General features: G+C 33.4%; 12 protein-coding genes and 1 long non-coding RNA gene across 22 annotated transcripts in view; 6 read left to right on the forward strand and 7 right to left on the reverse strand.

Moving 5' to 3' along the window:
• Positions 1-431, reverse strand: part of LOC111597787 (putative uncharacterized protein DDB_G0291608) — a 13,586-nt gene extending 13,155 nt beyond the window's left edge. For both annotated transcript variants that reach the window (XM_023312661.2, XM_030224199.1), the window contains exon 1: positions 218-431. The gene's annotated coding sequence lies outside the window, so the exon portion shown is untranslated. The remainder of the gene's footprint in view (positions 1-217) is intronic.
• A 1,729-nt stretch (positions 432-2,160) lies between these two features.
• Positions 2,161-3,966, forward strand: LOC111597788 (protoheme IX farnesyltransferase, mitochondrial). Its single transcript, XM_023312663.2, has 4 exons — positions 2,161-2,337; positions 2,399-2,603; positions 2,655-3,341; positions 3,594-3,966. The coding sequence occupies exons 1-4, from the start codon at positions 2,257-2,259 to the stop codon at positions 3,833-3,835; spliced, it is 1,215 nt and encodes a 404-aa protein (XP_023168431.1). The 5' UTR covers positions 2,161-2,256; the 3' UTR covers positions 3,836-3,966.
• A 952-nt stretch (positions 3,967-4,918) lies between these two features.
• LOC111597789 lies at positions 4,919-5,599 on the reverse strand. The gene is made up of 2 exons (XM_023312664.2): positions 5,175-5,599; positions 4,919-5,101 (listed from the first exon to the last, which is right to left on the reverse strand). The coding sequence occupies exons 1-2, from the start codon at positions 5,542-5,544 to the stop codon at positions 4,941-4,943; spliced, it is 531 nt and encodes a 176-aa protein (XP_023168432.1). The 5' UTR covers positions 5,545-5,599; the 3' UTR covers positions 4,919-4,940.
• An 18,712-nt stretch (positions 5,600-24,311) lies between these two features.
• On the reverse strand, positions 24,312-31,919 carry LOC111597791 (cystathionine gamma-lyase-like). The gene is made up of 6 exons (XM_030224196.1): positions 31,717-31,919; positions 26,095-26,291; positions 25,944-26,034; positions 25,037-25,304; positions 24,653-24,980; positions 24,312-24,511 (listed from the first exon to the last, which is right to left on the reverse strand). Exons 1-6 carry the CDS (start codon positions 31,858-31,860, stop codon positions 24,361-24,363), a joined length of 1,179 nt encoding a protein of 392 aa, XP_030080056.1. The 5' UTR covers positions 31,861-31,919; the 3' UTR covers positions 24,312-24,360.
• A 7,635-nt stretch (positions 31,920-39,554) lies between these two features.
• LOC111596641 (mitochondrial chaperone BCS1) lies at positions 39,555-41,521 on the forward strand. 3 transcript variants are annotated; one of them, XM_023310935.2, is made up of 2 exons: positions 39,555-39,733; positions 40,160-41,521. In XM_023310935.2, exon 2 carries the CDS (start codon positions 40,160-40,162, stop codon positions 41,426-41,428), a length of 1,269 nt encoding a protein of 422 aa, XP_023166703.1. In that variant the 5' UTR covers positions 39,555-39,733; the 3' UTR covers positions 41,429-41,521. The 3 variants fall into 3 exon arrangements, with proteins under 3 accessions (XP_023166703.1, XP_023166701.1, XP_023166702.1); XM_023310933.2 differs by having other exon boundaries at positions 39,556-39,733; positions 40,155-41,521; XM_023310934.2 differs by lacking the exon at positions 39,555-39,733 and adding an exon at positions 39,909-39,994 and having other exon boundaries at positions 40,155-41,521.
• A 4,965-nt stretch (positions 41,522-46,486) lies between these two features.
• LOC111596640 lies at positions 46,487-47,394 on the reverse strand. Of its 2 annotated transcripts, XR_002751260.2 has the most exons (4): positions 47,290-47,322; positions 47,089-47,187; positions 46,812-46,988; positions 46,487-46,732 (listed from the first exon to the last, which is right to left on the reverse strand). It is a non-coding gene; the product is annotated as an uncharacterized LOC111596640 (long non-coding RNA). The 2 variants fall into 2 exon arrangements; XR_002751259.2 differs by having other exon boundaries at positions 47,089-47,394.
• A 1,517-nt stretch (positions 47,395-48,911) lies between these two features.
• Positions 48,912-51,358, forward strand: LOC111596639 (probable elongation factor 1-delta). 2 transcript variants are annotated; one of them, XR_002751258.2, is made up of 4 exons: positions 48,912-49,100; positions 49,368-49,550; positions 50,134-50,214; positions 50,664-51,358. XR_002751258.2 is itself a non-coding variant. In XM_023310931.2 (3 exons), exons 1-3 carry the CDS (start codon positions 49,029-49,031, stop codon positions 50,853-50,855), a joined length of 345 nt encoding a protein of 114 aa, XP_023166699.1. In that variant the 5' UTR covers positions 48,916-49,028; the 3' UTR covers positions 50,856-51,344. The 2 variants fall into 2 exon arrangements, 1 of the variants encoding a protein (XP_023166699.1); XM_023310931.2 differs by lacking the exon at positions 49,368-49,550 and having other exon boundaries at positions 48,916-49,100; positions 50,664-51,344.
• A 6,765-nt stretch (positions 51,359-58,123) lies between these two features.
• Positions 58,124-59,216, reverse strand: LOC111596646 (proteasome subunit alpha type-1). Its single transcript, XM_023310943.2, has 3 exons — positions 59,147-59,216; positions 58,455-59,093; positions 58,124-58,397 (listed from the first exon to the last, which is right to left on the reverse strand). Exons 1-3 carry the CDS (start codon positions 59,147-59,149, stop codon positions 58,185-58,187), a joined length of 855 nt encoding a protein of 284 aa, XP_023166711.1. The 5' UTR covers positions 59,150-59,216; the 3' UTR covers positions 58,124-58,184.
• A 3,332-nt stretch (positions 59,217-62,548) lies between these two features.
• LOC111596644 (cyclin-dependent kinase 5 activator 1) lies at positions 62,549-70,430 on the forward strand. Of its 3 annotated transcripts, none has more exons than XM_023310941.1 (5): positions 62,549-62,687; positions 62,839-63,703; positions 63,760-63,897; positions 68,120-68,325; positions 70,121-70,430. In XM_023310941.1, exons 2-5 carry the CDS (start codon positions 62,858-62,860, stop codon positions 70,266-70,268), a joined length of 1,338 nt encoding a protein of 445 aa, XP_023166709.1. In that variant the 5' UTR covers positions 62,549-62,687; positions 62,839-62,857; the 3' UTR covers positions 70,269-70,430. The 3 variants fall into 3 exon arrangements, with proteins under 3 accessions (XP_023166709.1, XP_023166708.1, XP_023166710.1); XM_023310940.1 differs by having other exon boundaries at positions 62,853-63,703; positions 70,121-70,429; XM_023310942.1 differs by lacking the exons at positions 68,120-68,325; positions 70,121-70,430 and adding an exon at positions 67,228-67,338 and having other exon boundaries at positions 62,853-63,703.
• Positions 70,431-71,980: 1,550 nt separating this feature from the next.
• LOC111596647 lies at positions 71,981-73,754 on the reverse strand. The gene is made up of 2 exons (XM_023310944.2): positions 73,381-73,754; positions 71,981-72,122 (listed from the first exon to the last, which is right to left on the reverse strand). Exons 1-2 carry the CDS (start codon positions 73,703-73,705, stop codon positions 72,094-72,096), a joined length of 354 nt encoding a protein of 117 aa, XP_023166712.1. The 5' UTR covers positions 73,706-73,754; the 3' UTR covers positions 71,981-72,093.
• A 1,243-nt stretch (positions 73,755-74,997) lies between these two features.
• On the reverse strand, positions 74,998-78,709 carry LOC111596648 (probable dolichyl pyrophosphate Man9GlcNAc2 alpha-1,3-glucosyltransferase). Its single transcript, XM_023310946.2, has 5 exons — positions 78,680-78,709; positions 77,937-78,606; positions 76,194-76,391; positions 75,967-76,126; positions 74,998-75,897 (listed from the first exon to the last, which is right to left on the reverse strand). The coding sequence occupies exons 1-5, from the start codon at positions 78,681-78,683 to the stop codon at positions 75,496-75,498; spliced, it is 1,434 nt and encodes a 477-aa protein (XP_023166714.1). The 5' UTR covers positions 78,684-78,709; the 3' UTR covers positions 74,998-75,495.
• A 6,390-nt stretch (positions 78,710-85,099) lies between these two features.
• Positions 85,100-93,260, forward strand: LOC111596643 (vesicular glutamate transporter 1). Of its 2 annotated transcripts, XM_023310939.2 has the most exons (5): positions 85,100-85,294; positions 89,127-89,223; positions 90,284-90,441; positions 90,502-90,620; positions 90,727-90,818. In XM_023310939.2, exons 2-5 carry the CDS (start codon positions 89,166-89,168, stop codon positions 90,743-90,745), a joined length of 354 nt encoding a protein of 117 aa, XP_023166707.1. In that variant the 5' UTR covers positions 85,100-85,294; positions 89,127-89,165; the 3' UTR covers positions 90,746-90,818. The 2 variants fall into 2 exon arrangements, with proteins under 2 accessions (XP_023166707.1, XP_023166706.1); XM_023310938.2 differs by lacking the exon at positions 85,100-85,294 and adding an exon at positions 93,019-93,260 and having other exon boundaries at positions 90,502-91,572.
• Positions 93,261-98,954: 5,694 nt separating this feature from the next.
• LOC111596642 lies at positions 98,955-121,413 on the forward strand. Of its 2 annotated transcripts, XM_023310937.2 has the most exons (9): positions 98,955-99,689; positions 102,701-102,844; positions 107,888-108,299; positions 108,366-108,815; positions 116,984-117,111; positions 117,169-117,327; positions 117,399-117,633; positions 119,236-119,366; positions 121,168-121,413. In XM_023310937.2, the coding sequence occupies exons 1-9, from the start codon at positions 99,036-99,038 to the stop codon at positions 121,351-121,353; spliced, it is 2,499 nt and encodes an 832-aa protein (XP_023166705.2). In that variant the 5' UTR covers positions 98,955-99,035; the 3' UTR covers positions 121,354-121,413. The 2 variants fall into 2 exon arrangements, with proteins under 2 accessions (XP_023166705.2, XP_023166704.2); XM_023310936.2 differs by having other exon boundaries at positions 107,888-108,815.
• The last annotated feature ends 1,186 nt before the right edge of the window (positions 121,414-122,599 follow it).

The following is a 122,599-nucleotide window of genomic DNA, read 5'->3' on the forward strand; positions in this document are numbered from 1 at the left end:
CATAAGAAATACGTAATATATGCGATTTTAATACTAGTATGCAACTTCGACAATTCAATAATTACAAACATCACTAATGTTTTCAAGTTATTTTATGTGATTAATATAACACAATAGAACTGTCGAAAATATTGTTTTATGGCACACCTAAAGGCGTACATACATATGTATGCTTAAGAGAATCAAAAAATAAATATGAAATAACTTTTATACATACACAATTATTGTAGCATTTGGTACACGTATATATGTACAAAGGTATGTGTAGGTCGCAGTCTTAGCGTTTTCAGCTAACTAAAACAATATTGTACTAATGATACATATGTAACAACGAATTCGCCAATGAAATATTCAACCGTCCTAAGTTTTAAAGAAACTAGTCAGAATACCAGTTTTCCGAAAGAAACGAAAAGACAAAAGCAGACAGACTGATGAAGGAAAAAAATAAATGTGGTAAATATATAAGAAAAATATCGAATATATTTATCGATAAGTTATAGAGTGCTACATTAAGTTTCAACTATTGAATTTACTATCTATAATTAAAAAAATAAAAATACTGAAAATTAGTGAACACAAACTAAAAAAAGGTTTTTATAAAATTCTTATCCATAAGATAAACTTGATAGAACACTTATACTTTAATAACTCATTTTTAGTATTTTTTAGTAGGTGCAATCACTACTTATAGACTTCCATTGTCACTCGCTTTTGATCTAAATACATTAAGAATTAAGAACAAAATTTAAAACTTAAGAAGAATGTTATTATATTATTACAAAAATATAATAATATATGTGTGTAGTAAAAGTATCTTTATTCTAGATTTTTTTTATTTCACTTGTTGCATGTTAAGTGGATAGTCCAAACTAAAATAGTGACATGAATACCTTGTTTTTAGGTTCGCTCAAGAGAAATATAGGATCTCAACATCAGTACGTTTCTTGAGTTCAGGCGAAATGAAGTCCACTATACACTAACTTTTGTGTTTACTCTCCGATCTCTGCAGTGTCAACCTTATGAAAATATATTTGCATGCAAGCACAAGCAGCAGGAAAATTGAAATTTATTCAACGCGAAGCTGATTTTGGCTGCATACAGAGAGTAACATAAAAATTGTGTATAGTGGTCCAAACTTTTAACTTTTACATAGTTACGTGTGAAAGGTAAGTTAAAAAGTTTTAACGCAATTACGTATTCCTGCCCAATCGTTGAATAATTTACAGAAAAGTTTCATTTTTATTTGTAAATCCCGAAAGGATATTTCACCGATCGCCTTCGCGTTTATATAAATTAAAATCACATCAAAATTGTTTGACGAGAAGAAGCCTTGAACCCTTCGAATAGGTGATATTCTAAGTATTTTCTTTTCTACATAAATTCATTATCGATAATAAGGAAATCGGACGATGTCATGAGTTAATAAATAATGTGTGCTCTGTGCATGGTACAAAAAAATATGCATTTATGATTGCTGGACTCTTGCTGTTAAATAATAAGCATTTGAGGATAGGATTTTCTTTTTCCATATTTTTAAAAGCGATACTGATTCCGTTCTTAAAGTACTTTCTAAGCATATTTGAAATATCAATTCATTAAGTGTGATTTTAGAATTTCCCAATGAGATTTTTAGTCAACTATGTTTTACTATCTATATTAAGGCTGAATAAATTCTTATATATAGTTAATCACAGTTGCGTCGTTTAATAATGCAATTAATATTATTATTTTATGATTATATTTTACTGGAGGCAAATACAATGAGGGCTTTCGCGGAAGAGCTTTACACAAGTCAGAGTAGGGACTTTATATTAGAAGTTATAGGTTTGCTTTTTGTCACGGTCAAACTTTGCATCGAACCTTGTGATTTGCGCTTACATATAGTGTTGATTAAATATACTAGCATATTTTTCTATCGGCTTTTTAAAAATGTCGTTAAATAAAATTCAAATATTTTGAACTAAAATAACCCTTTTGGATTATAAAATACGAAATATGTGAATGAATAATTAGCTCAATTTTTTCATTCAACTTAGTTTGTACATCGTAAAACCAATTGTGTTAGCTTAAATATAACCGAAAAGTCTTTCGTACATAATATAATATTACATCACAGTTTTTAAATCATCCATAGCTATTCGTTACTTATATATACGTTATTGATGTAGTTGATTTGTAAATGTCACTCATCTCTATCTTTTTTTATAAAAATATTTATCGGTAATGTTATGAAATTAAGTACAATACATATACAGAATGTTTCGCAAATTTAAAAAATGTAGTACTTTCAAGTGCCTACCAACGCAGATATCTTCAATGCGAATCAACCTGATTCAGGTAGGATTTATATGAAAATGTTATGCAATGTGCATATATTTTAATATTTATTTATTTTTAGTTTTCAACCATAGCAAAATTATCGGCAAACTCAAAGCTTCATATGGTAAAAGATGTCCCATTATCTGTTGTACCACATCGTTCTCGCATATATAGTGAACAAGACACAGAAAAACAATTAAAAAGGCCGTGGCTGCCGAGTCCATATAGAAATGTGGGGAGCATTTTTAATAAATATAAAAAACTTTCTAAGTTTCGCTTGACATGTAAGTACATCAAAACTGTATTTGAGTAAGATTAATGATTTTCCTTAACAGCGTTAGTTGTAATAACAACAATGGGAGGCTATGCAATGGCACCTGCCGGTTTTGATGCAACCTCATTTATTATGTGCACTGTAGGAACTGGTTTGGTTTCAGCAGCGGCGAATGCAGTCAATCAGTATCACGAAGTTCCATTTGATTCACAAATGTCTAGAACAAAAAACCGTGTTCTGGTTACTGGCGAAATAACCCCACTGCATGCAGTTAGTTTCGCAGTACTATCAGCTACAACAGGATTAAGTTTGTTGTATTTTGGAGTTAATGGTCTTACAGCTGCCTTGGGTGCTGGAAATCTCTTTCTTTACACATCTATCTACACGCCTATGAAACGCATGAGTATTGCTAACACATGGATTGGATCAATTGTGGGGGCAATACCTCCACTAATGGGATGGTCTGGTTGTACAGGAACTTTAGATACAGGTGCTATGGTTCTTGCAGGAATTCTATACGCCTGGCAGTTTCCGCATTTTAATGCCCTATCATGGAATCTACGCCCAGATTATTCACGAGCCGGTTATCGTATGATGGCTGTTATTAATCCAGACCTGTGCCGTCGCACTGCATTGCGCTATGCCTCCGCTATTTGTGGACTGAGCTTGGTAGCTCCAATTGTTGACATTACTAATTATTGGTTTGCATTGGAAACATTACCATTAAACGCATACTTTTGTTATCTAGGTAAGTAAAACTCATCATTTTAAAAACTACCAGTAGCTAGCAGTAATACGTCAAAGTTAAAATAAGTTAACGTGAAAGTTCCATTTCCTTCCTTTTGAATGAAAAGTTTTATAAAATGACGGAAGCGTTTGCATGATTATGCATTCATACAGACCAATTATAATATTACTATATAGATTAGGTGCTTTCCTTTAAGCAACGAATATTATTAATATTAACCAGCTTTGTGAATTTTGTGTTTTGTATTTGCAGCGTATAAATTTTATCACAAATCTGATAGTGGAAGTTCTCGTAAGTTATTTAGGTTTTCATTAATACATCTACCTGTTCTTATGTTACTGTTCCTGGCCAACAAAAAAAATTGGTATTTTAATGATACTAAGGACGATAAGCTACTGAAAAATAACGATACTTACGTATCCATCTCTCCGACACCGTCATCAAGCACACTGCAAAATGTAATACCTGTTGCGGTAACAGTTGGTACCAGTTGATCTTCCAGAAAACTTTTTATTATATTAGAATATTGAAATTTCTTAAGATGTAAGTAGAACGTCGGTATTTTAATTTAATAAGCCAATATTAAAATAAAAACTGTTACCAACATTAACGAGTTTTTAAATGGTACTTTATTCTTTACATTTTTCTAGAGAAGTATGGAAGCATAGTGGTACTGTTTAGAGTATGTATAACTAATATTGATAATAAATAATAATGAGTTCAAGTTATCAATTGAAAAACTTCAACTCAGTCTATAATTACGTTGTAGTCGGCAGCAACCGACTACACAATACTTTTAAAGAAACGGCGTTTATTCTAAAAAGTAAAGAGTCAATCCTAATAGTGTTGTAAATAATCCGATTACATGGAAGCTTACAGTTAAAAGGTGTTCAGTGATCAAACGAGATTGTCGATCAGCAACTATCGCAATACACTATTTTTGTTCACTCAAACTGAAATGAGTTTGACTGGAAATAAAGTTTCCGTTTTTATTGATTTCTCCATTGATAGTCTATATTTAATATTAGGTGTTTGAATGCTTTAATTATAATTCATACTATCACATATGTAAAAGCGTTTGCAAGTTAAATATTTAAGTGATCGATGCAGTAACATGTTGCTTATTGGCTGTATTTTCAAGATCCAGTAATTTTAGCAGTGAATTTCTAAGATCGGTTAACTCTCGCTTGTGAAAAGCGATATAAGATCCAGATCCAGACCATATCCTGCCTTCATTAGGTGTTTCGTTCGTTATACACCCTCCGTATTGCGTTCATTCAATGTTACAACCTAGTTTTTTTTTTAATGTTGTCTGTAGATATTCGCACTACCTTTTCTCGAGTAAAACATTGCAACGTTTATTCTGTCTTAAGAACTCTGTTGGTCAATTCGGAAAAAATTGTATCTTCTAGTCTTACAGCTGATGACTCGAAAGAAGCATTTTTATGTATGTATACACATATGTACTTATTTGTGCCGGATTTAGCTTTATACCTGGAAATGAAATATTATGCTTTTCTTTACACTTCTGGTTAAATCATTGTGTTTAAAACATTTGAAAGTAGAAAAATCTTTTATTTTTAAATCAAGAATTCTTTCTTAGGAAGTCATATATTTTATTATGTTGTAATCTCGCATTGATTGGCACCTTTGCTCATAATTTAAAAGTGCTGATTCCAATTTATTGAATTCAACATTCAATAAACTATTACTTTGTTTGAGTTGGACTAAAAATACATCGACTGCCGACTCCGGTTTTACTATTGAAATGAATATAAGACAGTATAAATTAAAGGAATTTAATTTAGAAAAGTATATAAATCATTTATTTACTTTGGTGCTGCATTTTGCACTCATTTGTCGGTGGTGTAGTTGAGGGAACTCGTCGCACTTTGCTTCCATTTTCAACAAATTGAGCAATTACGCTTCGAAATTTCTCAGGTATTAAGAAGAGCCTATCCACGTTTCCTTTTTTGTAACAAAGATACGCAGACTTCATCTGAAACCATTTTCGACGAACTTGAGTTGGCGATTTGTTTGGGAATCCATGCCTTTTCATTTTGCTGGCAATTTGAGTAAAAGTACTGTGCGTCGTCGTGCTGTGTGTGGGTTCTTGAGTAACTCTTACTTCTTTTATTAAATTAAGCATGCATTCAATTTCTGCAGTTAACCAAAAATTCCTTTTTAATTTTCCAGACTTCATTTTTACATTTTAGATCTTTAGTTATAATATTTTTTTATAGCGATAACAGATACTTTGTATTATAAATATCGAATACTTATTTATTCGATTAGGAAATTTAGAATAGTTTTTATTACAAATCAAATTTATTTAAATTTCTACTTAAGTAACTAAACACAACATTTAAAGAGTGTTTATTAAAAATACAATCATGTTAAAAATAAAATTTCAACCTTTGTGACGCCAAAAAAAAAAATTAAACAGTATTTATCAGCACAACTATATTGAAAGACATATAAATTAATTACCGTGGGTGTGTCAAGTCAAGTTTATAACAGTTAAGACACCCTACGTTGGTTTTATTAAAAAATACATAATATTAATGATTTGCTCCAATATTTTCCATGAGCTGTTGAGCTTTTTAATTCTTGTTCTACATAATCGTTATACGGTTCGTTGGTACTTTCAGCTTGTCAAGAAACTCTGCACAAAAAAAATGTTTGAATGTTTGATTGAGGTGCAAAATGAATGGCATTTTATTAAAATTTATTAAATTTGTTTAATGCTTTATTGTTAAGTAATATGAAAAAGAAAGCAAAACCAAAAATGTGTAACAAAATAATTAACAAGGTGTCAAAAATCTGTTTACGCAGTGCGTCTTGGAAGTCTGTCTCGATATAATTGTTGAAAATAACGGTGTTTTACCGTTATCTATGATTTTTTGTCTCTCAATGTTTATTTGCATATTTAATTTTGCATTTCTTTTAATTCGGATGTGAAATTTTGTTGAGTAATAATCTAAAAAGATATTAAATTGATTTTGGATCCAATTGATTTATTACAATCACAAAATGGTCAAATCTCCTCAAGAATTAGTTGAAGAGTTTTTTATATCAAGGAAAGCAATTTATAATGTTAGGTGGCGCGGAAATCGAAGGCTGGCTTGAAGAAAAGGGTACAGGTTGGCTAAAAAAAGTTGGGCAAACCTAAAGAAATAATGTGACTTAGATGTGTCACCATGGCATAGGCACTTTTCAAGAGTTGCATGAAAGAAACCACTGCTTTTATTGGTAAATGTAGGAAATCGCTTTAATTTTGCTATAAACATTATAGCCAAAATATTGGGAAAACATCATTTTTTTCGCCGAAACAATAGTAATACTGTACAGTACCAATGGTCCATCCAGATTATGGCGAAAGGCATTTGTAAAATTTGAAAAGCTTTCCGTTATGGTTTGGGGGTCCATCTCTAGCCGAGGAGTTGGAGAGCTTGCATATATAGAGGACACCATTTTAAACATTTTAAACATTTTAAACATGAATTTAAAGAGAAGTGCGAAAAAATTAGGCTTGTTTAATAACAATAAGCGAAATTTTAAATTCTATCATGTTAATGATTCGAAGCTTAAGGACTTGACTCCTCTATAATTGTGATTCACCACCACAGAGTCCCGATCTGAACTTCATTGAACCTATAGAATAGAGTGTGAAAACGGGATGCAAAGAACCGAACACAGATGAAATCTCCTATCTCAGAAGAGGAAAAAGATCCCTCTTGAATACTTAATACAGTTGGTCCATTCCATGAGACAACACCTTCAGCACGTATTAAATGCTAAATATTAAAATTAACATAATTTGATTTCTATTTTAAGTTAAGAACGATCACAGTATTTTGTATAAAGAGTTCCTTGACAGCTTAAAAAAAATTTAGTTTTTGTATTTTATATTCTTACACATTTTTAAGTTTTGCTCTCTTTTTTTATAATTCAAATCAATAAATATTAAAAAGTTAATCAATAAAAAATTCTTTAATTTGAATAAGAAGTCTTTAATTTTGCACCTAAAGTAAAAATTGTATTTATTTTCAGTGTGTAAAGAGTTTTTGATAAACTGTACATCAAACAAAAAAACACATACACGAATGTATATTTTACTGGAAACGTAATAGATAAACACCTATTTTACTAGATAGATATATTTAATAAGACTTGTGTATTTGCTGAAGAACAAGTCTACAAAATCAAATGTATAATGAGCACACTAAAAATGTATGGAGTGCAGTAGAATCGATTATGCAAGTCGCTTGGAAATGCTGATCGGGAAGTAGGCTAGTCTTCTAAGATTTATTCCACCGTGGTAAATTGTGTGGGGGTAGATTTGAACAGTATAAGATCTCGCACTAGTTACCAAGTGTCAGGATTAGCTAAGATTCGACAAGAGTTAGTTAATTTTCGTTAATCACAATAGCTGGTTAACATAGTTAAGTTAACAGTCGCTATTAATATCTAAAGTTAACTTAGGGCTATACTTAAAATGTAAATTTATAAGGGAAAGGTATAAAAGTGTTGATCTGCATCAAAAATACTTTTTCACGGTCAGTCTGTACATAAAATGACCAATGTCAAACTTTATTTATTTAACTTGTGTGTTGTATAGGTTTCATGAAGAGCTAAGCCGACAGTTGTGACGATGACTTATCCATCTTAGTAAGATGTTATCCGTCAGGATAGACGAAGAGTTATCCGCCCAAATGACATAAAACAACATAAAACGTTTAGATAAGACGATTATTTGAAGCATGAAAGATGAAAGACATGTGAAATACTCGTAATTATGTCAAAAAACTATCTTCCACATGAGATGAATCAATAACTGCATAAACACATTCACCGTCTAAACGCTACCAGTTCCAAAACTTTGATAGATATGGGGTTATATTAACGTAACTGTCTGGTTTTAAGTCTAAGGCGCTGAAATTGTGGGAATACATGGTACTTTTTATATACTTTTTAATATTTCTAGCTCAGCAACTTTCGAAGATATAGACAATCCTTCGGATATATTCTATTTTTCTTAGTTGGGAATTATATTCAATTTATCGAAAGCACTATATAATCAGATCCGATTTGCTGCTTCCCTAGTGGCCGTGTCTATTAAATTTTCGTCAATTCTTATCCGATTTTGTATACATTATAGGTCGCAGATATACCCACTCTATCTTTTTGATATCGATATTGATATTTCACAGAACTCTTTTTACACGGCAAAAAAAGTTCGATTCAGTCCTGCAAATACTCAAGTGTGTTTGTAGTGAGTTCCGTCGGAGGAGAGCACTGTATTAAACAGGAGGAGAGTCCGTGTGAATAGCAGGAGTATCTTAGGCGGTATATCATTGTACCCGAAACTAACAAAAATATGTACCAGTTCAAATCCTAAACAATTTTTTTTTAATTTCTGTTTTTTTTTTAAATTTTTCTTATACTAGACAATAAACAAATTTGTTAAAAATAATATTACGTAACCGGATGTCTTGGGCTCCAATGAGATCAATCCACATATTAACCTACTTTACATTTTTATCTATTTCTGTGGGGCAAGTCTAGGGCATGATATCTTTTAAGTCGCCTGTGGTTGCTTGAGTCATCCAGTAGTCTTAGTGCTAGAGCATTATCCTGGTTATGTAAGTTAACAACAAAGTTGTTACGAAATTCCGCAGTCTGGAATTCCTAACAACAAAGTCAAGAATTGCTGCAATAGCGCGAAAGTACCGAAGTTCAACAGCTTGCAATTCCTAACAAAAAATTTGGCGCTCAACTCTCTCTTCGATCAAGAACCGCTGCAATAGCGCGAAAGTACCGAAGTTCAGCAGCTTGCAATTCCTAACAACAAATTTGGCGCGCAACTCTCTCTTCGATCAAGAACCGCTTCGATCAACAACCCGCCGCTGAATGCAGACAATGTCGCGAGAGTCATCAGCAGCGCTGGCGCCATCAACTCGGACTTTAGCTAGCTAGGGTACAATCATCTTAAGAATAAATTAGTCTAAAATCTGGGATCAACCTGATCACAAGTAAAAATAAAATTCTGGCGCCCAAGCAGGGACCGATCGCGAATACAACAGTGCAAAAAGTCATCTAAGTACGCGAATCGACCACAAATAAACCACGACAGAACAAACGTTTCTAAGTGCGTTTAATCAATGTCAAAAATCAATAATGTCGAAAATGTCAAAACCAGATAGCAGCCACAGTTTGTGCAACGTGGGCTAACGCTTTGTATGATCCGTTCGCAGAGCACATCTTGCAATAACGTATGAACAGCCGAACCGCGAGTAGGGGATACCAAGAGGGATAAATTCGGCATCATCGGAGATGGAGAACGCACAAACAACAGTTTTGTAAGATAAAGAAAATAAGTGATTAAGTTAATGTAAATTGAAAAAAAATATAAAAAGAATATATTAGTAAAATAATTAATACAAGCTTAAGAAAAAACAGCGAATCAAATCAAAAACTAGTTACAAATATAAGTTAAGAAAATTAATATATAAAATTGGTGATTAAGTTAAAGTAAATTGGAAAAAAATATATAAGTGAAATAATTAATACAAAATTAAGAAAAAACAGCGAATCAAATTAAAAACTAGTTACAAATATAAGCCTAGTGTACCGAACTTATAGCTGCGCAGTGTAACCTAAAACAAAAAAAAATAAGAAACAGTAGAACACAAACGCGCTGCAAAAATTTGTCGACTAGTTTTTAACCTCGATTTAGATATTCCACTTGCAAAATTTAATGCTTAAGCATATTAAACCAAAGATAAATCGTATCATTTTTAATATTATTAATATTTTCACAATTTCATATAATACATTAAATTCATTTTGCCTTTACAATTTTACACTACAACATTTTTTTACATATTTCAAGCATTTCTTCAATATTACACTCTATCCATAAACACATTCGCTTATACTAACAAAAAATTAACTAACCATGGCCAACCCGAATAATCTATTACGACCCGCAGTACTTAATACAGTTGACACGGACGAATTACCAAGTTCAGCACCAACCAACGCCAATAACGACGAATACAACCAGAGACAGCAGCAACGAACAGCAAGTAGACAGACGATGCATCAAAACTATAAGAGTGGTCAAACAAATTCCATAGTGAACTATATATAGATCAAATAATCAACGATAGATTGGCAACAATACTAAGCAACATGAGTGTTAACAGCAATGCTAGCGATTTTGCTGAGGCAGCCGCCTATAGCATAGATCCCGACTCTAGAGGCAACACTACTGACTTAGACCGCGTGCCGGACATAGTATAAGGAATGAGAGAATTTTCAGGAGATCCAGCTGAGTTTAGCTCGTGGAAAAAGGGCGTAGATAGGATTCTAGAGGCGTACTCTAGTATTAAAGGGTCACCTAAATACTTTGGTATTCTACAAACTATCCGTAGTAAAATAGCTCAACATGCAGACCAAGTACTAGACTCTTACAATATGCCCCTAAACTGGGAGGCAATTGCTCGATGCCTTACTCTACACTTTGCGGACAAGCGCGACTAAGTACATTGGAATACCAACTAACCACTATGATACAAAACGGACAACAGACAGTTGAGGAATTTTACCAAAATATTTACAAACACTTATTTTTAATCCTCAACAAGGTTAGTTGTATGAATTTAGACCAACAAACTGGGCATTAGATGCGTTTATAAGAGGCCTACGTGGCCAAGGAACCAACTGACTTGCCGCAAGCTTTGCATTTGTGTCTGAAATTAGAAAATCAAACCTATAGAATAACCCACACAAACAATAGGCAGCAAAACTTGAAATTCAGAAACATAGACCAAAACCCAATTCCGGCACCTCGTAGGTTCATACCGACTCCATCAAACAACCCAACTTACATACTTCCAACATATTTACCACCTGAGAAACCACCTCCAATTCCGCCTCGAAGACTAGTATCACAACCCAGACCATTCCACAGCTATAACCAGGTACAGCCCGGTCAATTCCAAAGAACACCAAGCCAATTTGGTCACCAACAACAATATTGGCCACAACCCACCCAGACCCAACCAATAGCCCCAGCCCGTCCGACTGCTGTCAAGCCAGCAGACGTCGACCGTAGTATACAAACTCAGATGGTCAACTATATGAACAGACCTCAGTTTGAGATCGGTAAGAGGCCAACATTCCCCATAAACCAAGACGGGAAAAGTCAAAGACTCTTTAACACTTAGGGAGCAGAATGTCAGGAACAAAATGAACAAGGCTTTGCCGAGGCTTACGCCACCATGACTGATTATGAAAGAGCAGGCAATGATAGAAGTCAACAACCAGGAAGAATATGACATGAGCTTGGCACGGTATATTGAGCAGGCGAACGCAAACAGCGAACCAGAAACCACACAATACTCCAATACAGACTTTAATATTTTAGAAAGAGTGACTCCTCGCTACCCTATTTCAAATGTCGAGTGGGGGGTCAAAAAATTTTCAAAATTTTTATAGATACTGGTTCAAACAGAAACTATATATAACCGAAGCATGTTACAAGTCCAAAACCTAACGAAACACCTTTTAAAGCAATAACTGTAGGAGGTAGCATTGAAATAACACACCACAAACTTGCCAATTTATTCAATTATCCAGAATGTAACATTAACTTTTTTCTTTTACCAACTCTAAAATCATTTGATGACATTCTTGGAAACGATAGCCTTAGCAAATAAAGTAATGACAATTAAAGGAGAAAAAAAGATACAGATAAAAGAAAAATATACGAAGCAGTTAACACAATCATACCCAGGACGGAACATTTAGACGACAGACAAAAACTAGACCTCGACCAATTAATCCTGAAATATCCTATTCTTTTTGCGGACCTAAACGAAAAATTAACCTACCCTACGAATGGTGAAGCAGAAATAAGAACCTCTACCGATTCCCCAATATATTCAAAATTCTACCAATATCCGATGTCCCTGAAAGATGAAGTGAATAGTCAAGTCCAAGAACAGCTAGATAATGGCATTATTCGACCTTCACGGTCACCTTATAACTCACCAGTATGGATAGTTCCTAAGAAACTAGATGCATCCGGTGAAACGAAATTTCGAATGGTAATAGACTACAGAAAACTCAATAAAGCCACTATAGCAGACAAGTACCCCATCCCCGAGATTAACGAGGTATTAGCCCAACTCGAAAACAATAATCTCTTTTCTGTCCTCATCCTTAAGAGTGGATTTTTATCAAATTCCGCTAAAAACGTCCGATATACCGAAAACACCCTTCTCCGTGAACAACGGAAAATACGAGCTTACACGACTCCCATTCGGCTTAAAAATCGCACCATCCATTTTACAACGTGCGCTCGACGATATCATCATTTTTAGCAAGGATAGGGAATCACATACAAAAAATCTTCAAACAATTTTCCAAACTCTGCAAGATGCCAACATGAAATGCCAATTGGACAAATGCGAGTTTTACAAAAATAAGGTAAAATTTTTAGGGTTCGTTATTTCTGACCAAGTAATCGAAACAAACCCAAACAAAGTACTAGCAATAGCCAATTACCCACAACCCAGAACTTTAAAGGATTTAAGAGCGTTTTTAGGACTAGCAGGGTACTATAGAATGTTCATAAGGGATTTTGCTAAGTTAGCTAAACCCCTTAGCTCCCTTTTAAGAGGGGAAGATGGACGAGTGTCCAAAAACAATTCAAAGAAAAAAATAATTAATATGAACCGAGAATCAATAGAAGCTTTTAACAAAATCAAAAATTCAATAGTGTCCGATGAAGTTATTCTTCAATTCCCTGATTTCAACAAGGAATTTCAACTAACAACAGATGCCTCCGACTTCGCCATAGGCGCAGTACTATCCCAAGGTGACAGTCCAATTTCCTTTCTCTCTAGAACGCTTTCCAAAGCAGAAGAAAATTACGCCACTAACCAGAAAGAGATGTAAGCTATAGTCAGGGCATTAAAAGCCCTCAGAAACTACCTATACGGTAGATCAAAAGTTAAAATCTACACTGGTCACCAACCTCTTACTTATTCGCTTAGCAGCTGGAATGGAAATTCCAGAGTAAAAAGATGGAAAGCATACCTTGAGGAACACAATTACGAATTGCTATACAAACCGGGTAAAAGCAACGTAGTCGCAGATGCGTTATCAAGACCTAGCCAGATCAATTCAGTCGAGTCAACACAGCATAGTTCGGAAAGAACCTATAGAATAACCCACACAAACAATAGGCAGCAAAACTTGAAATTCAGAAACATAGACCAAAACCCAATTCCGGCACCTCGTAGGTTCATACCGACTCCATCAAACAACCCAACTTACATACTTCCAACATATTTACCACCTGAGAAACCACCTCCAATTCCGCCTCGAAGACTAGTATCACAACCCAGACCATTCCACAGCTATAACCAGGTACAGCCCGGTCAATTCCAAAGAACACCAAGCCAATTTGGTCACCAACAACAATATTGGCCACAACCCACCCAGACCCAACCAATAGCCCCAGCCCGTCCGACTGCTGTCAAGCCAGCAGACGTCGACCGTAGTATACAAACTCAGATGGTCAACTATATGAACAGACCTCAGTTTGAGATCGGTAAGAGGCCAACATTCCCCATAAACCAAGACGGGAAAAGTCAAAGACTCTTTAACACTTAGGGAGCAGAATGTCAGGAACAAAATGAACAAGGCTTTGCCGAGGCTTACGCCACCATGACTGATTATGAAAGAGCAGGCAATGATAGAAGTCAACAACCAGGAAGAATATGACATGAGCTTGGCACGGTATATTGAGCAGGCGAACGCAAACAGCGAACCAGAAACCACACAATACTCCAATACAGACTTTAATATTTTAGAAAGAGTGACTCCTCGCTACCCTATTTCAAATGTCGAGTGGGGGGTCAAAAAATTTTCAAAATTTTTATAGATACTGGTTCAAACAGAAACTATATATAACCGAAGCATGTTACAAGTCCAAAACCTAACGAAACACCTTTTAAAGCAATAACTGTAGGAGGTAGCATTGAAATAACACACCACAAACTTGCCAATTTATTCAATTATCCAGAATGTAACATTAACTTTTTTCTTTTACCAACTCTAAAATCATTTGATGACATTCTTGGAAACGATAGCCTTAGCAAATAAAGTAATGACAATTAAAGGAGAAAAAAAGATACAGATAAAAGAAAAATATACGAAGCAGTTAACACAATCATACCCAGGACGGAACATTTAGACGACAGACAAAAACTAGACCTCGACCAATTAATCCTGAAATATCCTATTCTTTTTGCGGACCTAAACGAAAAATTAACCTACCCTACGAATGGTGAAGCAGAAATAAGAACCTCTACCGATTCCCCAATATATTCAAAATTCTACCAATATCCGATGTCCCTGAAAGATGAAGTGAATAGTCAAGTCCAAGAACAGCTAGATAATGGCATTATTCGACCTTCACGGTCACCTTATAACTCACCAGTATGGATAGTTCCTAAGAAACTAGATGCATCCGGTGAAACGAAATTTCGAATGGTAATAGACTACAGAAAACTCAATAAAGCCACTATAGCAGACAAGTACCCCATCCCCGAGATTAACGAGGTATTAGCCCAACTCGAAAACAATAATCTCTTTTCTGTCCTCATCCTTAAGAGTGGATTTTTATCAAATTCCGCTAAAAACGTCCGATATACCGAAAACACCCTTCTCCGTGAACAACGGAAAATACGAGCTTACACGACTCCCATTCGGCTTAAAAATCGCACCATCCATTTTACAACGTGCGCTCGACGATATCATCATTTTTAGCAAGGATAGGGAATCACATACAAAAAATCTTCAAACAATTTTCCAAACTCTGCAAGATGCCAACATGAAATGCCAATTGGACAAATGCGAGTTTTACAAAAATAAGGTAAAATTTTTAGGGTTCGTTATTTCTGACCAAGTAATCGAAACAAACCCAAACAAAGTACTAGCAATAGCCAATTACCCACAACCCAGAACTTTAAAGGATTTAAGAGCGTTTTTAGGACTAGCAGGGTACTATAGAATGTTCATAAGGGATTTTGCTAAGTTAGCTAAACCCCTTAGCTCCCTTTTAAGAGGGGAAGATGGACGAGTGTCCAAAAACAATTCAAAGAAAAAAATAATTAATATGAACCGAGAATCAATAGAAGCTTTTAACAAAATCAAAAATTCAATAGTGTCCGATGAAGTTATTCTTCAATTCCCTGATTTCAACAAGGAATTTCAACTAACAACAGATGCCTCCGACTTCGCCATAGGCGCAGTACTATCCCAAGGTGACAGTCCAATTTCCTTTCTCTCTAGAACGCTTTCCAAAGCAGAAGAAAATTACGCCACTAACCAGAAAGAGATGTAAGCTATAGTCAGGGCATTAAAAGCCCTCAGAAACTACCTATACGGTAGATCAAAAGTTAAAATCTACACTGGTCACCAACCTCTTACTTATTCGCTTAGCAGCTGGAATGGAAATTCCAGAGTAAAAAGATGGAAAGCATACCTTGAGGAACACAATTATGAATTGCTATACAAACCGGGTAAAAGCAACGTAGTCGCAGATGCGTTATCAAGACCTAGCCAGATCAATTCAGTCGAGTCAACACAGCATAGTTCGGAAAGTTCAGCAGATAATTTAATTCAAATCTTTATCAAGAAAGATGACTTAACCAGCTACAATTTCGATATCCCATTCCCAACATTCCATAGGCATACGATTCAACAACCAACCTATAACGAAAAAGACATTCTTGACATCTTAAAAAAATATTTAAATCCATCAGTTTTAAACGGAATCATAACATTAGAAGATATAATGTTAGTAATACAAAAGATCTATCCTTTACACTTCAAAAACTATAATATCAGATTCACGTCATTACTTGTAAAAGACATTTTAACAGACATCGAACAGGAAGAAGAAATACTTAAAGAACACAGTAGGGCCCATCGTGGCATAGCAGAAAATAAGGCACAACTTTCGGAAAAATGTTACTTCCTCAAAATGAAGGAGAAATTCACGAATCTTATCAAACAGTGTAGGATATGTAAAGAGCAAAAGTACGATGGACACCCTACGAACTCAGAATTAAAAGAAACCCCTATTCCACAGTATCCAGGACAAATCATCCATGTAGATATTTATTCAACAGAAAAAGTATTGGTACTAACAGCACTAGATAAATTCTCAAAATTAGCTCTGGCCAAAATTATCAAATCAAAAGCTATCCAGGATATTAAAGAACCATTACACGATTTAGTATTCTATTACGGAGTACCAAAGTGTATTGAAATGGACAACGAAAAGTCGCTGAATTTGGAAACTATAACCTTCATGCTTAAGGATCAGTTAGATATCCAAATTTAGAAAGCTCCTCCTTACAAAAGTTCAGTTAACGGACAAGTGGAAAGATTCCATTCCACCTTATCCGAAATAATGAGATGTTTAAAAAATAACCGGACGCAGAACAATTTTAAAGAACTATAGATAGATAGATAGAGCAGTATATGAGTATAACTCATCGATACATTCAGTTATCAATAAGAGACCTTTGGATGTATTTTTTAGAAGGAATATTACAACAGACCCGGAATGTTACGAAAAATCCAGACAGAACAACATAGAAAGAATCAGAACAAAACAGGCAACAGACTTGGAGCATCATAACAAAGAACGTAAAAAATTACAAGACTACAATAGCGGTCAGGAAATCTTTGTCAGACAAAACACACGCTTAGGGTCCAAACTAACAGCTAGGTATAAGAAAGAGACGGTGAAGGAAGACAGAGTACTACTATACTAACTGAATCGGGAAAAATAGTCCATAAAAGTAACATAAAAAACCTATGCTTCCTTTCCCTCAAATGGCTGACGATCAAGCGGGTCAGTTCATGTTTACGTCAAAACCTGACTCATTTAACGATCAAAATTGCCTCCATTATCCATAGAGAAAAAGCTTGAGTTCACTAACGTTTCTATCTTCCACAATATAACGGGATAATTCCTAAAGCAAAATGAATTTAAAAAAAAAAATAAACAACAAAAAAAAACAAAAAAATGTACGAAATACCGAATAATTGTAAGCCTTTATTGGTAATATTAATGTCTTACGAAAAGAATTGTTAATTTAAGCGATACCAATTGTAACCAAAGCTAGTTCAGGGTACTAGGGCTTACCGCAAGTTTAGCAACGCGAAACTACGGAACTCATCAGAGGGACTTACCTTATCCGGCTTCACAATGAAATCAACGCTCAGCAGATCGGCAATACCGAATCGACCATCCGCTGCTGGTTACCGCGGAAGACAAGGGATTGCCTATCGTCAATCCAACACGGTCATTTGTGATATCAACGACGTACCGTACTTCAAAAAATATAATAAAGAAAAAGCAACTTAGAGACAAGTCGGATTTAAAGAGGGAATAGTTAACAACAAAGTTGTTACAAAATTCCGCAGTCTGGAATTCCTAACAACAAAGTAGTTACAAAATTCCGCAGTCTGGAATTCCTAACAAAGTTTTAGCGCATTTCTATCTGTGGTCAAGAATCGCTGCAATAGCGCGAAAGTGCCGAAGCTCAGCAGCTTGCAATTCCTAACAAATTCGGCGCTCAACTCTCTCTTCGATCAAGAACCGCTGCAATAGCACGAAAGTACCGAAGTTCAGCAGCTTGCAATTCCTAACAACAAATTTGGCGCTCAACTCTCTCTTCGATCAAGAACCGCTGCAGTAGCGCGAAACTACCGCAGTTCAACAACCAGCCGCTGAATGCAGACAATGTCGCGAGAGTCATCAGCAGTGCTGCCGCCATCAACTAGGACTTTAGCTAGCTAGGGTACAATCATCTTAAGAATAAATTAGTCTAAAATCTGGGATCAACCTGATCACAAGTAAAAATAAAATTCTGGATTTTTTATTTTAACTTGTAGTTTATTCATGTATCTGTTTGCATATAGTTGTATTTTTTCTTTAACAAGGGGCAGTTTTACATCTTTAGATATTATAATTAGTTACATACCAGAGTGCACATGTCTATTTGAAGTCTTGTTCTGGTATCGTTCTGGTATCAGATGTTCTGGTATCAACTTGTGGATCAGTGTTCGTAGCAATGATTGCGGTGTCATCAGCATATGTTGCTATCTAAACAACGTTTGTTTTAGGTAGGTCAGCTGTGAAAATTGTATACAAAACTGGACCTATAACACTGCCTTGCTGAACACCAGCTTCAGAAATGTATATGTTGGATGATTCGTCATGTTCTTGTACATAAAAAGATCGGTTTGCCAGATACGATTTTATAAGAGTAAAGTATGGTGCTGGCAGTTACTTCTTAACTTTGTAAAGAAGACCTGCATGCCAGACTTTATCAAACGCTTGTTTAATGTCTAAAAAGACACCTGTACTATATTTTTTGCATTCAAATGCATCAATAATTGCATGCGTTATAAGATGGCGTTGCTCGAGTATTCCATGCCGTCTTCTAAACCCAAACTGATGTTCCGGTACGATATTTAGAACGTCGAGCACCACTGACGTTCTTCTTAAAAGTATTCTTTCGAATACTTTAGAGAATATCACCAGCAAACTAATGGGACGATATGACAATCTGCAGCTCTCTGGCTTGTTGGGTTTGAGAATCATGATTACTTCCGCTGTTTCCATTGTCTTGGGAAGTATTCCAATCTTAGCATAGCATTGTATATTCGAGTGAGCATTCGGATGAATTTCGGCTGAAGATGTCTAATGGTATTTGCGCATATTTTATCATATCCTGGAGACTTCTTTTAGTGTAGGATTTTTATTTCCTCTTCCATTTCTGCAATAGTCGTGTGGCGTATCGGTAGGCTCATTTGGCAATCAGTTTCTAGAAATTGGTCAACTTCATCTACTGTGTCAGGATCATTTTCCAGATTTGGCTTAAAAACAGAGCTTAAATGTTCTACAAACGCTTCAGCTTTTTCATTATTGCATCTGCAGCGTTGTCCCCTGCTGTCTAGAATTGTGGTAGCTTTTCTAGTTGGTCTCTTAAGATACCTAGTCGCTTTCCAAAGGTTGTGATCCAAGTCACTTGTATACGGATCAAGATTCCTTAAATATTCTGCTGAAACTTAATTTTTTATTTCCCATAGTCTACTGTTTAAGCCATGGACTGCCTTGTTAAATTTTCTCTTGTCGATTGGGCTTCTCGTTGTCTGCCATATTTTCCGCAGTTTTCTTTCTTCAGCTATTTTTGCTATAAGTTCTAGTGGTAGAAAAGCTTGCCTATTTACATTATATTTTGGTGAGTGCTTCAATTGCCATTTCAACTTCATCACCTGACTTGAGTTAAGTATTCAGACATGTTCGGTCTTCTAACCAGCTTTTAAATCTGCTTATGTTGGTCTTACCATTAATCATATTATAAGACTTCTGCTTGTGACACACTGTAGTTCCATAGGTTGCTATAATCGGTGAGTGGTCAGAGCTCAGATAAAAGTTCTCTTCTATTTTAAAATTATTTTGCGGTAGCTGAGAGTAAACAATGAAATCCAACAAATCTGGGATCTTACGTGAATCAGTTGGCCAGTACGTCGGCTTGTCTGTCGATAAAGTTGAGTATTTGTTGAAGGTGATACATTTGTATAATTCAGCACCTTTTGGATTTACCAGCCTTGACCCCCACCATGGATGTTTAGCGTTATAGTCACCTCCAGCAATAAAGCATCTATCAAGTCGTTGAAATAGTTAATTGAAATCGTCTTCTTTGCATCCATATTTTGGTGTTAGATATATTGCAGCAATAGATATAGTGGAGTGCATGCATTGTACTTGAATCTATGCAACTCGCATAATATTTGTGCTGTGTATTTTAAAGTACTTTTTACAATAACTGCACTTCCTCCTTGTGCTCTTCCAGATGGGTGGTTAGCATTAATGATGTTAAACCCGCTAATGGCCATATAATTTCTGTTAGTAAAATGTGTTTCTGAAATAATTAATATATCAATTTTGTTGACTTTAATAAATAAGGTTATTTCATTACGATGACTGGAAAGCCCGTTAGCATTCCATATGGCTATGCGGAGATCTAATTGCATAACTTATTTACAAGTAACATTATCATATTAAGTAAATTATTTGTTAGTTAAGATTGTTTTACTAACAGATTTTCAATTCTTTCTAGAGAAGAGTTTTCTTTTACGACAGGGTCACATCGTAGTACTTGCGCATAGCTTGCATTATTTGTGTGTTTGTTGACAATCTTGGTCGTTCATTAGCCATTGCTGTTTTGTTATCGATAGATTTGTTTTTGGTAATAGATTGATAAACTCTGCATCCTTTGTAGTTAGCAGCATGGCTCTCAAATCAGTTGGCACAGGTGGTTGGTGCATCTTTCGATTTAGTACAATTGACGCTTGGGTGATTACCAGCATCGAAAGCATTGTACCATGTCGCTCACTTTCCTTGGCGGCTCGATTGTTACAATGGCATTCTCAACCTATTTTGTTTTGTAGATCTCCACATTGTTTTTACTTGGTTTCAGGTCTACGAAAAACATTGGAAGTGGCTCCTTGGTAATACGACTCTTGATATTGTGAATCCCTCTGACTGCGTGACCTTGCTTTTCTATTGCACGCTTTATTGTGTCGATGGGTGTCGAGTGATACAAGTTTTTAATTACAACTCTAAATGCCCTTTCCTGCTTTAGTTGAAATGTGTGGTAGTCTACTTTTTTAGCCGTTAGTAGTTTAACTATGCTCCTATATTTTTCAATAGTTTTTATCACAATGCGAATATGTCCGTCTCGTTGTGTCTTATAGGTGAATTCAGTGGTTCCAATGGGGGGGCAGAGGAATTGAATAAATCCATGTCACTCACATTGGGAACAAAAATTGGAGGTGTGTCCATTTCCACTTCATCAGTTGTTTCATTTGTTGATTCGTCGCTTCGTCTTCCTTGTCTGCCAATAGGGCAAAGAGGTTAGCTTGCCGAGATGTAGAAGGGCCTGTGTAGAGACTTTTCCTTCTCACAGATAGAGACTCTTCATTTTTCCATTTAATTTATTGTGGAGTTGTTGGTACTTTTTGCCACGCAAAAATATTGCTTTCACCAACGTCTCCTAGAGGCATCATTTTGCAGCTTAAAAGCAGCCGGTTTGCAGTCGCTACTTTTTTGTTTTTGTTTTAATTGTTTATTCACTAGTTATCACTATTTTGCGCGTACACGACCGTACTCTTTGAGAGCCTAGGACAGCCGCAAAAAAATTTAAAATTTGAATTTTTTAAAATTAAATTTCACAGTGCATACTTGTGTGAGTCACAAGTAGAGACAGATCCTAAACATGACGATTTTTATGCCTACAATTATAACCCTTGTTGACATGAACACACCTTCAGTCTGAATTAAGAAGTAACCGAACGTTCTATATTACTGGAGCCCAACAGGGCACAGTGAGTACAAATTAATTCAAAGTCGTAATTGGTATGATTTTGGGATGTACAATTTAATGAAAGTAGATGTTGTGATAATTTGGTGAGTGGATAGCGTTAGATGAGGGCAGGATGCTTTTTTAGGATAACTAAAAACTCCAATATCCATCGGTGGAAGTATGGCTGACTACCGTCGTGGAAGAGACAGATGGCATTTACCAGTGTTGTCACTTGCCTGCAGGACACACAACGATGTGGTAAGTCCAAGTCCACCTCGCAACTGATAGTTCCCAAATAGATGCGAGAATGGGGCTTTCGTTTCAATGGCACGGCGAAACCGCTGGAGTTGTTGGAGTGGTTAATAAACACCTGTGGCTTAAATATGGACCTGACTTTGAGAGCGATGCCAAGAGCTGCTCACTTTTTTGGCTTTTAAATGGTATGTAACAAACATCCGGCATTGCGTGCCTTTCGTGAACAGTTTTCAAAAGCATTTTTTGTCCAGAGTTACTTTGAATATTTAATGAACAAATTCACTCGGCGACGGTAAATTGTGGTCGAGTCATTTAAGATATGGAAGAAATGCAAACCCTCATGATCTTCTTGGCACTGACAAGGCTGGGGAGAAGTTGCGGCAGAAAGAACGATCAGAGCATGGTATCGTAGTCGAGTAGTCATACCACCAGAGCTGGAAACAGAAGATGGTAGACCCCGATATCCCGCTTAAAGGAAAATCGCCAAAAGTCTAGAATCCAACCAATCTAAAAACGGCTAGCGGTTAGACATCTTGGAAGCCAGAAATCGATCGCTCGAGTGGCGGCCAGGTACTCGCCCGGCCTATATCTTGAGGTGCGTGTACACGTGTAGCGCTCTGAATTGCGATACGAGTTCAGCTAACTACATGAAAGCAAACGCCTTCACAAATCTCAGCAGTGGGTAACAGTTTTCGCTGGTTTCGTAGGAAACTAGCGAAGTCGAAGCATGGAAGCGTTATGTAACTGGTGTTTATCGACCGGTTTTCCAAGTAGACAGATGGGTTGTCATTGAGAGGTGCTAAGATGCCTGCGCTCCGAAAGGCATTCCAGGAGCGGATATTGGCGCCAAAAATGATCATAGAGAAAGTCACTAAATTTACGAGTCAGGCGCCTCAATCTGACAGCATAACTTTAGAAATAATCAGATAAATAATGAAAATAATAAATAAATTGGTAGCTTTTTTGGGTTAGACACTACTTTTCGTTTTTTCTTTTGGTTTTGATTTGTCTGCAAGCAGTACAATGTTTATTCAGAAATAAATCTAGTTGTGAATTAACGCAATAGTTTTTCTGTTTTCGGACTTTTGTATTATTTCGTCAATACATCAGCTTCTTTGCTGTTTATGCTTATATGCTAACTGTATTTCTTTGTATTATAGTTTTTCACGTCCAAAGTGATTATTTATGTCGATTTGCTCATATTTCCTATGCATGTGCACACATTCAAATGCGTTTATTCTTGTCTATTCGAAGAATAGAAATTGCGATTGAATACTGATTGAATTATCAGCTGCTACTCAACTTCAAATTTGCAACTCTTCTTCGTTCGAGACCGGTGGAGATGGATTATTTTTTTAATGGTTTTTTTTTATTTATGAAGTGGCGGTGTTGGTAGAGTTGGTGCGCGTTGCGTAAAAATAATGGGTTCAAATCCTGGTGCCGTCCTGTCGATTTTTTTTTTTGATAACTCGATACTACGAAAAATATTAAAAAACTCAAAGAGGACTGGGATCAGGGTATCTCTTAGTCGACTAGAGCTTTCTTATTTGTTTTATTAGGAAGTGACAGTGGTAGAGTTTATGCACGTTGCGAAGGCAATCTTGGTTAGAATCTTGGTGTCGTAATGTGAATTTTTGTTTATTTTGGACTGGGGTAAGGGCATTATTACTTGTTTTTTTTTTTTAATATGAAGTGGCGCTGTGAATAGAGTTGATGAGCCTTGCGCACGAGATGTTGGTTCGAGCACTGGTATCAGAATGTCGGATTTTCCTTTTTTTGCTCTGTACAAGCTATGGAAAATATAAAAACACACACAGGACGGTTGTCAGGATATACCCTAGTTATTTTGCTTGTTTCCTTTGGTGTTAGTTGCTACTTAGCGATGCAATGCCAGCAAGAGAGATTAAACTTGAATGCGAGTAAAATATTGCGTTCATTATTTATCATGTTACATGTTTGTTTATGTAAATGATAAATAATATTAAAAAATAAAAAAATATAATATGAATGCAATGAATCAATGAATGAATCATAAATACATCAAACTATAAGGTAAATATAAGAATTATATTAAGTGATTAAAGATGGACCTTTTATATGTAGTAAATATAGTGCATATAATGACATTTATGAGTGAGCATCAATTAATTAACTTGAATGTTAATTATGTTTTAATTTTTTACCTATATGTAATGTTGTAGATCGAATTTTGGTTTTCACATCCATATTTTATTTATTTTACACAAATTGTTAGTCTTACACATTAAAAACTTTTCTTTTATTTTTTTTTGTTCTTAAGCTTGTGCTGCAATATTCAAAGCGCAACGTAGATCATCTATTAAATCATCAGAATCCTCAAGACCGACTGATAAACGAATAAGAGCATCAGTTATACCCAATACTTTTCTGTCCTCAGCTGGTACAGAGGCATGTGTCATGATAGACCTAAAAAATAAATTGAAAAATACCATTGTTGATTGATTGCATTGGTCGATACATGTGACATTTAATACCACATTATGAATTCAATCCAAAAATAAAATGATGCTTTCAGGAATACCTCATATACCTTTTCTCAATACTTACGGTAATTCAGCCAAACTCTCGTATCCCCCAAGACTCTCGGCCAATGTAAACACTTTTAGGGATTTTAAAAATGCTGTAGAATGCTTTAGAGATCCCTTGATATAAAATGAAAACACTCCGCTATATCCATATGTTTGTTTAAGAGCTATGGCGTGATGTGGATGTGATTCCAGCGCTGGATGGAGCACTTTTTCAACAAATTCATGTGATTCAAGAAATTTAGCAATATCGATTGCATTTCGCTGGTGTTGTTGCATGCGTAATGATAGTGTTTTAAGACTACGGTTTACTTGATAACAATCAAATGGAGACGGAACTATACCAATAGCTGCAATAAATAAAAGCATTATTAAGGGTTCAGCTTCTTTCAGTTTATAAACTTACCGTTTTGCAAAAATTTTAGTCTAGAATATAGATTATCACAGTTTAGTGTTATTCCACCCATAACAACATCCGTATGTCCATTCATGTATTTTGTTAATGAATAGCACACTAAGTCCGCCCCCAAATCGAGGGGTCGTTGGAAATATGAGGTAAGAAAAGTATTATCTACCGCAACTATTATGTCTCCAGTCTCATGGCAAATTTTTGCAATCGCTTCGATGTCCGCCACTTTTATAAGAGGATTTGTTGGCGATTCTATCCAAACTAGCTGGAAAAAAATTAATTAAGTAGAATTATTATTTTGAAACATGAAGCACCCTAAGTTTCTTATTTTATGGAAGTTTTTTGGTGCCGAGAACATTAATTTTATTTCGCTTTTGTTTGATTATATAATTATGGGAAACTTTCGCTGACTAAAAACTGACAGTCAATCTCCAATCTCCAGGTTTGTCGATATTCAAGTTTTGCTTAAAAAACGAAATTATAATAAGGAAATAAGTTATCGAAAAAAGATAAATTCGTACTACGAAGGATATGCATGAATGGTATACATAATTAAAATTTCAAGCTTTAACAATTAAATTTTACAAGGTGGCAGCGCTATCCTGATCAAGAATATATATACCTTATAAGGTCTGCCAAGCCTGTTAAATATATTTTTACAAAATTATTATACCAAAACCATACAAGCGTTATTAGATGTTCTCAAATTTTAGATTTAAAGCAAATTAATATAATAACAATATAAAATTATGCAGGGAAATAGTATTCCGTCGGAAATTTTAATTTTGGCCTGCACGCGACATGTTAAGCATTACATTATTATTTTTACAAAAATAATAAAAATATTTGAAGTTAAAGATATCGTCTGCCATAATAAATATAAATATATTATAGTATGACATACCTTTGTTTCAGGCTTAAAAGCAGCTTTAAGGTTGTTTAAATTTGTAGCATCAACAAAAGTTGCGGATATGCCTAAACGTGATGCCACTTGCCTAAAATTATAAGAAAAACTTGTCTATTTTGTCATAAAATTTTTTTTATATAAGTCTTACCTTATTAGTCGATTTGTCCCACCGTACACATCATCTCCCATTACAATGTGATCGCCACTGTTTAGCATTGTAAGAACAGCAGTAGTTGCACCAAGGCCGGATGAAAAAGTTAAGCCATATTTTGCATTGTCGAGCGCTGCTAAGCACTTTTCTAATACATTTCGTGTAGGATTTCCACTTCTTGAGTACTCATATCCCTACATAAAATATGTTATTATATAATATATTTATAAATTATAATTATATAATATATTTATATAATATATTTATAAATTATAGATATTTTAGTTTATGAGAAAAAACCTAAGTCGTGTATATTAAAATATATATTTATATTATGCTATTGAATGTATATTTTGATAAATAAAGAAACCATTCCGCCAAATATGTCAATGAGAGCTAAATAATAAGATCGTATTCAGTTTTGTAGCAGACCAATAGGAATGCCGTTCCTATTCTGATAATAATGTCATTGATATAGTGTCTTTGTCTTTCTATCGATAAGGAAAGAAGAATTAAAGAGATAGGAAAAGAAAGAATCAGACGCGAGAGGATTGGAGAGTATTTTTTTGAATAATGAGATAATAAAAAAGACGCTAACAATCTCAGGAGTAGGTTAAAATAAAAAAGATTCAGTTGTTTAACCAAAATAAGTAAGAAATCTCTAGCTGGGGTGCCCGACAAGGAGATTCCCTGATCCCAGTTCTATCTGCGTTTTTTACATTAAAAGAAAATAAATAAAAAAGCTCTAGAAAGCTCTCCGGGCATCCCGGCAGGAAATACCCTAATCCCAGTCCTATCTGTGTTTTTAATATTTTCCATTTAATATTTTTCAAATCTCAACTAAAGTAGCAGTTGAAAATTTAAACACAATTCAATTGCGCTTTCGGTTCTTCGAATAGAAAAAAATTTACGCATTTGAATGTATGTCTGCATATGTATAGGAAAAATACTTGGCCTGCTTGCAACGTGTTTTTGCAAATTGGCTAAACGTTTTGTTTAATAACTTCTGTTTTATTTAATGGACTTTAATTAAATTTTCAGCATTTGATCTACATATTATATTGGAGATTGTCAGCATAGTAAAAATGCAAGTTCCTTCAAATATTGGCAATATGAACTGAGCAAAAGTATTATACCCTGATTTCTCGTTTTCAATGGGATTAAGGTATAAAAAGAGTGGACGAATTTGAGCTTGCATAACAAACGGGAGCAAAACCAAATTTGTTGTCCTCATGAATGGAGTGTCGGCAAGTGAGCGTGAGCTACCGAAGCCAACGGTCAGTGCCCCATATCAATGGCAGTTAGAGCGTGTGTGAGTGTGAGTCAGCAGTGTGCGCAGTCAAGCAAGCCTAAACGAAGACGGCGCCGAATTTGTCGAACGTGACAACGACGCCCGCCATCATATCGCCGAGTCAAGTCGCGAAATAGAATAGTAGGCAGATATTTGGCAAAAGAAGAAAAATCCGAATTTACTGGCGAGGTGTCGATCTTCAATGGTTGGTAATGGTATTGGTAATAGAGTATCTAAAAGGAAATGCAATGCAATCGATGCCCACAGATCTATCACGAATTGTTAAGACACTGAATAAGCTGTCAAAGGGCGACCTGAATTTGGAACTTGTATTCTAAAGGGAATATAACTCCAAGCCAATGGGAAAGTTTATTTTACAATTACAATTTAAAAATACAAATACTGCACCAGATGAGGTCGAAAGTTTCAAATGCTTCAAATTAATATGTTAGAAGAAGAAAAGCAAGCATATATACCTAGAGCCTGAAGCCTGAGAAATCTTATATGTGTGAACTAAATAAAACCATTGAAGAATTATTATTATGATTATTTTTCGAAACGGCCAAGAATTTAGGATATATTTACAGGACAGAAAGATCTCAAATATGATTTGCAGTGAAATATAACATATAGTGATAGTTTAGAACATTTAGAGGTGAGAAAAAGCACAACCTTATCAATCTATATCACAAGCAAACACTGAACAGTATTTTAATAAACAAAAAAAGCCATCGACTAAGTACGTTACAGGATTCAATATACTGGTTGAAAATTTCGATAGCACAGTGGGCGTAGCAAGAAAATTAATATCTAAATCCAAATCTGCTATAGCTTAAGTACTGAAGAAATATAGCTACTTAATCAGAGGTATTGACGGCTTTGAAGAGGCCTGACGATGAGGATAGGAGAATTTTTGAATCAGAAACAGAAAGAAACAGACGCGAGAGGATTGCAGTGCTTTTTTGTAATAAAGAGATAAAAAGAAAGCCGCATATTCTGGTTATAATGGTTGTATTTAAAAAGTGTAGGTAGCCGGCAAAATAGGCTGGACGTTCGAGATATAATTTAATTTTTATTCTTATCGATCGTGTATTGTGCTTAAATGTATAGATATTATTTATAATTTTTAATGTTACCGATTTTGCCGGCTTATTATTGATTTTATAAAACAAACTAGTTTTTCACTCAGAAAATATGGACTTTCAGACCAATTTATAGGTTCTCTAATCGAAGGGTGCATACATACAGGCAGAGCTAAATTAACTTATCAAGAATATATAAGTTCACAAATAACCAACAGGCACTTCACCTTACGCAGCCCTCGAAAACATTGGGCCGGTACTACAACAGTCAGCGGTGGTAACTTAATACTCATAATATGTTGCGAAAGCAGCGTTATCGCTGATGCTAAATTTGTTTGTGTTAAGATTATTCAAAATATTTCATGTTTGTTAGTTTTATTTAAAATAAATACAACTCATTCTGACTTATATATATTATTACAAACCCTGAATTCCCATTTTTAGCTAGTCAAAAACCTCTGAAGCTCTCCCCAGAAGATGAGTTTATTATCTAGTATAACAACTAAGCATTTTTTTATTTAGGTTGGAATCTATTTTCATGTAATCAGAAGTAACTTCGTTTTTTGTGGTTAGAAGTTAAAAACCTTGGCTGATTACGTTTTGATAAGCTTCTACGCTATTTCTGTAGGTTATGTATGCAATGATATTCAATCAGAAACATATATAAATTTTTTCCCAACCTTTTCCAAGAATGTCGTCGTGGACAGTAATCCATGTCTTTGCCAAAGATTAACCACTGTGCGGTTAATAGAGTCACTCTATATCTATTCAAGCTAGTTTTTGTAGCGTATAGTAGTAATTGATCCTACAATACTCCTCCAAGGAGGCCAGAATGTCGCTTCACATAGTTATATGTAGTAAGCAGTCGGGGTTTTATGACATTTTCTAACAAGTTTTTTGCCGTGTTCAGTGTTCACAAAAAACGTAAACTATTTTCACTAATTAAATTGTAAGGATCTACTTTAGTAATTTTACCGCTTAGCATGTAATCAGTGAATTGGCGATGTTGGTAGATGTAATGCCTGTTGCCAAAAATATGTTTGTTCAGTTTCAAGGATTGCTTTACGAACATACTGTATGGATGCGAGGACTGTGAAATCTAAAAATAAATTACTTTAATTTTTAAGATATCTGGCAAAACTAACCTTTGATTTATTATAATCACAGTTAGGGCAAATCTGTTGCAGAATTAGTTCAAGTTTTCTAAGGAGATGAATGTGTTTAGATGTGTCACAAACTGTACTCCAGGCTATCCTACGGCATATGTACTCTTCAAGATTTACACGAAAGAAAACGCTGCTTGTACAAATACGCTGTAAGACGGAGAGTATTGGGAAAACGTCATATTTTGCAACGCAACAAAAGTAATGCTGTACTTTAATAGTGTTCCAGTTCAGTTATGATTTCGAACTGAATTTCTAGCCGAGGAGTCGGGGAACTGGCATTTATAGAAGACACCATGAAAAATTTTAAAGATAAATTTGAAGAGAATTGCGGAAAAATTTGGCTTTATTAATAGAAACAAGACAACTTTTCAATTATATCAAGAGAATGATCCGAAGCATAAGGATATTAATGTATAGACTTAGCTCCTCTATAATTGAGGCAAGATTATTGAGTCCCGATCTGAGCCACATTTAACAAGTATGGGAAAACAGGAACCAAAGAACCGATTACAGCTAAAAGCTGATATTCTAGAAAAGTGGTAAAAGATCCCTCTTGAATACTCAATAAAGTTGGTCCATTCAATGAGACAACGGCTCCAGCATGTATTAAGTGTTGTAGGAGGTAATACTAAATATTAAAATTAGCATTAGTGGTGTATCAAGAGCCTTACCACAATTATAGTGGAGCCAAGTGCGTACATTAGTCTCCTTAAGATTAGATTCATTGATTAATAGAACTTTGTAGAAAATTTGGCTAATTATTATTAAACTAGCCAATTTTTTTCGCACTTCTCTTTAAATTTATATTTAAAATGTTGAGGCACTCACGGTGTCCTCTATATATGCAAGTTCTCCAACGGCTAGAGATGGACCCCCATACCACAACCGAAAGCTTATCAAATGTTACACTTAAAATTACGATTCTGCTTTCCAAGATAGTTAATGCCTTTTACCATAATCTGGATGGACCATAGATACTGTACAGTATTACTTTTGTTTTGGCGAAAAAAATGAGGTTCCCTAATATTTTGGCTCATGTTTATAGCAAAGCGCTTTTCTACATTTACCAATAAACTCTTGAAGAGTACTTGTGTCGTATGATGGCCTGGCGTACTGTTTCATGTGACACATCTAGGTCACGTTCTTTCTTAAGTGTCGGTACTGATATTTTCTAATTTTGGCCAGTCTTCCGCATTATTAAGCGGTTTGTCCGACTGTAAATCAATATCTTATGCCTACCTGTGCGCTTTAATTCAAACTTGCCTTCCGCGCGATTTATAACATTGTAAATGGTACAGAAAATCCTTCAATTAATTCTGGCACAGATATTTAAAAGTTAAAGCCAGACATTTTAAAAGTTAAAGTAATTAAATTTTAGGTTATTACTTAACATTTTACAACTAAATTGAAAGAACTGCAAAAAAAAACTGTATTAAGAGACGACAAAAGCATAGATAACTGTAAAGCACTGCTATTTCCAAGAATTAGATCGAATTTCGAATTCCAAGACGCAACAGTTTCGTTACAGCTTGAAAAGAGTAATTTTAGTTTTTCTTGTTTATGTTGTTACACATTTAAAATTGTGCCTTATTTTTTATAATCGTTTTCAAAACTGATTATTTTACAATAAATCATTAAAAATTCGTCTATTTGAACAAAAGGCTATTAATTTTGCAGCTAAATTCAAAAATTATATTGTGTAAAGATTTTCTTGACAAACTGTATACATCAGTAAAATTTGATATACACATAAATATGTACATATGTATGTATATCCATTTGTACATTTATATGCTCATGAACATATAATTGTGTGTTCATACACACATACAGTTTGACACGAATGTGTTTTCACATGGGAAAAAAATTATATTTTTGTTCTTTAATATAAAAAAATATACTAAGTATGAGATTTCAATATTTTTTAAAATTATATTATGTTTTTTTTTTCAAATTATTGTCTTACAAAAATAATAATAATAACAAAAATTAAAAAACTATTAACATAGGCATAAAAAACAATAACAACTAAAACATATTCAAATTCATACTATTATTTTTTCTTCATGGAAGGACTTACACGATGCTGTCCTGGTGCATCCTGTTTAAATGTAGTGCTCAATGATATCGGCGGTATAACACAAGCACTCTTCCACTGCTCCGGATCCTGACCGGCGTGAATAGATTTAGTGGCGAAACCTTTTGGTTGAACTTTAAAACTCATTATTGATAGATGCTTTTACACTTGATGAACACTTGTTGATCACTGTTCCCGAACACATGGTTTCTCTGTTCTTATTGGCGTTGTTTATAGGCCATTTACACTAGAATTTTTCTAGTGGAACGAACGGAATATAAATACGACGAGGTCGATAGATTATTTTGCACTCATATATGTATGTATAAAATTTGTGCCTATTACAATAAGAAAACCATCATCTACAAGGTACATATACTCAGAAAAAGGGTGTATGTGTATATTAAATTTGATATGTAAAAACCTAACAATCGAGAAAGATAGCATCGAAGGATTTTAAAACTAATAGATTTTGCCGTATTGTTCCGGCCACTAACAGTCTTCAACTTTTCAGAATATATTTACAATATTATTAATTTCAAAACTAACTTTATAATAATTGACATAAACGATAACAGTAAAATATAAATAATATAAATATTCTATATTTATTCCCACTATTTTAAGAGTGCCTATTGTTTACTCATTAAATCTGTGGCATGATTAGTATCACCTGATTAAAATGAGAAATCATGGCATAAAGGTTTTGCAAATGAATGTAACATATATAATATAAATATTCTTGTCATATATATTCACTATCCGTCCGTCTGTCGTATATGTGAACGCTACGATCTCAGCATCTATAAGAGCTGGAGACTTGATGTTTTTGTAGGTATAGCACGTGCATGTAAAGTTTGCTTAAAATAACCGACCACTGTTTTCTTTTTATTGTTATCGATTAAAAACATGATCCAAACGCAGTTTTGAAATGATAGCTCTTTCAGCTTAAGGGGCTGGAGCTTCCAAATTTTGTATTTAGTTTTGTGTATAATTTTTACAGTTTTGACTTTTGTTATATTGTGGATAACGGCTCAAAATTCCCCCAAATTCTTAAAATTTAAGTTCAATTGAAAATATGAAATAGTTTGCATTTTTACTAATGCAATAGATTTTGTAGATCATGTGCTGAAAATTGCATCACCATCCATTATGTAAAACATAAGTCATTAAGCAAAAGGTTTGCCCTTTTTGCAAAAGCACGTATCAGCGCCAAGCTCGAAATTAAGATTGAATTCTGCTTGAATTGTCAACTGCACAAGCGGTGCAGAGCAGACAGGTATTGGGTTCGATGCCAGGCGACGAAGGGACATTGTTTGGTTTTTTTTATTAATTATGAAGTGGCGGTGTTTGTAGAGTTGCGTTGGCAACGTTGGCACGAATCTTGGTGTTGGAATGTGCGTATTTATTTGTTTTTTTTTTTTATACTCGATACAAACTTCTGAAAATACTAAAAGAACTCCAGATAAGACTAGGATGAGGGTATCTCCTAGTCGGGTACCCCGTCTAGAGTTTTCTTACTTGTTGTTAAACATGCCTGTGTATGTCAGAGGTGAACAGACTTTTCCTTTTTTATACCCTAAACCATTGAAATTTGGAATTTAGGGTATACTAGTTTTGTTAATTGTTTGTAACAGGCAAACGGAGACGTGATAAACCACATAAAGTGTGTATTCTTAATCAACACAACGGACTCAGTTGATTTAGACATGTCCGTCTAGTCGGACAACCATTTGCACACAAATCTAAAGACTTGAAATTTTAAATGTACTGCTTAGCACACGCAATTCGTATTTATATATTTTTCCAATAACTCACTCTGATTTCTTGTTAGCGATTAAAACCTATAAATTTCGTTTGTTTTTTAACTGTTGACAAATACTATAAAGGCTGGAAACATCCTATAATGAATACAACCACACATATTATTATATTATATTATACACTGAAAATTGTATTAATAGATTTCACAGCAAAAAACGTATTAAGCAAATAAGTTTCCAGAAAAAAGACTAAACTGCAGCCCAACCGCAGTCGCTGCGTAAACTTAGCCAGTAAGCAACGCTGTTGACTATATGTTGTTTCTATTGTGTGTGGAAAATAAATGTAGAATGCTAAGTTTCAGTTCTTTACAGAGTTCAGGGTATTTCGTAGTCGGTCATTCTCGACTAGAACACTCATACTTTTTTTATGTTATTTTACAGATAACGTTTGGCATATACTCAGATCTTTATAAGCTCTATTATTATTATTAAAGGTACCGTATAATGAAGCAATATAATATTTTTAGGAAAAGATAAGCCTGTAACGAATCAATATGTGTACAATAAAATGTTTTCGACCTTCAGAATCACTCGAGTGAAAGCTTCTATCGCCTAATAAAGTACACATAAATCATAAAGTACTGCAAAATCTAGGCAGAAGTGAGGACATAATGCAAGGCTTATAATTTAAATGTATATAAACACCATTTAAAACCCCGCCATGATTTTCACCCTTTTTAAAATACGCAATACAGTCTCCGCCATATCATACTTTATAAAGATAAAGTAGAAGTACTTTAATTGACTGTTCCCCGAATAAAGCTCTGCGAAAAACTGCGATTTAAATCATTATACTTTTCTTTTTCAAATACATATAAAACAACAAAATTATAGAAGCACATATAAGCACTCAGTCTGCTTATTGCGCAGTTCACGCGCCGTCAGCTCTGTATTATAATAAAAGATTAAAAATTCTTATGGTATACATGAATATATATTTAAAATTTCAATGCCATTAATCCCTGAATTCTCCTTTTCAATAAGTTCAGGGCAAAACAAACTACTCGACTAAACGTTGCGAAGAGGCTTTTTTTCAATTATTATGCACCTATTTTATACAAACTTTATAAACAATATATACACACATGCATACACAAGTTACCAACGCAAACCAAAGCGCTGAACCCCTTCAAGCCACCCCTCAGTGTATCAAAGCTGATAAACCGCGTAGCTTAAACTAAGTATATGTCATTAGCCAAATATTCAAATTTTTGGTGAGAGCAAATCATGCCGATTCTTGGAATATCCATAATGTACCCTGAACGCGGTCCTATTGGTGATTTTTAATATTTTCCATAGCTTGTATAAAAATAAAAACCGACATTACAACACCAAGTTTCCAACCCACATTGTCTACGCAACGTGCTTCAACTCTACCAACACCGCCACTTCATAATTTTTCATAACTAAAAACTTCACAATTAAAAAATAATAAAACCAAAAAAATGACCCTACGCCGCAAGGCTCGAACATAGAACTTGACATGTTGTTTTTGCAAATTGGCCAAACGATTTGTTTAATAGCTTCTGTTTTACTTAATGCATTTTAATAAAATTTTCAGCATATGATCTACATATTCTATTGGCTAGGTAAAGTGCAAAAGCCTTCACATAATGGTATCCGGTATCCAACAAAAAACAAAATTGCATAAAATATACTTACAAATAAATACAAAATTTTAGTCTCTAGCTTTTAAGACGTCCGAGATATAATTTATTAACTGCATTTCAATCATATTTTTATTCGATAACAATTAAATACGAATAGTTCACACATACGGACAGACGGAGGGACATGGCATTATACCCATATATAGCAATATCCTCATTTCCTATATTAATCAGCATAATTTTATACATGTTTCGCTTTATCAATAGAATTGATGAAAACCATGTGTCATTGTTAAGGTTTCATTGTCTAGGGTTTGATTGATCAATGCTCGAGAGTCATGTAGTGGAGTGGTTCAAAATTACCTTTTTTGTTTGATAACTTTTGTTTTACTTATTTGGATTTCAAGGAATTTTTCAGTATTTGATCTACATATTCTATTGGATTAGTAGAAATGCAAAATTGTTCACATATTGGCCCTATTTCTAACTGAACTTAAGTTTAATGAATTTGGGGGAATGTAGAGTCGGTATCCAAAATTAAAAAAAAAAAACTAAATTTTATAATTTAAGATCTGCATTTGGATTGTTTTTAATCGATAACAATAAAACGGGAATAGTTATCGAATACTTCAGACAAAGTTGATATGCACATACTATACATAGACCTATAAAAGAAATGTCAAATCTCTAGCTCTTATAGATGCTCAATTCACACATAAGGACAGATGGACAGGGCTCAATCAAAAGATATATTCCCATTTTATTTTCAATGGGATCAGGGTATAAAAAGCAAGAATGAGACTGCATAATATCCATTAACGGTCTAAGAGTTGCCAGTATCAATAGTACCTTAGTCATCAAATCTTAAGATGAATATAAAAACTCTTGAAAACAGTGAAAATAACAGATTTTATCGAATAAACTACAAATTCCAACTATTATTTTTATCGCCCTAAATATAAATTTTTCCGGCATGGCCCCTTTAGGCTGTAGAAGTTTAAGCGGCTTGTACAGACGATTATGTATTCCAAAATTCAAGTATCTACCTCCAACAGTGTACATAATATAGCTACATAGCTATATACACTATAGTCAGATCTAAATTGCCAAAAATTGAGACAGTCACTCACATGTTAAACTGGTATTCTTGCTCTAAATGGAGGATACATTTTTACTCCCCATCTGTCTGTCTGAATTGCTGTAAAACCATATGATCTGAAATGTTGAATGTACTCGTGTTTAGCATTTTATTTTTATGATAATTTTTTCAATTAATTATCCCATACAAATCAATAATTTGACTTCGTCTTTTAAGTCTAGCATCCATATTACTGAGGGCTCCTGTAGTGGACACGCACATTTAGTATACTTTGGATTTTTGCTACCTAACCGCCCTTTCCCGATACTTAGTATCGATACACGACGATTTGGAGGCTCCAAGAGAAAATGGCGCACTAACAGAACCCTGTATCCCGGTCCTGTCACCAATCCAGCAGGCGGCTTAGCTACGCGTTAGACCAAGCCAAATGCATTTGGGTACGTTGTGGAGTTGCGAATGAGACGACGTCACCCTTTTCGATACTGCTCTTACATCCACATCTCGGCGACTTCTTCAACGAAACCATAAGCGATACTCGATACTAAATATCGATACTAACAATCGATACTTGGTATACCGTGAATTTAGGCAGAAAGCAACTTTAATGTCTTAGCAGTTACGGAATGCATAATAAAATTATTACGCATCAATCTGAAGGCTTACGACCCGCTATAACATCGGTATAACATACCATACAATAAGGACCCAGTCAATTCTTAACCCACCAATCTGGTGCCAATTATGTATGTGATCGACGGTGTTCATTATACATTATTCCCATTGAAAATGGGAAACCCGAAAATAACCCTAAGCGAATAGATCATATGCTGAAAATTTCATTAAAATCCATTAAGTAAAACAGAAGTTATTAAACAAGCGCCAAGTGTACGCATTTTTCCTACACATGTGCACCCATACACATTCTAATGCGTACATACCTTTCTATTCCAAATTTTATAGTGGAAGAACTAACATTTTGGGTGCGTTTGGTGAACAAATTTACATTTTTTTTTGTGGGTTGTGCCTGATTTTTTTTTTTTTAAAGATACAAAACGCAATAATAATTGTGAAAAAGCGAAAACAGATATGGTTTGAAAAAGCTTACACTACACACACATTTTGATTGTTGATAGATAAAAAATACATGACAAGCCTTGACAATGTTACAAGATCTAAAACATAAAAAAATGCATCACATTACATTACATTACTAACATTAAATTGGTAACTTTTAGAGAAACATTTTTCACGCTATCAAGAAACTGATTACTCATTGCGTTTTGGAATTAACTTTTAAAATGATGATGTGGCATTGATGAGGTCCAATTGATATATTATAATTACATGTTTGGCAAATCTGTTCCAGAATTAATTGAAAGGTATAATATATAAATAAATTAAGATATTTGTAAGTTCATTTATTTTATTTATTTATGTCAAATGTTCATGACGAGCCACGTTGGTGTACTCCGAGCTGTATTTTTAATCTAAACTTAAATAACCGTTTATCTAGACGCACGGGATGCCGTCCGACCGCGGTTCCCGTTGCTCCTCTTGCTATTGCTGTTTGTCTTGTTGGCACGCACATCACAAACAACCGTTACTAATATTATAACAGTTATTTATATATAGAACAGACGACTGCTTAAGCACAGTATATTATCAAGACTTAAGTAAAAACCAAAAATATAAATGCAAGAGCCTAGCCTAGAGTGTTCTAGATGATCAAATAGGCTGACCTTACGGTATGTGCAAGATCTCATATAAGATAAGATAAGATCGTTTCCTGTGTTATGCAGCACATATGTTATGTTAACTTATATGTTTATAATATTAATCGCGCGGAAAACGAAGGCAGGCTTGAAGAAAAGACCACAGGTGGGCGTAAACGAAAAATTTACAGTTGGACAACACGCTTTATAATGCGGAAGATTCACAAAAATCCGCAAAAATCAACACGGACACTTGCCAAGGACCTTAAGGAAGAATGTGAATTAGATTTGTCACATGAAACAGTACGTCAGACCATTATACGGCATAGGTAGTCTGCTGCTTTTATTGGTAACACTTTAATATTGCTGTAAACATGATTAATCAGCCGGAAAACATGATATTTTGCGGCGAAATAAAAGTAGGCCAGTGGTACTATTATTTCGTCGCAAAATATGATGTTATTAACTATCTTTGAAAGCAGAATCATAATTTGATGTTTAAACACCATGATTGCCTCATTTTAAAGATGCATTAAAGAAAAGTGCGAAAAATTGTGGGTTGTTTAATAACAATAAGACAAATTTAAAATTCTATCAAGACAATGATTCAAGACTTAAGGGAATTAATGGGTCCCCTACAATTGTGAAAAGGTTCTTGATACACCACCATACAATTCCGATCTGAACCCCATTGAACATTTGGGTCTAGCTAAAGAAAAGACAGAGGAAACGGGATCCAAAAAACCCAACAAAGCTAAAAGCTGTTATCCGAGAAGTGTGGCAAAAGCTCCATCTTAAATTCTTAATAAAAATGGTCGATTAAAATTAGCATAATTTGTTTTCTATTTTAAGTTTAGAACAATCAAAGTGTTTTGTAATAGTGAACACGCAAAAGTCAGTGCGAGTTACATTTTCTCTCAGACCTGGAAGTGATCCTGCAGTCACATTAAACGGTCATGCTATACCTGTTAGTGAATCGCAGAAATTCCTATCGTTAAAACACTATATGCAAAAATATACATGAATAAGCTACATAACCAGGATAATGCTCTAGCACTAAGACTACTGGATGACTCAAGCAACCATAGGTGACTTAAAAGATTTCATGTCCAAGACTTGCCCCACAGAAATAGATAAATATGTAAAATTGGTAAATATATGTATGAATTAATGTCATTGGATCCCAAGCCATCCGGTTACTTAATATAATTGTTAAAAATTTAAAAACAGCAACATTAGAAAAAAAATATATTGTTAATTATTATTAGTTTACTTATTTTTTTTATAAATTAACTCAAAAAATATTAATAATAAATAAATATTAATAATAATAAAAATAAATATTTTTAAAGTGTTTATCATTTTTAAAACTTTTAATTAATTTTGAAATAAAGGTGATCAATTGTGCATCTGAAATCAAAAATTGTATTATTTTTTCACAGTTTAAAGAGTTGTTTGACAAATTGTATATAAGCACATAATTGGCGATAGTTCGTATGTGGCCGAGGATGCACGACTTTCCGTAATCGATGATTACTAACCTTGAGGCTCGTGTCATCCGTAAGTTTTTTTTGAAAACGACAAAAAATAGTACTATGGAAAAATAATCGGCCACTTGCCGATACTTGTTGTACCATAATTGCTATCATGAATTTCTCATGTGGGATTGTTGTTACTTAATCGAGCATAAAAAGTGAAAGCTTTATGAACATGCTTACATAATCAGGATAATTAACAATTATAGGATAATAGAATAAAATATTTCGCTCTAACAAGGTAATTAAATATGAATAAAACCCGAAAGCGTTCAATTATTTATTGTTCCACCTCTAAATGAATATGTGTACATACATTTTACTTTATGAATAATATGAGTATGCAATTAACATTTGAATCAATTCTTATACCAATAGGAAAGTAGTTATTAACCTATGTATATTATAAACAAAATATTGAAATTGTCAAAAGGAGGACATGGACCCGATAGAAATACTATCTATTAATGTATAGTAAGATAGTCCATAATCTCTGAGTATGGTAAATAACATATTTTTGAAGAAAGGCCGGTTCATTCCTATGGCATGTAAATGATATATATATTCGATTCGTCTCGACTTTAAATAGTTTAGCTAGCCAACTAATTAATTATTAAGAGTGACGCGTTATAAATATATATATTTACATATTTTTGTTTAAGATAAGATGACCTGGACGGAATTAATATCGAGTCTTTCCACAAATCCATATTTTGGTGCTGGATTTGGTTTATTTGGAGTTGGCGCAAGCGCAGCACTGCTTAGAAAAGGTCTACAAGGAGCAACAATTTTATTTCGCCGTCACTTAATGATTACATTAGAAGTACCATGCAGAGACAAATCATATCAATGGCTTCTAAAATGGATAGCTGTCAGAGGAGCTAAAAAAACACAGCACTTAAGTGTAGAAACATCTTTTTTACAAAACGATAATGGTCAGGTAAAAACAAGTTACGACTTCATACCTAGCATTGGGAAGCACTTATTTCAATACAAGAATAATTGGATTCAAGTTGAGAGGACAAGAGAGCAACAAACGTTAGATTTACATATGGGCGTGCCCTGGGAGTCTGTAACATTGACAGCTTTTGGTAACAATAAAAAAATATATTTTGATATCCTAGAAGAAGCCCGTGAACTAGCTTTACAGGCCACAGAGGGAAAAACACTGATGTATACAGCAATGGGTTCTGAGTGGAGACCATTTGGTCATCCTAGAAGACGTAGGCCTACATCTTCTGTGGTGTTGGACCTTGGGATATCTGAAAAAATAATTTCCGATTGTAATGATTTTATTCAAAATTCATTATGGTACACACATCGGGGAATTCCCTACCGTAGAGGATATTTGTTGTATGGGCCTCCAGGCTGTGGTAAATCAAGTTTTATTACTGCCTTAGCGGGAAAGTTGGAATATGGAATATGCTTGCTTAATTTATCGGAAAGGGGACTTACTGATGACAGATTAAATCATCTTCTAAATGTTGCACCAGAGCAAACAATAATTTTACTTGAAGACATTGATGCTGCATTTGTTTCACGAGAATCTACATTGCACCAAAAATCTGCGTATGATGGCTTAAATAGAATAACGTTTAGCGGATTGCTAAACTGCTTAGATGGTGTAGCATCTACTGAAGCACGGATTGTTTTTATGACGACGAATTATATAGATCGGTTAGATCCCGCATTAATTCGCCCTGGTCGAATTGATTTAAAAGAATACATAGGATATTGCACTCAATATCAGCTTGAAGAAATGTTCAAAAAATTTTTTGGTGACAATGAAATTTTAAAATCTGCGGAGTTCGCTCAAAAAGTCATCGAGTCATCGCGATCAGTTAGTCCAGCTCAAATACAAGGGTTTTTCATGCAACATAAATCTTCTTCGCCACAACATGTAGTAGACTGTTGTAGTAGCATTTGGGAAAATTAGTAATTAGTATTGTTTTTAGTATATTTTTATACATAAAATTATTGTTATTTTAGAAAAAAGTACACTGATTTACAAGTGGGCAAAGCCGTACGATTAAACAATAAATCTAAAAAATGTATATATTGAATGTATAATTTCTTTGTCTATATTATTAAAATGTATGAACGGTGTTTGGTTGATATTATAAATTACGCAAACATTATCAAACTTAGACTTATGATCAATATTTACCATCTATATTAATTTACACCCTGGGGAATATTTATTTCTTGATAGTATATATAGTAAGAGGCAGAATAAGGCGTAGCACAGTTTATAACGTATCTTATCGATTAGGACAAGGAGGTCTGAGTCTTTGTCCGCCTGAATGAATTCAGCGATCTTGTAAATTACAAAATGAGCTATATCCCTAAAATTCGACACGCGAGTTACTGTTCAGATCGACAAAAAAGTATAAATCTAAGACTAGATGCGTGCCAAGTCGACTATATTATTTTGTACAAATCCTGTTATATATATAAAACAAGTAAAAATGTTGCAGTCAAACAAGTCCTTAGAAAGGTTGATGCAATATCAGCGTCTTACTGAAATCATAAATATTGTGAAATACCCAAGGACGTACCAACACACTCTCAGTGTAACTGTCTCACACACATTCTCAGCACGCACTGTCACGTTCTGATACAGTACGTTCCGACATATATTTATTATTATAGTAAAGAGGCATACCTATATATATTCTACAGGTTTACAGTAAGAAACGTAACATTTAACAACTAATTACTGTTGAACTCTATTGATCTATTGATCTAATTGATATATATAATTTTCTTGAGAACGTGCAAATCGAAAAAAAACTCCTTACACAATTTTGGAGCTGGTTGCGCTACGCCCGACTTCAATATTTTTACTTATTTTATATGGGCGTTTCACTCATCAATATGGATTGGTTCCCATATTCATATTCATTCATATTCATATAACAGAACTCGTATAATAAATTAGAGACATATATATTTGCATCGGTGGAGGAGGTCTACGTCTCCTACAGGAGACGTGGCTAAGACTATAAAGAATATTATGATTTGTGGCGGGCTTCATGCTACCATGAAGCGAAGATAACTCCAGCAAAAAGTAAGCACTTTAAGATCAGGACTAAGATCAGAACACACACCCATGCCGAATTTAAAGTATATATATATATATATATATATATATATATATATATACTCACAATACTCAAAATAATCAATAGCTTATTAACGAGCACATCGACGTAATACTACTTTGCGAAACACACCTTTCATTATGAGAGGATACTTATACTGGTAAGGCACCCGGTGTGAATGACATTAATAGTTTTGCAAATGGTTAAAACAGGAAGAAGAACATGCTCAATGTCGTATCCCTGTTAGTTAAGTGATTGTTTAGTGTGAATATATATCGATTTTCTCGGTATGTATGTGGTCTATGGCTGTTATGTGTGAATATGTATCGATTGTATAATATTAAGGAGACGGATCATGCTTCAGTCACTTTTTCCGGCAAAGCTGAGACTGACAGGTGACTGCGATACAAGTCACCTATCTTAATCTTGAAAATAATATCTCTTATAGAATATAACACGTTCAGTGTGCTTTTTGATATTTTGGTTGACAACAATCCAGATCGGTCAAAGCTAATTAGCTGATGTAGCTCTGACAAGTCATCAGGTTTGTAAATTTGATTTTTTTTTTTTTTGTAAATCCAAGGAGCATTTCATTGATTCGTGTTCGGCGTAGTACTTGTTAATCAGCCCACTGTCGGTATTTTCTGTTAGCCCCACTACTCCATTCTGTACAGATACAGCTCTCAGACTACTTCAGCTGCCTCAGCAGTTGTATCGGCAGTTACTCGTCCCTCTTGGTCGCAATTATTCTAGTCTATCAATCATGCTAGTCTCGCCTTAGATCAAGTTCTTTTGGTAACTGCTATCATTAAGATAAACGATTCTACCAATTAGTTAGTAGGCTTTATACATACTAAGGTAAACTTTATAGCTGAAAGCAATAGCCAAGCAGTTAAAGCTAAGAGAACATAGAAAGGGAATTCAATTGTTTTGACGGATAGTCATCTGTTCGTCACAGTATTCAAACCTTGATAACATAACGAACGGACGATATATGATATTTTTGTATAAGCCAGAGAAAAAGTGATCAATGTACCTGAAGGCGTACTCTTCGCAGATGCTCAGTCCCACAAGCTACAACGTATAGATCTGCTGCTTATTGTTAATATCTTTTGTGATGTACTAGGAGAAAGCCGATTAAAGGGAGCTGCCAATTCTCCAACTGCAATGTACAGGACTTAATTGAATTGCATTTGGTGGGCGCCGATTAAAGGATATTATTGCTCGATCCTTGACTTTAACAAGTGATATAAAGGACGGAAGAAAAGCCAAATATATTATTATTATTTTTTTATTATTAGTTTATTAAGCCTGATCGTATGTCGTGCAAAGGTCCTGTTATAGGAAATGTGGTTACTTAGCCGCAATCTGATTTGCAGAATTTAATTGCGTCGCTACACTTAAGGTAAAATGCTGAAAGATCCATGGATTTCCTAATGCGTCAACGAGAGCTTACTGTTGCTACAGACGGACAGACAGACGGGCAAGGATAAATCGACTCAACTCATCGACTTGGGGGAAAGAAGCAGGTAATTAAAATCCAAAATATAAAAATTTTCTGTAGTAATTAGGGGAATATACATTTACGGTACTCAAGATAAAATTAAAAAAACCAATGCAAATTATCGATTCCCATTTTAAAAGGGTTCAGAGTATAATAAATGCAATTATGTCGGTTATACTATGTGACTGATTTAGTATTATATAAATCGTAGTTATTTTCAGTTGCTAAAAGTAAGGCTCATAATACTCATTCACGAAGAAAAGAGTATATTAGCCCATATTATAATGACATATTTTCATCAGTTGCACCAATTTTATGTTGGAGATTTACTTAGATATTTCCAAAACTAAATAAATAAAATAAAAATAAATTGTAGACTTCATATTTAGAATACATTATCCCTTTCCTCACAATTGATTAAAAAATCTATTTCAAACATATATATATATATATATATATATATAATTATACCCTGGAAATTTAATTTAAAAAATCTAGAACATAAGTTTTTCAAAAATTAAGCTCCTGAGGTACCACATTGACCACTAGCATCATATTTTCTATAGGTACTCCAGATATATTGGGCAAAGAATGAACAGCAATCCTACTGTCGCTACTTTCTTAGTTGTAACTCCTCATAAGCAAGTTTTCTCATTTAGGCTTTCATATGAGACTTCAATTTATTCAATAGTTAGGAGCTATATTATATTGCTTGTACATTTTAAGCCAGTGGCTTTATTTCGAACCATAATTTAACGAATTCTTGTAAGATTGTTTAATTTAAAATCAATGTGCCTGTTTAACTTTCCACAACTATATGTGATCCCAAATTTTGGGCCACTCATATAAGCTCCTATCTTATAAGATTATTTTCAAGGAACTGTTGTTTTCAATCCCGCCGTCTTCTGCATGTTTATAAACATTATAAAACTAAATTTGTATTATAGATATGTATGGAAATGTCTATGACTTGTTAAGTAGTGTTAAGTGAATAATAGAATAAATCATAATACCTGTGATGAATTATTAGACCTTTTCGTGTTGATGAATTCATTAAAACAGTTGCATGTGTAATTTTAAAATATAACTTAAAATATCAAAGTGACTAATTATATAGTCTAGTCTGGAATATTACCACATTCTGTTATCATTATATTATTTTTCAATAAATTTATTTTGATTTTATTTAAATAAAAAATATTTAAAATTTGGAAAAGTTTTAATATATTCTAAATTCGTGAAATCTATCTTTCTATCATCATTGGTTTGAATGTCTGTAAAGTTTGGGATGTATATATATATACTGACCGGCTATTCTAAGGAAACCTTTAATTTATTTAGTGGTTCTGCGAATAAATTTTGTATTAGGTTTAAAAAGAACCTTTTTTGTTGAAATTATATACTTTTGTCAAGTTTTAATTTAAGATTGGCGACTGCAAGTTTTACAAAGTCAAATTGTAGTGAATGCAAGTGTTCTTCGCGAGCGGTTGTAGATGCATCGTTTTTTACCACACAATATTTTTTATTAAGGGACGCAAAATATTATTCATTAATACGAAGACATTCATAGTGGAAAACCCTACACAGCCTGGATCCATTTCGACTTTAATAATTTCATAAATGACTTTTTTTAAAATTTAATTTAGAATTACGGTGAACTTTTATTGTCTTGAAGCTTTTTTTAATCTGGTTTTTATAAATGTGTAGTGTGAAGGTTAGTTGTCATTTACTGGTATGAATGGGGCAATAGGTAAACCAAAAACATACGACAACATCATATTATTAATTATTCATTTTATACCCTGACTCTGGTTTTGTGCAAATGTTTAAATCAATTGTAGTCTAGTGTGTGTAAGGTTTAGGTTGGCTTGGATGAGGTAAATAAAATGGCTTATTTGGGATGATTTGTTAGGATGGTTAGGTACCAATTTTAAAAGTTAAAATAGCCCACTCGCTTTTACTCCACAACACTCAAGCGTATATTTAGCGACAGCTGTTGTAGAGAGAGTTAAGCGATACAGAATAGAAATCCGCTAAAACGTAAGCTCATTTGGATAATATAAGATGTAAGCTTCTCTTCATTAATATAGCAATCATAACATAAAAGTTCGCAGACTCTATTGGTAATTTCATAACATCACATCAATATCTTACCGATACGACATATATTTACACCGCGTGTTTAATTAAGTTATGCCAATTTAAAAAAATAAAGCAATAAATATATATATACCTTATGATATAATAGACGAGATGCACGATAAGTTTGATAAACAGAACCATTATTTGCATAACAAATTTTAACAATTTGAAACGTTGCTTAGGTGTCAGCATATCCTTAAATAAACCAAGGTTAAACAGTAACTATCAGATAATATATGTGCTGTCAAATATAGCTGTGTTGTCAACTCAAAGTTGAGATGTTGAGTTTATTCACCTATTTATCCAAAGCATGGTAATGTGTTTACTACCCTTATATCGTTTGAAATTATTGTATGCGGTATGTCCCGCTTTTCCCCATGAGGCGTATGTTTCACTTCTGCCATGGGCTTAATAATGTCAAGAGTTTCGTGCTGACGTGCTGATCTCTGCATACGTTTTGTTGTATACCTTAGGTATTCTGGTATTTGTGCTACGGAAGAGTCTTTTAATATCCTATCATTTTCTATAGGAGTAAATTTACAATCTTTTTATATGCGGGTTTTACTCACTATTTTAAGTTTCTAGTACCAATAGTATGAAAAATATAGCAAAATTTGTACAAAACACTATATATTTCGATTCGATATTGGTCGTTCTGCGCGATTTTTTGTTGCTGCCGCTGTACCTCTTTGAATGCCATTTCTCAACGTAGACTTTTCGAGGACTCCAAATTGTCTTTTTATACCCTGATCAAATTGAAAATGGGAAAAATATTCTTAATCTTGATTTGGCAGGAAAATCCATTAAGTAAAACCGGAGTTATTAAGCTTTTTTTTCTATACATACACTCAAATGCGTGCGTTCTTTTCGAAATTACGAATGAATTGAATTGGCAGAAGCGGCGCTTATAGATGCCAGGTCCTAGGGTCGAGCCAGGTGGCGAACCTGTGTTTTTTTGTCGTTTTTATTTTTAATTATATTGGTAGTCTGTACGCGTTGCGTAGACAACGTAAGTTCAAAGCTTGTTGTTTTAATGACGGTTCTTACTTGTTTATTTTTTTAATACTCGATAAAAAGTATTGAAATTATTAAAAAAACCGATGGCACTAGGATCAGGGTATCTTCTAGTCGGTCAGAAGCCTTTTTACTTGTTAAAATTTTACACATTATATATATATATATTATCTATCTAACAGATTCATATACATATATATTTTTGAGTATCCCACCACTGGTGGGGATAATCAGAGCGGTTCGAAGGAACAGATGAATGACATACAACAGCTTATTTGAACTCCAATATATGAGTTACAACAGCAGATTTTGAAATGTTTCTAACTAACTACTGCCATGGTTTCACACAGAGTCAAAATCAAACGATTTTGAGCGAAATTAAACTTTTGGAACTTCAAAGCTTCATTTGAGGACACATAAGCATTAAAAAAACAAAAATAATTGTATATATATTAAAACCAATAAATTAAATAAATACCGAATAATATATAGAATACGTATAGCATTGAACGAAAGGTTTATAAGGAGTTAAACAACTGATCGCTTTCGAAAAGTATATGAAAAATAAAGTTATTTGTTAATTAAACGGGATCAACATAGTAAGATGAAAGCAATGAAAAACCGAAATACGGCACTAAATGCGATAGATGCTTATGACTACTACAACACACTTGGAAATGACCACCAGCTAGGACCCATAAAAATACAATCCTAATGCAATTTAATGTATAATAATGTAGTTTTACTTTTCTCTCAATTTTAGTACCAAATTTACTTAATTTTGTTTACTCGATTTAAAGAAAAATCTTTACAGAGGTCAGAAATAAACTATCGTTCTCAGCAATAAAATACTGTTATACACTGCCATCTTTATTGATAGTTATACAATATTTATCTATTAAAGTTAAAAAAACCATTCTTGAAATAACATTTCATATTCACCAATTGCTCTTTGAAAAGCTGTTTGTAATACGTTCTTCGGATTTATATGCAATTAGCAGGTGGCATTGGAAGAGATAGCTTCCCACACCCACACCTCTAATCCGTTTGGATAAGCGGCTTAAATGATAATCTTCTGTACAGAGATAATGATAAAAGTGAAACCAAGCCCGGCTTTAATTTTTTGAAGACCAAATCACATACACTTGGTACTGTACTCCGAAGCTTATTGTGAGGAAATTTATAATTGTTTTTAGTTAGTAGATATACATTTTTTTCAAATTAGTCTGTGGACCTTTTTTGATTCATACATGTGAGTAGTGAGTTAGATAACTTGATGATGTGGATCAACCGACCAATTACCATCAATGAAGTCTTTTCGACGGAATTAGTTAATTCCAATGTCTTTCAGAGTTTTTAGCTGTTTATGGTCCATATAAGCAAGCTTCAACGTAAACTTCAATCATTAATTTCTCCCTAGAGGTAAGCCAACATTTTGCAATTTTTTCCTAAAGAGGATCCATTCCTCAGCCTACACAAAAAACATTTGGTAATTGTAATTACGCAATTGAGCGAGATATTCAAAATTTAATTTGGGGCGCTAGCTGGTTGACGCAAAAAAGTGCATGTTTTTTTCAGAGAAACAAATGAATTAAAAGGCGCTAACCTGATGGTGACCAATTTATATGTTCTTTCTACGGGTTCCTGAAGCCATGCTAATTGACTTATTGTGACCAAAAATAGTTTGATATTTAAATACTTGAGTAGTTTTTTCCAATATTTTTTAATGCTTGATGTAGAATTGCATTCTTTAACAGCATAAGTTTTAAATTATGGATAAGGTTTGGATTGACAAAAGTTTCTATAATAATGCAGAGAAGCTGTATCATGAATCTATCTGTAAAGTAAGTACAAAAATATGTGCAACTTATAGAAGGGCAAGTATATCTGTTATGTATTATTGCTTAGGTCGTAATACGTACTATATTATATATTAAAGTTTAATATTTATTTAAGTATTAAACTAATTATTTTTATTCCTTTCACCAATATATATATATATTAATTATCGAAAATGTTTTATTGTTTATATATATTATATATTGTGCAATGTTCGTCTTGGTGCCATCCGTCTGTCTTTATGAACTCAAACCATTTCCTCGCTATTGAAGTTAGAGAGTGACATTCGCAATGTATACTAATGGGTACCCTCGTTTAAAAAAGTTAAAACCGGACGTAGAAAAACAAAAATTCTATATCTGGTATATTGGAAATGCTACTCTTTAAAGTGCCATAGATTTGCAATTTGGGAGATCTCGTGACAACCAAGTTTCGAATGTGGATATATTTGGCAAGTGAGTGTTAAGTCCTCTACAGATCGTCATATGCGTGTAAAATCGGTAATGTGTATTAAGTGTGTTGTACAAATGTCATATTTTGCTTCAAACTTGGAATATATACTTGTGAACACAACGTGCATATAAAAATATATTAATAGTTTCTTATAGAGAAGAAAAGTTATTCAACAAATAAATTCATATATAAATGTATCGGTGCATGTGTAGTATAGTAGAATGATATTAATATCAGGTGCAGGTAATGTTCTCGTGGGGAAGTCCCCACTACAGCACTTACTTATATCCTATTCGGGTACCCCCGACTAGAGTTTTCTTATTTTTATACTATGAAAGGAGGCGTGGCACATGTATTGGTATTGGTATAGGTTTTAGAGATTTTAGGTATCGAAACAACACCCTGAAATATAATACGAATGTCCAGTTTATTTTCCATCGATAATTTGCCTAATATAATTGTAATAATTGTAAATTAAGAAGATCCTCCAAAAGTTTCTAGAATATTTTGTATTCTGACTAAGATTTAAATGAATGAAATATTATATAAATAAAACATTTAAAATAAAAAAAAAATTTTTTTTAGACTTCTAGGTCGAACAATTGCAGCATATTAGCTTCCGAGATTGCGAAAGCTAGAGAACACATTCAAAGCTCATTGGAAAAGGTAATATATTGTGGTAATGTATAAACTAACTGTGTAATAATTAAAATATAAATGATATACAATTTTTGTCGGAATCTTTTAATTTTTCAAATTGATGAAATATGTATCTAAAATAACCAGCCAATGGAATAAACTATCGAAGTATCTAACTATAATTTCCCAATAAGAATTCAACTTTACTCTCAAAAATGTACCATAACTCCTTGCTTTACGTAATTTTCATTCTAAGTATACCAAAATCTTAAGTTTCTTTAAGTTTTTGTGAATTATCAACCTGTCGAAATATTTTAATTAGAGTTATCAAGAAATTAATGTATGATTTGCACGAATTTTTATATGTGTAGGATTATTAGTATTTTACCTCTTTGCAGAGTTTAGGGTATCTCCTAGTGGAATCATCTCGATTAGAGGGCTCTTGATAAATAATATGTATTTTTTTACTTTTACAGATTGACGATATTACAGTTGAATCTTCTTCAAGTTTGGATATTTTAGGAAGAGTTGCAGCATTGGAGGCTGAAAATAAGGAAATAAGAAATATTGTTTCAAATTTTACTCAATTATATAATGATATTTTGAGGCGCATTTCCATAATCGAAAATGACAAAATTTCTAAGATTACAAATCCTGAACAATTATAACAGAAAAATTTGGCAAATAAAAACAACAATGTGTCAAACCTGCTTTAGATGTGTGTTAAACCATGCGTTTTTGAGAACAAAAAAAATTTGATTTTAGCCCACTGATAACAAATTGAACAAATTGTAACCTAAATAAAAATCTTAATAGCATTTTTACGTATTGTCGGCTATGCTATGTTATTTTCAATAATTATAATAATGAATCAGTTAAAATTGAGGGAAGTTAATGTAAATCTCAGAGTTTCGATTGTGACAATGATGCCGGAGCGCTTAGTAAAGAAAGATAAATGCTTTCCTTATCAGAGAACATCGGCCTCCAATAAAGATTAATATGATCCGCTCATTTTTTCCCTCTATCCGCTATTCAATGCAATGACAAATCTGGGTATTATCCAACAAGAGAACATAATAATGTACGCAAAGGATATGAGTTCATTAATCATTCAGCACATGCTACATCACAACTTACATTACATTATCAATTTTGCAGTCTTAATAAAATATTAAAATAGTAATTATGATTTCATTTAAGAAACTGAATTTGCATTTCATTTAATTATACAGCGCATAATTAAGTTAATAAGTCATTTTAAATATGCCAAATCCATCTTATTTTTTTTCTATCTTCAATATACGTAAAAAACAGTCAGAACGTATTTTATATTCTTTTTGAACTGAATAGTAACTTTCTGCAGAATTTGGCTTCCGTTTTATTATACAGGCTTGTGGCTATACAATCTTGGGAAATAAATTGAATAATATTATTGGGGCTAATATTAAATCTACTAAAGTAACTTAACTAAGGTGTGCAATATGATAGACTGCGTCCGTGCAAATTCCAGATTTGGTTTTTTTTTGGATACTGAACAGGTGTTCCCTTGACCAGTGTCTCAGAATCGCTGCTTGATTTTGGAGATCAGCTGCAATCTTCTTAAACATCTTAACTTTAGGTCGTCGACTTAGTGCGTTGGAGTGAGCGACAGCAAGTGTTGTTCCGATGACGAGATGCGTAGTCGTTTTGTTTCTGCTGTAAGCGACCACTGGCCCCGATTGAGAACGAGCTTACATAGCAGCTGCCTTGGCATTGAGTACGTCCGTAAGTTTCTTGGATGGGTCGTGGATGCTGTACACAATTGGGGGCACTGTCTCAGTACAGCTTCCTGAGAAATCCACATTGTACACATCCTTAAAAATAAAGCATACAAATATTATCCATTATTTGCGATAACGGTTTCGTCTTATAGAGATAACAATGCACGTAATTTTGAACCACTGCGCTACATGACTCTCGAGCATTGATCAATCAAACCCTTGACAATGAAACCTTAACAATGACATGGTTTTCATCAATTCTATTGATAAAGCGAAACATGTATAAAATTATGCTGATTAATATAGGAAATGAGGATATTGCTATATATGGGTATAATGCCATGTCCCTCCGTCTGTCCGTATGTGTGAACTATTCGTATTTAATTGTTATCGAATAAAAATATGATTGAAATGCAGTTAATAAATTATATCTCGGACGTCTTAAAAGCTAGAGACTAAAATTTTGTATTTATTTGTATGTATATTTTATGCAATTTTGTTTTTTGTTGGATACCGGCTCCAAATTTCCCAAAACTCTTAAAATTTAAGTTGAGTTGGAAATAGGGCCATTATGTGAGGGCTTTTGCACTTTACCTAGCCAATAGAATATGTAGATCATATGCTGAAAATTTTATTAAAATGCATTAAGTAAAACAGAAGTTATTAAACAAAACGTTTGGCCAATTTGCAAAAGCACATGTCAGCAGCGCCACGCGCAGTCATGCGTGTGCACACATACATTCAAATGCTTGCATTCTTTTCTATTCGAAGAATCGAAATTGCGATTGAATACTGCTTGAATTATTAGCTGCTACTTAACTCCAAATTTGCAATTCTTGAAGGCGGTGCAGTGGCTGTGCTGGTTGAGGCTGCGCCCGTAAGCGGCTAATCCCTTTGATGAGACATTTTATATTGTTTTATTTATTTTTATATGTGAAGTGACGGTGTTGGTAGAGTTGATGCACGTTGCGTACAAATTGTGGGCTCAAATCTTGGTGTAGTAATGTCGATTTGTATTTGTTTTTTTTTTTTTTTTTGAATACTCTATTCAAACTACGGAAAATATTAAAAAACGCATATAGGACTGGGATCAGGGTATCTCCTAGTCGGGCACCCCTGACTAAAGCTTTCTTACTTGTTTAATATGTGGTTTTGATCGTCATGATTCAAGTTCATCAACTGAACATTCCCGCAAATCATATTACGCCAAGATACATTAGTGGTCAACCCATGGATGGTTGATACGCTTTGCCAACGAATGTGATCTAATTCGAATAAGGAATTTGCAACCAATGCAGCATAACCTGCAAGTGCAATTAAAACACGACTTGATTTATTGGATAATCACGTACCTTCTTTACCGCATCCCACAAGGTACTTAATAATTCAGAAACACAAAATTTCAGCCGCGATTTCGTCATCAATTGTGTTACCTTCGAGTTGGCGATAAACAACCTGGTAGTTTGCGCACTTACATACAAACAGCAACCGTAAGCTATCGTTGACGAATCAGCGAATCCATGGACTTACCAATCTTTTGTCTTGATTGTTCCGAGGTACCTTGATTTATATGAAAAGGTAATTGGTCGTCCAACCTTAGCTTACATAACTACGTTTCCTGTAGCAGGAATTTTGCTCATCTTGCAATTAAATTATTATTGCTGAGATATTTCAAGCATCGAACTGCTAAGAACGGTGTTATTTCTTACAGTATTCAATTCAATTTGACAGGACAATTTAGCGATGTCTGCTGTAACATCTCAAGCATGAACTCAAAAACGTAGGAAACTGTTGCGAATGGTTAAATTGCAACTTAAATCAGGACTTGATGCATCAAACGCAACCCGCACTTTAGTGGATGAGCTGTGCGGTCTTAGCACGCATTGAACCGGATTTTTATTGTCAGTTCAGTTCATATAACCCAAAACCATTCACTCCATCATTAATTCAATGTACATAGGCGTAATATCATATGACCAAAAACAAAAGTGATATCAACACCGATCTATCCGTTATGTATAGATCTATCCGTTGTGGTTTGTGGAACTAAGAATCATCTTAATGTATAATGTAGTTTCACCTGATAGTACGAGAAATCTCATGATTTCTGTATCGACCGTTCCTGATGCAATCGATATTTGAAAGCTAAGTCGAACACACGACTGACATCATGCCCAGTAACCGAATTTCCTTTCTTTGTTTATGGGAGCCTGAGTACAAAAACGCTTTACAACTCACACCACATGCAGAATAAGTTTATTCGGCAGTTAACTGTTGACAATGTCTGTTGAAGTTGATTTTCTTCCCATTTTAAGAGTGTAAACGTCCACTTTGCTCAGTGGATAATAATGGCATCGGAAATCTGTTTACCATATCATAGAGATAATAGGGATTCATAAATCGCCCATGTTGAATCAATCAACAAGCGCAAAGATAATGCTGATGGTTGAGACATGTTAGGCAGGTCAAACAACTTGGAGATCCTATTAGAAAATGTTAGCCACATACATATTCCAAAACGTTAGATTCATATTTTTTTCAAGGATACAATGCCTTGGGGGTAATTAGCATGTAAATGCCTTGACAGCTGGCCAGTGCATCTTAGTCTAAGCATGATATCAATTAGATGAACCTCTTTATATTTGGCAGATCTGGGCTGTTCTTAACTAAAATATTAAAAAGTTCAATAAAACTGTTATATAAATTTGATAGACGAAACCAATCATGTTTGCATTGGCCTGACTCCTTTTTTGGTTGGTTTAATTAAGAAATCTTCCTCTAATGATTATTGAGCCATTAACAGGCCTTCAATATGCTCTGATGATGACTTGTCCACAGACCGATCTTTCCACGTTAGATATTCATGATTGAAGTTCAATAGAAACCAAATTCAGTTGCATCCAAATTTTAAAATTTTTAAATTACAGCTGAATACGATTTTTTGTTTTTAATGATGCTTAATGCGAATGTAATGTTAACAATGCAGTAAAGATACTTGTTAGTTTGCGAAAAGCGAAAATAACAACGAGCAGAGAGCTGTTTGCGAGAGCGCAAATATCACAATAGCGTGTGAGCAGAGTAGGTGACTGCAGCTCATGCACGCTTGTTAGATTGAACATATAAGAGTACAAATAAAATACATTTGAAAGTGATCGAAAATTTAATTTGGCTACAAAATAAAATGAGAAATACCACCGACAGAACTACACAAACACAGCTAAGACCCGAGGGAAAATATGTTGAAATATGTATGTTTGGAGAAGAGTTATGACTTCAGAATATTAATTCTCAGAATTGCATGATTCTTAAAATCAAAGGCAAAACATTCCAAACGAGAATTATAGTTTTTCTTGTTTCTATTATAATATAATCGATAAGTCGCCACAAGTTTTTGGAAGATATGTTTTTCTTCGATCTTTAAGAGTATCCGACAGTAACTGTCTAATTTTGGCTTCTACTATTAAATATATAGGATATTTTCGATATGTCTCGCCAACAAAGTGGCCTTAATGAAATAATCAAACTTGAAAGTTAGCTCTTAATCTTTCGAACATGCTGATTAGGCATGAACATACAGCATATTCAAGAATTCTACGCATGCCGTCTACGCACTCAACCACTTGCAGGGAGTGCAAAAAGAATAGATCAACTTACATGCTTCGAATCTAAAATTAGACATACCAACGCTGAGCCTTACACACTCAGCATAGATACAGTTTGGCACGACCCCTATGGGCGTAAATATACATACAAATACAAATGTATATACATACTATTTGTTATTGAGCTGGGTTAACAACTCGAGTACACATACCAACTTTTAACTCTCTAGCAATTTAACTAATTCTAAAATCAATAGAGGCGAATAATGCCAATAATATACAATAATGTATGTAGATATTTTTATCTGACGTGTCATGTAAGAAACTGAATATGCATTCGAAGTATAATGTTGTCAATTAATTAATATTTCACCAAACTTATGCAGTGATAGCACGATCACTGATAACGCTGAGTCTCATATCACAAAAATATTGCAATATCAGCGAATATATTCCAAAGACACCAGGAGCTCAAGGTTAGTCAGCAACAATGTTTTGGGTAAAACAAGTAAGAGTGCTCTTGTTGAAACGGTTTTTTCTAGGATTTCTCTATACATACCATGTGCTTGGACTGCATTTGAGGTATTATTATGGGTTAACTGTTCATCTAAATGAAATGCTTGTAGTTGCCAAAGGACAAGCTATTAGTATTTTAAATAGTGTTTTTGCAAATTTTGAAGACAGGTAATCCAAAAAATTTAAATTAAAAGCTAAATTAATGATAACGATAATAAGAAAACGGGATGAGTTATCGAAAAAAGAAGATAAACTTGTGCTGCGTAAATATTCAATTTCAATTATAGAGATTTTATAAAGAAACTCTATCTAGATGAAAAAATGTTACTAAACTGCTTGAATACATGCATGCGTATTCGTGTATGCATGTGTTTTTTCTAATGCATAAATACAATAAACGGAGAATACTTGGAATATTACCGCTCCGCCCGATTCAATCTATCATTAAGTAACAACATTGTAGATGTTTCATTGAATGAAAAATACAGAGCGGTGGTGTAGATGTATTTATTTCTGGAAGTAAACTAAATACATTAATGGATTTTATTTTTCCGCTCTAGCAAATTATTTCCCTGAAGTGATAAAGAAAAATGTTGTGGTAGACATTTGATACAACCAACATGGATAAAGTCCGCATTTTGCTACAAAAAAAATTATTCCCACCCAAACACGAACACTTGGAGTTGATTCCATCTCCGAGACAATTTGAGAACAACACAGCACGACATGTGCAAGAACAAGGGACAGGCAAATAAAAATTCAAACTAAAGTTGGAAGGTATTTAGAAGAAAAACAACAAGCAATTCACCTTTAACCCAAGCTGAACCCTCACTCAATCAAAGACATCTGAAACAGAAGCAAATGACATAGATGACGACCGCACAGAGCTCGACCAGGTTGAAAGAATTAAAAAATATTGTCTTAGTAAACAAATCGTTTTGTAAAATCAATTCATTGTTTTAATATCGTAAATAATATAAATACGACATTCCACTTATTATCAAGCATCACATCGTTTGACGGAATAATGAAACCGAATGAACATAAAACACTTATATACACTTATATATACAATAGTTTTACTAAAAGGGAGTATGGTCATCTAGGACAATTAAAATAGTTAAAATGGTACTACACTTATGCAAGCTACACACAGAATTTATACAATCTGGAAGTACACAGATTTCTGTTTGATCCTATGTTATGTTTCACAGATATTGTACAAGAAACGCCAAAGGATACGTCAGCTTTACCTTCAAATTATTATGGACGGCTTAAACGATGTAGCAGAGCCACATATAAAGACAACAGCATCAATGTTTTTAATCTTATCCCCGCAATCTATAACTATTTACCCATCACAGTAATAATTAAATGTAAATATTAAGAATGAAAGACTTTAAGTTCATCAAGTCAAAAATGGAAATTAGTGTATATTTATTCTCGATCAGGGCAAACCGAGTCGATTGAGTCCTGTCCGTCTGTCCGTATGTGTAAACGCATCGACCTCAGCATCTATAAGAGCTAGACTAGAACATTTTTTTGTGAGTCCATGTATAGCACGCGCCTTTCAAGTTCATTTCATATATTCGATAACTATTCCCATTTCATTGTAATTCAATTGAATAAAAACATTATCGAAATGCAATTAATAATTTATGTCTCGTACGTCTAAGTAGCTAGAGCCTCCAAATTTTGTATTTAGTTTTATGTATATTTTCTGCAATTTTGGTTTTTGTTGGATTTTGGATACCTGCTCCAAATTTTAAAATTTAAATTTAGTTGGAAATGGGGCCATTATGTGAAATCGATTGCATCTATGCCAATTATGAAGTAGCAGTGTTAGTAGAATTGATGCACGTTGAGTAAACAAACCTCGACTAGAGCTTTCTTACTTCAAGTTTCCAACTTTAAAAGCGGTTTAATGGTTTGAGTTGTGTACTGACCGATAGCTTGACATTGCTGAAAACCACTTTTTATACTCTTTCACTTCGTGAATGAATACAAAACTACTCATTAAATCATTGCTACTTGGACCTAGATTAAAGTTTCATTTCATATTTTACATTTGGGCACTGACACCTTTATTGATTCACCTACATTGCAATCTTTGAATATATTAATTCTCCTTTGTAGCAACAGCGACTTGTGGATCATGTAGAGTTGACGTCCCAGGTTGATCTCCAAATGATGAATTATCATCATCTTCCTGAGGTTTTGATGGCATACTAGTTGTACCTCGCTCTTTAGCCATATTTAGGTAGACTAAATTTTCTTGGTCGGTTAGGATTTTAAAAGGTTGATTTTTTCCAACAATTGCAATAGTAATATTCTATGGTGAAAATATATATAAATATGTTACTAACTTTAAAATTAAAATATACTTTACCAATTGGGATGCACCGTCATCCTTACTTAACTGTTCATCATTTGGTAATGAACTTCGAATGGCATGAATGCCATGACATATAATATCATCATTAGAACATGCATTAAAAGTTTTAAGATGACGTTCCAAATATGTCCTTGCACTTTGTGATCTAGATCCGATTGTCATAGCCTTACAATTGAAAAAATTGGCAGAAGGCTCTACTTTATAAATATGTGGACCCATTTCGTCGTATCCAGCGAGAAGTAAGCCAACCCCATATGGTCGACGATCATAACGCTGAGTAGTCGTTTGCATTTTGTTGCCCAAGTTGGTAATCAATCGAGAAACAGGATAAGCCGATCCATAAGAATGTTTATAACTCAAACACTCAGATCTGAGGTATTTACTTAGTACACGCGCGTCTGCAGTAATTCCCGCAATTGATATGCCCAAATGATCATCAATTGGAATCAATTTGCGCTGAGAAGCTGATAGCTCAGATGGTGGTTTGCACAAAGCCACCAAAACTGCATAATCACGATTTTTTAAACCTACAGTTGCAGTTCCAAGCTTAACAGCCGCTATAGCGTACTCAACCTGATGTAGGCGGCCTTGAGGACTCCATACTGTGACATCACTATCGTATTGATTTCGAAACTGAAATTCGACATTTAAAATCATATATTTATTATTGAGTCCACAAATCTTACCATTTTCTCTCGGGAGTTTCTCAATATAAATGTGGATCTGTTAAACGATGACAATCAAAATGTGCTAGTGGTGGAATATGTTGAAGTAAAAAATATATCGAATAGTGAATGCGAAAACAAATGCTCCCTTAGTCATCCCCATATTACTTATCATTAACTTTAGAATAGTGAATCGGAATTGATCTCAGTAGTACCATCCATAAGACCAATTAAAAAAACTAATATGCCAGAGAGACCAACATATCGCAACATTACCCACTTATAAACAAGATATTTTAAAATTAGCTAAATATAAAAATAAGGGGACAAAAAAAATTCAAAACCAATAAACATAATGCGAATCTTAACTTTTTTAATATTTTTTTTATATATAAAGAAAATCTGACCATATAATTTACAAACATATTTTTTTAAATCAATCAATATATTTTGTTTTTAAATTTTACATATATATTATAATAAAAGCAAAAAATATAATTAAAATTTTTTTACCTATTGATGCGCTCGTGAAACTCGGCGAAACTGCATGTTCCATTTCTTTGTATGTCAATGTTATGTTAATATTCTACATGACAAAAGAAAACACGTCTCCCCAACTTACAATGTAATGCCAATATTATAAGAGCTTAACAAGGTGCTCTATTATGTGGAGTAACAAATCAGTATATTCAGTTTGTCACGCATTCAAAACATAAAATGTTTGACTTTAGATGCAAGAATAATAGTCTTTTATTCAAATTAACGATTTTTTTAATGATAAGCTGTTTATTAATGTAATGTGTATTGCATTGTGTAAAACTATATAAAAAGAAAACAAAGCTAAAAATGAGTAACAAGTAATTTCTTGGACTCCGTTTTTTTTTTTAATTTGCCCTACTTATGTTCAATGGGGCACAGTTCGGTACTCTGGGGTGGTCAAATTTTTTTATTAAAGAATTAATTAATTAAAAATATTGTTAATTTGGACAAAAGGCTTCAATTTTTGCATCTAGGGACAAATATGTTTTTTTTTTTCGGTGTGTAATAAACTGTACATATACTAATTATCTATTTGTCATGTAGGACTATTTGGGCAAAGCATTTTCTGTATGAAACTTGTAATTCTTTGGTTACGTTTAGAATAATTTATCATACAATATTAAACTCAACATTAATAATTCGTAATAACAAAACTGTAAAATTTTGTGGCTTAGGCTTTAAAATGCAGGATATGCCACGCCCGAAATGGGCTTAATTTTTTCGGGCATCGATATATAACATCAACAATATGTCAAAAATCTATTTTTTAAACATCTAGATCTATAGGTTTAGAATAGATGTTTACTGTTTGTCACGTCCTCTATGGATGGTTTTTAAAATATAACAAAATTTTTACACAATATAACATAGTCAGATCCGATTTTAATTTAACTTAGGTCCTATGATTAATTAAAAGGTAGTTCAATTTATTATAAATACCTATATAGAGATCATCTACATTTTCCTCGAAACAAAAGAGTTTTTATTTGCTTTATGTCCCACTTCAATAAGTAATGCTTCAGCAACATTGCCCACTAAATAAAACCCTTTTGTATACTGGATAGCTTGTATACCAGTGGTCTCTGAATAGCAACATAGCGGAGTATTTTAGCTATTAAGCTATGCACTCTGCATCTAGTTAAGGACACAAGTATAATAAGTATAAAATGTATATACATTATTTATATGAATCTATAAAGCTTTTTCACTTCATACTACTTGAAAAATTTGTTTGCTATTGCTTACAAATTATGGTTATATTATAAATTACCCCCTTAGTTACCGACTTTTCTATTATAGTGATGGAATGATACGGATGGAAGGATATACTCAGCTTATCAACTTGATTACGAAGATATATATACTATGAAGTATATGCCCAAAGCCATAGACATACTGTCACATCTCAATCAACATTACGAAGACACATGCATGACGCTTTCCTTAAACGGAGAACTCTTACCCCATCCTCTTACTGGATGTCATAGATACAATTAAGACATACCGAAGAAAATATTTTGGTTACTCAAGCCCACCAACAAACTCTCACGTGAAACAACAACATTATTATATAAATAAGTAAGAAAGATATAGTAGGGGTGCCCTACGAGGAGATACCCTGATCACAGTCCTATCCACGTTTTTTTTATTTTCAATTGGCTGAATACGAAGATTCGAACCAATATTGGCTGCGCAACGCGCATTAACTCAAAAAAAAAAATTAACTTCAAAATTTGAATAATTTGGAAAAAAAAATTAAAATAATAATAAACAAGCAATCAGCAACACATGACTACAAACTGCACTTTTACCCTGACAAACTTGACAGAAGTCCTCGCCAGAGAAGACTACGCGAAATACCCAAGAATATTTAACCATCACATTTACCAAATTGATTCATTAATTTAATTTGAAGCCTACGTTGAAGTAATATACGAATCGTTCTACGCTTGTTTAAATTGACAGTTCCGGAGCCCCTACAGTGAATTGTATGGTTCCATCTTTTAGTATATTTCATCTACGCTTTTAAAACGATGTAAAAGTATCCATTATCGATAAATATCACTGAAAGGTGATGAGTTATCGTATAAAATGATAAATTCGTACTATTATGGTGTACAAGGCGATACATTGAAATATTCAAATTTCTACCTAATGTGGCTTGTAAGATCTCTGCATTCGCACGAATGGACGAAGAGACAGATAGACGGACTGAAGTAAATCAAAAAGAATATATATAAATACTTCTTCCTTCTGCCTATATTTTTTACAAATACATTATGCTCAAAATTCCCATTTTCAATGGGCACTACATATGCATACAATAGTTTAACTTTTAAATAAGTAACAGTAATTTGAAAAATGCAAAATACAAAATATAAAATACTAAAATGAAAATTAATATACGATGTAAAAAATGATAAAAATATAATAATATTTTAAAATGAGCCTTGCTTAAAATATTGAGTCTAAATTATAAAGGAAGCTAAACGCTGAATGATGTGTTGATAAATAAACTGGTATTTCTCTAAAATTAAAATAAACTGTTTTTGGATATGTGAGTGGTTGATAAAATATATATATATAAATATATTTATTTATATACATATACATATATCTATATACATATATTTATATATATATATATATATATATATATGTGCATATAAAATTAAATTTTTGGTAATTGCTAACAACCGTCCCAAAAATAGGGGTAAAATATTTTTCCGAGCATGCTCAGTAGCGATAACTATAGGGGTTGGTCGTATGTAATACGCGCATATAAATCGATTTAGGAAATATTTCAGAAGTTTTCTAGTTAAAAGTTTTTCTATAGACATGTAAAAATCTAATATGTTCTATATATCGAGTAACAGTAAAAAAAAAAAAAATAAAAATTAAAGTTGTAAAAAAATAATAATTAATTTCGCATAGCTTTTGAAATTAAAAGCCATTTAAGTTTGTATCATTTTTCACACAGAGGATAATCAATAGATTGAGTCTATTTTAACTGAAAATTCTGGTAAGACTTACTTTTTTAAAAGTTTTCAAAGAATTAATATAAAACATTGCTTGAATTTTTTATATACAGATTTAAGAAATATCAGTTATTAAATTGTATACAATTTCTCCAATTTTTTGACGGTAATTTGCTAACCGTTTTTATAAATAAGTACTTATATTTTAGCTATAATGGGCACCGTTTTAAGCTTCAATCCACGCGATAGACATCCAGTATATTCATCCCAGCCCAATTTTCCGTATAACCAATCCACGGATATTCAAAATCAGAAAACAATAGATAATTCTGCATCAATCGACTCTCAGTTAAATAATTTTTCGTACGAACAGTTAAATAACGCTAAAAATCGAGAAAATAGAAAAGCTCTTTCACATCAGTTATCAAGGAATGGCTCTGGACATCAAAATACTTGCGGAAGCTTACAATTTAATATGCACACACAGATAAATTCGCACAACTTTAACAACCTGACATATTCATCGAAAGATACAATTAACAATGACTTGGATGCTCATAACGAAAATTCAACTATTATATCAGAAAAGAGTTCAATTGAAAAAAGCTTAAAGAAACATTCACTCTTTATAAATGCCCTATCTTGGAAAAAATTATCTACATCTCATAATAAAAAAAAAGTTGAAAATAAAAATAAATGTGCAAATTTACCCTCTACATGCTTTAAGGCTCAGCTTTTAGAAGCATCGTATTCGTCTTCATCGGATAAAAATAAAAATATACAGCTCCACTGTAATCACATTGAAGAGCATCAGCATCAACATCATTGTAATCAAAGTCAGATCATTCAGGAGCTTCCATTTTTCACATCAACTAAAACGCAAAAGCTATCAACAGCGAAAGAACTGGGCAGAGTTAATAATACAAATTCTATAACAAATCACAATAAATTAATTCAAAAGCAACCTTTAGCTCTAACTCGGCCTCAGCAGTTGCAGATATCATCAATTCAAATTAAAAACACCAATCAGAATTTTATTCCACGTAAAACTGTTATTCAGGTAATTGATCAAAATAGTTTTATACAAATAATTTAAACATTGAGGTTCAATTTTAGGCATCGACTTCTGAACTTTTGAAATGTCTGGGTCTTTTTCTACATTTCCGGTGCCATAGATTAAACAATTTTGATCCTGGGGACGCTGTTATGTGGCTGAGAGCAGTCGATCGAAGTTTGTTACTGCAAGGCTGGCAGGTAAAAAATTTTATATTCACTTTTCACTTTAATTTGGAAATACTAATATTTATTAACCCTAAAAATATGCGTAGGCATGGTAAAACAATCTATAGCTCTGTGTATTTCATTATTGTGAAAGTTTATCCTATTTTCAGAAGCGCGTAAATAAGTAATACACAAACATTTAACAATTCCTTTGAACTGAAGAGTGTCACCTCTTATTTAAATTCGTATTTGATTGGAACATCATAATTACTCAATGATGTCCTTTTAACATAAAGAGACGCGACTGATGTGGCCGTCAATATCATGTTCACGCTTGAACATTTTAATAAACTTCATTGCAAGAATCTATTTCCGTTTGAGAGCGCTTTCTTCTCAAGTGTATTTCACGTTTTGCATAGGGAAATATCGTTGGAATGCCATCTTTGAACCAAGTTTTTCAACCTTCAGAGAATTTTATATTGTGTTGCCGAAGCTTTTCCAAGTAGTGTATATGTTCGATTTTCTTTAAAAAAGTGCTGATTTTACTGTCATTGGCAATGAAACAATGAATTGATTTTTCTGAGTATCATCAATCTAGTTTTTAATTTTAATCGTAATTATAAAAAGTGTAAATTTTATGGATTCGTGTAACAAAGATATTGCGCCTTTACTGTTTTTGTAACTTCAATAAAAGTCATCCATTCAAAATAGGAAATCCGGCTATAATAGTTTTGTTAACATGTATGAATGGTAAAAGAAGGCGTGGCAGATCCCATACGAATACAATGCGACTTCTTACCTACTTTGATCTGTTTCGGTCTGAAAATACGTAATCACAATTCCTTATGGCTCCCGTTTTACTCCTAATGGAATGGTCGACTTAAATAATTAATTTGATTAGCAAATGAGATCGACACATTTTTAAAGTTAGTATGATTTTTCTACTTTTGAAAGGGTTACCCTTGCATTTAGTGAGTTGAGTTGTGGTCGTAATAACGTTCGCATATATAGCCGCTCTATTGGCTCCATTGTTTCCAAATCTACCATTCATCATCGTGCAATTTCTAATATATTAAAGGAAGAGACTCGGTCGGCGATATAGCCATTGATGTCTCATCTAGTTGCTCGTCTTAGCCCAACTAATTAAAGATTTTAGCTATTAGATCCAATTTTTTTATTGTCCATTGTTTTTATACCCTGCTCCTATTGAAAATTGATACTATGGATCAGCATGACAAGTCGAGTGGTTGAGCCATTTCTGTCTGTCCGCTTGTCCGTATGTGTAAACGCATCTATAAAAGCTCAGCATCTATAAGAGCTCAGCATCTATAAGAACTAGACTTTTAATATTTTTTAGGTTAATGTATAGCACATGCATATAAAGTTTGTATTAAATAATCGATAACTATTCCCGTTTTACTGTGCCTCCAGAGTTCCATATATATATTTTTAAGTTTTAATTTTCATACTACATTTTTTTTTAAATTATAGATCCCGGCTCTAAGTTTCCCCAAATTCTTTAAATTTAAATTCAGCTGAAAATAATGACAATATTTAAAGAGCCTTGCATTTTTACTAAGCTGGATTGGAGTAATAATCGAATAGATATATGCTGAAAAGTTTTAGGTTTAATGCTAGGCAGCGAAGTGACGTTTTTTAATATATTTAGTTTTAATTTAATTATTTATTTTTAATTTAATGAAGTGGAGGTGTTGGTTTTTATTCGCTTTTTTTTTAATAATCGATGTTTTGTTGGTGAGGAAACTGTGTTTAATTTTGCAAAGGTAATGGCTGGGGATTTTTTAATTTTGGAGAGTAAGCCGTAGTGCCAGCCTCCGTTGTGTCACTTATTCAAATGCGATTGGGGAAAGTGGGAAGGTCAATTGATAGGAGAGCATCTAGTATTTTTTATAGTTATATTAAAACTATGAATTATTTTATTAATTATTATTATTATTAACACAAGATATTAGAAATTTCGAATATAATATATGTCTTTGATTAAATTTTCAGCATATAATTTTCATATTTGATTGGAAAATGCAAACGCCAAATGAAGTTAAGTTTTAAAAATTTTGGAAAATTTAGAGTTGGTACAACAATAATACAACAAAAATAAAAATTGTAGAAAATATACATACAACTAAATACAAAATTTAGAGGCTCTGCCTTTAAGCCGATATAATTTAATGACTGCATTTCGATTATGTTTTTAGTTGATAATTAATAAAACGGGAATAGTTATCGAAAATTTGAGTATGTAACGCTTATTCATACTGATCGACGAACTCACACATACGAACAGTCATGCAAACGAACAGTCAGGCAGACGGACGGGGCTCAATCGACTCGGCTTGTCGTCCTGATCAAGAATATAAACTTTGGTTTCCCATTTTCAATGGAATCAGGTTATAAAAAGTTTTAATAAAGTGGATATACAAGTAAGCCCGAACGTGACTGTCAAATAAAAAAAGGGGAATATTTCATGAAACCTAAACAAAAATATAAAATATAAAAAAATTGTTCAAGCATAAACATATTATTGACTATATAATGTTTCTATTAAAGCAAAATTGTAATTGTAAATAAATCCAACGGCAGGTGACTATAGTTTTGCAATGATAGTAAAATTTTTGAGTTTTACCTCTAATTCAGATTCTCAAGTTTTAGTTTTAAGTTTAAATAAAATAAAATTTGATCAATGATATATGCGAATTGCGTTTTAAGAAATAGGCAACATTTTTAAATCTGTATCAAAAAGAACAAACCCACAAAAGAAAGTTTATTAATTTAATCGGCAGAGGAATGCACAGTGATTTTTTTACCTAATTGTACAATTGTAAATAGGGGAACAAATTCTGCATGACCCGTTCACAAAACTCAGAGTATGGTCAGCGAAATCCTAGTTGAACCCCCAAAAAGTTTTTTGGTCGATCTGTAGAAAATCTTAACAGTAGAATTTTTTATCCGATTTGCCACGCTCTCAATATTCGTAGATATATATGGTATCCGCGCGTATATATATTCCAGATGTAAAGTATCTAGCTTGATGGCAGGGTGGATAGATTCATGTTAGTACGGACGGAATGCCAGACGGACAATGCACAAGACCTATTATATTATTTTATTGCGTGGCGAAAATGAAAGCAAATATATAAAAAAAACTAAAATTGTATAAATACTATATAACTCTAACAAAATTTGTAGGCTCCAGCTCTTAAGCTATACGAGATATAATTTAATAATTGCAATTTGATCATGTATTTAATCAATAACAAAGCAAACTTGATATGTGCGGATGTCCAAAAATTGGCATTCGACTAAAACGGTAATAGTTATCGATTATTTCAAACAAATTTACAGATTCTGAGATCAACGCGTTCATACATACGTGCAAACTCACACGCAGATGGAAAAAACAAATAAATAGATGGGCTGGACTATCTCAATGGAGCACTTCGTCGTGAACAAGAATATATGCTTTATGGGGTCTGCCACGTCATTGTTACATAGATTTTAACAAATAAATGCCATTGCGAAAATTCTTTTAGAAAAAAACTTGTTCAGCAATTAAATAATAAAGCTTGGAACAGTATTAAAGTTAAAAAAAAAACAATATTTAACAATTAAATTACTGCTGACCTCTATTGATCTACCAAAATTTATATATTTGATACATATATATTTTATATAAGCTTTTTTTCTGTTATATTTTACATACCGAATACAGATTCTATTCCGTTGCAAATATAAACCAAAATTTGAAAGATTTTTATTTTTACTAAATTGACAAGTACTTAAATAGAATATGTAGATCGGATGCTGAAATTTGCATTGAAATTCATTAAGTATCACAGAAGCGTACGCATTTTTCCTATACATGTGTTCATATTGTCAACCGATACTATTAAACGCGAAACTCATGTGACGAAGGCGGTTCTGTCTTCAACGCCAGGCGATGTTATTCGGTTTTCTTCAAACTTGAAGATAAACATAGTAAAGGTGATGCTATTGGTTCGAGTTCGAGTTCGCGTTCGAGTTTTATGCTATCTTTAAATAATCTGTTTTCAGTTTTAACAGTATTGTTAAACTTTACCCTTAACACCTTTTAATGAATTCGTATGCTAATGTATAATATAAGAGTATAATCATATATATGAAATTATTCAATAGTAATATGTTCTCTAGTATCACTATCACATATATATATATATTATAAAAAACTTAGCAAAATTTATTTATTTTTTTATTTAAGGACGTAGCATTCATCAATCCAGCAAATGTTGTATTTGTATACATGTTAGTACGCGAACTTGTTAACGGAGAAGAAACAAAGGAATCAGATCTTCAAGCATCTGTGCTTACCTGTTTGTATTTATCTTATTCATACATGGGTAATGAAATTAGCTATCCACTTAAACCATTTCTTGTTGAGGATTCGAAAGAACATTTTTGGGACAGGTAAGTACGTTAAAAAACATTTCCGTCTTTCTTACCGAACATATGTTAACAAGAAAGTATGTTGCATACTACTCATTCACGGTCTAAATTGCTAACTCCAACACAGTTTGGTAAATTTAAACAAAAAATTTTAGAAGTTCTCTCAGTGAAACTGTAGACATGCAGTTTTCCCCAATAAATCACGTCACCTTTAGGCGTGGGCATATAACCATGAAACACTTAATATGGTAATGTCAGAAAGTAAAAGCACTACAGACTTTAAGTTTGGAACATGTATTCCAACATAAAAAATAAATAGTGCAAGAGTCTGTGCCTATTGGGAGCTTGGGAAATCGTTTAAAACTATTTTATTGTTAGGATCCACAACAGATTGAATATAGATATACATATATATATATATATATATATTTTGAGCACAATTGCCAGCACCAAAAAAGATATACATGATATACGATGCAAACTCTTTCACATATTGACTATATTTTAAACGGAACTATCTATTAAAAAATTTGTGGAAAATTCTAGAAAATATACTACAATAAATATATATATACATAATACTACAATAAAAAAGCTCTACCAACGCAGCCACTGCACCTCTTGCAAGAAGAGTTGCACATTTCAAGTTAAGTAGCAGCCAATTATTCAGCACAATTCAATCGCAATTTCGATTCTTGGAATAGAAAAGAATACACGCATTTGAATGTATGTGTGCACACGCATAGGAAAAATGCGTGCGCGTGGCGCTGCTGACATGTGCTTTTGCAAATTGGCCAAAAGTTTTCTTTAATAACTTCTGTTTTACTTAATGGATTTTAAGGAAATTTTCAGCATATGATCTACATATCCTATTGGCTTGGTTGAGATGGAAACGCCTTCACATAATGGCCCTAGTTCCAACTAAACTTAAATTTGAAGAATTTGGGGGAATATGGAGCCGGTATCCCAAATCCAACAAAAATCAAAATTGCATAAAATATACATAAAACTAAATACAAAATTTGGCTCTAGCTCTTAAGACGTTCCAGATATAATTTATTTACTGCATTGCAATAATGTTTTTATTCGATAACAATTAAATACGAATAGTTATCGAATATTTGAAACAAACTTGACCTGCGCGTGCTATACACGGACCTACAAAAAAATTTCAAGTCTCTAGGCCTTATAGATGCTGAGATCCACGCGTTCACACATACGGACAGACGGACGGACAGACAGACGGACAGGGCTCAATTGACTTGGCTTGTCGTCCTGATCAAGAATATATATATTTTATGGGGTCTGCCACGCCTCCTTTTGCCTGTTACATACATTTGCACAAAACCATTATACCCTGATTTCCCATTTTCAATGGGATCAGGATATAAAAACGCAAAAGACGTTCATGTTTTAATTCGATACCAATAAAGCGTGAATAGTAATCGAATATTTGAAACAAATTTGGCATAAGCGTGATATGAACCAACATAGATAAATCAAGCTATTATAGGTTCTGAGAACGACGTTTATATGTGCGCACTCGAACAGGCAGACAGAAATGGCTAAAACTATTCAGCTTGTCCTGATCAAGAACATTTACACGTTATGTCCTGCGTGTTACTTACCATTTTTACAAAAGAATTGTACATTCATTTCCCCATTTCGATGGTTTTAAGCTATTGACACTAAAATTATGAAATTGCTATTTGTAAGTGATCCCTATATATACATTAGATTAGACAGTACAGTTTAGGCCCTAATATTATTTTATACTCTAAATCAATAACTTTAAAATCTGTTTGTATTATTTCAGATGTTTATTCATTGTAAACAGACTAAGTAATAAAATGTTGAAAATAAATGCAGAACCAGCATTCTTCACGGAAGTTTTCACTGAGCTGAAATCGTGCGGACAATTTCAACCCAATTCAATAAAAATTTCACCCTGCGGAGGAACCTGACGGAAACATGAGCAATACGTTGTAGTCCGACTTTCATTGTCTACTTGCCAGCAAACTTATCAAGATAAAATAGAAGGCATAGGCTGCGGTAAATAAATAAAACATTGATAGTACATTACAAAATTCTTTTGTCACCATCACACTTGTTCAAATAAAAATGTAATATCGCTTTCAAATACCTATGTTTAATCTTATCAAAATTTATATTCCTTCTAATTGATTTGAAAGGAGATGCCTAGGAATGGATTGCAGCTCCGTGAAAGACCATAACTTACAGTTAGTTATATTATACATATAATATAAACCTTGACGAAAAGATAATAAGCGGCTTATCTAACTAGCAATATCTTAACTTTGGACATTTCGGAAATAGTCATTACCGTTTACAATTTTAACACTGCTTTAGTTCATTTACGGTTATGCGCTTTTCTCAATCCCTCCACAACTTTAAGTAAATCAAAGTAATATATGTTGTATTTTTTTCCCTGATTCCATTAAAAACTGGAAATCAGAGTATAATGGTTGTGTTTAAATGTATGCAACAGGCAGAAGGAGCCGTAGGAGTATATATATTCTTGATCCGTCTGTCTATATACCTGTATGTGTGAACGCATCGATCTCAGCATCTATAAGAAATTAGTTGTATGCCCGTGTATAGCAGGTGCATACTAAATTTGTTTCAAATAATCAATAACTGTTCTCGTTTTATTGTTACTAATTAAAAACATGATCGAAATGCAAATGCTCCAAATTTACCAAACTGCTTTAAATTTAAGTTCAGTTAGAAATACGGCCAATAATTAGAGAAGCTTACATTTAAACTAATTCAATTGAATATGAAGGTATTAAACGAAACGTTTGGGCAATTTGCAGAAGCATATGTCAAGCAGCGCCAAGCGTACGCATTTTTGTCCTTTTCATTCAGATTCGTGTATTCTTTTGTATTCTAAGAATGGAAATTGCGTCAAATTGAATTTTTTTTTGTAAATTTGAAGTGGCGTTTTTTTTTTTTTTTTTTTTTATTGCTTGAATCAGGGTTCTGGAATCAGGGTATCTGCTACTCGAGCACCTCAACTAGAGATTTCTTACTTGTCTTTTTATACCTTGATGCGTGCGTCCACATGAATTGGCGGTGTTTGGCACGTGCTTGTGTGATTTCGCCAAAGGTTTTGCTTAATATGTTACTCAACAATAAAATTTTCAGTATGTAATATACATGTATATAATATACATGTATGTAATATACATGTCCATGAAACTGAGGAATAAATGTCAATGACGAATGAATTATTATTTTTTTGAAGTAATATTCCTTCTGTATGTTTGGAATACCTTTAGAAAATATAATTTGTCTTTTAGATGAATTAATTGGTTTTTCTGTAACGAATATTAAGTTATTAAGTTAATATTATTCCATCTTTAGTTATGGTCTGAGCTAAAAATGTAATTTTTGCCTTAGAAATTAGCATTTGTCTAGTTGGTGTTTGAGATTCGCTTCTGAAAGCAACGTTCATGCAACGTTGGAAGGATGCATGTGCGTTTTTTGGACCAAATGGCATTCGAAGGTATTCGTAGTGGCCAGATTTAGCAGAGAAAGCTGTTTTTTGAATTGAAACTGGGTGCATTTCAAGTTGGTAGAACCCTTTTGCTAGGTTCCTAAAATTTCGTCCATGTTTGTATGGTTTTGAATATATAGGAGAATTGTGGGTCATTATGTTTGTTTATTGATGTGTTTTTCATTATTACTGAAACTGAGTTGATTGCCTTCTCGGAATTGGATATGCTGATATTGGTTTAGTTACCTATTCAATTTGCTTTTTTCTTCTTAATTTAACTGTTCCAGACGGTAAAGACCTGAAATTGTTTTTCAGAATATTTTGTTACTGGATTATTTAAATGATTCTTTTTTCGGAATTAGGTTAGGTTAAATAATAGTTTTGATTTCAGAGAGTTACAATTTGGGATTTATAGCCTTCTTCTGCCTATCAAAATATCGTAATCTAACGAAAATGGATGTAGAAGAAATTCATTATCACCCTTGAACAAATTATTAAAGGGGACACACATTTTTTTTTGTAACGGATAGAGATCCGTTGCTAGTTTGGATGAAACAATCACTGTTGAGAACTGGTAGATTAAAGATATTGGCTGTCATCACATTGACACTAGATTCTGTGTCTATTAGGTATTTTATGCTTTTGCCTTTATGTGTTATTTGTATATATTGCAGTTTTCCGAGGCTGATAACTGAATTTTCGGCATGCTCAATTTCTAGTTTATTTGCCTCTTAAGTTTCATACTTGGCTACTGGGACTTGTGGGTGCGCATAGTCTGGGCTTTGGGGAAAAATTTGATCGTGGTGATATTGGGAAAAATGTTGGGGATATGAGGCTGTTTGATCATAGTAATGCTTTAACTATTTATGATAATTAAATTCTTCTTGGTGTCTAGCTTCATCTATACTCATCTTACTCTGTCCGGTCTCTGCTCTAAATCGTTTTGTTTGCTAAACCAGGATTGGTATTAAAGGATGGCTGTTGTGGAGTCCCATTTTGATTTTTTCCGAACCGAGTACTGTGAAATTGGTTTTGTCGAAAGTTTGTCCTTGGTGTCAATTGTACTGATTTAATTGGATTGGGTATGGGTTGTATTTGTTGAGGTGAATAGGTGTTACGTTGAGAATTATGATTAGTATCATTAATGAAGGATATGGTTGTTGATAATTGAAATGATAATTTTGGGGCATGATATGGTTGTTGGTGATTAAAATTATGATTTTAGTATGGGGCATAAGTTTTGTTTGGTCGAAGGAGTGTTGGAAAATTTTGAATATTAGAATTGGCCAGTATATCAAGGCTTGAATGACTTTACTTGTTTTACTCTATTAGGAATTGAATTATGAATAGGATCATCGTACAATTTTTTTTCTTGTCACAAATTTATTAATGAACGTTAGTATGGTATTTCATAATTTATTACTCTGATACAAATATTAGTGGGTAATTTCTGAACAATGCTGCTTTTAACGAATCGAGTATTCAGTGTTTTTTTATCAATATAATTTCTATATATATTATTTCTAGTTCTAGCTTACTCATTAAGGTCTACCTACGGTGTTCTGCTCCAGAAAATCTCGCACATTTCCTTCGAATGGTGTGTTCTTGAATTCCTCCAGTAAGACGTGGTTCTTGGTTTGCGTTTTGTAGTTTATAATCAATTGTTTTTGAAGATCCGTCCAGGTTGTTAGGTTGTTGACAGCATAACTTCACTGCTGATGCAGCTTTCCACGAGTCCGATGAGTATTGACTTTTGTCTTTCATCATTGGTGGTGTATAAGGAGAGTATGTGCTCAATGCATTTAACGAACTTCTCAACGTTTTTAATTGATTAATCACTTGTGTCATTTTGACATCGGAAAGGGCGGTGTTTCCTTCCATATTTTTTTTCTTAAGTTTGTATACTGTAATTTTGTTTAATGTTGTTTGTTTTTATTTTGTTTAATAATTTCTATTACTTATACATATATATATACATATCCAAATGTTTCTGGAATTATATTCTCTTTGAATTCTACAGTATCTTCTTGAATTATTTATGTGGTTTTTAACAATTCGCAACTTTGGCAATACGCGATTTGTTGGTATACACGTAACCGTCGAGGATTTGTTTAAAACTTGACGCGATATTGACTTGCCTTTGCGTTGGTTGTTTGGCGTTTACGAGTCGAACTAATGATTGCAAAGACGAAGTCAAGGTTTTGCTGTATGACAACTTACTTTATTGAATAGCAGCCTAAGACTAAAGATTATTTCATTGGAGGCCCATATTTCATATGCTATTGAAATTACGCAGCAGAGACAATCAGACGCGTCCTTCTCAGAACCCTTGCTTGTTACATTGTTGTTATGCAGCGGCGATATGCAACATTTTGTCAAGCCGGCACCATGATTTGGGTATTTTGAATCTGATTAATTTTAGATGTTCGTAAAACTCAGAAAATCCAGAATGAACTAGTTTCGACTATTTGTAGTTTCGCTATTTGCCGACAATTACCGGTGTTGGTTGACTTGATGTGCGTTGCGTAGGTAATGTTGGTTGGATTTTGGTGTCGCAATGTCGGTTTTTGTTTGTTTAACACTCTATACAAACTTTGGAGAATATTTAAAGACGCAGAATAGGACTGGGATCAAGGTAGCTCCTAGTCTGGCACCCCTAATAGAGTTTCTTTTTATTTAACTTAAGATACAAATTAAAATAAAAGATCTTGGATTTTTATTTCACATGTGACTGGCTTCAATACAGTTTTCTTAGGGTTTGCATTGCAGACTGCTGATTCGGCAGTTTCTGGCTATTGTAGCGGTTCTTGGCCGCAGCGAGAATCGTGATACAATTTTGTTGTTAACTTACATACTAGTAGCGTAGTCAGTCAGTTTGCTGAATACTACGTTGTTTTTGGGGAACACCCGTTATCTTGATTCTTTGAAATACAGACGACATTTGCACACTCACGTTGCCACACACAACGAAGAGTTTGTCTAATCTAAAAGAGAAATGTGCTCCTGTGCTGATAATAAGGAAATTTAAAATTGAAGATTTGCAATGATGTTAATAATTGCTATGTAGTATTGCTAACATACAAGATCTAGGTAACAAATTTTCGGCAATATCTTTACAGTTTAGCATAAAAATCTGTCATGCTTTTTTAATACACTTTGGTTTTGTTCAGTTTTGTATTGATTTTTATTCTTTTGAGTTACGGTTAAATCTTAATTATATATTGCTGAGTTTGTAAGGTTCACCGTTAATCTGTCTAGTTTTGAATTCTAAACATGTGGTGTTGTCTAGGCGTTATCGCTAACTAGCCGGCGTGGAGCAGGAAAATTTTATAGCTAGCTCTTAATGTGTATCTTTATCTGTCTGACATTCCGACTTTCGATTGGGTCGTCCAAGCACATCGTGGTTGATACACTGTTTATCTGGTTGCTTGATAATAGGACAATCTTGCCGGGGACAATCCATCCAAGTTCGGTCTTTTACCTAATCGTATATTAACGTTCATAACTCAATTTTATTTAGCCTTATCACAAAAAATATATATTTTAGGTTAAATACAAGCTTCTTAAGGGGCAATAAAAAATCCATTTTAATTTTTTCCGTGTTTATACTTTCCATCATTCAAGGTAAAAATCTACAATATTTTAGACATCAAGTTTATTATTAATGGTTTTTATGTAAACTGTTTAGTATAACCCCAAATTAAGAACATCGATATGTGAGCACAACTTATGATACAAATTATCAATGGCCAAATGTCTGGAAACCTAGACGGTGGTTCTATTGATATAAACGCTAAGAAAATAGCAATCATTAAAATTTCTGAAATTTGTGTGATTGATATTTTAAGTTTTCGATGGCATATCTCATTTTCATTACTTTTAAAATATCTACTTTTAAAAGTTAAATTAAAAATAATCATTAAACCCACAGTTGGAACCAACAAATTATCTCTTTTGAAAAGCGGTATCATACTAAAGACCGATAATTTAAGAAACCACAGCATTTCTTTTGGCCACCAGTAAAATAAGCAAATCGACGGCAAGGTGAGTAGTAAAATTGTCTTTTCATGAACCTGAAAAAAAAAGATTTAATGCCTTCTTTCGAAAACGATACATAACATATACATATTTTTTATACATACTTGAAATGAAAACAAGAAAAATGAAGCAGCCGTATTAAATAAACTTAATATAAATATGTATTTGCTTCGGCGGAAAAATAGATGTACATTAATGGGCAGAGCTGTTAATAAAGTAGTTCCAAAACAAATTAAGGCCATTTTGTGATCAGAAAAATGTTTTCTAAAAAAAAATTTATAAAATGTAACATTTTCAGATCTCCAGTTATAGTGCAAATATAAGACTTTACTTTAATTTATAAACGACATTAATACTGCACCAAAAATTAGCAACTTTGTCTTCAAATACACCACGTTTAACTGGAAAAAGGCGAAGCAATACATCTGAAGTTGCGTCAATTGAACTTGACCAAGGATACCATAAAATCGCGAAAGTTGATAGCACAATGGTAGCTATTATTGAAAGCTCTTTAACGGCCGACTTTGCACTGAAAAGATGATAAAATTAAATACAAGTAAAACGTAATAATTTATTAAATAAACATGTCCGATTTTAAAAGTCAAAATTAATCTCATAAAAACTTAAGATGGAGAATGCTATGAAGATGTTCTTCGAAATATACCGCATCTTGGCTACCACCAAGGACGCAACTACGGTTCTAAAAATGAAGCCTGCAGCGACAGTACAGATCCACGGTCACGAATCACTCACTGCTGAGTCGAGTCGAGTTCGCAAAGGCAAAAGTATAAAAGTTACTGCGCAGATGCTATTGATGCTTTGGTGTAAGCCAACAACAGACTAATGGTTACGGATGACAGGTCACAAAATGAAAGACTAAAAGCCTTAAAGTTATGAAGATCCACCAGGGTAGTGAAGCTCCACCGCAACGCCTAATGAGGGCTAACTCCTGGTCTATGGATTATTAAACAAGACAGCTATAGTCAGGGTGCCCGACAAAGAGATACCGTAATCTCAGTCCTATCTGTTTTTTTAAATTTTCAAACAAGCAAATAATAGTTAGATTCAAACCAACATTGTCTACTTGAGGAGTCTGCCACGAAGTCTTCTGCCTATTACATACAATTGCACAACTGAAAATTAGACAACTAATTTCTTCTAGTCATATTCCCAAATAATGAGAAAATGTTAATATGGACAAAAAAAATATAAGGGGTCTCAAAACTTGCATCATCAAGGTAATCTACCCCTCTGTAGCTTGCAGCTTGGTAAATTTTAATATATAATTTAGCTAATTTATTAAAAAACAAGTAAGAAAGGTCTAGTCGGGGTGCCAGACTAGGAGATACTCTGATCCCAGTCCTATCTGCTTTTTTAATATTTTCCGTAGTTTGTATCGAGCAATCAAAAAAAATAATAATAAAAATAAATAAAAACCGACATTACGACACCAAGATTCGAACTCTAATTGTTTACGCAACGCGTAACATAAGTAGCAACTAATTGATCGCAATTTATATTCTATATTATAAAATATACATAAAACTAAATACAAAGTTTGGAGGCTCTAGCTGTTAAGACATCCGAGATATAATTTATTACCTGAATTTCAAACATGTTTTATTCGATAATAATTAACTTGACCTGCGCGTGCTATACATGGACCTAAAAAAATTCAAGATGCTGAGATCGACGCGTTCACACATACGGACAAAGCTCAATCGACTCGGCTTATCGTCCTGGTCAAGAATATATATACTTTATGGTGTATGCCTCGCCTCCTTCTACCTGTTACATACATTTGCACAAAACCATTATAATCTGATTTCCCATTTTCAATGGGATCAGGGTATAAAAATATACAGCACAAACTTTAATAAAACCATTCATGGCTTTCTTTATGTACTGGTGATAATATACTAGATATATAGAATATGATAATATAAGTTATTGTGTTGTAGCTAAAAAATTAAGATAAAAAGCTCTTTAAAAATTTACAAAAATAAATAGGTAATTTAAATAAATAATAATTCAAAATTCTTAATACAATTTTACCAATACCAATTTTACCTACCTTTTTTGTGATAAAGATGTACTCAAAAGGTAAGCAAAGAACGGTAAGGCATGGTATAATTCCATTTGTTTATAATTTAAAGCCAACGTAAAGGCGAAAGCGGCGACATAAATCATATCACACAGTAATCCAGCGACAGCTAGAACTGCTAGTCCAAGGGAAATGTTGTTGTACTGAAAGTGTCCATTGTCAATGAGAGCTTGACCTGGGTAAATTGCAAAAAGTAATTGCAATTGTAGCTTCAAGTTTTTCTTATAGATGCGATCCATGCTAACAGACAAAGCCAATATCGCAGGAATGAAAACTAAGGCGTCCGCTACTAAAACTGTAAAGCGCATGTAACTCTTGTGATCCTTCGATTCAAACCCTCTACTCTTGTTTAACTCAACATATCTGGGGTTAAGTCTTTCAGCTGCACGACCAAGTAAATAACTGTGATATGCTGTAAGTGGTGGATAATCTAAACCCCAATACTGCAAGTCATTATGTGTACTATTAGTATACCATTGCTTTACTTCTAAATTAACTGTTATTTCTTGCCAATGTCGCTGAGCTTCATAATCACCAAACATAGGCGGTTTGTTAAATCCAGAATAAGAATTCATTGAAATAATAGACCTTAATGATATCGCAACAAAAAGAGTGGCTATCAATTCCGAAGACATATTTGCTAAAAACAAAAATGTTATTTATTTTCAATACATACATAAGAATATGTTTGTATAGGTATATTTTAAACTTACACATATCATATGCAGAAACAAAAACTTTTGAACGTAAGTACTATGAATTATAATTATGAGTACTCCATACTTTAATTGTATTTAAAACTCGAAAAATGAAAGTAGAAACATTCTCCTAAAACTATCTTCTGGCTATCGTTTGATTCAGTTATCGTATTCATATGGAACCAGTGTTGCCATATCAACTAGCCAATAAGCTAGAAAAAGCTAAACAACAATTTCCATATTAAAAAATTTTTGAAATAAATTATTAATCAAGTTATGTTATAAAACTGTCCAAATTAATATACGTTGATTTCCTTCTGTAATATAGAAGTGTTTTGTATGCATTTTAGGACAACTTCCAGATACTCTATAATTACGGCAACATATATTTTTCATGCTTAATATACAATACAATTACCGTACGCACAAGGTGGAATTTAAACGGCGGACTAAACGATTATCATTTGACTTCCGTTTGGTTTGACAATTGAACGATATAATACGCAGACCAAATAACGCTAATTGCATCAATTTCAATTTCTAGACGATTCTACATAGTTACTAACTTCGGCCCGAAAACACATTGCATCTATCAATTGATACTTTTTTAATTGTTGATATTGACATTTCAGTGTTCACTGTATGGTTGCTTGATATTGTAAATTATTTTTGACATTTTACTTAAGAAATTGTATGCAAACATTAAATATTTCGTGTTTGATAGATTTAGCAAGTACAATATTTAAAAATATACAAATCTATTTAATGATTAAAAAATTTTTCCTCGTTTTGTGATTGTAAAATTCCTACGAACGGATGTTTGAAACAACCGCATGCCTTTGAATATTTGGATAATATTACAGCAGAAAACAAATGTTTTGTCGATCCAATTTTGCTTTGATTAGCTTAATAACTGGTGAAGTGCAAAAGCTTTGTGTTCAGATGGTACCGATTGCACAAAAATATGTACGTAAATATTTTAAAAACTGAAATCGTGTTATTTTGCAGCTTATTTATTTTTCTTGTCGATTCAATTGTGCTTTGATTACATTGATAGCTGGTGTATAAAGTAAAAGCATTGTAGTCAGACGATACCGATTGCAAAAATATTAATTTACGGTTTAAACACAGCACACTCCAAATCTTTAGAAGTAATTTTTGGACATTACTTAGGTGTCTAACTTCAAAAGCAGAATAGCCCTCAAGTCGAATTATCATTAGTGATAGCGGAGAGCTTGCGCCGATAGTAAGGTCGAACGGAAATTACTATCTATTTATGCAATGGTTCCTTGTTAAGTTATTATGTTAAGGTTTGTCGAATAGTATTTACAGATTTGCTACTTCCCTAGTGGACGGTTCAGGAAAATCTTAAGAATTCTATTAGATGAGGATATGTTCCAAATTTGAAGTCTTTAGCTTCAATACCGGCAAAATGGTGTACGTTCATACGAACAGATGGCCAGACGCAGCGACTATGTTTAGCTTTACTATGAGAACTTAATCGTCGAATAACTTTTCTTTTTTGGAAAATTTTGATATCATTATCATTTGCATGTTTTTTTCCAATTTTGAGGGAAAAAGGTATTCAAAATCTAAAATATACAGAATCTTTGTATTAATTACACGATAACTCTGGTGTCTCCCATTTTTATTGGGTACAGGTGTTGACGCAGAATTCCTCGGTATCGCTCAGCTCCTCTAAAAAACCGTCATGTCACTGATTGAATCAAAAGATGCAATACTAAACTAAAGTAGCAGCTGGCATTTCAAGCCCAATTCTATGGCAATCACGATTTTTTGAATAGAAAGGAATGCTCGCATTAGAATATGCAGAATTGGCAGTTGCTCAAACGTTTTCATTGATACATTTCTAGGTACTTAGGATTTAAATTAGGTCAGTTTGTGATCTACATATTCTTTCAAATATTTGTTTTGTTTGTAACTAAACTTAAATATAAAAATAAATCAGTAATCTAAATTGTATAAAATATACATACAACTAAATAAAAAATTTGGATACTCTATATAAAAAGACGTGCGAGGTATAGCTTAAAAACTGAATTTTAATAAAATTTCGATTATTTGTAAGACTTAATATGTGAACTCTTACGACGCCCTCAATAGGTGGAAATCAGCAGTAATTTTTTTAATTTTTGCTTTTCCAACTGTCCAAAAAATATACAGTTTTCACGACAAATGTAGGGGATATATAATTATTGACCAATTCTTCGAAGGAGTGAGTACTAACATAACTAAAATAGTAAAGTTCAGGCTCCAGAAATTTTAAAATTACAGCATATTTTTGTGTGCCATTCTCCGAAAGGGCATTACTGTTTTTTGGCGATACATATAGAGGAGTTAATAATTGATTTCTAAGTATCTAACTCTATAAAAAGATATACTGAAAACAGAAGATATAGCATTTTTGGTTTGCCTTTTTGGGCGTAGATATATAATCTAAATTTTTGATGAGCATCGTTCTCACGAGTAATTGCCCCAATAAGTGTATGTATAAGGTATATATATTTATCTATCAGCGTTAACCCCTTAGTGGACGTATCGAAAATCTTCACACCTTATGAGACGTGATTACAAACAAGGATATATTCCAAACTTCTAGTGTTGAATTTTCAATCAATCAATCAACTGCGTTTGAGCTGCATTCTATGGGAAATATATTTTTGAATAACTTTTCTTTATTAATCAAATGTTTAGAGCATGACAATGATATTCATGGGTATGTATCTAACAAGTCTCTATTATTTGATATACGTATATACGGATACCCTGATCTCAGCCCTATCTGCGTTGTTTAATATCTTCAATAGTTTGTATCAAGTATAAAAAACCAATACAAACCGAAATTACGACACCAAGATTCGAATCACCGTTGCCGACGTTGCGTGCATCATTTCTATCAACACCGCTGCTTTATAATTAAAAAAATAGACCAAAAAAATTTGCCTTTTCGGGAAAGAGCTCCGCCTATACCAACACCGCCACTGCACTGCTTGCGTAAAGAGTTACAAACAATTCAGCTGACAATTCAATCGTAATTTTGATTCTTCGAATAGGAAGGAATACACGCATGTGAATGTGTGTGTATATTTTTGAGAAAAATTGGCCAGGTTTGTTTAATAACTTCTGTTTTACTTAAAGGATTTGAATGAAATTTTCAGCATATGATTACATATTCTCTATATTTGGACTCCGTATTCAAAATATAACAAAAATCAAATTGTATAAATATACATTCAACTAAATACGAATTTAATAAATGCTTTTATAAATTAATAACTGCATTTCGATAATTAGTTTAATCGGTAACAATAAAACGGGAATAGTTATCGAAAATTTGTAACAAACTTGATATGCACGTGCCATACTGGGACATCCAAAAATATTTTAAGTGTATAGATGCTGAGATCGACGTGCTCACACATACGGACAGACGGTCGAATACACATACGGACAGGGCTCTATCGACTCGGATTGTCGTCATAATCATAAAAAAAAAACAAGTATACCCTGATTTCCCATTCTCAATGAGATCAGGGTATAAAGAGTATAACAAGTTTTATACTAGGTTTATTTATTTTATTACTTTTTGTACGTAAAATGGTTTGGTGAAGTGATTCAAAATATGAGTAGTTTTTTATTTACATCAAGGTAGATGCAGTGCTCAGCAAATACGTGCAAATATGTGAACGGCATAATGCCAGAGTAAGGTTTAGCTTAGACTCGACGAACATAAAAATGCAGCTGTCTGGTTATAGAATGAAACGTAGACTTTGGTGCGCGCCAGGACGTCGTTGTCGCATGTTACAGGCAGAGTGGTGATCCTTTTCGCTCTAGCGTATTCAATTAAAATATGGATAATGTTTTCGTACTGTAGGACCTTAATATTAAATGCATCAATCAGACTTCCTATGAAAATTTAAGAATTCATATCGTCATGATCACAAATTTTATGATTTATTATGTTAGATTTAACTAGTAGGATTGTAAGAATTTCCGCTGTCAACATTCTCAATGTCAATTAATTTTTCATTGCTCTCAGCTCTCTCTGATTCCATGGGTTTTTTCTGTCTCTAGCTGACCGGCGATTTTATAGCGCATCTTAAGGACGGACAACGGATTCGTAACGTGATGTACATCAACATCTAAACGTTTTTCAAATGAAACTAAGGAAATAATAAATACAAATAGTAGACATTTTTTGTTAATTTTTATTCAGTTAATTTGAGAATTCTAAAAATTTCTAGAGTATCTTATGAAACCATACTAATAAATGTTCATCTATCAGAGGTTTGTTCGCTACATGAAATATAATATTCTTTCTGGTAAAATTATATATTTCTAGTTGCTTCTGTTGATATTTTTCGATTCTATGTTTGATTGTTTATGTAAATCTATTAGTAGATGCATGTAGTATTGGTTGGGTGCCTGTTACGGAGTATTTTATTGAGGCGTGTAAGCTCAGTTGGACAGTAAGTCTTCATCTCTATCTTGAGGCATCTGACAATTTCCAAAGGGATTCTATGGAAGCCGTCTTCCAGTCAATTATTTTCTTGCTTAGGTTGCCCGTGATCCTTTCACTGCTTGTCACATTGTCGAGCTGCTCGCTTCTGCTTTTAAAGATTGAACCCATGCGGATGGCAACTCTTTCGTCTGAGTCGGAAAGACATCTGCTTTCGAATGCTTTCCAAGCCCGGAAACCCGGTCGTAACTGAAGTCTTCGTTGAGCAGTATTACTCTATTCTGTTAATAGATCATTCTTGTCAGGAAGAGTTAACTTGGTCAAAGTGCTACATAAGACATAGACACCGTCTAAGCTTTTAAACATTCTGCCTTTAATCCTATAGCCGTAGGATTGTCTGCGTATGTGCAGATCCTCTAAGTCTCCGTATATATACAAATAGTCTGAAAAGCGTATATGCATCTCTTCAGATTGCCTCCAGACTATATATTCATAATTGCCGTTAAATTGAAGGTCTCATTTTGTAATGCTTACTTGTACTATGATGAAGTGAAATTCTCTGGTATATCTATCCATAATAAGTTTAAGGAGTCAATATTTGAGTTGTATTCTTATTTTTGTAAGGCTAAAATTTAAGAATTAGCGGTAGCCCCTATGGGATGCAATAGATCCGTCGAAGGTCGCGTCCATGTCTGTTGTTGGTAAATTATTTTCCGACTCTAAAGCAAACCCTACGTCAATACCGCACTATCTTTTTATACCCTGAACCCATTTAAAATGGGTATAATATATTTTTTAAATGTATGTAGCATGCAGATAGTAAGGTATTATGTTGTTGATCAGAACTGAAATTTAAGTTTGGTTGGAACCCAAAAACTGCCCTCTACTAGAGCCCCCTTTACCAACGCCGCTTCTGCACTGATTGTGCAAGAAGTTGCAAATGTCAACTTAAGTAAAAAAATGTAGAGCCGGTATCCAAAATGTAACAAAAATTACTTACATTTGCACAAAACCATTATATCTTGATTTCACCTATTCAGTGGGTTTTAGGGTATGAAAATGCAGATAGGATTGGATGGACCACGCTGCTCGTGATACACATGCAAAATGTCCGGTTAATGTGGGGCTGACTCCTTTGTGTCAGCACTATGGTTAAAAATGTTAGATGTTTACAATATTGCTTGTATAACACAAACCTAAAATTTTCGAGGGGCACTTATTAACTTATACATAAATAGCAAAGCAATTAAATACATAACTTGGTTTTTCTCGTACTAAAACTTTTAAAAATATCTATTTAAAAATAGCGTATTCGAATTGTCAACCAAACCATTTAACTCAATTTATAAATCAAAATCATCGATGTTAAGGTTATTCGATACAAAATAGAGTTTATGTTTTATATATTTTCCACTAAATATTATTGTTTCCAATTTGGCTCATTATCTTCAGATCTAACGTTATTCAAACACAGAAAGCGGGAGATTTTACCACTTGTAAAATCTCAACATTGTATGATTTCTAATCGATAGCTTCACCGAATCGAATTATCGCAAGTCGTACTTCCTCATGACACCAAGGTATATTACCATTAATAAGATTTGCCCACTTGTCTGCAAATCTTAATAATGGTGATAATTTCAGAAACAGTTTACAAACAAAAACCGAAAGATGCATTAATAAACTTTAATTTTCATACTCATTCGAGTACAAGCAACTATTAAAGGGTTAGAAGTTGTTTTCACCTAATTTTTTTTGTTATTTAACTAGAGTAATAATATATGTTTTCTCTGATTTTGCATGTGTATAATTTAAAAACATTACCTGATTAATGATACAAAAAATGCTCCTAAAATCATAAAAGCTATTTTTCTAGAGCTTACAATTTTTGTTTTAATTTTTCTAGCTTTTATTTATTTGTTGCACAAGCTCTGAAGAGTTGACAACACTGTTGAGCTTTCGTATATACGTATATATATGTTTGACTGTATAAAAGTATATGTACACATATAAATGTAAATAATTCATATGTGTGTAATGGTGCCATGTGCATTAAGCCTCTACTGCTGTATTTTGTAGTTGTAAATATTTATTATATTTAAGCGAAGTCCCCTAAGCTGATTTTGATAAAAACACTTATCATTTAAATGGTAACTATATAAGAACTTAAATAAACATGTTTTCGTTTTGGTGAAAAATATATGAATATCATTGTGTGCATACATACATATGTATGTATGTATGTATTCTAACATGCATGCATATACTGTGGCGATAATCTCTTCGAACACAAGCGTTTGTCTTTTGTAATGGGGAAAAAAGATGTCAATATTCAGATTGGCTTTAAGTTAAAAATTAAAATCGCTCACTTTTGTTTTCTATGTCCTTTTATGACTCCGCATAGTCCCAGCGCCCTAGCTACCGATAAAATTAAACTAATAAAGGTTATTTTCGAATTATTTGATTAATTTAATAAACATTGCGTTCAAATTGCATTTTATGACAGGCAGCAAGTGAAGATTGTGGCATCCGCTTTCTGTACACTTGCTCAGTAGTTTACAGCTGATAGGAAGATATATCTTCGCTGCTGCCTTAAATATACATACATTTATATACATTTATGCTTTTTAACAATCACAGCCAATTAAAAAAATACTTTTCTATATTTGGCTACGTTAGAGTTTACCGTTTTATTTGAAACTGATAATCGGGTGAACTATGGTGTTGATTTTTATCGGAATATTATTTCTACTAATTGATTTGAATGTTTAACTGTTTACGAGTCACCAAACTTTGGTTTTAGGCCAAGTGTCTGTACATATGGAGGTGTCTGATGTGTATATAACTTCCCCCGTGCGTAATATAAATATGCTGTCAGTCTCAGGCTGATAAATAGGTATATTGAAGTTACACATTGCAACCGGAAAAATGTATGGTTTTAGAGCTAGGCACTTCAAAATTCGATTAAAATTTGTAATATCCTCGTCATCGATCGATGAAAATTATGAAAGTTGTATTTACGCCTTCTGCGGATATAAATTGGGATATGGGGAAAGACTATCTAGAATCGAAAAATTAAACGAATGAGTTACAGTCGGCGTATGCAATTGATGTTATACAGTAGGGAGCAAGTGTTTCCATAGTTGACACTTTCAACTTTGTGAGTCGATAATTTCCAAACGAATGAAGCAAATCAAAAACACTTTTTACCAATAATATGTATTTAATTCTTAACAAATTGCCGTATATAACAAAAACAAAAGTTAATCAGTAAAATATTTAAACAAAAAAAACTGAAACAAAACGCATGGGTACAATTTTGCACCTTCAGTGAAAACAATTAAATATGATTCTAAATTAATATTTTATCCACAGGCCCTTATTAGCTATTACATTTTTTATTCAGTTTGGCATACTCTCGACCAACTTCTCTATGGTTTCCTTTGAAACTCGGTTCTACTTCAGTTCTACACGCTTCCAAAGATCGTCTAGGTTGGATGGCATTGATTGATACTGCCCGAGCCGTCGCTTCACGATTGACCACAGGTTCTCAATCGGATTAAGTTCGGGACTTTGAGCTGGCCACTCCATCAGCATAAAATCTTGGTTTTGTAACCATTCGCGGACAATTTTGGCAGTGTGCTTTGGATCCCCATCTTGTTGAAAAATGATTTCCTTTACGGGATATGCACACTTGTCCAGAAAATTGGGTAGACAGGTTTTCAAAATATTGAGATAGTCTTCTTTTAACATTATACCATCAATTTTATGCAATGGTCCAATGAGCCACCAAGTAAAGCATCCCCATTGCCTCCTCCATGCTTAACGGTTTGCTTCACAAGGTGTTTTTGAAGCTTGTCCCCGGGCCTGTACCAATAGTATTGCTTGCCATCTGATTGAAAACGGTTGAACTTGGATTCATCCGACCAGATGACACGTTTCCAATCATCTACAGTCTAATTCTTATGCTCCCGGGCGAATTTCTATCGAGCCTTGACATTCTTCTCGGATAGAGTTGGTTTATTTTTTTTCACACTTGCCACATATCCAACCTTAGCTAGTGCTCTTCTAGCCACCCGCCGAATCACGTCTTTTCCTATGTCCTTAGATGCCTTCTTCGGTGTTAGGAGCTTATCAGTCTGGCGTCAGAGTCCTTTAAGAGTCGTTTGCGGCCTTTAATAGTGTTTTTGGATGTACCATTGCGTCTTTTCTGGACTTCGGACAACGCTGAATGAAAAATATTAAGTTGATCTGAAGTACTACGAGTCGAATAGCCACTTTCAGTTAGGCTAATAATACTATTTTCGACATCTGACGAAAGCTTCTTCATTTTTTCGTGGTACTTTGTAGACTAATTGCTAAAATTAACAAATCTACTTCAAATAATAAGAAACACGTGGATTTCTGAATCATAAAAGTGTAGAATGCATACATAAAACATATAAGGGTAAAACTGCATGTCTATTGCCGATAAGAGAATTAAGAAATCAAACCAAAGTAAGAATATCGGAAGGTGCAAAATTGTACACATGCGTTTTGTTTCAGTTTTCTTTGTTTGAATATTTTACTGATTAACTTTTGTTTTTGTTATATACAGCAATTTGTTAAGAATTAAATACATATTATTGGAAAAAAAAAAGTTTTTTTGATTTGCTTCATTCGTTTGGAAATTATCGACTCACAAAGTTGAAAGTGTCAACTATGGAAATACTTGCTCCCTACTGTATATATATATTATATATTAATTTCTCTTGACAAAATGTTATATTATGATATTATTTTTACTTATATTCTTTAATGAAGTGATAAAGTTAATTTGTTTTCTGCAATGTCCGTCCGTCTGTCCGTATGAACGCCGTTATTAAAGCTAGAGTCTTTATAATTACAACATATCTGTAATAATGGCGACCATCTGATAAAGACTTTCCCAATACACCCATTAGGAGTGTGGGAAATTGTACAATACTTTATGTGTTATATCAGAAACGCTATGTGCATACATTTATTGGTTTTGTACAATGTTCGTCTGTATGTCAGTATGAACGCAAGCCGTTTCGTTGCTATTACACCTTGATTTAAAATTTGGATAGTGTAAAATCGGATAAAACTGTGTAGTGAAAAGCACAGAAGAAGAAAAAAAAAAAAGAAAAGAAATTTGACATTTTTAATATATATACTTGTGAGTGCAAACTGCATCTAAATATATATGGATTAAAAATCTACAAGCTTTAAAATTCAATCTTCCAAGTTTCCGATTTTTAATGGGATCAGGGTATAAATAGATACACATACATTTGATAGAAAAGAAAGTAAGTAAGAATTGACCGTCGGGCGATCGACGCGTAATAATTGTGAGGTCTATGTTTTATTGATCGTTCATAAGAGTAAGGGTGTGATCTGCCAAACAAATTTGAATAAATATGAAAATTAAAAAAAAAGTATGCGGTTAAATATTCGAGAGTTTATACATACAAGCTGGCTTAGGTTGACTCATAGTCGTGATATATATATATTATGTTATATTATATATTCAATGAATTTAGGGTACAACAAGCAACAGTCCTCTAGTCGATAGTGTCACTTCCTCAGTGATAGCAGCTATAACATCCAGAGACTTCAAATATTGGAAAAATATAAGATTTAATAGTACGATAACCGTTTCCATGGGACATCGAAAGTTGTATGTGAGGATTAGAGTGAAAGAGTCACGAATAACCGCTATCTCTCCACAAATATGAATCAATTACTTAGCGTTGGTTGATCTGAAAAAACTGTATTGAACTTATTTTTTCAGATTTTTATTTTGTTTTGTATCGGGCTGATATAAGATGTGAAATTTCAAGCATACGGTATACGATATGTACTACGTAATAATATATATAAATATATCCTAAAATAAAAGGCAGTGTCAGTATGCTCTTCGCATCAGCTTTCATATTTCATAAGTAATATATTTTAATAATAAAAAAAAATTTTTTTTAGTAACTTATATATATAAAAAAAGCATCATATGCAGAAATAATGTGTTCGAATCCAAGGATTGTACGTAGAACAATGTGGAATTATTCAAAAATTGGAGGTAAGTTTCTCTATAAAACTAAATTTTTATTTTTTGTTGATTATTTATATAACTAGAATGTGTTGAATATGGAAATCGGTTGTAAAATTTCACTAAAATTTCTCAGTTTATCATATACTGTCGATCAGGTTTACCCGAGCCTTAAGCCTTTCCATTTATCTATCTACCCGTGCATCTATTTGCATGAATCATCGATCTTGCAGCCTATAAGAGTTACAATGAATGAGCATTTCAAGTTAATGTAATAAGCGATTTGTTTAACCATTTTAAATTAAAAGCGTCAAAACGTATATCTAATTTCTGTTATTTGTATTGACCTATATGACTAATGCATCATTTTATACCATACGAAATAGATGTAGTTGAGACAAGGAGCCTGAATCATTGCATGCTTCTTTTCTCCAAACATTACGAATAACATGTACAAATGCATGCAAACGCAAGCATAAGCATGCGTTTTATGTCCAACTAATTAAGCAGGTACACTGTAGAAACTTAATTGTTTATAAACTCGAACTGATTATACATTACTATGCATTCAAAATTTGAAATCTTTAGCTTTTGTAGCTTATGAGATCGGACAAAAGAATAGGGTTAGATCGACTCAGCTTGACGTCTTGAAATTAGATTTCTCCATCTGCCTGTTACATACATTTACTGAATGCCCATTTTTAATATAACCCTGAAGCCATTCAAAATGGAAAGATATATATGCCTTGTGGTAAAATATATAGAACAAGATGGGGTTATAGGATGAAATAAGACCGATACGCGTAGTAAAACCGTGGTTATTTAAATTGATAAAGAAATTTGGTACATACACTAGGAGTGACAACGCAAGATTAAGCAAGTCTGAAAGCTCTAGTCGGGGGTACCCCATTAAGACACTATAGCTTTAGGTAGTTTTTTATCTTAAGTTATGCGCTAGAACTTTGCGCAATCCTTTGGTTTTGCTGAGTTCACCAATACCGCACTTTACTTTACAAATTTGCGATAATATTGTTATAGTCCGCACTCGCAATAACCTACTATTTTATTTTTTTATAATTTTTAATTACAGATAAAATTTCAGCCAGACTGGTTTTATATTTTCTTTCCTGGTCTGGGTTTTTAGTATCATTCATGATGCGTAATGATATGAATTTTGCTTTGGTTGCTATGATATCAAATGGCAATGAAACACAGAAAGAAAATGAAAATGTTTATGTTTTAAATATGGTAATACTTACATATATACAGCTCTTCCCTCCAATTATTAAATTGTATTCCAAATTGCAGGGTAGTGGCACAGAAGATCATACATCGATAGTGAAATCTGTGATTATAAGCTCATTTTATTGGTGCTATGTGCTGTCTCAAGTAGTTGGTGGAGTCGCAACACAAGCTTTTGGAACTAAGTGTGTATTTGGATGGTCGCAGTTGGCAACTGCTTTTTGCAGTTTACTTATGCCATTGGGTGCAGAATTTCATTACGCTATTGTTATATTCTTACGCTCTGTTCAGGGATTTGCATCTGGCTTAACTTGGCCTGCAATGTACGCAATGGTGGGCTATTGGATACCAATGACGGAGCGTTCTCGGTTTATGTCAAGTTTTCAAGGATTTAGTATTGGCATAGGTCTGACATACCCACTATGTGGATTTATTATAACAACTTTCGGATGGCACCTGGTTTTTTATACAACTGGTGTATTGGGAATTGGATGGTGTGCTCTATGGTATATTTTAGCATTTGATACACCACAACAACATCCCCGTATAACTAATGAGGAATTAAATTACATAGAACTGCATATCGGGGAAGATATACGAAAATCATTCACAGTAAAAGTTCCTTGGGGCCATATCTTTAGATCATTACCAGTATGGGCGATTGCAGTTACAACATTTGGTAGAATTTTCGTACATTATGTTTTTATAGTTAATGGGCCGGCTTTTATGAATCATATTCTTAAGTTCGAATTTGGAACAAATGGAATTTTGTCGGGATTGCCTTTTCTTTGCTCATACATCTCTTCAGTATTTTTCTGTTATATTGCAGACAAACTATTATTGAATAATATTTTGAGTCTTTCTAAAGTAAGGAAATTGTTCACGGCCTTATCGCAAGTGGTTCCTGGATTACTTATATTATGTTTAGGGTACATAGATAATATTACTTTTCTCTTAACAATTTGGTTTATTGCTGTTATTTTTATTACGGCATCGTACGCTGGAGCAATGGCCAATATTATAGATATTGCGCCAAACTATGGACACTCAGGAGCAGTATTAGCATTCTGTCAAACGATCCATATGTCAGCATCATTTCTGTCACCATTGACTGTTGGATTCTTAGTAACTCAAGAGGTAAATTTACCTAACCATTAAAACATAAGTGTGTTATCGTGCATTTTTATGAACCTACTACAAATTTATTTAAAAGCTTTTTTTTATATGAAACAATCTGCTTTTGTTTAAACGCTTTTATAAAGGTATTTTGAAAAGATGTGTATTTTGGTAATCATTTTTATACCGTGATCCCATTAAAAATGGGAAATCGGGGTATAATGGTTTTATGCAAATGTATGTAACAGGCAGAAGGAGGCGTGGCAGACCCCATAAATATATATATATATTCTTGATAAGGACGACAAACCGAGTCGATTGAGCCCTGTCCGTCTGTCTATCCGTCCGTCTGTCTGTCCGTCTGTCCGTATGTGTCAACGCGTGGATCTCAGCATCTATAAGAGCTAGAGACTTGAAATTTTGTATTTAGTTTTATGTATATTTTATGCAATTTTAATTTTTGTTGGATTTTGGATACCTGCCCCGATACTTCCCCAAATTCTTAAAATTTAAGTTTAGTTGGAACTAGGCCCATTATGTGATGGCGTTTGCATCTCTACCAAGTCAAAAGAATATGTAGATCTTATGCTGAAAATTTCATTAAAATCCATTAAGTAAAACAGAAGTTATTAAATAAAACGTTTGGCCAATTTGCAAAAGCACATGTCAGCTCGTAAGCGGTTAATCCCTGGGTTCAAGCCTGGTGGTGATTGAACATTTTTTATAGTTTTATTTTTTAATTATGAAGTGGCGGTGTTGGTATAGTTGGTGCGCGTTACGTAAAAATTATGGGTTCGAATCTTGGTGTGGTAATGTCAGTTTTCATTTGTCTTTAATGCTCGATACAAACTACGGAAACTATTAAAAAACGCAGATAGGACTGGGATCAGGTACAGAAGGAAACGAGCAGATCAGATGTATATTTCTCTTCAGGGTTGTCCACTCATATTAAGTTTTGAAACGACGTTGCAATAATTGCATACGGTAAATGAGATAACTTGGCAAAAAGTGACAAAATAAGTGATATACACTGCAGTCTGTCATTCATTAGTCTGACTCTTACATACATTTACACAAAAATTCCTATTTAAAAATCTGAAGTTATAAGTTATATAATATAAATATATATTATTATTATATAACTTGTTAGAGCTTAAGATTCAATTTTTATTTTTACCGTGAATTACTATTGTATATTCGGTAGCGCCCGACTGCAATCTTTTTGTTTTCTTTGTATTTTTAGAATGTATATACTAAAAGAACTATTAGTCATAATGCTCCCAATTGTGAATACAATGTGAATTGAGTTAATCGTACGTGTGCACAGTTCCAACTTTTAGTAACTCAACTTAACCCGGCATTTAAGACAAATAAAGAATGTACATTTACTTTTATCACTATTTTAAAATAAGCAAGATTAAATTAAAATTATAAAACTTACTTTGTTCTTATTTTCTCTTTTTTTAGGATTCAATAGATCAATGGAGAAGAGTTTTTGAAGTGTCAGGAATTATTTCGATAGTGACATATTTGTTTTATCAGTGCTTTGGTACTGCAGAAATACAATGTTGGAATACCCAACAATCAATTACCGACAATCACCGACATGAAGTGATAAAAATATTGCCCAAAGAAAATGGAGAGAAAACTACATTCCTAAAATTAAAAAAATAAGTGTATATTAACAATACAATTAAATGTTTATCACACATGCATAAAAGTTCACGTTTATTTTATAGTGATAAGTTAATGTTAATGATAGTTTAATGTTAATGTTAATGTTAATGATAGTTTTAAATGTAATGCTAGCAACCGATTTTTATTTAAGAAATATCTTACAACTGCATTGATGTAATTACACTCTAAGCGGGAAATTGCGTAGAAAACATAATTGAAACTATACAGAAATTAATTATAAAATTAATAAGTGACTCGATTTCTTCTAAATAGAGGAAGTAAGTTAGTGGGATACCTACATTACATACAGACCATAATAGAAGATGGCTGCATACAACCATAAATATTCTTGGAATGACTACACTGTAAAGAATGATATATGTATTTATTGTTTATATTCATATTGCTATCAACAAGCACACTAGTGCTGCGCAGCTGGAAGCATTATATATTTTTGTAAATACTCCGCAGGATCGACTTTGTTAAGTGAAATAAGTGCCAATGTTGCATTGGCACTTGCGATAAATAGATAAATTGTAAAGAATAATGATTACCAAGTCCAAAATGGGTAGAAAACCTAATGCGTTGCGGCATCAACTTGTCGTGGGGGGAGTATGTAAGGTATGTAATTGTTAGCCGCAGCAGCTATCACTCTTAGAACAAGTTATTTTAAGTCTATCTTCTCTTTTGAGTTGTTGCATTCATTGTACATATAAGCGCACCCTACTTATACTTTTATTCTTTGCAGGTATTTAAATAAATAGCTAAATAAATTTTTACACTTTGATGACTTAGCAATCGAAATTGATTATTATATTTAGGCACACTGCAAGAAGCCCCAACATACAACATATAGAAAAATACAAGCAAAATTTATAGACTCTAGATTCAGGGTATAACTATTATAAGACTTACTTGCTCCCTGACAATCAAACTTCAGCCACTGATTCCGATATTATAGCATCTTCTCTGCTACTGTCCGTCAATTAAGTTATTTACATCAGAAGCTCTGCCCACTGACATATAAAACTGAAATAGATTATCTACAGCGTCGCCATAAAGTCGCCCCTCAGGCTAGCTGAAATTGCAAATTTTCAAGGAAGAATCAATATCAACTGTCGTGGAAGATGAGGCATCGTAAACATGGCACTGCTCAGCTGCCGCTACGCATCGAATTAGAGTGCGACGTAATTTTCCGAAACGGCCGGTGGAAATCAACAAATAAATGGATAAGCTGCTGGCCAATGAATAAATGGTGGCTGTGTGAGTGTGGTTGCGGAGTAAAGGATACATATCAACTGCCACGAGTGCATCATATTCTCGACAAGCAGCGAGTCTGGAGGTAAAATGTGAAAATGGAAAATGTGCATTAAAGAAAAGGCGCGAAGCGGGTATACGAAACGGCTGCAAGCGGAGGCGCAGCACATGCAATCTGCGCAGCTGGGACGAGTCACCACGCAACAGTAACGGATGCTCTCTTAGCCAATGGGAACCTGCTACGAGATCAGACGAGTTTACCGGTGCAGTATATGGCGCAATGTTAACATGCAGAGTCGACAGAGCTCAGAACACGGATATATAAGAACATCCAAGGATATCATCTTGGTCTGGTCTATTCCCAACTGGGTCCAGAATGTACATCAACTTTTGTGGACAGCTGAGCAACACTTATATTCTTGACTAACTTCAATTCCAAACTAATTTTTTTTATTTTATTTATACATCAAGTACAGCTAATCCATTTGGAAACCGAATAACGGGAGGGCAAATATAATGAGCACAGTAATCCCGCTCTCATCACTGCAACTTGTGCTATTTTAGTAGTAAAGTTTATTCTAAAATTTTCAAGCACTTAGCGTATTCATAATTTAAAAGATTCAATACCAAAATTATTTAGGTACTAAGCGGTAGGGGCGCAACACGATGAATATTACGGATCGGTTTTGTATGTGGCACTCCTGGTCTTTACCACCACCATTCCTATCCTACCATCTCCGCCGGTGATCGCTTCAGTCACCACGCTTAGCTGTCACTGTTGAGGCAGCCGCTCAATAGGACGATCCCATTGACCAGTCTAGAAAGATCGCTTGATTTTGGAGATCAGCTGCCATCTCTCAAACATGTTAGCTTGACGACGTTTTCTGGCTGCGTTGACGAGAACGGCAGCGGCCCAAGCTTTCGTTGATGCTGAAAGGGACTATTCGCCGAAAATTTAATATATCTTCACCAGAACTGTAGCCAGTTCATTATGTTGCCTATTGCCTTGAGCAGCAATCCTTTTGCCGACTTCACTGCAAATTCCACTCTCCTTTCCACAGCAAACATTTGTATGGTAGCTATGTTGGCATTCACGAAATTGGTGGTCTTGTAGCAATAAAGATTCCTGACAATGCCAAGTTATTTAATGAGACTGGATAAGAAAAATATAAAGATATGCATACAAATTTCCCAAGAATTCCTAAGGAAACGAAAATTGGACTACAGAAATCCACTCCTTAAACGGTTGGCGGCAAAATTCCCCTTTATTCGGGATAAAAGTTTTGGTTTATTGCGAAAACAATCCACGCATTTTCACACTACACATCATTAACCAACCAAATCTGTATTCAATAACCGACCCCCTACTCGTAACAACCACAACACTCCTGTCATGCTGATGTGGCAGCAGAAACGGTGTTAATTTTTGATAAGCTAGTTGTAAGACTGTTGTTTTCTCTAATTTAAGAATATTGTCCTGCAAAATAAATAATAAGATTTAAGTTCTTTAACTGAACATGTGTTCAAATTTTAAGAAGGCAGAATGAAGAACAACCTCCAAATCTGACAAAATTTGATCTATTGGAAAATCCAGTAACTTAGACTTTTGGGCTAGCAACCTGCTGATGATAAAATCATCTTTTTGCGCTATTATGTATAAACAACAATCATAAGCTGTCGTGGAAGCATCAGCACATCCATGGTCTTGACTGGTATAAGGAATGAATTTAAAGTAAATTATGTGGTTAATCTAGTCTAGTTCTTGCTTCATTTGATAGGTAATTGGTCGGCCCACCCAAGATTATGCAACCACATTTTGTGTAGCAGGACCTTAGCATGAGTTGCTAAATTATAGTAAATCTAAAGGATCATACAGTAGTACCACAATAGATTTATCGATTTGGTAGGGCTTATATCTATAGAAATATTCAAAATTAAACCTAAGGTCGTTGTGTCTTTTTCATGATCAATGGCAATGTTCTTGCTGGCTGGGTGCACTGCTATTTGCTCACAATTGGACGATCATTTTGTGAGAGGGTAGCCAAACGCTTTAATAATTGTTATTAAGGCTTAATACAACAAACATAACTCTTCAATGGTGTCTGATCCTGTCAGCAAGCCATCGACTTAAATGTCATGGGCTAATAACCTTGCAGAAGCTTGATGAGTAGAAGCATGAATGTCGCTCAGATGGTTGCAGCATTGAAATGTTTTCTTAGCGCTGCGCCATTAGTTACGTATCAATGATAAATAAACTGAATTGCGGCTCTCTCGGAATTTGATTGTCAGTTGGGCTATTACCTAAGGCAATGTACCCCTTCATGAAGGCAATGTACTCAGGTCGAATGTCGTCTTCCTCGAACCAAACTCTCAAAAAGAACAATAGTAGTGTTCTGAGAAATCGCCGCTAACTCTTGATATCGTCATATTAGACATTTTTGGAGTGTGGCACGGAGGCAATCATAGGAATATTGTCGTGACTCTATCGTTTTAATAATTAATATTTTAATATTTCTAATCTACTAAATTTTTATTTACAAATTTTTCCGATACCAGCATTGGTTGATTTAGAGATTACAAAGTTTGTTCCTGACTAATACTAAAATTATTAACCAGATTTTCGAAGACTCATCAGAGCTTTCGGATTTGTTATGGGTAAGCGTTCATATGTAACAAGGACCCCCTTATGCAACCCACTATGATAGTATGTCCGTTGCCTACACCTGACATTGGCAATCGATGGAACAACTTCCATTCTCTTGCACCTGAATCTGTGCTACGCTATTCCTGGCACTTGATTTTTGGCAAAGTTAACGATGTATAGAATGGTCTTTCAAAATATGGATTGCTTTAGCAAACGATGCAGCGAACCGGCATCTTTCAATTCTGTTTTTAACCTTACGAATCAACGCCAAGGCGAATAACAAATCTTGTGGGTGTCTTCTTGACTACATATCGGCATAGATGCAATCATGTCTGACAATGATTGCGTCATAACTTAGGACGGTGATGTAAGAACTGTCCTACGCATGTAACTTAATATTTGTTTCAAATAATCCATAACTATTCCCGTTTTATTGTTATCGATTAAAAACAGGATCGAAATGCTGTTAAGTGAATCCAAATTTTGTTTTAATTTTATGTATATTTTATACAATTTTGATTTAAAATTTAAGTTCAGTTGGAAATAGGACCAAAATGTAAAGGAGTTTGCACTCTTACTAAGCTGAAAATTACTCCAATCGAATATGTAGATCATATGCTGATAATTTCATCTAAATCCATTAAGTAAAACCGAAGTTATTAAACAAAACGTTTGGCCAATTTGCAAAAGTACGTGGCAAGCAGAGCCAAGCGTCTACATTTTTCCTACACATGTGCACAAATACATTCAAATGCATGTATTCTTTTCTATTCAAAGAATTGCAATAGTGAATTGAATTATGCTTGAATTGTCAGCTCCTACTTGAGGTAACGCTTATTGTCGAAAATTTCTGGGTTCGAACCCGATTAAAGTCTTATTAATTATTGCTTTTAAATCTTAGCGCATCTTGGCACCTGTGAATATATATGAATGCCATTTAAAGACTTAAGTCTTGTATAACCTACTACTGGATATATTTGAAAGAAGTTAAATTGATTTGTTAGATAGTGCACCATCACAGCATATTCGAGGATTCAATTTTAAGTGGTATTCAAGTTACACGTAAAAAGTTAATTTTTTGATTTTTATATCGATAGTTTTGGCAATATGATTAGCTATCGAATACAATAATAAATTCTTACTGCAATATATATATGAGTATGCATATAAAATTTCAGGTCTCTAGATCTTGTGATTTACGAGATCGCTGCGTTAGAGAGCATCTCCCAATACATTGCCCAAATCAATTTTAACTATTTAATGATCTCACCGATAGTCTGAAAAATATCAGTGATTACACTAATAATAAGAATAAGATTAGCGACATTATACCCTTTGATCCAGGTGCCATGGGTTTTCGACAGTGATAGTATATCATCGCTGGCAGTAGACTGTTTAAATATCTATAAAATTATCTTAATGGCAGTTAAAATGCAACATAATAGTTGTGATGCATGCTTTGGAATATGGTAAAAGTCGATTGCCAGCTCTTGGGCAACTGCGGAATGCAATTATGCATAAGCACATAATAGTATTTGTAAATTCTAGGACTTACAAAGCTCATATATAAAAAATCAAAATTAGCAGTCAAAAATTGTATATCGTAATCAGAAATTCATAAAAATTGAAAGTAATATCTTCAACAATAAATGCTTATAAGTGTGATTTTGTAGCCCTGTTACTGAAAGAACTAGTAGTTCGCAAAGTAATCAAAAGGTAAAAGAACTATCGAAATGAGTTATTTTCGGTGAGCTGAATGTGGGTTGTAAAACAATGAAAAACTGATAAATCGTGTTTACATTTGTTTTCTAATTTGGTTTAAAGCTATAATTTAAAATATAATAAAACAAATAAAAGGTGTGCTTATTCCATAAAAAGTGTAAACAAACACTAATTATTTATAATAATGTATAATGTACCACATAAGTATCGCCAAGTTTGTCGATTGTGTCTCACTTTGGTTAATGAGCGCGATATTGCAGATCTACAAATTTATAACAGTGAAAAAAATGCTGAAGAAAAATCTAAAACCCATTGTAATTATGATGTGAACCAGTGCAATATAAATGAAAATGTATCAAAATGTGTATGTAATGTATTTGACCCAAAAACATGTTGCTGTCAATGTGATAACTCGTTATCAGCAGCGCAAAATAATAATGAAATTGATTCATTTAATCAACTTCATAAAAGTAATTACACACCGAGTGTGCCTTCTGCTTCTGCCAACCCGCCATGTATTATTCAAACTGATATATTTGATCCCTTGTTTTCAAATAAAAACAAGCCACAATGTAATTCGACGCCATTACATTTTCAAGCTTCACTACCGAGCAAAGATGTAAAATTAAAAAAAAAAATAACATCTAAAACGATCGGTCCCGGGGAGCATCATATTAAACATAGTTTATCCAACATGGACTATGACACTGCGCCCACAAACAAATTTTTTTATAAATGTGACGAAAATACCTCAACACACGAGGAGAACAGCCAAGAGCATAAAGATGATTCATCACCATACATTACAATTCAGATATTTAACTGTCTCTCTATTAAGGTAAGGGGAAGTAGCTTTTAATTCAACACAAAAACCCACACTCGTATGAACATATGTGTATACAAATGCTTAAAGATGTGTGTGCTCACGTTGTTTGTCAGTCATTCATACTTGTATATGTATGTAATGTGTAATTATACACATGCTGTTATTACATTTAAAAATATGAGATCAAAATATGAATGCAGATGTATAGGGGTACGTATATACATAATTACATGAATATAATAGTAGTATATGTGCGAGTATGTGAACTATTCAGCATTAGTTATGAAAATATAGCGTTATAAATTAAAATTAGCTTCAAAAATATCAACTTGGAAATGTTTATGTAAACTTAAATAAGAAAATTTTTAATTTAAATAAATTTATACACATCTTATATTTAAAATAAGTAAAAAAAAAAAAAAAAAAAAAAAAAAAAAAAAAAAAAAAAAAAAAAGGTGAGCGTGACTATCAGATACCCTGAGCCCGAACTGATCTGCGTTTTCAAACATACTCCATAGTTTGTATTTCGGCGTGGATACACAAATCACTCGCAGTTTTAATTATACCCGCACATCTATAGATATGTTATTTATTTATAACAAAAAGAACTAAAACTCACAATATAAGAAAACAAAAAAATAACGAAACAAAATTTTAAAATACGCATATGCGGACAGATAGACGCATAGGTATAAGTCTACTCAGCTCGCCGTACTGATAACTATGAAGTTTATTGTTTATCTGCTAAGTTCTGCATACCATCATTGTAGAAGTTGTGATAGTGTAGAAAGCAATTCCTTACGGTGCGTATAAATGAAAAGAACTGTAACGACGTACTAAAAAAAGTTTTAAGCAATACGTGAAATCACGTATTCAGAGCCCAAATTTCATGATATTTATATAGTCTTTATACTGCCCGAATTACATATCATCAGGAATATTTAGGAATGGTTGCAGGTTTACGAATCGGGATACCAAGATATTACGAAAAAAAATGTATCAAATTGCATTGCTGAATTATATGATTCTATTCCCAGTCAAATTGCCGAAGACATTTCGAAACATCTGCGGTTTTAAATATTTTATATGTCTTGTAGCGAGCATAAAAAAAAACAACAAATAAGTCAACTCGCATCAGCTCCTGTGCCAGAAGTTAAAAATCTCAACTAAAGTAGCAGCTGACGATTAAGCACAATTCAATTTTAATTGCGATTCTTCGAATGCACGCATTTTAATGAATGTTTGCAGATGTAGAGGAAAAATGCGTTAATTTTGCACTGTTTGTTACGTGATTTTGCAAATTGGCCAAACGTTTTGTTTAATAACTTTGCTATATTACGTATTTTTCTCCCATTTTTCAGCATTGCAGCTTTTCCAACCGAACTTAACAAGAAACTCTTTACACACTGAAAAACGTTAGATGCAAATTAAAAGCCTTTTGTTCAAATTAACGAAATTATGAATAATGAACGAATTATTATATGAATAATACGAATAATTATAATGAACTAAAGATAAAACTAAAAATGTGTTATAAAATAAAAAACAAAAATTAAAACTTCTCTTTTGTTAAGTTGTCAAGAAACTGCTTATACAAAATACTTTGAACGGTTTTAACTTAAGATAGAAATCAAATTATGCTAATTTGAATATTTAGGATGATTTCCCGTAGCTTTTAACACATGGTGGAGGCGCTGTCTCATGGAATCGACCATTTTTCTTAAGTATTTAAGAGGGAGCTTTTGCCACACAGCATTTTGCCGTGTCTGGTTCTTTGGATTCCATTTGTTCTCTTCTCTTTAGGTAGGCTCACAGATGTTTAATGGAGTTCAGATCGAAACTGTGTGGTGGTGATTCAAGAACCTAGCCACAATTAATAAATCTCCTTAAGCTTGATAGAATTTAATTTATTATTATTACTATTGAAGAACCCAAATTTTATTTGCACTTCTCTTTAAATTCATCGTTAAAATGTTTGTCATGGTGTCCTCTATAAATGTCAGCTCGTCGGCTAGAGATATACAACCAAACTATAACAGATATTTTAACACTTGAAATGATTCTGATTAAAAAGGAAGTTGTTACCTTCCGCCATAATCTGGATAGAACATTGTTCGAGTACAGCGTTACTTTTGTTTCGTCGCAAAATATGATGTTTTCCGGCGGACTAACCATGCTTACAGCTAAATTAAAGCGTTTTTCTACATTTACCAATAAAATCTGTGGTTTCTTTCTCAACTCAACGCAACTCGTGAAGAGTACTTATGCTTTATGATGGCGTACTGTTTCATGTGTTTTGTTTTGATATTTGCAGATTTTGGTCAATCTTCTGCATTATTAAGCGGTTTGGCCAACTGTAAATCTCTCTTTTACGTCCAACTCTGCCCTTTTCTTTAGGACTGCCTTCGCTATTCGTGCGAGTTATAACGTTGGAATAGAAAACCCTTCAGATAATTCTGGAACAGATTTGCCCAACTTGTGATTATAATAAATCAACTGGACCATAAAAAAGCTATATATAGAAAATTCGTTTATTAAAATAAAAGGCATTTAATTTTGCATCTAAAGTCAAAAATTGTTTATATTTGCTGTGTTAAAAGAGTTCAAGACAATTATATACGTTTATATATTGTTACCAACTCCAAATTTCCCCGAATGTTTTAAATAAGTATAGCTGGAAATAGCTACAAAACTGACAATTCTGCCAATGAAATACCTAGATCATATGCTGAAAATTTAATTAAAATACATTAACCCAAAAATATATTGAACAAAACGTTTGCACAATTTGAAAAGGCACGTGACACACAGCACAATTCTAACGCATTCACACATTCATCAGATGCGTGCAATCTATTTTGTTCAAGCAATCGTAGTTGCAATTGAATTATGTTTGAAATGTAAGCTGATACTTTAGCTAAGATTTGAAACTAGAAGCTCGTTGCAAAGAAGCTTATTATTATTTATTACTGTGATGTTAAATTATATTACATTTTATAAATCGTTTCATTCGTATATTTCAGCCATTTCCAAATGATGGGTTTCCTTCTGTTATATGTTATGATTGCCGAATCAAACTTGAATCATTTTGGAAGTTTCGCAACATGGCACATAATTCACACTTTGCATTAAAGGAATTTTTGGCATTATCAAAAACGTGCGATATTGTAAGTATTATGCATTATGCGATGTATATAATTTATACTTTGCATTTATTGTCAATTAAAATAATTTACATATATCATGCCCTACAAATTTTCTTAAGTCAAAAACAATTAATAACGCTACGTAAAGGGATAAGAAAAAGCCATTAATCCTGGGATTTAAAGGTTTTCTGATAATGTATTTCAGAGTATCTATGGTATGGCAATACGGCGTGCGAGTGTGTATTTCGATAACTCAACACATATTATCAATACATGTCGAAACATTTATTTTGATTTTTAAGTGTAGTTTGCATAGCTAGCTTACTGCACAATTCAGATTTACTGTGTTGTCTAATTTTCCGAAAAATTGTGTTTTAAATACTAGATACTTGAAATAGAAGATCTTAAGGGTATTTTCTAGTAGGGAAGTTCCGATTAGAGCACTCTAATTTGCATAATACATACATACTTAAATATTGTTTAATCTACCAATTTATAATTTACCTAAATAATTTTAAATCATTTATAAAATGTACATTGAGTATACTTATTAATTTTAACTTAGTTATTGTCTTTAAATAATACAGATATAAGACAAGTAAGAAAGCTCTAATCAGGGGTGCCTGACTGGAAGATACCATAAAACTCGACCGGTCTGCGATTATTCTTAGCTTCTATCTAAGCATTCACGCACTTACACTAAACTAAGCACAATAAGAGTATGATTGCTATGGTTGAGACTGCCCGATTAGTATATACCATTAACCGTGTGAACATGTGATGTATCCTAAATCCAAAATACACAAAATCTTTGTATTTATTACAGGAATATAAACAGTAAATCAGAAGCTCTCTAGCTTTAATGGCGGTCAAACTTGAAAAAGTCAGTATATATATTTAATGTAAATGAGATAAGTTATCGAGAAAAAAATAATATAATCGTACTGCGAATGATATACACGAGTATACATTTATTATTTCAAGTCTTCAGCTTGTATGACTTACAAGATTACAAGATCGCATGGCATGAATATTTGAATCTTGTATCTAAAATATAACAAAAATCGAAATTGTATTAAATATACATGCAACTAAATAAAATATTTGGAGATAAGCGTCAAAGACCTATAATATTTAAGATTTTACAACTGACTTTCGATGTCGTTTTTACGCCCAGATCCCTTAAAGTATATATACTTTTGATCAGGACGACAAGCCGAGTCAATTGAGCCCTGCCGGTTTGTCCGTTTGTCCGTAAATTAATATATCGTACGGCTTAAGAGCTAGGCCTCAAAATTTGATATTTGGTTTTATGTGTGTTTTACAAGTTTGATTTCTTTTAATTTTTAATTCCTTAAATGTAAGTTCAGTTGGTAATAGAACCAATATGTGATGGAATATATATTTCAAAGCTGACGTAGAACAGTTGTTTTTAAACAAATCGCCGTGCGTAGACGTTTTTCCTATATATGTGCACACATACATTCAAATGCGTGTATTCTCTTTTATCCGAAGATTAAAATTGCGATTGTATTGTGCTTTTTTTTTATGTTATGAAGTAGGTAGAGTTAATGCACGCTTTGAGTTGTCAATGTAGTATTTGTATTGTATTTGTATTTGTTTTTTTTTTAATACTCGATACAAACTGTTTCTATTTTTCTATTTCCTAAAACTACGATTTTTTGTGAACTGTTGTTGTGTAAACAAATTGATCTTCTTTAGGAATAAATTAAAAGGCGAAGAAAGCTATCTATTATGGCCTATCTATTATGTTTCAAAAGTTGAATATCTATAGACCCTAAAAACAATAATAAACCCAAACTACCTAATAAATTTCGGTGCAAAGCCCACCTAAATTTTGAAATTTTCTAGTTGAAGTACATAAGTTACTCGGTTGATAAAATTTTAATTCGGAAGTCCCGGATGGGACTAACTTTTATTTTCATGATCTCTGTAAAACGGTCCGATGACCGCTTGCATAGACGGTTTGGAGGTGTAGTGGTATGGAAAGCTATTTCTTATAAATTACAGTTTTTAACTTTGCGTATAATTGTGTATAGTTTCTAGTACAACAATGACCCAAGCTCTACCGAGATCTTCTTGAAATCGTGTGTTTATACCCAAAACGTCGAGGTCCTTCAACAGCTCTTATACTGTCCCCACGTAATATTGATCGGGAATGTGTTGAAATGGGTGGCCAAGAAGGTGTACGATGACAACAATATAATACAAAAAAATTTAATTAAACAAAGCTTAGTTCATGATTTCATTAAATTACACTGCTGTGTTATACATTTCGATTCCCAATCCAATTTTCAAAGTCCTTTCGAAAAAAGGCGAACCGGCACCATACGAATTTGCTTTAACATATCACATTTTAAATATAAGGATAAAATAATTTATTTATTTTGAAAGAAAAAAAAAATATTTTAGCTGATGCCACTATCCTAATGGGGTTTTATACTTTTTCTAAATATAGTTTTTATAATATTTTGTTGAGAGTTATATCAATCATAAAGTTTATATATAAAGTATATATATATATATATATATATATATATATGCCTGTTTATAAGAACCAAAAAATCTAAGAATGTTTAACGTATAATCGTGTGTACAATTTGCAGTACGAGTTTATCATATTTTTGTGATAACTTATCCCATTTTTATATTATCGCTCAAGTCAATCATTGGACTGCGTTTTTAAAGCGTAGCATTAAAACCGTATAGGCTAGACTTTTCAGATTTATATTGTATATTAGTATATTGAATACAACGATCTGTTATATATTTTTTGCATACGCCACAAGTTATCCGTAGACTGGAAGTTTATGTTGGTCATTCAGTTCAGTTTAAAATCCTGAATTTAAAACTGGAAAACATTAATTGGCGTCCAAATACAAATACTTACACAAATCTTAAGACAAGCGAGTCTAATAGGGTGGCTTATTAATTTGGACGTGTCCAAGCGTAACTTCTGTGTAACTTCGCACGATAATCTTCAGGGCAGTGCAGACCGCACTTACAGTTCAGGAGCATGAATGTGAGACGCAGCTCCTAATATATAATATACAATAACAAATCTCAAAAGCCATAATCAAATTCAGAAGTAAATGTAGAGGATCGGCATTGAACTTTGAAGCCTTTTTCTCAAGATTACACTTCATTGTATATTATCCTACAGTACCGTGACGAGGTAGATGCGTAGGTTCTCAGCCCACCCTTCCTATTTGCGAACGACACTCGCATTTGCGCAGGAGGTAAAGGCAAATCACAAAACAACTAGGGAAACACACTTTAGGAAGCAGAACTGCCAGCTTAAGACAGACCAGAATCTAGAACCTATGTAAGTCGACCCAAAGTTTAGATAGCTTATGAGATATCAGAAATTGTATTTAAGCGGTGTAAACACTAAAGAGGGTCATGAAAACAAACAACCTGCATGTTTCGAACGAGCAAGTGGTGAGAGGTAATAAAGCGTTCATCATCTGAAGGCAAATGCTGACGACAGAAGGCAACACTAAGGAAGGTGAATGTCCCTGCTATAGTTCATTCGGTTTTCATTCATTCGGATTTCATTCCTGTCAAGTCCCCTTTCGTCGTGGCAATATTATAAAAATATTTGGGCAATATATTTGGTAATATATTTGGGCAAAATAGTTCAAACGTGAATGCCTTATAAGCCATAGACATAGACAATAAATTTAACTGTCAAACCGTTTAAATGCTTCCATAAAAAAAGCGAGGATCGGTATCCACTAAAAAGAAATTTTTCTCTTGATAGAATTTATTCGACTTGAGTAAAAAAGTTGAATCTGTCATTAAAGAGAGTGCAGTGAAAGCGATTTGATGAAGTCTTTCTCCGTCGAAAATTGTGGTATTGTAAAAATGATGTGGCTGACGTTCTTAACGATATTGACAGGACCAACGACAATGCAAATCGTGACTGCGATGACATCACGGGTGATGGACTACATGTACGGAATCTGTATTCATATTATGACATATTATGACATATTATGACAGAGAGATATCACTATGGGACTAGTACGGATGCACACAGCCTACGAGACAATGAAAATTACATATTTTTTTTACTAACTCATATGGGGAATCCTACAGATACAATTCTCAATAAAAATTCTCAGAACCAAAATAAACAACCTGGCCGACGCAGGTCATCTGTTCGATATCCTCACTACGAGCAATAGAATGTTAAGCGAACTAGGGGCTCTCTTGCCCACTTTAATTTTTGAATCTTAAATCTTGAATCATTCTTTACTGACCAAATAACAGGGATTGCAATTACTGACTTAATGAAGGTGTCAATTATGATACATTTTGTAATTCAATTGTCTATTGACGCCGATTCACTTAACAAATCTACGAGATTGTCATGGACTATGAAGCGACCGAGGGCTGTCGATCTTGAGAGGAGTGGTCAACCAATTTTACAATGTCTACGACTAAAACAATTTTGTCCGCCACAGTGGTAATTTGAGGCCATCTACGTGGCGCAATGCAGTAGGTTATCGGGAGCGCTGACGGTGGGTCCGTGATTTGGAAGATCTTGGAACGGCCGAAGTCGCTCTGCGTTATATTATAATTAAATTAAACAACGCGCGAGTATTGACCGCAGAATAAGCATAATAATTGAGTATCAATTTTATTAGTTATATAGTATGTGCCATAAAATATTCAACAGCGTAACCTTTTTATTATTTATATACGTAATATTTTAGACATTTTAGCGCGTAAATAAATGTGGGTACATGTATGTTGATATACAATGCATTAAGTTATTTAGTTATTAAGTTATTAATGTATTGAAACTATTGATTAGATATTCAGAGTAGAATGTTTTTTAAATGTTAAATGATATCATAGTCAATCACAGTTCCTGAGTCCTTGTTGTGTATTAACAGGCCGATCTTGGATTCTAAAAAGCTACATACTAGCATTTGTTAAGCAACGGCTAACTTATTATATATTGCTATTTAAATATATTTTTCTTGCAGTTTATGATGTGATGAAAAATAATAAAAATATATTTTGTTTTTTTAGAACTCAAACAGTTTGGAACTGAAATTGGATGCAATTTTGAAGTCTTCATCTGAAGCAATAGCTGCGAAGGCACTGACTGAGTTAAGCAAATCTTCAAAAACGAGATTCAGTCAACGGCAAGCCAATTATGATGATGATTTGAAGTCTAGTAAGGAAAAGGGTCTAATTGAAAACAAAATTAAAGACATTCGAGAGCCTATAATATATTCAAACCTGTTCGAAAATCCACAGCAATCTGTTGACAAAATCGAATGTGATTCACTAGTTCAAAGTGTTACACAAAATTCCAAAGAAGCGGATGCTTTTTTTGAAGTAGATACAAATGTGGAATTACAAAAGAAAGTTTCAGATGTTGAACAATACAACAATTTGAAGCAGCAATTAGAGACTGCGGCAGTGCTTATGACCATAAGTAAAAAAATTGTTATATCACCTCCATGCTCGAATCCTCAATCTCCTTGTCTTTCTGCGGTTGTAGATAAAAGTATTAAAAGTTCTGTGATAAAATCAAAACGTCCATCTATTAATAATGATGTACAAGATGGTGTTGAAATAGACTTATCCGTTAAAAAACTGAAAATTGAACGAGGCAGTCAACTGAATTTAGTCCCAACAACAAGTAACTTTTGCCTTCCTCATGTACTTGATGCGGAAACAAATCCATTAAGGACCGACGAGGGCTTTAAGAAGAATAGCATTACACTTAATGAAGTTGCACCGCCTAACTACCAATTGAATACAACAAATCTACAAACCGAAAGTACTGCTACATGTCTATCGGTATCTGAAGACAGCTCTGATTCTAATAAGTTAGAAATGGACATTGCGTATACTATGTATGACAGAAAGACACCGGAGAGTGTAAGTTCGGATCATGCTACAGATGCTGCTACAACTCAACTTTGGCAAGCGTTAGCTCGGTCGGCTGGTAAGTTTGAATCAATTAAAATATCAAGTATATCTTACTGAATAAATAACCTAAAAATATGAAGAAACGTATAGTCGCTGGTGCCTTACCCTGAACACCGACTGATATGCGTTTTTAAAAAATCCCCGTATCATTGGAACTTACACCAACGCAATAAAATATCATGTTTAAAACAAAATCCTGATGTCTCCAATACTGTGACTTCTTTGCTGAAATTAGCAGTAGCACATTTAAACTGAAGTAACAACGCTCACTTCAAACATAATTGAATCGCATTCCCAGTTCTTCGAACAAAAAAATGTATGCCGAATGGTCAAACGTTTTATTTAATAGGGTTTTTACTATTTAACGGATATATATTAAAATTTCACGACATAATCTAAGTAATTTATTGAATAATCTCATATTGCCTAAATTTGCAACTGAAGTGTAATTAAAAGAATTTAGTGTGAATGCATATAACTGTGGTGGTGTTCAGTTGTGTAATAATCTTTATTCGTCTAAGCAAGAGTTCTTATACCCTGGCTAATGCGTATTTCGTCTCTTAACCTAAGTACATTATGTAATGAGTGGAGCTTCAAGCGGGGAACATACTATGCTGGCATAGACCTTAGGCAAAGTGCGTACGCGGCATCTCCCACGCTGCTGGTCAGACCACACTTAAGTGGCTGATCATATTCCCATTGTTTATCTTAGCGCTCGCTCTATGTTTATGAGTAGGGACAAATGTCACTATATGCGTATTTAGTATACACTATCATATGTTATGCATATGACGCATTTATATGTAGAATACTCTACATTGCTTCGGGTATTATGAATACTTTATTAAATATACTACAGTATGTTCATGCCTGAACATTCTGCAGGGGGCCAGAAAATGCGACAGCTAGCAATTGCTGCCTCTGGTTTCTCTTCTTAATCCGTGGCCTGCGTCTCCGTCTGTATAGCAACCCAATTTTTCGATGCTTCCCAGAGCTCTCTGGGACGTCCAGGCACATCGTTGTTGATGCGCTGATTACCTTGTTGGTTGATAATCCAGATATATTGCCAGAGACAATCCACCCAAGTTCGGTCTTTTGTCCCAGGGTTTCGTTGATTTTCTTTACTTTTCCCAACATTATTAAGGGAAGTAAATCAACGCCAATGACAACGTCAATTCGACTGGGCTCGTTAAAATGTGGGTCTTTTAGCGCGCAGCCATTCCAATCCTTATTGACATCCATGTCAATTTTCTTGGTCGGAAGAGCTCTCTGAAGTTTTGGCATAACAAGTGCCTACGTAGTGGTGATGAATTTGCTTTTAAATCGGGGTTTGATTGTTAAGCAAACACTATTTTTAAGGATTTCTATATTTTGCGAAATTCCTTGAACTTCCACGTTCCGTTTAGTTCGGCGCAGTTTTAACTGTTGTGCAGCTTCTTCAGATATTAGGGTTTTTTGCAAGCCTCCATCTATAAGGGCTCTTAGCTGCTCGTATTTTCCAGACTTATTTTTAATCTGGATGAGCGCTGTCGCCAGCAACGTATCTTGTCCTTTATTTTCATTTAGACAGTTGCTGCTGACGGTCTCTTTATTATTTGCATCTTCGTGAAGCAAATAGTTGTTCGCTTTAGTGCATTGATTGCAAGTCCAATTCTTTTTGCAATCTTTAATGCTGTGGCTGCCTAGACATTTGTAGCAAAGCGAGTTTTTGAATACAAACTCCTTGCGTTTTTTAACCGGCTCTGCTCTAAATTCCTGACACCTGGTTATTTCATGTCCCGTCAATTGGCAAAAACGGCATCTCTCGTGGCTCGTTGTCTTTGCTTCCCTTGACGTACGGGCGGCGCTTTTTTGCACTGAGTCTATTGAGTTATACAGTTGCTCAATAAACTCTAGTACATCGTCCAAGAACTGAATTTCTCTGGCCTTTTTTACGTGTTGCTCGTAAAGTTGTAGGACTTCCGTAGAGAATCGTCGCAACAGAATTTGAGCGATTAGAACGTCAGCTTCACTACCAAATTGACCCTTTTCTTTGATAATGAAAATGCATTCTGTTGCTTTGTCCAAGAACTTGAGGATACTGCCTTCATCATTGTTCTTCAGCAGTTCCATGTCCACTAGCTGGTTGACGGCGTTAGCAAATATTTTGCGTGTATTTTCGTAGCGCTTGCATATTAGTTCCCAAGCCGAGTTGTAGTTAGCAGACGAGCCAATTAATAAATGGCCTACGACCATTTGGGCTTCTCCCTTAAGGCATGACTTCAAGTAATTCAGCTTCCTTGTGTCGCTGATATCTCTCCTGTTGTGAATCACCTCAGAGAATAACTCGAAGAACGTCGGCCACTCTTTGGGACTTCCATTGAAGTGAGGAAGATCCATTTTCGGTAGATCTGGAACGTCTTCTTATGTATTTTGCAAGCCAGCTACTCTTCTGTTTAGTTTTTTTGTGAGTATGCTGACATTGCATTCCAGCTCATCGATCTCATCGATGTCAAAGGCAAAATTTTCGTATTTTGCCTCTAAATCCGTGAGCGTTGACTGGACTTTGTTCCACAGGAAAATCAACTTGTCTATATAGTCAAGGATTTCTTCCTGGCTGCTGAGCTCTAGATTGGCATACACTTCTTGCATGTGTTGCCTTACTTAAGGTCAACCAGCACATCCATTGGGCTCGAGCTTCTTTGAGAAAATATTTCCTGCTGCCTGTGTTGTGCCTTGGATGTCTTTGGTTGGATGGATGCTGTTTCATCGGTGTCTATGGCGTGGTCGGCAACTTCGACTTTCATCAGAGACTCCTCGTAGTTCCTGATGTTTTCCATTATGCCATCATATATTTTTTCCTTAAAATATTGATGATCGATGACACCGATTTTGACCAGTATTAGATGATTGGCAGTAAACTCTGCTGCCAATCTATCAATGGCTGGTAACGCATCCTTGTGATGCTCTGCCGGATCTTGTCATAGATCTCTGATTGCTTTTTGAGTAACTCCAGAGTTTTTGCCGACAGCATTTTGATTGTTTTTTTTTTTTTTTTTTTTTTTTTTTTTTTTTTTTTTTTTTTGTGAAAATTTGAACTTAATTTACCCTTTGGCTTGACCCGTTGGAGGTGTTTTTGTTTTGATCGCCTGATTGATCGTGCTGTGCCTCTACTCACAGCTTGAATTGGTAAGCCAAAAAAGTATTTAAACAATTTTTCACTTCACTTTCACACTTGTCACAAACGTGGCCTTGTAGATTTTACTCGAAGGACCAAAAAATGTGTGTACACATCACAAACGTAGCCTTGTGGATCCGGCTCGAAGGACCAAATAATGTGATTACAAATAACTGTGGTGGTGTTCAGTTGTGTAATAATCTTTATTCGTCTGAGCAAGAGTTCTTATACCCTGGCTCATGCGTATTTCATCTCTTAACCTAAGTACATTATGTAATGAGTGGAGCTCCAAGCGGGGAATATACTATGCTCTCCGCTATGTAGCTTCATATATATAGCTGGTATATACTTATATGCATATGGCATAAACATTAGGCAAGTGGCATAGACCACACTTAAGTGGCTGATCATATTCCCATTGTTTATCTTAGCGCTCGCTCTATGTTTATGAGTAGGGACAAATGTCACTATATGCGTATTTAGTATTTATATGTAGAATACTCTACATTGCTTCGGGTATTATGAATACGTTATTAAATATACTACAGTATGTTCATGCCTGAACATTTAGTCAATTTGAAGTTGGCATCTAAAATATAATGAAAACCAAATTGTATGTACAACTATTCTATATACTCTAGTTTCAAACACATACGTTATTAAGTTTAATAATTGAATTTCGATAACGTTCTTAATCGATAAAAATCAAACAGGAATATTAAAAACAAGCTGAACACGTGGCTATATAGCGCTTAAAAATGCTGGTGAGGACGCAGACATACATAGGGACAGGTTAACAGGGCTAAATCGACTCAGTTCATCCTGATCAAGAACATATACTTTATAAAGTCTGGTCTGACACGCTATTTCTCTCTTTTACATGCGAATGCTCAAATGTGCAATAATAAGGAAGAAAAAAACAGTTTCAAATTATAATTTTAATTTTTTTTGACAAAAACAAAATCTGTGTTCAATTCAGTTAAATGCATTTAATTATTTTCCTATGACTTATTATCATCCCATTTTTCAATTGTTTTCAGTGTAGACTAAAATATAATAGAAGGACACCTCTTTGTCGTTCAGTAAAATATGTAATTGAATCTGATAAAGAATTCTCTAGCTAGAATTTTCAAAACGTATTAAAATAGAAGACCAGAAAAATTTGTTATGTTGTAACAATTGTTATATAATTATTATATATATAATTATATATTATATATATGTAATAGAATGATTAAATGACGTTAAAAGTGTTTGTCCGTCCGTCTGTCCGTATGTGTGAACGCGTCGATCTCAGCATCTATAAGAGCTAGAGACTTGACATTTTTTGTAGTTCCGTGAATAGCACGCGTGTATATATTGGATAAGTATTTACATTTCATTGTTACCAAATGGATTTTGGATACCTGTCCTAAATACTAAAAATTTAAGTTCAGTTGGAAATAGGGCCATTATGTGAAAGCCTTTCAATCATATGCTGAAAATTTCATTTAAATCCAATAAGTAAAACAGCAGGGCCGCACACGTATTTTTACTATACTTGTGCACACATGCATTCAAATGTGTGTATTCTTCTCTATTCGAAAAATCGAAATTGCGATTTAATCAGCTGCTACTTAAGTTCAAATTTGCAACTCCTTGTTAGAAGCAATGCTTGTAAGCAGTGATCCCTGCGTTCGAGCCTGGTGGCGATGGAACATTTTTTATTGTTTTATTTTTAAATTATGAAGTGGCGGTTTTGGTAGAGTTGATGCGCGTTGCATAGAAATTGTGGGTTTGATTCCTGCGGTCGTAATGTCGATTTCTATTTGTTTGTTTTAATATTCGATACAAACTACGGAAAATCTTAAAAAACGCAGATAGGACTGGGATCAGGGTATCTCCTAGTCGGGCACCCCGACTAGAACTAGTTTTAAAGCGAAATGATAAAGATTTCATTATATGTCCTTGTCGGGTACCCTCGAATAACATTTTTTTTTATTTATTTATACCATCAAATTTTAAGTGAGGGCTTATAGATCTAACATGAAAGAATGGTCCATTTGTTTTGTTGTCTGTTTTGCTCTGTCCGTAAGAAAGCAAACTATTTCGCCGCTATTGAAACTAGATACTAGGGAAAAATAAAGTATATATATGTTATATATATTTCTACGGGAAACTCTAAATTTTACCATTTAGTTAATGTTGATCTTCTGTATTGATTATTTAAAAATGATATATACAGTAGGGAGCAAAAGTGTTTCCATAGTTGACACTTTCAACTTTGTGAGTCGATAATTTCTAAACGAATGAAGCAAATCAAAAAAACTTTTTTTCCAATAATATGTATTTAATTCTTAACAAATTGCCGTATATAACAAAAACAAAAGTTAATCAGTAAAATATTCAAACAAAGAAAACTGAAACAAAACGCATGTGTACAATTTTGCACCTACAGATATTTTTACTTTGATTTGATTTCTTAATTCTCTTATCGGCAATAGACATGCAGTTTTACCCTTATATGTTTTATGTATGCATTCTACACTTTTATGATCCAGAAATCCACGTGTTTCTTATTATTTGAAGTAGATTTGTTAATTTTAGCAATTAGTCTACAAAGTACCACGAAAAAATGAAGAAGCTTTCGTCAGATGTCGAAAATAGTATTATTAGCCTAACTGAAAGTGGCTGTTCGACTCGTAGTACTTCAGATCAGCTTAATATTTTTCATTCAGCGTTGTCCGAAGTCCAGAAAAGACGCAATGGTACATCCAAAAACACTATTAAAGGCCGCAAACGACTCTTAAAGGACTCTGACGCCAGACTTATGGGAACTGATAAGTTCCTAACACCGAAGAAGGCATCTATGGACATAGGGAAAGACGTGAGTCGGCGGGTGGCTAGAAGAGCACTAGCTAAGGTTGGATATGTGGCAAGTGTGAAACAAAATAAACCAGCTCTATCCGAGAAGAATGACAAGGGTCGATTGAAATTCGCCCGGGAACACAAGAACTGGACTGTAGATGATTGGAAACGTTTTATCTGGTCGGATGAATCCAAGTTCAACCGTTTTCAATCAAATGGCACGCAATACTATTGGCACAGGTCCGGGGAAAAGCTTCAAAAACACCATGTGAAGCAAACCGTTTAGCATGGAGGAGGCAATGTCAAAGTTTGGGGATGCTTTACTTGGTGGCACATTGGACCATTGCATAAAATTGATGGTATAATGTTAAAAGAAGACCATCTCAATATTTTGAAAACCTGTCTACCCAATTTTCTGGACAAGTGTGCATACCCCGTAAAGGAAATCATTTTTCATCAAGATGGGGATCCGACGCACACTGCCAAAACTGTCCGCGAATGGTTACAAAACCAAGATTTTATGCTGATGGAGTGGCCAGCTAAAAGTCCCGAACTCAATCCGATTGAGAACCTGTGGTCAATCGTGAAGCGACGGCTCGGGCAATATCAATCAATGCCATCCAACCTAGACGATCTTTGGAAGCGTGTAGAACTGAAGTGGAACCGAGTTCCAAAGGAAACCATAGAAAAGTTGGTCGAGAGTATGCCAAACTGAATAAAAAATGTAATAGCTAATAAGGGCCAGTGGACAAAATATTGATTTAGAATCATATTTAATTTTTTTCACTGAAGGTGCAAAATTGTACACATGCGTTTTGTTTCAGTTTTCTTTGTTTAAATATTTAGCTGATTAAGTTTTGTTTTTGTTATATACGGCAATTTGTTAAGAATTAAATACATATTATTGGAAAAAAAAGTTTTTTTGATTTGCTTTATTCAACTATGGAAACACTTTTGCTCCCTACTGTATATATATCTCGAGAGTTTCATATTATGTAGTAGTTTTCTACTGCATTCATACCTACTTGTATTTGATAACTTTCTGAATACCACAAAAGCTACATATTTCAAATGATGATGTGATACATGTATAGACTAACATAACACTGCTCGTCATCGAGTTAGAGCCCCCTTTTACTCAGTTGTTTTTTCTCATTTATATTTTCTTATTGCACCAAAGATTAACTTTTGTTTTGCTATTTGCAAAGCAGAACCCAAATTTCGGCCAAGTTGATATGACTTAAAAAATTTAAATTGGAGGGACCGAATGGACTTCACTTTTATTTTAATGATATTCGTAAAGAAGAGCATCATTGTACAATGCCACCTGAACATTTTAGTTTTTAACTTTGCGTATAAATGCGAAGAATTGTAAAGACGTAGTAAAAAGGATTTTATGCACGTCGAAGAGTTATTTGAGACATTGAGCATGCATTTCACACCATAGCAATGTCCCAATATCAAAATGTAGAGTTCATTCAATGGCCCTAATCCTGCCCCGACCTAAGTATCAATGCGTATGTCTAGGATTGGTTGACTAATGAATGATTCTATTCCCAATACGCTTTTGAAAATCATTTAGAACAAAGGCGACACCGTGCACTGATTTGCTTTAAAATATCTCATATTTGAAATAAAAGCATGAAACCGTTTTTTCTTTTTTTTTTATTTAGGCATCATCAAAAATTATAAAATCTTTATAAAAATGACTTATTTAATATTAAGTTGAAAGTTAAAAAAGCAAATTTTATTTTATTTTAAGAAGTCTATTTACACGGAATAATATTGTAAAACTATCAGTTGAGTGGTTTAGATAATACTTAACATAGGTATATAAAGAGGGCGCTAACCTGATGAAGATCAGTTTTTATTATTATTACCACACTATTGCTAAAAAATGATTCGGCAAATATACACATGTCAATTTGATTAGGAAAGTTAGAAAAAAAGTTATTCTACAATACATTTAAGGAAGTAAAGCCCATATGTGCTGCCCAAGTATGGGTATGTATATTTTTATTTGAGAATTTCTGATAATCTATATTAATAAAAATATAATTGCTGACGAAAGCGTTATCAGCTTGACGTAAAATTCATTACGCTCTAATAATCTAATGTCTTTATATTTAATAAATATATATCTATTATATGTTATTTAATCCATTAATAATTTTGTTTAGCTAAAAATAAAGATGAAAGTCGCGCAACCCAACTCCTACGTGATATGATGACCCAAACTTTTGTATTTCCTGTGCCGTCAACTGTAGCGTTGACAAAAGTACCTGAAGAACCATTACCGCTTTTAAAGGTAATAATATTGTAAAAATTAAAAGTAAATATAATATAATCACATTTTAATTAACAGGATATACCAGACTCCCAATCGAATGTTGTTAAAATATGTAGAAGAAAGCAAAGTTTTCCTACTAAATCAGATTGTATGGAGTCCCCAGAAATTAAAGTATCTGACACTTACCTCCAATCAGAAAGTGCACCCAATGTGGAAGGATTAAAAGACAAAAAGGTATCTTCGAAATATATACAAAATAAAATATATAAATTAACTATACAAATTTTAAATTAACAAATTTTTAGAGCCAAAAATGCAGCAGCACTACATCTTTATCTACTTCTCAAAAGGATATGTCTTGTTCTAATTGTGGTACTTTGACAACAACAATTTGGAGACGTAGTGTTAGAGGGGAAATGGTTTGTAATGCTTGTGGATTATATTTCAAGCTTCATGGCGTCAATAGACCACATTCTATGAGACGTGACACTATTCATACACGGCGCAGGCGTCCAAAAGAGTGCGAAAAATCTAAAAAAAGTAAGCATTTTCTTATAGGTTAAAACCTAAATAATCGCATATGTATTAAAAAACCCAATGAACTACAATTGTATACATGGCAATTTCACTACAATACTGACAAGTCTGGTGTTACTGTAAAATCAAAAAACTTGATATTCACAAAAAAATACAAAAACAATGATACATCTAATTTGAACAAAAATAAACTGTATGTTCTTTAGAAAAATCATAGTCTTACACTTATCAACATCAATGTTTCATTCTTAATAGTTATATTAAGACCCTGAGCCCATATAAAGGGAGACAGTATTTAGTAAACTAATTATAATCTATTTATTTCAAATCGACACACATTTTTATATTTGTACATGCTGATCATTTTTGTTGTGTGCATCAGTGCATCAGATTTCCTTATTATCGATCAAAATCGATATGATTTGTTCTAAATATTTGATTAGGATTGTTTATTTAGTAAAAAAGTGATTAAACAAATAAGTTTCCATAGTGTAGCCCATAATGCCAATGTTGTTTGATATGAATATAAGAAACAAGCGTATAATCATTTAAGTATCAGTTCTTCGCAGGGTTCAGTAAATATCCTAGTCGCGAAAATTTCACTGCAACACTCTTGTATAAGATTAAGTGATATGAACAATTTTTTATCTATTCTGGTAACTGCATATCTCATGCCAAAAAATTATACAATTTTGTTAGTTATATAAATATATTCATATAACATCCTACTCTTAATGTTTGCAATGGAAGCTTTAGAGTTGGGCGTTATACTCATACAAGAAGTGATGGAATTACTATATAAAGTATGTAAGAAAAGCTATTAGCTAAACTGCTAAAGACTTGAAATGTGTACTATCAAAAATCTGCAGTGGATATATCTAAGTTCATTGTGTTCATGTGGAAAATCGGGGAAAACTGTATCTCACACAGTTTTAGAGATAAACCCCCATTTTGCATGTTAGTTAGATTTTCTACTGACCCACGAGAAAATTATTTGTCGGCGCCCATTTGGGGCGTGGCAAATCAGATCTGACTAGTGTTATATTTTGAACATTATTAGTGCTAAGAACTGAATATTAGGAATATACACCCGCCTTGCCAACCCGCGCCTAATAAACCTCGAATATTACGTTACTGTTCACTCCTCTATGGCTCCACCAAAAAAATGTTTGCACTTTTGGCATTTATGTTACTCTATACTGCTAATATGAATTGGCCAAAACTTATATGTCCAGTCCATTTCAGGACTGTTTGTCCTACAGTTTAAGTTTCTGTTGAGGACTCCTATAAATTATATATATTATATATATACCTGATGAGGGCGTGCAAAATCGAAAAAAAAAAAAATACATATTTCAAAATTTTTGAGCCATTTTTCCAAATATTTTTTCACCGTTAATTAGTACTGTGCAATCAACATTCTTGAATTTTTCATTTTTATAGTTTTTCTTTGGTATGCCTTTATTTTCTGCTAATAATACATATACACTATCAAATTAGTTATGTTTAGTTAAATAGCAGTGACTAACAATTTCAGCTCAATTTATTTAAAGTTTGAAATATTAATTAATAAAAATAATTAATACTTTTTTTAATGACGAATAGGAAATAGGTCAATACCAATCAATACAATAGTTGAATATGAAACTGATATTATTAACGGTCCCCTAGAATGCAAGAAATTGGATATGTCACGGGCTCCGGAGACGCCTACATTTTCTGATTTCGTATATAAGGTGAGTACATTTTTTAAATTTTCTATTCTTTAATTGAATATTTACAGATTAGTTGCTTTGACCAGATACATATTATATATATATGTGTTAGATGCGTCAAAATTAATACGTTCGCTAATATATATATACATAACATAGCCTACCACAACAAAAAACACCACAAACAAATTTCAATTGTTAACTAGTATGTTTTGTTTGTACAAAAACGTTTTTATAATATGTGAATTTCTATTTATTTATACTTTAATATCAATATTACTTAATTATAAATATTCATATTGGTACTAATCTTAAATATATACACACATTCTTAGCGCACTTGCCGATACTATTAAAGAGCACTACTCTTGCATTATACTTTTCTTCAGTGTCAAGTGTTGTTATAGTCCTAGATTAAATTATACATAACGCGCATAAGATTCATTGGCTTTATGTCAAAAGCAACCCATTTTGAAATTAGAACACTTCTGTTCACTTCTGATATAGGAATGTCTTAAGTTGTTTGCAAATGTAACTATGCTAAATTTGTGAAAATGTGGTTCCGATATTCATTTAAAGCTTAAAATTTAAAAGCACAAATGCATAAATTAACTTATCAGATAAACAGTATATAAACAATATACTAAAATCAAAGCTTTTAATCTGAAAGTAATTATTAATCACATTGAGTAAATGTAAAATGATGTTATTCACTTTATGACATTTAGTCGACTGCACGTGTCATATCTATATGGCGTAGTAATAAATCATGATTCTGAAATAATATTATTGTTGTCTTAACAGTTTTTGAAATTATATTCCCAATAGTGACCAGAGTTGATGTATTAATATTAAACCCTTTCTTTATGAAATGAAATAATTTTTATGGATGTTTTTAACTTAAGCATGATGTATGAATTTATACGGTAAAGAGGGTGGAGTAACAAAAAATTCGATTCTAATTTAAATGTTACAAATAATAAATAAACTAATAATAAATGCTATTGGCGCAATTTTTAACAACTGCTACAAATGCAACTAAAGCGAAAATAGTTTATATAAAATAATTGTTGCTTAATAAATAGAAATGGGGCCGTTAAATTTTTAACTCAAACTATAAAGCAGAATATAGAGGGTTCACACAAAAGGTGTGGGAATATAATTTTTGGGTAATCAAATCAAATAATAAAGATTTTAGTTTTGAAATTTCTGGGATTAGAGCTTAAGGGTGTATCACGCTCTTATGGAAGTATGTATATAATCGGTATAGTGTAAAATGCGAGTTGTACTCACAAGTATATATTCCAAATTGCTAGTCTTTAGCCAATGAAGATACCGTTTTATCCGATTTGCCGTACCTCCATATTGTTGATATATTCACTATATTTATACCCTGATCAGGGTATAATGGTTTTGTGCAAATGTATGTAAAAGGTAGAAGGAGGCGAGGCAGACTCCAAAAAGTATATATATTGTTGATCAGTACGACAAGCCGAATTGATTGATCCCTGGCCGTCTGTCTGTCTAGCTGTCCATCTGACCGTATGTGTGAACGTGTCTCAGCATCAATAAGAGCTAGAGACTTGAGACTTTGGAGGTCCTTGTATAGCACCCGCATTCTCTTTCCGTTTTATTGTTATTTATTACAAACCTGATCGAAATGCATTCATTAAATTATATCTCGTACGGCTTAAGAGCTAGAACCTTCTTCTACTTCTTGCGCAGCGCAGTGGCGGAATATGATTTGAGTTGAGCGTATTTTACTATTAACAGACATGGAAACTAATATTAAATAATTTATCCTTTTTTTATGCATTTTCAGAAATACAAACCGGAAATATCTGAGACAGCCGAAGCGACAGAAACGTTTAAAAATGATATTTTAAAACGAACAAAATCGCAATCTTTGCCTGATTTCAATGAAACCCATGCAGGCGAGGAACTATCTGTACCTCTTAATCTTGTTTCCAGTGAAAACAATGCAAAGTTAGCATATAACGCCAAATAAAATTCAAGAAATCAAGCCATCACGCGCACAGAAGTTTATAAATGAGCTCCTTAAATCATTAAATCCGTATATATATTTATATACATATATTCTTATATATATATATATATATATATATATATATATATATATATATATATATATATATATATATATATATATATATATATATATATATATATATATATATATATATATATATATATATATATATATATATATATATATATATAAATACATTCACACTTAATTGTATTTTTAAAAAATAATACCAAATTGCTAAAAAACGGTTCAAAGTTTTAATTTAACGGTGTGAATTATTTTGTATTAAGCACGGACAGAATTACTTAATTTTGTTTATATATAAAGTAACATGTAAGCAATTAAAGATATATTTCTACTAATACATGATTCAGTATTTTTAAAATTTAATGTCTCTTCTAAGTAGTTTGACATTATAAAACACAGATATATACAATTATATCACAAACCAAATGCACTAACGTTTCCGCTTGAGTTCGTGAAATAAATGCAATCAAACATGAGGTACCCTTATTTATTGCTCTGACATTTAGCATTTTATCATTGTTTATCATTATATATTTCATTCGTTCTTTATAGAATATATCATTTTTACTGTTTAATTTCTTTTTGTGTTAAAATAAATAGTCATTACCTTCAAATTTTCTTAAGATGCTACTTAATACATAAATACAAGTAAAATGTTGATAACATAAATTCAGGCAGACAGTTTATTTAGTGTAATACTTTAAAACAAAATTGGGTATCTCTAAATATTTTTAAACATATTAAAAAACTACTTTTGGTGTTGCAGAATTTATGAATAGTTTATACTCATTGTCAGAATTTTAGCTAAATTCTTTAAAATAAAATTCAAATGCAAAATTTTCGATAATTGAAATGTTTTGTTTGGTAATCCAAAATATTATAATTTTGTAACAATACAATACTATTGGCAATAGGGGCTGTCGAATTCAGTAATAACCGTGATTAATAATATTAGGTATTAATCGTTGGTAAAAACGTTCGAATAAAATCAATCTTTTTGATATTCTGAGTATTTATACATTTTAAATCTTAAAACTCATAGGACAGCATTTTGATAAGTAATTTATGAATAGTATATTTAGTATATATTTCAAAATATTTGGCAATATATATGTTTTGATCCATACATTGTTTTAAAGAGCTTGTTTATTCAGCACAATTCTATAGTTAGAAAACA

This window comes from Drosophila hydei, unplaced genomic scaffold (genome assembly GCF_003285905.1).
Source record: "Drosophila hydei strain 15085-1641.00,03,60 unplaced genomic scaffold, DhydRS2 tig00000384-arrow-arrow-pilon, whole genome shotgun sequence".
In the NCBI taxonomy this organism is placed as follows: Eukaryota; Metazoa; Arthropoda; class Insecta; order Diptera; family Drosophilidae; genus Drosophila; species Drosophila hydei.

Excerpts from the sequence above, each read along its gene's own strand:
- LOC111597788 (XM_023312663.2), top strand. The coding sequence starts at position 2,257 with ATGTTTCGCAAATTTAAAAAATGTAGTACTTTCAAGTGCCTACCAACG. Across the intron at positions 2,338-2,398 it reads TGCGAATCAACCTGATTCAG|TTTTCAACCATAGCAAAATT; the intron begins GTAGGATTTATA and ends ATTTATTTTTAG. Across the intron at positions 2,604-2,654 it reads TTCTAAGTTTCGCTTGACAT|CGTTAGTTGTAATAACAACA; the intron begins GTAAGTACATCA and ends TTTCCTTAACAG.
- LOC111597789 (XM_023312664.2), bottom strand. The coding sequence starts at position 5,544 with ATGAAGTCTGGAAAATTAAAAAGGAATTTTTGGTTAACTGCAGAAATT. Across the intron at positions 5,102-5,174 it reads GTGCAAAATGCAGCACCAAA|TAAAACCGGAGTCGGCAGTC; the intron begins GTAAATAAATGA and ends TCATTTCAATAG.
- LOC111597791 (XM_030224196.1), bottom strand. The coding sequence starts at position 31,860 with ATGAGTTTTAAAGTTCAACCAAAAGGTTTCGCCACTAAATCTATTCAC. Across the intron at positions 24,981-25,036 it reads ACTAAAATTTTTGCAAAACG|CTATTGGTATAGTTCCGTCT; the intron begins GTAAGTTTATAA and ends TATTTATTGCAG. Across the intron at positions 24,512-24,652 it reads GAGAGTTTGGCTGAATTACC|GTCTATCATGACACATGCCT; the intron begins GTAAGTATTGAG and ends TTTATTTTTTAG.
- LOC111596641 (XM_023310935.2), top strand. The coding sequence starts at position 40,160 with ATGACCTGGACGGAATTAATATCGAGTCTTTCCACAAATCCATATTTT.
- LOC111596639 (XM_023310931.2), top strand. The coding sequence starts at position 49,029 with ATGGATAAGGTTTGGATTGACAAAAGTTTCTATAATAATGCAGAGAAG. Across the intron at positions 49,101-50,133 it reads ATCATGAATCTATCTGTAAA|ACTTCTAGGTCGAACAATTG; the intron begins GTAAGTACAAAA and ends AATTTTTTTTAG. Across the intron at positions 50,215-50,663 it reads TTCAAAGCTCATTGGAAAAG|ATTGACGATATTACAGTTGA; the intron begins GTAATATATTGT and ends TTACTTTTACAG.
- LOC111596646 (XM_023310943.2), bottom strand. Across the intron at positions 58,398-58,454 it reads ATGACGGTGCATCCCAATTG|AATATTACTATTGCAATTGT; the intron begins GTAAAGTATATT and ends TTTTCACCATAG.
- LOC111596644 (XM_023310941.1), top strand. The coding sequence starts at position 62,858 with ATGGGCACCGTTTTAAGCTTCAATCCACGCGATAGACATCCAGTATAT. Across the intron at positions 63,704-63,759 it reads CACGTAAAACTGTTATTCAG|GCATCGACTTCTGAACTTTT; the intron begins GTAATTGATCAA and ends GTTCAATTTTAG. Across the intron at positions 68,326-70,120 it reads AAAGAACATTTTTGGGACAG|ATGTTTATTCATTGTAAACA; the intron begins GTAAGTACGTTA and ends GTATTATTTCAG.
- LOC111596647 (XM_023310944.2), bottom strand. The coding sequence starts at position 73,705 with ATGGAAGGAAACACCGCCCTTTCCGATGTCAAAATGACACAAGTGATT. Across the intron at positions 72,123-73,380 it reads ATTTTCTGGAGCAGAACACC|GTCTTTACCGTCTGGAACAG; the intron begins GTAGGTAGACCT and ends AAACAATTTCAG.
- LOC111596648 (XM_023310946.2), bottom strand. Across the intron at positions 76,392-77,936 it reads ACATCTTTATCACAAAAAAG|TGCAAAGTCGGCCGTTAAAG; the intron begins GTAGGTAAAATT and ends TCATCTTTTCAG. Across the intron at positions 76,127-76,193 it reads AATGTCGTTTATAAATTAAA|AAAACATTTTTCTGATCACA; the intron begins GTAAAGTCTTAT and ends ATTTTTTTTTAG.
- LOC111596643 (XM_023310938.2), top strand. The coding sequence starts at position 89,166 with ATGTGTTCGAATCCAAGGATTGTACGTAGAACAATGTGGAATTATTCA. Across the intron at positions 89,224-90,283 it reads GAATTATTCAAAAATTGGAG|ATAAAATTTCAGCCAGACTG; the intron begins GTAAGTTTCTCT and ends TTTTAATTACAG. Across the intron at positions 90,442-90,501 it reads ATGTTTATGTTTTAAATATG|GGTAGTGGCACAGAAGATCA; the intron begins GTAATACTTACA and ends TCCAAATTGCAG.
- LOC111596642 (XM_023310936.2), top strand. The coding sequence starts at position 99,036 with ATGTATAATGTACCACATAAGTATCGCCAAGTTTGTCGATTGTGTCTC. Across the intron at positions 117,112-117,168 it reads AACCATTACCGCTTTTAAAG|GATATACCAGACTCCCAATC; the intron begins GTAATAATATTG and ends TTTAATTAACAG. Across the intron at positions 117,328-117,398 it reads AAGGATTAAAAGACAAAAAG|AGCCAAAAATGCAGCAGCAC; the intron begins GTATCTTCGAAA and ends ACAAATTTTTAG.